Source organism: Engystomops pustulosus, chromosome 2 (genome assembly GCF_040894005.1).
Source record: "Engystomops pustulosus chromosome 2, aEngPut4.maternal, whole genome shotgun sequence".
In the NCBI taxonomy this organism is placed as follows: Eukaryota; Metazoa; Chordata; class Amphibia; order Anura; family Leptodactylidae; genus Engystomops; species Engystomops pustulosus.
Window position 1 is genome coordinate 218,668,095 of NC_092412.1, and position 104,353 is coordinate 218,772,447.

Here is a 104,353-nt window from a genome sequence, read left to right on the forward strand (position 1 = left end):
GACCGTCTGTATGAAGCCATATACATCAGTTGGTTGGCTGCACACATCAAGGTCAGGTGGTCCAGCCGACAAAGATGTAACAGAAATTGCCAAAATTAGAAAAAAAAACTACAATAAAAATCTCTTTGGGGTGTTTTAGGCTTTCCTACAGCTGTGTACACACATTTGCTAATGTGTATCAATAAATAGGTTCACAGTTTGTGTAGCTTCTAAATTATAAGGTGCTCTGAAATATACACTGCTCAAAAAATAAAGGGAACACTTACATAACACTTCCTAGATCTGAATGAATGAAATGGTCTCTTTAAATACTTTGTTCTGTACAAAGTTGAATGAGCTGACAACAAAATTAAAAAAAAAATCATCAATGGATATCCAGTTTATTAACTAATGGATGCCTGGATTTGAAGTAGAAAAACACACTACAGGCTGATCCAACTTTGATGTAATATAAATAAAACAAGACAAAATGAGGTTTAGTATTGTGTGTGGCCTCCACGTACCTGTACGTACCTGTGAGGTTGCTGATGGTCTCCTGAGTGCTCTCCTCCCAGACCTGGGATAAAGCATCCACCAACTCCTGGACAGTCTGTAGTGCAGGACGGTGGATGAAACGAAACATGAAGTCCCAGATGCGCTCAATTGGATTTAGGTCTGGAGAACAAGTCAGCCAGTCCATAGCTTCAATGCCTTCGTCTTGCAGGAACTGCTGACACATTCCAGCCACATGAGGTCTAACATTGTCCTGCAACCCAGGGCCAACGGCACCAGCATATGGTCTCACAAGGGGTCTAAGGATCTCATATTGGTACCTAATGGCAGTCAGGCTACCTCTGGAAAGGACATGGAGGGCTGTGCAGCCCTCCAAAGAAATGCCAAATACCATTACTGACCCACCTCCAAACCGGTCATGCTGAAGGATGTTGCAGGCGTCTGCAGACTCTCTTACGTCTCTCACATGTGCCCAGTGTGAACTTGCTTTGAAGAGCACAGGGCATCAGTGGTGAATTTGCCAAGAATATTGTTCTCTGGCAAATGCTAAGTGCCCTGCACAGTTTTGGGCTGTAAGCACAACCCCCATCTGTGGACGTCTGGGGTCCTGGGACTTTTAGGGCTCACCGAGGAGCTTTCGGCTGGGACTAGCGCGGCCCTGCTCTGTGCTGTAATACATTTGTGCTGGCTCCCAATACACGTGTATTACTATTGACATTTCAGGACCTTTGAAATGAGTCATCCACGGGTCCTATACCTGCAGCAGTGCTGAGAGGAGACCAAGTACATGTGTGAGGAAAGCGGTCTGTGTGGTGTTTCTGTCTATATCTTTGGAAATCATTCCCTCTTTGGGCACAGATCAGTACTGCTACCCCTATCCTATAAGTACAGCTTAGTGTTATTACTCCTATCTTGTATATATGGGCACAGATTAGTATTACTATCCTTATCCTGTAAACATGAGCACAGTTCAGTACTATTACCCCTACACTATATATGTGAGCACAGATCAGTACTACTATTCCTATTGTGTATATATGGGCACAGATCAGTACTACTGCCCCTATCCTGTATATATGGGCACAGCTCAGTACTACTACCCCTATCCTGTATATATTGGCAGAGATCAGTAGTACTGCCCCTGTTCTGTATATATGGGCAAAGCTCAGTACTATTACTCCAATCCTGTATATATTGGCACAGTAATACTGCCCCTATCCTGTATATATGGACATCGATCAGTACGACTGTCCCTATCCTGTATATATGGGCACAAATCAGTTCTACTACTCCTATCCTTGATATATAGGCAAAGCTCAGTGCTAGTAATAAAACTGCCAAGTTGATGGATATTAATTTTCCATGGACAGCACTGCAACATGAAATTGATAGCTTTCACCAAATACATCATGTTGTAAACTTAAAGGGAAGCTATCAGGTGGATTTGACACACTTAACCACCCACAGGTAATAATAGACTGGTGCCTTTGGTTTCCAAATTTCCCTGTATAATTACTTTTTGCGGCCGCATTAAAAAAAGATAACAAATATTTGTACTCACCCCGGTTCGGGGCTCTTGTTGCTGCTAGTGAAGCTGGACTGGTACATCTTGGCATCACTGCACAAGCTCTGTAGGAACACGGTGTGCACTATGAAGCTGGAGTAGTACACCCTGGCTTCACTGCACAGCACTGTAGGTATGCAGCATGTACACTGAGGCCGGAGTAGTACACCCTGGCTTCACTGCACAGCACTGTAGGTATGCAGCATGTACACTGAGGCCGGAGTAGTACACCCTGGCTTCACTGCACAGCACTGTAGGTATGCAGCATGTACCATGAAGCCGGAGTAGTAACTGGCAACTAGCACTGGACAGGTAACATAAAACATTGAGGTGGCATGGTGAGGTAAAAATGTCAATGCACAGTGACATATAGTCTATCTCCTGGGCCTACAGGGAGACTGTAGTAAGGCACAAACAGAGACATGATAACTAAATCTAATGTAATGAGTAACACGGTATAATAAACCAATATTAGTGTCTACCTAGGTACCAGGATGCACGTAACCACCAGGATGAACAAGTACCCCGACGCGCATTTTGGCACGCTGCCTTCGTCAAGGAACTCTGTACCGATGGTCTACCGGTAGCTAAACACTTTAGGGACGCTCACAATTGCGACTCAAGTCTCTTACGAGTATGTGGCATTGACCACATTAGGAACAACATTAGGGGTGGTCCTATCTCCCAGAAACTAGCACAATGTGATTCCAGGTGGATCTGGGTATTAAAACGCGAATCAGGCCCTTTGTAAATGACCCCCAATGAGTCTATCAGCTTCGCTCCATACTTCTGATCCCACCCAGATAGATGGGCTTTTACTTTAGTTTCTTTTATCTTTTCATTAGGTACTTATATGATTTTAACTGTTATACTTTTCCTTATCCCTTAGCCATGGGACCACACTGTTGATATCAATACTTAAAGGGGTATTCTCGTCTGGGCACTTACATTCAGTTTCACTAATCTGCCATATATAAACATTTCTTCAATTGGATGTTATTAAAAAAAATGTTTCTGTGTGGAGATAATTTCTCATAAATGTAGTCATTCTGTCCCTTAGAAACCAGATAGCTTCCTCGGATACGACCACGTCACACTCTGGCAGTGGTGGCCAGACTTGCGCTATTGAGCCCTGCCGGACCAACAGGATTCAGCAATCATTACCACAGGACGGCTGTGGGACCTGCAGTAACTCCAGGACATTTCATATACAATAACCTTTTTGTTTATTTGTGCAATCCCTCCAGCAGAGGTGGCCGTATCCGAGGAAGCCATTTCGTTTCTAAGGGACAACATGGCTACATTTATGAGAAATTATCATCACACAGGAAAATTTTTTTAATAACATCTAATTGAAGAAATGTTTACATATGGTAGATTAATGAAACTGAATGTAAGTGCCCAGACGAGAATACCCCTTTAACCTCCTTCATCCCTACCCCGAGGTCTACTCCGAATTGAAGAACAGGAAACACTGCATAAACGATGAGGAACCAGAGAAAATCGAAAGCCTGATATTTACAGACGACACCAGTACACCATCATGATGAAACATCTCTTTGTATATTCACCAAAAACTTCTAATGGAATTTCATACTGCAGTATACTGTATGATAAGATGGTACTGTGGACTGATGGTCACTACATACCTTTGGAGCCGATCAGCTATGCAATACAGTTTTGACTCAACCCTTTGGTGTTATCGTTGGACGTTATATAATGCATATGGAACAACAATGTATCTAATGCCAATTCATTCTTAAACCACTTACCCCTACGGTCTTCTAGGTCAATGGCATTCATTTCGGCACTGTTTGCACTCTAGGAGCACTTTGCACTTTACTTCCACTCTCCCCGCACTTTCACCCCCTACACACCCTCCCTTTCTCACATCACTTACCTCTTTCCTTGCACTTACCCACCTCATCACCCAAGAAATGATGCAATTGATCCATTGGACCAAGGAAACTGTTACTAACAATGTAATCATCTTATTGTAACAAATAAGGGCATAATCTTTGAAATGTCCTTTCTTAAACATATTTATACCGGTGGGTTAATGGCATATTCACCACTATGAATTTTGGTATACCTATGTTTACACCTGCACTGACACTTTACAAACACAAGATACTGATGTGTCTTTTTTCACACATGGTCATTCATACATTCATGGATTTGTTACTAGCTTTCATGTAGCTTTCATGTAATCATGTTACACATTATGTCACACCACTTCTATGTCACATTATGATGCATATTTATTGATCACATATACATCACCATATATTTGTCCAATATTGTTACAGGTGTTTTAAAAAATATTTTGATTTTCTTGCGATCAATCATTGGGGCTGATTTATCAAGTGTCTGAAAGTCAGAATATTTCCAGTTGCCCACGGCAACCAATCACAGCTCAGCTTTCATTTTACCAGTGCTCATGAATATTTTAAAGGGGAGCTGTGATTGGTTGCCATGGGCAACTGGAAATATTCTGACTTTCAGACACTTAATAAATCTGCCCCATTGTTTTCTTTTGTTCCCCCCTTTTTCATTGTAAATAGACAGGCAATACTTTTTAACAGCGTTAATGCCGTTTTTTGTCATATGAAAATTAGTATTTCAAAAGGGGCAACATTCCTGCTGTTCTTGCGTTATTGATGAATGTGTCGGATGTATCACCCGATACATTGACCTTTGTACGCATGTGCTGGGAGTCTCCGGCCCTGGCTCCGGGATCTCGCAATACGCGTAACTTTGACCGTGACGTCACTCGTCATGTGATGTGGTCAGGTAACCGCTACGGCTTCCGGACCCGGGGCGGGATCTTGTCAGTTACAAGCGCCCTACTATAACACGCTTGAGGTTAATTGCAACCAGGTGGATATCTCACGCACCCATCGGCTATTGGGTATTTTAAAAGGTTTCCCCTGTCTGTGTGATATTACCCCTTGACGAAGGCAGCGTGCCGAAACGCGCGTCGGGGTACTTGTTCATCCTGGTGGTTACGTGCATCCTGGTACCTAGATAAACACTAATATTGGTTTATTATACCGTGTTACTCATTACATTAGATTTAGTTATCATGTCTGTGTTTGTGCCTTACTACAGTCTCCCTATAGGCCCAGGAGATAAACTATATGTCACTGTGCATTGACATTTTTACCTCACCACGCCACCTCGATGTTTTATGTTACCTGTCCAGTACTAGTTGCCACCCTGCCTGTAAAAAAACATCTGTTTCATGCTTTTGATCGTGTATGTTTTTATCTCATTACAATTGATTAATAAAATTCTTGGTTATATGCTTTTTTCGATAATATAGTCTCTGTGTATATCTTGTGTTTGTGTTTTGAGTAGGTTTAGCATATTTTGTTCCAGCAACAGACATTACGATTCCAAATTGAGGACCATTGGGTAGTATTTGTCTTCCTCGGAAACTGTTCTTACATTGTTATGTATGCAGCATGTACCAAGAAGCTGGAGTAGTGCACCCTGGTTTCACTGCACAGCATTGTAGGTACGCAGCATGTACACTGAAGCCGGGTGTTATTCCAGCTTCATTGAAGCATTAAAAGAGGAATAATGGTATACCTGGGTTGAGGGCCCATCTAGGTGGCAATTCTACACCAGGTGCTGTCTGGCATAGAATAGTGCTATAACCTGCATCTAGAACAGGGGACATATCTAGGCTTGTACTGGCGTAAGCCCCACACATCGCACCTCTATGATCACAGGGTATAGAGTGCTCATTGCTTAATTGGAAAACAATGAAGACAGCAATCTGTCACTGAGGTGCCAACATACATACCAATTGTAGAAAATAGTCTACAATCCAACCCCAAAAAGAGCACTTTTGAAATAGATTTCTGGTAAGAATTTAGGCAACAAAATTTGAACAAGATTCGGGGAAAAATTAGAGTAATGCTGATATAAATGAATAAAAGGAGAGTCATGTTGGTTAACAGAAATTATAGGGGAAAGCTTTGCTGTGAGCCAGAAAGACAAGGGAGCCGTACGGAGGACCAACATTTACGGGGTCAAGGGACTTAAAATAGTTGTGTATGAGCTGGGATAACTTATGTACAAAATCATAATAGTTTTGAATTTGCATTAGGTCACACAGCCGTGCATTCTAAGATCCCATGTTTGTGCCAATCGGCCAATTCACATAAGAGATTATCGGTGGTGTGAGCAGTGCTTGTACACCATGGATAGGTCACAAACAAGGGATCACATTCCCTATTTTCAGCCCACATCTAGGCCAATACAGGCAGTCCCCGGGTTACGTACAAGATAGGTTCTGTAGGTTTGTTCTGAAGTTTAGTTTGTAAGTCAGAACTGTAAATATATTTTATAATTGTAAACCCAGACAGAATTTTTTTGGTCTCTGTGACAAATAGATTTTAAAAATGTTGGTTTGTCATATGAACCAGGATTAACAATAAAGCTTCATTACAGACACCTGTGATAACTGTTATAGCTGTTAATTGAAGCCTAGGCCTAAGACACCAGTCTAAGGCCACATTCACTTGAACGTATGGGGGACGTATAGGTCCCCCATACACAACAAACGGCGCACAGTGCTGCACCGTACCATAGCCAGGAGAAATATAGGACATGTCCTATCTTTCCCCGTAATTGCTATGGAGAGGGGTGGGGGTGAGCAGTGTTCATCCCCTCCTCCTCTCCCGGCGCCGATGTATACCCACCGTACCGCATACATCATGTGAATGTAACCTAAGTCGGGTGTTTTTAAGTAGGGGACCACCTGTATCAAGCAAAAAATACATGATTTAGGGCCTTCTAATCATCATGTGTATTGACTTGAATTCTCTACCAATTTTCTTTGAGAGGACAACTCTCAGAAAGACCTTTGTGTAAATTCGTGTGGTAGATCCCATTAATGCAAAACACTTTTTTCTTTCCAGGTCACTGGACTAGACAAGCACTTTGAAGCTGAAATAATAAAAAGTATTTTATTTTTATTTATTTTTTTATAGAAAATCATTATTTCGAGAAGGAAGGATTCTGTGAATCAACTGTTAAAAAAAAACTGTGATGCCAGGCCAAGAAACCTAAAAAGAAAGTTCTTTTACATACGCAACATTCCTGTATAAAGCCCATTATTGGAGACAAATAACAACAGCTCGCACCAACGTTACAAGTGCATATACAACGCCATACAGTTATACAATGGTCATGACATGGTATCAGTTATATATCGGAGAGTGACATTTTAGCAATTTAGAAAGTTTTTTTGTTTGTTTTTTAGGTTTAATGGCCTGGAAGACAAAAGAAAAGTATTGGGTTTCTTTATGCACATAATACTTGGAATAACGTCTTAGAAATGAGGAACGCCCAAAATACCCTTTATAAATATAGATATTATGTATGAAGTCAAATTATCTGTATTTGGTATAATAAACCAAAAAGAACACATTGCTCACATTTAACACAATTCTGATAAAATGATTTGCAGTGCATTGTTATACACTCTCATGCCTGACACAAAGCCTCTAGTTAATTGTCTTTTTTTTTTTTTTTTTTTTACAACATTTCAAGAGAATAATAATGCCTTTATGTACATATTCTAACAACTCAACTGCAGACCCCACACGAGGTGTATATAAAATCTGGAGATACAACTATTAACAGGAGTTTAAAACCAGTTTAGTTGTCAAATGAAAAAAAGAAAAAAAAAAAATACATACATACAAATAAATAAGTTACAAAAAAATAATGGCACAAACTTCAGGATCAATGTAATCCACGTAAAATGAGGAAATCTTCAGTGCTTGTAGTTTCAATGTATTAAGTCATATGCCGATTTGAAATGGGTGGTGCCGAGAGTCTGTCTTATGGTTACTCTCTTACTAGATCCCATATTCCAGGGTGCAGTAGTATAGTTGTTCCATTGTTTAGGTGACTATGCTGCATTGGTACATAAAAAAACTCAAAATATTGGATAGTGATGCCACATGGAGGAACATATATAATCCAGAATGGAATTATAAACATAAGAGGACTTGAGGTTATGGGATAAGGTAAGGGGAGGTAAAGCAGTGATTATGGGGTAAACTTTTGAATAGTTAGAAAGGTTGGTTGAACTATAACTTTTTTTTTTCTGTAAAAAGGGCCGTAGAAATAAAAAAATTAAGTGATCCTTGTGTCATCTTCATCACACCATCCCGTTCATTTGAGGTAAAGACCACTAGGGACGAGGAATCTATGTGAACAAACAGTAAGTGACAAGGGATCATTCGCCGGTTCACATCCCTGTATTTATTTCCATTATGTTTTTTTTTTTTTTTTTTTTTTAAAGAACTGAAAATAATGGAAAAAAATAACAGATCCGCTAAAATTTCCATCGCCTAAGCCGGATTTTGATTTTTTTTTGTTTCCCATTTTTGCTGGATAGCCTTCTATTAAACTCCTGTCAAATTTGATGGAATTTATAATACAGACGGCTTCTTTGTATTTTTAGGTAAACATAATGGATGTATGCTAGAAAGCTGGGGCTTCTTTTTACTTTTACGTAAATCACTAATAGATGGCTGCAGATCTATATCATTTCCGACAGTTTCCTCCTTCCAATTTTAAAGTAAATAACTTTATAAAAATGTAAACTTGAAATAAAAATGTAAGTTTTGGTTGTTTTAATGGATATGTGTAAAGTATCCTTTAATGGTAAGAATAATTTACCTTTAATCAAGCATCAGTTCTAAAAAAAAAAAAGGATTACCATAGATTATAATGGAAATCCTTACTCAGAGGTGAATTTAGCGTGCCCGTGCCAGGTCTGACCCTTTTTAAGAAAAAAATACTCCCTAAACAATCACTGTCAGTCATTATTCAATGAAGGATAATGTAAAACTTCTCTTCAACTAAAAAGAGGATTGTACTATATTGGAAATTGAAATAATATAGACTTTAAGAGGATTACATTATTTGTAGGATGAATAGGCGAAGTATATGAGCAGAAAATGGCAAACAAACATAAAGAAAAGCCATCATAATTATAATGCAATATAATCTACAGGCAGCATGTTATAGAGCAGGAGGAGCAGATTGTTATATAGCATAATATTCCGTATTACTGCCACATATATTGGCATTTTTATATCTGCTTTTTTATTCTTGGAAACATTAGGTTAGCAAAAAGTTTGGTCTCATCAGTAATTGACTTACCTCTGCGAGTCATACATGGAGAACTTTCAAAAACTCATAGGACTACACCCATATTTTCAAGCAAATATGTAAATGGGCAAATTCTAAAATATACTAAATCATCTTCTACTAAACTATTAACCAATTTCCCCTTCCATCCTGCTCTGCTACATAATGCCTGCAGATAAGACTGAGTTTTCATGCGCTCTTAAAACAGCACCACAGCTATATATGGGTTATGACTGGTACTGCAGTTGAACTACAATAAAAAAAACAAATCTTCCTCATATATTTTTTTTGTTTGGCTCTCTGGGATGGTATAAATAAAGATTATTCAACACACCAAAGCTCATTTATTGCCCTATGCTGCATCTTGGATGACCTAGTACATGTTCAATGACCAGTTAGACATTTCTTGTGTGTAGGTCCTCTTAGGTTCCTTCTAGTCGTGATCGCCAGACATGTTACACACCACGATAAAATCTTTATTTATGCAGTCACAGAGAACTTTAAGAACGATTTTCCGATATAAAAATAGATTAATAGAATTTGACAAAGTTTGCTACCAAATCCCACCCCTCACATTTAGGTTGGCCCTAGAGTAGTACTGAAAACACTCTTGGGGAAAAATTATAACAATACAAATGTAATAAAGAATTGGAAGAATGTCTCAATATATTAAAAGAGGTTTTCCATGTCATTTTTCTTTAAAAATCTGATTAATATTCCAAAATGAGATGGCGAATGTCATGGACATGCAGAGTTCTGAGGTTTATCTTCTCATCATAGATGAGGGTTCGTAAGAGCAGTCGACCATCCAGCGTCCCGACTCTCCAAAGAAAACAGCGGTCAAGTTATAAAACCAATCTCACAGGGTTGCTGAGTGCCCCCTCCGCATTGGTAACATACCTTTGGTACACAAAAGCGTTGGCCCATTTTGTAATAAATAATTCACTATATACAGATATGTATATTGCCTAGTAGGTGCTCCTGGGAAGTTTATGTCACTTTCGGAGCAACTCCTTAGACTGCCCCACCATCTTTCCTCATATTCAACCCCTTGTCTGCTATAACATCACAGTTATTTAAAAAAAAAATTAAAAAATTGCTAAAATCTTGCGCATACGCGTCACCCTCAGCGGCCAGGGCAGTCTACAGCAGTGCACTGGGAGTACCAGTAGCTAATATGCATATGTATTCAATCTGAATTTTCTACAAAACAAGTCAACGCTTTCTGAAAGGTATGTATGAAATTTGTATTGGTAGGTTAATAACCATGTGGTATTGGTTTATATTCATGAGAGTGGTAGTTGGTGTCTGGCAGAAACATATTCTGTGCAAATGCAGACTAGTAAGAATGCATGTAGATTGGGGGGGGGGGGCAAAGAGGAATTGTCTTTGAACCAACCTCTAAAGTTTTTAGCCAGCTTTACCTAACTTTTGGCTGAAAAGTCATGTTGAACAACGACAACATGGTAACAACTTCCGTTATTGAAAAGCTGCAAATAATATCGCAGCAATATTGTTTGTTTTTTTTCTCCTAATAACAAAACCTAATAGAGAACCATCCGTACATTCAAGTCAACGGGGAATAGAAGGCGAACTGAAGACCTTACGTTTTTCGTGTCCGTAATGCTCTCCTAAAACAGAGAGTGTAGCGGAAAGCCCTGACTCAGGTGTGAACTGTGCTCAAGGCTGGTTGCCTTTGGAGAGTTCAGTCTGAGAAACTCGCTCCATAGGTTCGCAGGATATCACTGGACTGGGCATGTCAGTTCAGTCCAGTGGTTCGGTCCGGGAAATCCCACCAGTGCACGGAGCAAGTTTCTCAGACTGAACTTGATGGTGGGCAGCAGGACTAACAGATAGACAACCTAACAGCTCCACACTTTCCTTCTGCACAGTCTTATTACTCAAGTCAACCTGAAGCGACAATATGCTTAGGACAGAGAGTTGGCAGTACTCAAGCCATACATTTCGTTATACGTTACCAACATATTAATCAGATTTATGTAACATCCAATTGAAGTGGCATTTTTAAATAGCATTTGCTTAAAATTAAATGATCATGTCAAATGAAAACCTTCTTCAGGCAGCAGCTTCAGCCATTTTTCTCGGTATAGTTTAAAGCCAATAATAAATAAATATATGATTATTTGCTTTCAGCCAAACTTCATCTATAAAATTAGATACAACAAAGTATTTCATTATCCCCTCCTAAATATCTTTACTGATTTTTGTTATACTGTGACCAGCAATTAAAGAAGCATCAGAAATGCCTTTTTTTAAATCTTTTCTTTTACGCTACTAAAAACTTAAGTGGTACTTTTTGTTCTTTTATTAGTGTACACGTTCTGCAGCAGTTCACCTCCATAACATTATAAATCAACAATATGCTTATTGTTTCCAACTTAATTTCTTATATTAGAAAGAGGTCATTATTTTTTATACATTACAGATACACATTTAAAAAAAAAAAAAAAAAAAAGCAAGAAAAATTGACTAAAATAAAATAAGTGTGAGTGGAGTATCAGGTAAAAATTAAAGTCTCATTTTCTATTCACTGATTACTGGTAAGAGTACATGAAAAGTCATTATGAGTGACAGTCACTGAGACAATGAGAATGGTAAAAATCCAGCACATTGGGGCCTTTATGGTTTGTCATATATAGGCCTATATCATATAGTATGATGTCTTTTCCAAAGCCAATTAAAATGAGGATAGGAACCTTGTAAAGAAGAGTCTCATCTTCCTTGGAACGTGACTGGATAGGAATGTATGGAGTTTCACTTGTCCGGTGGATAATTTAATTTAACTAATTAATTCTTAGATTTTTTTTTTTTGAGTGTTTAGGCTAGCTTCAAAGTGCTGACGGGGAATGATGGCATGGTCACCATAGTCACCGGGTTTAGGACAGTTTGCCCAACTAATTGGGGATGGTGGACCACCTGGGTTCCTACAGTTGGCTTTGCCATGACAGTAGGTTGACCAAGGTTTGTGGTTCCATTAACTTGAGGGTGGGAAATGGTGTGAGCAATGTGGCTCATCATGGGCTGACTTACTGCAACAGATTGGGGGTAAATGGGTAACTGAGGGCCAAGATGGGTCATATGATTAATGGCAGCTGGGTGCACAGTGATGTGGCCGATTGGCTGAGCAGCAGTGGTTAGCTGTACAGGGCTTGACGTGGAAGGTGCAATATGAGCAATGTGCTTTGTCTGAGGCCCTGGGATGACATGGTTTAGAGTCTGGATGACAGAGGCATGAGTGGTGGCCGTGTGGGCTATCACGGTTGACTGCACCGTTGAAGCAGCAACAATATGAGTCTGTGCCGGCACCATGGCCTGAGGTGGGACCAGTGCTTTGTTGGAGAGAGGCTGTGCGTGGGGAGAGGGGACTTGTTTCTGTTGAATGGAGACGTGCTGAGGCAGAACAGTGGAATGATGATTGTGGGAAGCTGCGTTGGATGGTACCATCTTCAGAAGCTCTGGTTGTTGACGTTTCTGTACTGTCCCAACAGATCTGTCATCATCCATGTCCTCGTCAATGTTGTCTTCACCCTCTGAAAAAGAGGTACAGAACATGCAGTTAATAAATATGCAAAAAAAAGGCATTTAGTAGGAGACTAAATAACTTGTAAGCACGTTTATTCTTCACAAGGTACTTCTTCTTCAAGGTAAAAATGATCTTTACATTTTGGATGACATTGAAGAATCCTATTGTGTTTTAGACATACCACTCTGTTGAACCTGCAATGCTTGCATTATAAACAGATACAGTCAATTAGTTTTCCCTTACAATTAGTTTACCAGGGTGACATTTGGGGGATATATTGCTGAAATTCCAATCTGGCAAATGAATGTCCCTATCAACTAGCCACGGCTAGTTGCTAGAGGTGTCCATTTGCCGGATTGCCTGTTCGTCAGGCAATGCATCCGGGTTAGGCAGCCGAACGCGAACATCAAGTCTCATCTCTACATCTCTATGCCAGAGCATTTTCACATGTGCTACTATCCATGTCTAGTCAATATTTGTGAATGTCTGCATAATGCTTTGGTTATTTATGGATAAGTCTTGTCACATGCTCCACCATGTAGGGGGCACCAGGGGTTCCCCTAAATTAGTTTTTTGATACCAAAGTTTACTGGGGTCAGTTAAGTCAGCAGATGGGGTTACCCATGCTGTACTGCCCCTGGCAAGCTTTCCTCTTCTGGCTTTAATAGCTGCGGGTTATGTGACCTGCCAATTGCTACTTTTGGCATGTGATGTCCTTGGCATGCCCCTCCAACCAGTGGATGGTGTTCAGGGATACAATAAAGACCACAGATTAGTGTTCGACCCCTGCCCTGCCAGGATGTCCATGGAAGTCCTGGAAGCGTCTGCCAGCATTTCACTGAACGGCAGCTCATAAAGCCAGAAGAGGAAATTCCCTATATGGGAATTTTACTTGCCCTGGTAAACTTTGGTATTTGTGGCCACCCCCTTAACAGGCTGTTATCAGTCTTGAAACTAGTAGTACAGGAAATGATCATAGCACACACAGCCTTATTATAAATGAACTGTGTGAATCTTATCAACTATCAAACACCAACACATATAGCGGTTACTGGTCAATGCCCTTTTTGCTGGTAATTTGGATCCATAAGAAAACACTGGAGCAGAAAAATACATTTTGCTGCTGCAGAATTTAAGACTACATTTCAATTTGTAAAAAAAATCAGACATTTGTGTGTTTCAAATTAAAAATGTAAACTCTAAATTGGTTTTTCAAGTGTTTTCCAAAACCTCTTGACTGAAAGTTACCTGAGGCTGTTGAGGTAGAAGCCTGGTCATCCTCTGGTTGTACAGTCTGGCGTATAATTCGGTCAATCTCCATGATATCCATCCATTGGCTGAGTTCATTTTTCAAGTCGGCCAGCCGCTGCTGCGTGGCTATTTTTTCTCTTGCCAGACGTTCCATTTCATGCTCATATTCCTTTTCTTTCCTTTTCAGACTCTGAGAAGAAAATAATTATAGAAAAATGTTATAAAAAAAATTTCCATCAACTCTGCAAGAAAACCAGTGAATGCTTAGAGAGAACATTCTTACGCCAGAATAAATGAAAGCGGATCTGACCATGTGCTTAGGATGCTAAAACCTACACCATAGAGGTGGCTTACACATACCATATGGCAGTGATGGCAAACCTTTTAGAGCCTAAGTGCTCAAACTTCAACCAAAAGCAACTCATTTATCGCAAAGTGCCAGCATAGCAATATATTTCTCCCTGTTCTTTCAAAACTTTCAATCGTATCAGCCTCCTGAGGACCCCAATACAAGTGAAGGGAGGAGGGCAAATTCATCCATCATTGCAGGAAGATTCTTTGAGACCTGTCTGGTGAACTCCATTCTGGGGTGATGGTCTGGGTGCCCACAGAGAAGGCTCAAAGTGCTGCCACTGGCATCTGTGCCATAGGTGCACCACCGCTGCTATATGGTTTGATCAGGCAGACCCATAGTAGTGCACGCTGCAATCCACGTAATGGTTTCTCCACGTATACACAATACATAATGTGGAATATGCACTACCTCTGTCCATATAGCGACCCAGACTTCGAGATCAGCCTTCAATTTATCAAGAAGTTCCAAATTCCCCAAATAGATTATGAGATTTGAATCTTTCGAAGAATTGCTTAAAAACATTGCTCAGGCACACTGGGTTTTATTTTTCAATTAAAAAAAAATTATTGTAACATAATTAAAAAAAAAAAAAATCTATATTCTGCTAGCTACCGTTTATTTTTATTTGGTGTAAAATGCAACCTAAATAATAAAAGGTAGGCCACTATCCGCTGCTTTCTGAAACACAAACGCATGGTGATTGAAACTAAAATTATATGTAAAAAAATTTATATTTTTGAAACCAATGTAGATTTTCTGGAAAAAATATATTTTGCTTTAAATGAATCATAAGGCGTATCTTCAGAACTCTGAGAAAGAATTCTAAATAAGTTGTGTTACAAGGAGAAGAAAGTCATTGCTCCTTTAAGATTACCCTCCCTCCTGCTCCCTCAGTGGGGACAGACACACGTGTTGGCAGGCACGTCACATTCCCCCTCACACTGCCGGCCCACCCTCCCCTCTTGCTCTTTTTTTTGCCGGGAAATTAGCTGGACTAGCGCCAGGAGAAAGCGCCGCCCCTGTCTGTGCATTCCATGTAAGGCTTATACAAACAGCCTGCCAGCAGCCCTCACCCATGTGCTCCGAGCAGCATGACGGGTGTGGAGCCTTCATCACTCTAGGGTGTGGAGCTGCGTTCACTCTACGCTGGATCGGTTAAGAGGAAAAAAAAACAAAAACATTCTAATATGTCTTCTATCCTAAAGAACCGACACAGATTATTTTTTGATTTCCAAGAAAGCAAAACAGAGCTTGTTTCTGGAAGGCGCTAGGGTCCTACATAAAAATGCAGCAAAAATTTTGTAAACAATGGCTTCTTTACATACGACCAGCCTCATATGAAAAAAAAACGCAAGAGAAAAATTTATTATGCAACTAATACTAAAGTTCAAGTTTTAATGCCCAACATCTCCACAAATCGAATAGAGGAATAGTACACATCATTGGCTACTGGCCAGAAACTAGTAACATTGCGAAATCGATGCTCAACCAACAGTTACTAGGACAGAAATACACAAAAAAAAACCTTATTTTTTGGAATATAAGATGCACTCCAGATTTAGTCATCCGATCAGAAAACACCAATATTACAAATTCCCTATTGGTCACACAGTTCTGCTACAACCATTCACTTACACACAGTTCTGCTACAACCACTCACACACCTCTTGCTACATTCACTCAGGTCTGCTTCATACCTTCACTCACATGAAAACACAGAGAGCACCACTACATCCATCCATGCACATACACACACAGCTCTTCTTTATACCCGGTCCTAGCCGCAACTTCCCTGGCCCCATCCCCTGGCAGTTTTAAAAGGTTTAAAGGACACCTGTCATCAGGTCTATGTCACTTGTCCTGTCACTACTACCTGTTGGAGCAGCTCACAAGGATCCCATCCCTGCCTTTATCTAGTTATTTCATACATTATTCATTGTAAAATCACATATTTTTTATCAAGTAAATGAGGCTGGTCACATGGTCAGAGGCAGTGATGTCACCCCTGTTCCCCCTCCCCTCTCCTCCCCCCGCTCATGCCTGTATGTAATGTATAGTAAAGTATTGCTGGTATCTGTGCTGCATCTGCTGACATGCTGCATCCTCCTAATACACATGTGAGAGGCACAGACATCAGCTACACATGAATCTGACATGTTCTGCTATAACATGGCTGCCTGGAGCTGCTGTATCTCTCCTATACACACACACATGCACACACAGGCTGCAGGGGGCGTGGCCAGCAGCACCAGGAAGCACAGCATTATACAGCCTCACATCATTATACAGGCTGTCAGTCAAGCACTGGGGGTGTGGCTGTACCTCCCACTCATGAATAGAGTGGACAGCTTGAATATGCTAATGCTTCATTGGACATTTCACAGGTCATTTGCATACAGCTTTAGGACCTCATTGCTTAGGTTTACAGGCATGTAGAGGGACAATGAAGGGATAGAGGCAATGCTCTCTAATGGCAGTTTATGAAAATATATTTAGTTTAGGGGGTTATTTTGCATGACGGGTTCTCTTTAAGGACCTGGATAAAGGAAACATATGATCTGATATCACTTTAGGTCCTGCAGTCACATGCTTCTCATATCGCTTTAGTTCCTGCTGTAATATATAGGTCATGAAGAGCGAGAGAGGAGAGAGAGCAGTGCAGAGGCTCTGCTCTCTCAGATATTGGGTGAAATGTTTAATCAGCACTTCACCCCATCTCCAGGACAGCGGTCCTGGAAAGTCAGGCAGTGCTGGATTTTCCTGACCTTCGACTATAAGAAGCAGGCACTTTTTAGTAAGATTTTTTTCTTGCTAAAAAGTGAGTCTTATAGTTAGAAAACTAGGGTAATACAGTAGAGAACGCATGCCAGCAATCCGTAACCAAAGCCTACATCTGCAATCTGAAAAAGTATTATAAATAACAAGATATACATGAACAATTACTTCTATCATTGTAGAAATAGAAATAACACTGCATTCTGCACTGTTCTTGCCGTCAAATGTGATGGAAACCTTAAGAAGCGACCCTTTAAAAGAGGCTTAAAATAATATGATGAGCAGTTTTTGGAACATTCAACAGCCGACAACTAACAATTATTCAATATATAACGGCACTATCCAAGCTAAAGATCAGTTCCAGTCGATAGATCTGATATATACTCCTATTAGAAGTTCTATTATCACCAAATTGTACCGAAGTGAAGTGTAGTGGCGACATCTACTTATGTCTACTTTAAAGTATATCAGCTTAGCAGTAGGCAGTTAAGGGGTGTTACCAGAGCCCGTCCGTGCAGCAGCTTCAAAGGCTGATTCTGTGCAAAGAGCACTCCCCCCCCCCTACTGTGTGAAATTACAGCACGAGGGAGCAGGGGCAGGGTAAGACAGTGTAACACCATGTGAAGCTGCTTGCAATACTGTAAGCAACTCGCCCAAACAAGATTACAGGAATTGGAGAAGGTCTGTGGCAGACTCAGCACCATATTACTAAACCTGCAAAGTAGTTTTATGCTAAGAATATCTACCAATGGTGAGCTATACCATTTGTACATCTAACAAAAACAAGCTACACTTTCTCTTCTTTTCTATTGTACATAGTTAAAGGGGTTTTCCCACAAAACACACAGCGTAGGGCCTAACTTGCTTATCGTGGGGGTCTCAGTGATGAGACCCCCCACAGAACATGAGTACAGTTGGGTCTGATGTGCCCCTGTCGGACACTTTGTAGCGACCCGACATGAGTGGACCGGCCAGTCACGGATGGCCGAGCTACCCTTCTATTCTCTATGAGCTGATGGAGATTGCCAAATATGGTGCGCCACTCATACGACGTGGGTACATTGGACCCTCTGTTCTTGTGATCTGTGGGGGTCTCATCACTGAGACCCCCATGATCAGTAAGTTAAAGGGGTATTCTTGTTTGGGCACTCACATTCAGTTTCATTAATCTGCCATATGTAAACATTTCTTCAATTAGATATTAAAAAAAAATGTTCCTGTGTGAAGATAATTTCTCATAAATGTAGCCATGTTGTCCCTTGGAAACGAGACATCCTCGGATACGGCCACCTCTGCTGGAGGGATTGCACAAAGAAACAAAAGCTTATTGTGTATAAAATGTCCAGGAGTTACTGCATGTCGCACAGTCGTCCTGTGGTAATGAACGCTGAATCCTGGTGGTCCGGCAGGACTTTATAGCGCAAGTCTGGTCAGCGCTGCCAGAGTGTGAGGTGGTTGTATCCAAGGAAGCTATCTCGTTTCTAAGGGACAGCATGGCTACATTTATGAGAAATTATCTTCACACAGGAACTTTTTTTTTATTAACATCCAATTGAAGAAATGTTTACATATGGCAAATGAATTTACTTAAATGTAAATTGCCCAGATGGGAATACCCCTTTAAGCCCTAACTTGTTTTGTGGAAAACCCCCTTTAATGGGGAGATTTTCAGAAGTGTCTGAGGTAAAACTGCTTGAGTTGCCCATGGCAACCAATCAGAGCTGAGCTTTAATTTTATAAACAGCTGTGAGAAAATGAAAACTGAGCTCTGATTGGTTGCCATAGACAAGTAGAACAGTTCTCAGACACTTCTGATAAATCTCCCTTATTATGTCTCTGTTATTTACACTACAGCCTGGCTCTGATAGGTGGAGGGAGCCAATACTGCAGCCACGTGTAGGGGATCCTCGTTGCAATGTTTTGTAATCTATATTTTGCCTAAGTAATTAGGGTAATCTGGTCTGAACCCAAGGGATTTAGCCTATTGTCAAAGAATAGCAAAAAGTATTAAGTACAGGATAGTGTTTCTAGTTATTGTAAGGGGGAGGGAGTAGAGTTATTTTATGTTTTTCTTTAGCTAGTTCTAATTTATTACTAATTTATGAAATAAAAAAAACTAAGCTGAATACTATTTAGATTAACAATTAACCTAAAATTGCTTTGTGTTCATATTCTTCTATTGTGGCTACCTGGCCTTCACCGTTAGACATAGTCCATGCAAAAATTCATAAAAATTGGGTAGCCGTATGGATATGTCTGGATAGAGACACTTCTGCCCAACAGATCTGCCATAAAACTGGCGCAGGTTAAAACTAAAATCTACACCCACCGCATCTGGTCATATGCCCTCCTGAGATGTGCCAGTGGGGTAACCCCCCCCTGTCACCACCCAACGCACAAAGCTCCAGTACTGATGCTACCTTAACTAGGTTTTATATTGGATTTTATTCCAGACCTTATTTTATTATATTCCATTTATTATTTTACCCCGGCGTATGTTTTTTTTTTTTTCAATTCTGAAGATTTTTTAAAAATCATTTCAGATTGTGTGCAAAGTCCTTATGAACAGTTCTGAACATGTTGTTGCTGACTACTTTTGTTGAATTAAACACATGTGTACTTGTTCCACCACTTGAACAAACAACTAGTGACCATTAAGTGACCTTTAGTCTGTGGTTCAACTTTGGAAAGTTCACAATTTAAAAAAAAAAAAAAAAAAAATCCCTAGAAAGCACTGAAATCGTCCTCAAAATCATTAACCTTCAAGGGTCAGGCACATAAACATTGTTTTTGGACACGTGCTAGCTGTTGTTTCAACAACCATCACCCAATCACTGTGTATTTCTATGTGCCCATACACACGGCAGAGGTTTCCACGGCCCCACATATGAGCCCACTACCCCAGACACAAAACAAAAAGCAGGTCCAATACCTACCTGTGCTTATGGCTTGGACAGTCTCTCATCGCACTAGTGATGACAAACACTGTGGGTCAGAAATTTGGGTCACCAACAAAGTTTTTACGGTGGCTGAGTGGGTAGCACTTCTGCCTTGCAGGGCTGGAGTCCTGGGTTCAAGTCCCACCCAGGTCAACATCTGCAAAGAGTTTGTATGTTCTCTCCATGTTTGCGTGGGTTTCCTCCGGGTACTCGGGTTTCCTCCCACACTCCAAAACATACTGTTAGGTTATTTAAATTGTGAGCCCCATGGGGACAGGGAACAGTTTTGCATTCTTTGTGCAGTGCTGCGTAATCTGTAGGCGCTATATATATATATATAATATATATATATAAAAAGAATTATTATTAGATTATTATTTATGCCAGCACCGATTGTGGGCGTTATCGATGGGGCTTTGGGACCACCCATCCCGAATCACAAATGACACACAGGTTGGTTGTTTGTGGCCCATGAATTCAAACAGTTACCCTTCAAGGAATTGTTCCCCTATAATCTTTTTTTATTTACACTTTAGAGCACTCATACATATATTTTTAATATTTTTTTTTCCATTTTACTAGTGACTTATTTTTTGCAGAAAAAAAAAATGAATTACGGTAAGACATAAACCTTGGAAATTAAGAATAATTAGTAATTTAGTGACCTTTTGGCTGTAGATCAATAGCATTCCCATGTATACCAAATTTTGGGATACACACAACTTTTTATTAATTTCTTGGAAGACTAGATAAACAAAAACAGCTACATACATACAAGCAGTAGGGGATCTCAGTGTATGTATCCAAAGTCTCAAAAATGGCATTGTCACCATCTCTACCAGTAGTTTACCATCTTTTATGGCTCATTGGCACTTCATTGGTAACATATATCACTGTAAAGGCAGTCCTCGACTTAATGGACATCTACCAACAGTATCAAAGATTGTAAACCAAGCACACCTACATTCTGGTGTGTGCCCCCTCTGGTTGAATCTGCTCTTCTTTAAGCTTCCTATGCCCTTGTTCTTAAGAAAAAAGGCTTTACAAATTATGCAAATTAGGGTTTCCAGGCTCCCTTAACACCTATGGAGCCCGGAGCCCCTCAGTGTCATTTGCAGAATTTCAAAAGCCTTTAAAAAAAACAGGGGTTAGGAAGCTTAAAGAAGAGCGGACACACACCAATATATCAGTGTGCTTGGTTTATAATCCTTGATTCTGGTGGTCGATGTCCTTTAAGGACGCCGACTTATAGACCAACCCTGGTTATAAACAGACCTCTCTGCCCACTGTGACCTCTGGATGTAATTTTAGTCCCAGGCTGCAATGATGAGCTGTAAGGTTCACATGACAGCCCAAAATTAAGAAAACCCAATTTTCACAGGGACAGGAAAAAAAAAATATGTTGTCTGGAGTTACACCTACAGAAATATACTTTTTCAGACAAAAAACAAACCTACAGCGGTTTATAGGTCTTTGACTTCCTCCCAATGTAGAGAGTTAATAGAGCCCAATTCAGTCCAGGCTTCATTGACTATATTTATCACAAGTCCATGCAGATACAATTCAATATTGTTAACCCATAGTTGCCTCCTTAGAAGGAGGCATTGGGGCCACTATTTTTCATAAATAAGTAAAACGCCTAATTTGGCTAGAATAGCTATCTATTACCCTTTCCTGCTATTGACGGTGGAGGCTGAAATGTAAAATGCTCACAATGCGTCTATAGAGACCATGAAGTTGTATTACATATTCCATTGGAGGAATCCCAGTGTGTTTCCAGGGAGACAGAAACGAGATATTGCCTTGGAAACTGCCTCGGCTGAGTTACTTCTTACAGATAAATACTGCATCAATTTGGGTTTCCTTGGACTACCTTTTTCTGGCAAATAACATTGAACCCTTCTGTTCTGGTGAGGTTACAATGTCCTTTCATACTGTAGTAAATAAATGGAGGTTTGCATTAGAGTCGTGCTGTGCGTTGCTGGAGAAAATTAGACACGGAATGCAGAATGAGTCACAAGATTTTTACGATACAAATTCATACGGTCTAAAAAGAAAATAGAAGGCTGACGGCATCTCTCGTTCCTGCTGCCGGCACATGCCACCGTCTCCTGGGTTTACAGATAGCGATTGCCCAAATCAGTTGCAATGAGTCCAGATGCAATTTATAGGGGCATCCCTCCAATGGCACATGTCAGCAAAACAAACGTTGAGTATTTTGGATTCTTAACTGCCGCGAGACACTTTTCAGGCTGCTACAAAGGAGGGGCTTCTGGCTGTATACTATTTTCATATAAGCTTACTTCTGATCATTCGTGAACATGTCGAATAGACATACAGGGGGAGATTTATCATCAAGTTTCTGAGGTAAAATTATTCTAGTTGCCCTTAAAAACCAATCAGAGCTCAGCTTTAATTTTATAAACAGCTGTGGGAAAATTAAATCTGAGCTCTGATTGGTTACCATGGCCAACTAGAATAGTTCTGCACTAATAGACTTATGATAAATCTCCCCCACAGTCCGCAGGTTATGTACAGGATAGGTTCTTCTAAGTTGAATGCAAGTTTGAACAGCCAAAATTATTTGTTACCTGTGACACTTGTATTTGGAAAATTTTGTGCTGTCATCGGAATAAGGATTAACAATAAAACTTCATTGCAGACGCCTTTGATAACTTTTTACATTTGATCATTACACCCCGGGGCTAAAGTTCAGAAAATTGCAAGCATCCAGAGATCTGCATGAGGTCACAGTGGTCAAAGAGGTCCGTATGGAATTAGGGATCATCTGCAAGTCGAGTGCAAGTCTGGGGCCAACTACTTACTTATTCCAGATGATCTATTGGTAATGGAGCAGCTGGTCACCACTAGACCAATCACAGGCTTCAGTGATGACCTTGACAAAAACATATTTATCTCCTCCCATTTATTGACACAAGACAATCTTTAAGAACCCCCCTAAAGAACATCTACATATACAGAAATATTTATGGGACATGGGAATGACCAGAAAATGTTGAGGAAACACTTTTTCTTATCGGGTCGCTGATGTCATCTGAGCAGGTCCGTTTGAAGCACTTCTAGGAATATGCCACAGCAGAATTTTATAGACATCCTATGGATATATCTGGAATTTCCTGACGTCAGTTGGTCTACAGACAGCCAAGCACATGACACAAGGTCAAACAAGTATGATTTCCTGGCGATAAAGCAATGAAACCTAATTTATGTAGGACGATATTTAGCTTATACCTGCCAAAAAAAAATAGGATTTTATCCAGAGTAGAATTAAGCAGAACACTGAGCTACGGGCACATTAAGTATTAAGTGCTAAAGATCATTGTAACCCGAAGCATTCAATGAAAAAAGATTTAGAAAAATAAGCTCTCAGTTCTTAGATTTTTAACTAGGTCACTGACTGCTAGAGACCACTTTCTTCAGTTCTTGATATAGATGGAGTGTTGTAACTCTTTTCATCTTCGGCCCCTTTCACACTGTCGTTGAGGGGATGTATATCCGGCTGCAAATTTGTGGATAGATATATGTCCCCCTAGACTCCTATGGCATCCGGCCATGATAAGGTGCGCACACGTGTGCCACCGCACAGTACATGGGAATAACATAAATCATGCTCTATCTTTTCCCATGTTTACGGTCAGGCACCATGCCTCGCTATGGAGAGGGGAGGGGTGAGCAGCGCATCTATATGCACGCCCAGGCGTGCATATGGCAGTGTGAAAGAGGCCATACATCTACTGGCAAGGGTAACCATGAAGGTGGTTACAACATCACTTTGAAGGGACCCCAGGAAAGAAAGCGACAAGACCAAGCTAGATGCATCCTGTAAAGCTTTAATTGTATCCTTAGGTTAGGTCATCAATATTAGTCTAGTCTAGTTGTATTAAAGGGCAGTATTACTCAGGTGAGCTATACAGCTTCTTTTTGGTATGTATCATGTCATATTCATAGCCTTACTGTAACTTATTTAAGTTTATGGGATTCAATGCAATAAGTAAGGCTTCTACACAATACCCTACCAGTACTGTTGCCCTCCATTATAATTCCTTTATTTATATAGCGCACACAGATTACGCAGCGCTACACAGAGCTTGTCAATTCGGTCCCCAATGGGGATCACAATCTAATCAACCTACCAGTATGTTTTGGAGTGTGGGAGTAAACCAGAGGACCTGGAGGAAACCCACACAAACACAGAGAGAACATACAAACTCTTTGCAGATGTTGACCCTGGGACTTGAACCCAGGTCCCCAGCGCTGAAAGGCTGTAATGCTAACCACTGTGCTGCACATTGTAAGGATACGTACAAGGGAGGGCTAGAATATATCCCACTAATACATCCTCCCTGAAAGCAGGAAGAGGAGTGAACATCGCTGCTGATCTCCAAATGTTTCCCAAGTGATGTAACTGCCCTGTGGAGAGTGACATCATTGGGAACCTCCCAGAGCATACACTCAGCAGAGGCCAGGTATAAATACAATACATTTGCATTTGTCCCCCATAGCCTATTATAGCCTCCGCTGAATGTATAGCAGCAGGATGGAAAAATGCAGCTTACTACTTTTTTCCATACAGTGTTTCTTGCTGGATGCGATGTATACTGTTCAGTTGGAGGTAAAGGGGACGTCTCCCTTTGCCTGTATATTCCTATGGATATATTCTGTGTATAATTTGGGAGATTTCCTGGTGTGCACGCTGAATGCATCCAAAAAAACATGATTGTGAATATAGCCCTAAACACACTTTCTGGTTACGGTATAGTAGTTTGTCCTATCGATATATACATAGAAAACAAAAACATATAAACTACAATAATTCACTGCAGTGACCCAGTTGTTGCCCACCCAATGCGCTGATCATGTAAAATCAATAAATATCACACTGTCTGCAAATACAGGGCACACGATTAGTGCTTTTCAGGCCAAACACACCACGACAACAAACTACAAAAGTCAAATTTAAATTTCACTCCCCTCTCAATCTAAAGAGATGTCAAGGGGTTGCTGGGGATTTATAACTATCTGTATATACACCTTATATCCCAGTGACAGCAGCACTAACATGCATGATAATGGCAGTACTGATAGGAACTAAACTGCGGTAGTGCTGAAGTGGTTGAGGACTGAAAGATTTTTTTATTTCATATGTTGCTCATATTCTTGTTAAAAAAAAATGATTGAAAGGTTATTAATATCAATAATGTGGGCCAGTGTGTGAATGGGGTGTAGCTGCTATACCAAGCACAGCCGATGTACTTTGTTCGACATGTGTGGTCTCTTCAGTCTACTGATCCTGGAATAACCCTATAATCATTGTTTCATATTGAAAGTCTAATACTTATCAATGTTCATTTTCCATAGCCACATTAAGACTTTTTGTAGGTTAAATTTAGTTTTGTACTGTACCCTAGCTTGCATATAGACCTCACAACTGGAGATGAGCCGACTTCACGTTTGCCAATCCGGCAGCTGTTGGCTATCGGCCTATTAATCCAGTAGCTGTTGGCTATCGGCCTGCCAATCCGGCATCTGCCGGATTGGGGCCGAACAGCCAACAGCTGCTGGATTGGCAGGCCAATAGCCAACAGCTGCTGGATTGGTGATCGGCCTGCCAATCCTTCTGGGCCAAACAGACATCAAGTCCGCTTATCTCTATTCTCAACCCCACCCATTCATTTAGGTACAAATACACAAAAAATTAAGAGCAAGGGAAAAAAAAAATCTGCACATTTCACTTCGAACTGAACTTTCACTGCTGTTCTATTACTTAGTCTACAGACCTGGGGATATCTCTAAACATTGGTGGTCTGATTACTGGGACCTTCAGTGATTATGATAATGGGGTCTTTAGGTCCCCTCAAAAGCTCCATACAGAATACAAAATGCTGAACCTGTGCTCCATTCACTAGAAGAGGGTGCCCCCACTGATGTCCTCTACAAAGTGTTTTGCAGCATCGTTAGTCACTTTCAGTGACCATCACTACACCTTCTGCACAAGGAGCTATAAAAAGGTATAAAAATGCAATAAATTATGTCATTTATTATCAATACTATAAACGTTATCTGGTTGGTGAGAGTTTATTTTAAGAGGTAGAATTTAGTTTTATAGCTTATGCATTAGAGCTTCTCATCTGCAGAGTTGACGTGACACCAGTTCCTCTTATTTCCCGCTATGTAAAAAAAAAAAAAATTCTGAATCACCTCATCCCTCATCATTCCACAGATTCTGTGGTGGAAAACGAGAGTCCTGGCAAATAACCAGCTATTTATTACAGCCACCCACACGCAGAACAAAAACTTTTGCCTTTTTACGCAAACAGAATACAGAGGCCATGATATCCTGGGATGTGATTCTCACTAGTAAACAGAGCGTTCAATTCTAAGGTCCAGATCACAAGCCATCCGACTAGAGACCACACACATTCCCATATACACATCCACTGGAGCGCCAAAGAGAACCTGAAGAAGGAAAGCAACGCATCCTACAAGCATGGAAATAACATAGTAGAGAGACAACCAAAAACTGCATCTTGTCTTTTGTTTTAAATAGTCCCATATGAAAAGTGTACTATAACGCAGTCTATCACATTAAACTTTCGGCCACTGCTCCAAATCACGAGAACAAATTAATAGCCTTCCATTGTGATCATCCGTTAACCTCCCATCCACCAAGGAACGATGCCACACATGACGTTTTTTTGTCCGTTTTTAAACATGCGTTTTCAGTCAGTTTAAAAACGCATCCATTTTTGACCGTTTACCATGCGTATGGCTGCTTATAACCTGTTAATCTATTAAGTTAATTGAGAAGAACGGACAAAAACAGATGCGTTTGAAAAACGCAAACATTTTTAAACAGACTGAAAACGCATACTTCAAAACAGACTACAAACGCCATGTGTGGCATCACCCAAAGTCACAAAATCCACCGGGACCAGGGTTGAAGAGAACAGAGTAACTGTGACTAGGCCTCGTGACTGTGTGTTAGGTACATGCGCACAAATGGCCGCATACAAGAGATCTGTGGTCCACGGTGTAATGGCAGTTGGGGTCAGAAAACACAAAACACAAAAACACAAAACAGGACCTGCTCTAAGATTTGAAGGTACAGGCAGTCAACTCATACATGGGGCTGTGGAAAACACAAACTTGTCCATGTTATGTCTATTATCCACTGTAAATAAAACATTATTGTGTATGAGGACATAATGTGCCTTTACTTAGCGGGACCCCTTCCTCAGGGTGTTCAGGCACCCAGAGGTCACCACTCATGGGACTTCTTTACCTTGGGCAAAGGGGTTGTCCGAGTTTTTTAAAAAAAACTATATGTGGCCGGGAGCGGGCTGCCTAAAACAATAAAGATGTACTTACCTTCCGGTGCCCTCCGGTATCCAGCGCTGCTGTCGCTCCGGTACGGACGCCATGTAAACAAACATGGCCGCCGGAGCAGAGCTGCATTCAGCTTCCGGACGGACCCGACAACCATCCGGCCCCCATACACAATGCTGTGTATAGGGACGGATAGGCGTAGCCGGCAACGGCCGGCCAGAAGCTGAATTCAGCGCTGCTCCGACGGCCATGTTTGTTTACATGGTGTCCGTACCGGAACGACAGCAGCGCTGGATACCGGAGGGCACCGGAAGGTAAGTACATCTTTATTGTTTAGGCAGCCCGCTCCCGGCCACATAGTTTTTTTTTTTTTAAAAACTCGGACTGATGGCCTTCTGGCAAACGTGAGAGGTAATTTCTTTTGTTACTTTCTAGATATTATTCTTCTATCCATATGATTGATCAATATCAGTATGGGGGTCCAACACTTCAAAATAGGAATATCTACCTTCAAAATGAATTGTGATAAACCAAGGATGTGAGTTAATATTCTTATATTAGTTTTCCTTGGGCTCCTCCCTTTAAAAATTATGCAAATGAGTCCCTCCATGCTGTAGATTCACTAGACTATTACACTGTGCTGGAGCACTTACCACTCCCACTGTGTGCTGAAACTACCTCTCCTGCAGTGAGATTACATCCGGCAAAGGAGGGGAAAGTGCTGAGGGAAGGGGGGGATTGAGACAGTGTAAAAGCATGTGAAGCTACAGCATGGAAGCATTGATTTTAGAAGGAAGGAGGCCATGGATAACAAATATAAAAAGATTACCACAGTCAGCGCCTGGGTCTATGAGTAAGTGTCACTGGGCTGGTTGCCGACAAATAAGTTTGGTCCGATACCTTACTCTCTCTTTCAGGATTTCCAGAACCAAACCTCTAATTACTGAGCCCAGTACATACATCCAGTACCTGGATCCGGGAAATCCTGCTAACGCAAGAAGCTAATTTTCAGACCCAACTCACTCATTGTTAACCTGAACAAGATTTGCAGTCCGGCCCTTCTGCCAGGCAGTCTTGTCATGGGGACATAGTATAATTTCTACTATGGCACAGCTCAGAGAAGTGGAAGTACAGCCTGGAACAACTGTAAAGGAACCATGAAGGCTAAAATGTGGTGCCTGTCCACAATACAACGTATAATTAATAGAGAGTTAATAATAATAACGTGACATTTTTGTTTATCTCCTCCTTAACAAGTTCCATCATATCCATCTACTACATCCGGAAACGTTCTAAATCTCCTAATAAAGCGGCGCTGCTATACACCCTGTACCCTGCAGGGGGCAGCACCATCACTACGAGGCCGTCTCGCAGCTATGGAGCAGCCCCGCCCCCCGCCTTGCCTCAAACACAGCAACACGCGTTGCGGATCTCGTGTGGCCGCTGGCGCCGTATCCCCCCTCCTCCTACAGCATCAGTCAAGGGGTGGGGCTTTGATGACGTCAGCGGGCTCGGGGTAGCCATGTGCTCCGTGCGCACGTGGAGCGGGGCGGAGATGACGCCCGCGCTCTATTCCTCGCACACTGGAGTTTTTTTTTTCTTCACCACCCACTTCCCTGGCGCGCTCACGTGATATCAGAGCAGGCGGAGCCTTCCTGAGTCACGCTCGAATAGTGGGCGGGGCAAAGTCGTCTGGAAACACAATATACACTACGTCATCGTCTCCTGTGCCGCCTCACAGCTCCCACACATGACAGGCTGCTGTGAGGAGACACTGTCACATAGAGGGGGGGAGGGGCGTTATCTCCCGCCAAGTCATAAACCAACCGTCATGTGCGGCTGACGTGCCCAGACATTATGTGGCTACGTGTATACAGGACACAGAGGGAAATGGGGGAAGCACAGCTCGGGGTCTCACATGATAATACATAAACAATAATTCATCTCCATATTAAACCAGATTTGTACAGAGTGGTCTATGACATCTCCACAAAATATATCATAAATGAGTTATAGATGCAGGTCCCTGAGGTAAAAACCGCATTGACCTCAAGAAAGCAGGTCCACTAACCTCTGACCTATGCCCGGGTGTGAACATGGCTACTATCCAGTGCTATGGCAGCACCAAAATATATTCTGAGAATAAACCTTTAACCCCTTAAGGACGCAGCCATTTTACAGCTTAAGGCTCAGTCCCATTTTTTGGATTCTGACTTGCGTCGCTTTATATGGTTATAACTTTTGAACACTGTTACTTATCAAAACGATTCTGAGATTGTTTTTTCCCCACATGTTGTACTTCATTTTAGTGGTAAATTTTGGCTGATAAGTTTTGCGTTTATTTACAAAAAAAAAGAAAATATGATGAATTTTCAGAAAAATTTGCCATTTTTGAAATTTGAAATCATTGCGTTTTCAGGCAGATAGATTTACCACCTAAATAACTTGCAGAATAACATTTCCCATTTGTCTACTTTACATTTTCACCATTTTTGAAATGTCTGGATAATTTATTTTGATGTCACGCGGCTTACAAATCGAATAGCGCTTTTCCGGATTTTCAGAATTGACTATTTTGGGGATAAATACAGTTTTGAATGAAAATTTACATATTTAGCATCAAAACCCCCCATATAACCAACCCAATTTCAAATCTGCAACCCTCAAGCTATCAGAAACAGATTTTACGAAGATTGTTAACCCCTTGAGATCTTCATAGTAATTACATCAAAATGGAGGCGAAATTTAGAATAGTCAAATTGTGCCGGTTATACGTTCATTTAGTCCTAAAATTTACACATTTCCAAAAGATAAAAATACAAAACCCACCATACAATTTGTTCTACAATTTCTCCCGAGTACAGAGACCCCCCACATGTGGCCGTGACTTGTTTTATGGGCACACAGTGAGGCGCAGAAGGGAAGGAGCACCCTACAGCTGCCAGGATTTTACTTTCCTCATTGGCCTCTTTTGAAGGCTGTAAAATTTTCGCTTTTGCGCTATTAGGGCCATGTGATGCCATTTTTTTTGCGGGATGAGATGCTTTTTCCAATGTTACCATTTTGGGGTTGGTATCACCTATTGTTGAAAATTTAGGAACTTCTTTTTGAGAGCAGGAGTAGAAAAGCATCAATTCTCTACTGGTTTTTTTACTTTTTTTTTTGTGGTGTTCACCGTATAGACTAATAATCATATTATCTTCATTCTATGGGTCGATACGATAACGGGGATACCAGACACGAATATATTTTCTTGCGTTTTACTAAATTTGTAAAATAAAACCCTATTGTGGGGAAAAATCTATCATTTTTGTATTGCCATCTTCCAAGTTACGTTTTTGGCTACGGAGCTGGTTGATGGCTTGTTTTTTGCGGGACACGTTGTACTTTGCACCAGTATCATTCTAGAGTACATATGTTTTTTTGATCACTTTTTATAGCATTTTTTGTGGGATTGAATAGGTAAAAATCATAATTTTTGGAGGGTTTATAACAGTTTTCTTTTACGGTGTTTATCGTACGGGTTCAATAATTATTTATTTTTATTCTACGGGTTGTTACGGACGCGGTGATACTATATATGTGGGGTTTGTGTTATGATTTAGACTTTTTTTTCAGTTATATGTCTCTTTATATGTTTTGGGGCTTTTGGGCATTTTTGGTGATTTTATTACTTTATTTTTTTATTGAATAATTTTTTTTTTACTTTTTCACTTTTTCCACCATGGGAAATGAACAAGCAATAATCTGATTGCTTGTTCATAATAATACCCTGCAATACTTATGTATTGCAGAGTATTATCAGTGTCAGCCTATGCACTTGCATAGGGTGGCACTCTGCCAGTAAGATGACGTCATAGACGCCATCTTACCGGCAGTTCCTGCAGGTAACACTGGGGTCCAGATCGGACCCCAGTGATACCGTAGCAATGATCGGCGCCCCCCGAAAATGATTCGGGGGGGGGCGATCGTGGGGGAAAGACCCCCCAGATGCATGTTAGATGCCGCGGTCGCGATGACCGCGGCATTTAACGGGTTAATCACCCGCGATCAGAGACAACTCCGATCGCGGGTGTTACACTGGGGTACCGGCTATCAGTCACAGCCGGCACCCCGTGTTTCCCGATGTCGGTTCGGCTCAAATCTTGAGCTGAACCGGCATCGGCTCAGCGTCCGATGAGCGTTAAGTCACTGAGTTCAGCGTCCGATATATCGGACGCTGAGCGTTAAGAGGTTAATGACCGTATTCATCACACACGTTTTCAAATGAAACAAAGAGGGGCGAGTGCGTTTACACTGAACAGTAATGAGCACGTTGCAACCACTTACCTCAAAAAAAGGTTGAAAACGGCCTAAATTCAGGAACAAGTGACACAAAACAGCTGCAGAACATCTACAGGGAAAATTCATTGTGCTCTCTACTGCGTCACTGCCCACTACCTACAAAATAACAGCATTCAAAATCTGCCACATTCACATGTAGCATTTGTGTTGTGTTTAGAAACGGTGTCTACTGTAGAATTATACTATTGGGTGGATTTACACGGAGCATTTTCGGATGCATCAAAATGTGCAGGTCGCAGCACATGGGTCAGGGCACATGCGTTTTAACGTTACAATGCGTCTGGCTACTCTGGAAGCAATTTTTTCTTCATTGCTGTAAAGCCGCGGTCACATGTACCGCTAGGCGTATGTCATAACGCGACGCTAGCGCACAGGGGGAGGTCCTCGACCTGAACGCACATGCGTTTCTAGGGGAACGGACATGCGTTTCTAGGGAAACGCATGCGATTGATAAGCCGATTGCATGCGTTTCCCTGGAAACGCACGTGCGCTCGAGCCGAGGACCGCCCCCTGTGTGCTAGCGTCGAGTTATGAACGGACGCCTAGCGGTACGTGTGACCGCGGCCTAAGTGTAAGGCTGGTGCCACATGTAGCGCTTTGTCTGCGCTTGCAAATGCAAACAAAGTCGCATTTGTTTGGTGTTAAATTAACGGAAAACACCCACGGTTTGTTCCCGATCGCAGGCGTGTCCATAGAAACGCCGATGCGATCGGGCCGAGTCCCGCCCCGGTGGGCGCGACTTTGTCTGCGTTTGCAAGCGCACACAAACCGCTACGTGTGGCACCAGCCTAAGCAGATGTGAAAATGTTTACATGGCTGCTTACACTTACAGTGATGAAGAAAACCGCTTCCAGAATAGCCAAATGCATTGTAACATTTAAAAACGCATGTGCCCTGATGCACGCGTTTCGACGCATCTAAAACGACGCGTGTGAATGCACCCATTGGCTGTCAACTTTCACGGTGCAGTCACATGTACAGGTTTGGGCCTCGGCCCAATCATATACGCATTTCTATGGAAAACAAGCAATCGGTGACCAGTGTTTTAAATTAAAACAATGCAAACTCAGCCCTAGCGGTACGTGTGACTGCAGGCCTGAATGTACACAAGCTGTACTGTAGCTAGTGTGTTCCTACCCCATGCCACATACTCTCTGCCAAGCCCCCAACAAGCCTTGTAGATGGCATGAAGGGGTAAATAATTGCAATACATGGCGGTTCGCTAGTAACTGTGATTACTTCAGGGCTTGCATGGCCTGGCATATAAATCCTTATAAAAGTCGCCCTAGGACTGCACCTGTACAAGAAAAAAAATTGTGAGGAAGACACACGTGGCGTTTTTAGGCCGTTTTGAGTAGAGCGTTTTCAGATCGGAAAAAAAAACGCATGCGTTTTTTTTACGATCTGAAAACGCACTAACTAAAACCGGCCCAAAAACGGCCTAAAAACACCACATGTGTCTTCACCCTCCGTGTGTGGTCACGTGGTGCGTTCTTGATTAGTTTTTGGTCCATTCTTTAAACGCATTAAACCACATGCGTTTAAAGAATGTAACACCACGTGCTACACGTGGTGTTTTTGGTGCATTTTTTTAATTGCGTTTTTGCATATTGGCTTTTTAAATGGGTTTTTGGATAAAGTGTCTTAACATTGCGTTTTCTCCCTTGCGGTTTTTGAGTTTTTCAAAGCGATTGCATTTTTGTGGTCTGCGTTTGTGAAACATGAGATTACATGCACAAACAGCAGGTAGAACAAGATAACTGCAGTTTTGCAAATTCCAAGAGACAGAGCTGCATGAAATTAACAAAAGAAAAAAAAAAAACGCAAGCACACATTTAAAAAACGAATGCGTTGTCAATGCGTTCGCAATTGCAACAAACACCCGACACAAATGCCACGTGTCACCGGCCTAAAGCAGATAGGGCCCATAAAGGATAATATAGATCCATAACACGGCTACCTGGATAACCTCTAGAAAGAAGGAAAGAGATGAAATGTTATCAGTGCCGGATTGACACACATTTAGACACCTGTACTTAGAAATACTATGGTTGTAGTCCAGGACTCGCCGAGGTTATCATACAGACTTTCATGGAACCGACAAAAATTACAATCAACCTGAAAGATATCCCAGAAATGTGCTCAAGGCAACAGTAGGGTGCAACCGCCACAAACAAAACACCCCGTGAGCAATTTGTGGGATGTCTATGCAGCGCCTCCTGCATGGTAACCTCACCCCCATGACAAGCAGACCCCGCAGACCATGACCAGGCCTTCTGTAACAGTACAGGGGTTAATGTTGTTAACTTGAGAAAGCGTGACTCAGAAAGCATCCTTGGCTAATGAATTCCTACCCCCGCACAGCTTTCAGAGCAACGTGACACTTGACAATCGTCAGCGCGTCAACCGCACAGCTCGAGATTATGTGTTTGTTACTTTCCTCAGCGTTAGGGGCTAAATGTACAGACAGTCCCCGGGTTACGGACAAGATAGGTTCCATAGGTTTGTTCTTAAGTTGAATTTGTATGTAAGTCGAAACTGTATGTTTTTTAATTGTAGTTCCAGAAAAAATAAAATTTTGCCCTAGTGACAATCAGAGTCTCAAAACTTTTTGCTGTAATGGGACCAAGGATTATCAATAAAACTACATTACAGACACCTTACAGCTGATCATTACAGCCTGGGACTATAGTAACATCCAGAGAGCTTCACCAGAGGTCACAGTGGGCAGAGGGGTCAGTCTATAAAGGGAACCCAACACCTTTAAAATGTAAAATGGATGGTAGGTGGATCTGTAGGACGTGAGGATAGCCCCTTTAAGGGCTAATCCTCACGTACCCGCACTTTTTTTGATATTAACAGAATATGTAAACTTTCTGAAACGACTACTGGGGCGTGGAGTAGCCAGAGCCGAGGCTAAACGGCGCATCTACTGTACACCCCTCTTTGTTCCTTCTACTCTAAATCTTTGGCGTGCAGATCCTCGTAGCTGCGCACCCTCGTCGGACAAACCTGCTGTGCAGAACAGCAGGTCCACGTCTGCGGAGCTCCAGCTTCGGAGCAGTGACCGCGCACCTTAAAGGAAATCTACCATCAAAATCCATCCAGGGGCACTTACTTATAGATCCAGGCACCATAACTGGCACCATGACTGTGTAGCTGAGGCTACACGGCCCGGCTACTCCACGCCCCAGTGGCCTCTTTGTTCCTCCTACCAGAAGTCTTCGGCATGCAGCTCCTCATAGCTGCGCGCCCTAGTCTGCGAAACATGCAGTCTGCGCATGCACCGAACAGCAGGCCCGTGGCTGCGCTTTCACTGCTCCAAAGCCACCACAGATGCGCAGATGGATGCTGCCGAAGATTTCTGTTAGGAATGTGTTCTGATGTGCCAAGAGAGAAGAAGAAAATTCTCTGATTTGTCACATGATGAAGACCATCATGACGGGAAGCCCGCGGCTTAATTCATCACTATTCCAGCTGCTAAATATGGCAGAATTTGTGTGAATAGAGCCCTGACAGTACAATTACATGTCTTCTCTCCTTACATAGGAAGACAGCCTGTGTTCATATTTGCAACTCTTGCTATGTTGGATTCATTATATAGTGGGTTACAAATGGCCACTGACAGACCCCACTAATTTATAATCATTCCTTGGTCTTCACTGTGCTACCCCTGCCATCCAAGTAATAGAGCTGCCTACCATTTTGCATTCTGCGCTTTTCATCCACAGATAATTTGTGGGGTCGAGTAGGAAAGCAAGTTACAAAAACCCTTAGTTGCAAATATCTAGTTTATTCTTAAAAATCTACAAGTTGTGTTGGGAGTCTTATAGATTCTATAAAAAAAAGGTATATTTGCAGTTTGCATTTCCAAGTATGCTTTTAAAGGGGACCTGTCATCAGAAATTGCCCTTATAAGCCACTAGCAGTATGTTATCGAGCAGCTGAGCAGCTTCTAGCTGATGTTTCATGGTGGCATCATCCAGAAAATCAACTTTGAAGTTAGATTTAAATTAGTTTTATGAAGTCAAGGAGGCGGAGAGTTTAACACTGAAGTCAAGCTTTCCCTGCCTTAGAATTCCCCATTCACTATAAGTCCAGCGCATGATGTCAATCACATGGTAGGAGGTTTCAGAGGCTGGGAGAGCTTGACTTCAATGTTAAACTCTCCATCTCCCTGACTTTATACATCTAACTTCAAAGTTGATTTTCTGGGTGATGCCACCATCATCTAGAAGCTGTTCAACTGCTTGACAACATATTGCTAGTTGTTTATTAGGTCAATTTATGATGACAGGTTCCCTTTAACTTCCTGAACCTCCAGTTCTTTAGATCACAGAGGTACAAGTCTAATGAAATCTGAAAGATGAGATTCTTTTATATATGCATAATGTTTCTAGATACTACAGAACTTAAGATAGGGGTATCTGAAGCCACCCCCCCTTCCCTCAAGACTCTAAATTTGATTAATCTCAGGGAAAATAAGACTTTTCTCATTTTTGCATGACTTTGGAGAAGAATGTCTTTAGGTAAATGTAAGAATTCACATATAAAAGGGAATTCTAAAAATTGAATTTCACATCCTACCTGAGGAGGCTGATAGTTTAAAGAAGGTTAAGGGTATGGCCACACTTACTGCTAGCACTGCGTGTACACGCGCAGCACTAGCACAATGGGGGCGTGCCTCAGCCTGAGTGCATTTGTAGTTAAACGCATGCGATCAGTAAGCAATCCCATGTTTCACTAAATGCTAATGAGATAGGGCCAAGGCAGTTGCGCTTTTAAGCACAGCTCTAGATGTATGTATGACCGTACCCTAAATCTGGTAACAGGTTCTTCTTATTGACCATTTAGTGGCTTATAACCTAAACAGGCCGAGTACTGAACCGGAGTTAGGGTGATGCCAATGCCGTTTGGAACCGTTTTTTTTAATGGACTGCTTAAAAAGGACCAAAACGCCATGTGTGGCATCACCCTTAGGGTGCTGTCACACATGATGCTAACGTTGCATTGGTCCAATACAGGACACAAGCATTTCACTGGAAACACATATACGATCAGACAAAGGCCTACCTCCATGTGCTAGAGTTGGGTTTGTGTGACCGCAGCCTAAGTGCAGTCGAAGAAAAGCGCTGTGAGCTAAAAGGATTTCCCAACCTGAACCTCCTATCAGGGTCGGCTACAGGTTTCAGTAGTCTCCTGTTCCCTAGTTTCTCAAACCAAACAACCTTCATGGTTATTTTATATAAAGCCCCTCTCACTCCCTATGGATTCATTAGATACAGCCCCCTGCCTCATCCCATGAATTCCTTATGTACAGCCTTATGTGGTCCCCCCCCCCCCCCAGTAGCTCTGGGCCCCAGCATTTGCCCACGTATGCCCAGTGCTGGCGCTGGCCCTGCCTCCTATCAATGGACTGAACTGATATGCTAGATTCAGTCCAGAGATACGAGGCTCAGTCCAGAAAGTCTAGCACACTGACTGCACTCACACATGGGCACTGGCCTAATTTACATCTATAATTAAACATAGGGCTGAAGTAACAGACAACATGATGAAGACCCCAATTTAAGTAAATGGGGTTCATCATGAAAACGATCCAGCCTTTTTGTCATTATGATTGACAATATAATGATGGGACCAAACATGGAAACTGAAAAACACAGATGTGAACCCAATAAATAATAAGTACAATATTTTATCAACAGGAGTTTCAGGAAAGTGAACAATTCATTTTAGAGATAAAAAACAAAAAGGTCTCAGCGGTTCCTGCACAATACCCAGCTGAATCTTACTTCCCCCTATTCTAGATTTCTGGGTTATGTTTCCTGCTGTTTGAAGTTTGCTTGGTTTTGACTCTTTTGTGCTACCACTGTACAATTCCCAAAGCATGTGATTGTTGTGCCCGAGGCGATATCTCACAAGACTATTCAAGTGCCTGTGTGATACCAGCGGGAGGCACTGGGTACTGGAAAAGCGAGTGGTGAAGGGGATTTCAAAACCCAATCATTTACTATTCCATTTCTGTAGAACAAGTTTAAAATTTTATGTTATTTGCTGGCATTGAAAATCTGCGGTAGATAACCCGTGACATTAATATACTGTGCGATAGTTTGTGACATTGTGCAGAGCAAATTAGCGCTGGATTCAATTGCCACAATTTTCGCGAGAGGGGTTACTGGACAGAGTAATAGAAGCAATACACAGGGTTTCCTTAGGACGGGCCATCAATATCAGATTGGTGGGAGGCCCATATCATGACACCTTCTCTGTTTGAAAAGGGCAGAGCAGAAGATTTGCCCCAACCAAGATACACTGGATTAATGGCATCAACATTAGCATCCAAAACCCGTGGCACATGCACCACCAACTGCTACGTCCCAAAATGCTGGTTGTGACTATTTCATACATTAAACTAAAACTAAAGTGAATGATCTCCATTCCTGTACTACATGGGACCAGTTTTGTTGTCAAAGGATTCTGCCAGACTAACAATATTGATTTTACAACCTTACCTGGATGTATCTGAGAGCACTTCTTAATACGCTGAGGTTGGAAGTCTTCTTATCATCTACATTTGGGATGTTTCTTTTTAGCGTCTCAAAACATTCCTTCAGATGTGCTCGTCTGTAGGTGAAAATAAAAGGAAACGGGATGATCAGACTGTTACCCTTTTAGTGATTTTCTACACAATGCCTACAAGTGCATATGCTAGAATATGCTATTACTTATAAACAATCCTACGACTTGACATTTCCACCCATGACCGGATTGTTTTGTATCCTGCAGTGAAATATTTGTGATGTCTTCTGGCATTTCCTGTTTTCTGAATATATGGGACCTCACATGAGTCTGCTGCCTGTCTGCAAGGTCTGCTCACACATCTATTGGGACTTTAAAGGCATGTATGATCTGCACTGGGTCTTTGGAGGCATGACCATCTAGTGTACTTCAAGGGTGGTCAGACGCAGATAAGGATAAGTATTTGTTGGGCAACCTAGGCCTAGGGAACACCAACGTTGATTTGGACACATTCCAATGTATTTCTATGGGCTCGTACATATGGCTGAGGTTTCCACCGCCCAGTGTATGAGCAGATTGTCTGAGCCACAAAACTCTGTACAGGTCCTATTCCTGCCCGTGGTTGCATCTTGGACAGGTCCTTTTCTACGGTCATTGCCTTGTGAAGGGACCTCAATTGCAAATGACACATGTTCCACAAACAGCGAACCAGGGCCCATTTCTTGCAGTCTGATATTACGTTTGGGTTCAGGAGGCCTTAATTTAATACGGCCAGCTAAATACTTTAACCCCTTAAGGACGCAGGGTTTTTCGGCCGATTTCTCGCTCTCCAACTTCAAAAATCCATAACTTTTTCATTTTTACGTGTACAGACCTGTGCGAGGGCTTATTTTGTGCGTAGCAAATTTTACTTTCCCGTGATGTTATTTATTTTAACATGCCGTGTACTGCAAAGCTGAAAAAAAAAATTCCAAATGTGGAAAAATTGAAAAAAAAATGTCACGTGCATCACGTTCTTGTGGGCTCAGTTTTTACGACTTTCACTCTTCGCTCCAAATAACATGCCTACTTTATTCTTTGGTTCGGTGCGATTGCGGTGATACCAAATTTATATAGGTTTTATTGTGTTTTAATACATTTTCAAAAATTAAACGAATGTGTACAAAAAAGAAAAAAAAATTTTTGCCATCTTCTGACGCTAATAACTTTTTCATACTTTGGCGCACGGAGATGTGTGACGTGTCATTTTTTGCGAAATGAGGCAACGTTTTCATTGCTACCATTTTGAGGTCTGTGCGACATTTTGATCATTTTTTATGTTATGTAAAAAGGCGTAAAAGTCGCATTTTGGACATTTGGGCGCCATTTCCCGCCTCGGAGGTCACCGCCGGCCGTAACCGTTTTTATATTTTGATAGATCAGGCATTTTGGGACGCGGCAATACCTAATATGTTTGTGATTTTTACAGTTTATGTTTTATATCCGTTCTAGGGAAAGGGGGGTGATTTGAACTTTTAATATTTTATTAATTTTTTTTATTTTTTAAACTTTTTTTTTCTTTTTTTTTTTCACTATTTTTTAGACCATCTAGAGTACATTAACCCTAGATGGTCAGATCGCTCCTACCATATACTGCAATACTACAGTATTGCAATATATGGCATTTTTGCAGGTCATACATTACAATGAGCCACTGGCTCATTGTAACGAACCAGCATAAGCCATGTAGCCTCGTGTCAAAAGAAGACCCGAGGCTACCATGGTAACCGATCGCCGCCCCCCGATGACGTTCGGGGGCGTGGTGATCGGAAAAAAGATGGCGGCGCCCGCGCGCTGCCGTCTTTTAAACGCCGCCGGCGACTTTGGCGGCGGCGTTGAGAGGGTTAATAGCCGCGATCGGTGCAAGCACTGACCGCGGTTATTAGCGGTGGGGGTTTTGTGCAAAATGCAAAAACCCCCACCTCTGTATGAAGAGGACTCAGCCCGTGAGCCCTCTTAATACATCCCTAATACCTCTGCGCCGTAGAGCTACGGCGCAGAGCGTTAAGGGGTTAAAGGAAATCTACCATCAAAATCAAGCATAATAAACCAGGGACACTTTCTCATAGATCCAGGCACCATGACTGTGGTATATTTTTATATTTGTTATCCATGACCTCCTTCCTGCGAAAATGAACTTTTAAATTATGCTAATGAGCCTGATGGGCTCCTGAGGAGTTACTAGAGCCCCTTCGTGCTGTACATTCACAGGCTGTTACACTGTCTCACCCTCCCCCCTGCTTCCACAGCACTTTCCCCCTCCCTCTGCCTGCTATGATCTCATTGCAGCAGAGGAAGTTTCACCACAAAGTGGAAGCGGGAGGTGCTCCTGCACAGTGTAACAGCCTGTGAATCCGGAGCAGAGAAAATGCAGGAGGCCATTGATAACAAATATAAGAAGATTACCACAGTCACAATGTCTGGATCTATTAATAGGTGTCCCTGGTTTATCATGCATTATTTTGATGGTAGATTTCAATTAAGGGAAGGCTACAACCAATGCTGCATCTGCCATGAGGGGAGTAATGTATGCGATATTTAAATTTTCACCTTAGGCAGCAAAGAGGATAAAATCAGCCCTTGGCGCAACAATACAAATTTCACAAATGCATTTAGTGAAGTGGTGCTCAGCATTTATCTATTGCCATTTATTCAACACTTTATAAATATATAAAACAGAGTAGCTAAGAAAATACATTGTAGTATAAGATATCATAAAGTGCTGCATTGGTAGAGCTTTACATGTACTGTATGTCTAACCATCGTCACCACCCTCAATGCTTCCATGCTGGCATTAACGCTGAGGCCAGTGATCAGCTACAGCCACAAATCACTGCAAGCCAGTACAGAACAGAGAGCGTTGTAGCAGCAGGGGATCGAATTGGTGAGTACTACTTAAAATTTGAGATAACAATCCGTCCGACTCAAAACACAACCGTCTACATCTCCTCTATTCCAGCTCAGGCAGCCTACATGGTGTTTTCTTGTGACATTAAATTTCTGTTTAGGTCACTACTGCAGCCTAAACATCACAAAAGGACATCATCAAGGCCTGTCAACCTGTAAATAGTAACCTTTTTTTTTTCTATACGTTATTTACAAACTATGGAATCGAAACAACCACTTTAAGGGGAATCTGTTACCATGATTTACCTACTCAAACCAAGGCTTTGGGACCTACGTTAGGATGGGGTCTAACTGCTATGCCTATACATGCTGCCCATACCTTTGTTTTTTTTATTTTTCAGCTGTTTCATCTGTGCCAAAGGTTTACTTTTAGGAAAAACTAGGGCAAAATGTTTTTGCACCTCATGGCTATGGCTCCAGCTCCACAGCAGTAATGACGCCTGTGCTACACTGCCACTGCTCAGTGGCTACCCTCATCCTTCCCTCTTCAGGTCCAGAAAGTTGTGGAGCTGGAGCCCTGAAGTGCTCGACCAAATTTTGCATAGTTCTAAGATAAAGTTTTATCATGAAGGGAGCAGCTAGGCAATAAAAACAATTAGCATAGTCCTACGTCGCACAGCAGTTAGTTCAGGGAGGTAAATTATGGTAAAGGTTTTCCCTTTAATGTTCCATTTGGATTATACGCCAGAGTCACATCCACATTTCTGCCAGTTCTTAGAGAAGACGCATCCCTTTGGATGAAACCGTCTCTCCAGCATCTAATTGTGCAGCGCTTGATGTAAAAAGACAAACAGGTTCTTTGTAGGCACTTAGGCCTCTTTCACACTAATGGGTGAGGAACCGATATCCAGGCTGCACAGTATCGGTCCAAATAGAAGACTATAGCGCACGGCCATGGTAAGGTTGTATGCTCTCCCAGGCCTTAGCATGCATTAGTGTGAAAGAGATGTAAGTGAGTAAGATATGTTATGGAACTGCAGCTCTGAAGCAAGTAAGATTGTGAATGCAGCTATGGGCAGGTTACAACTTAATATCATTTTATAATAAGTAACACAGAAGTACATTTTATTATGCAGACTAACTCTTCACATAACAAAATACATAACATACACTTGCTGGATTCTACTAGTCACTTCTTGTCTGGAGGCAATGGTCCAGCAGAACCTGAAACTTACTGGTTTGTGGTATTAAAAAAAAAGGTATTTAAACGCAATTAATGGTTTAATAAAATGCACCAAGAACCATGAGAATGTTTATGTGGTTATTAAGTGCGCAAAAACGTCTTTTTAAGCTACAAACTGCTTGAGTGCAACAACCATACTAAATATTACATTAATCGGTTAGCTCGGAGCATAACGTTATATAGACACCACATAAATGGTCTGGGGAGTTGGTAAAGGAGGGAGAGTGCCCGGGCTAATTACATACCTGTTTTTCTCCAATTTATTATGAACTTCCCGAGTGCCAGCCCTGCAGGCAAAAGAACAAGAGCGGAAAACAGATTATATAATCCACTATTTTATTGCCTTAAAAACTCATTTGTGTAAAAACACTCCACAAACAAGAGTCTAAAATGAGAATATATTCATAAGAGAGTGAGCTATAAACCAGTTAGGGACCAATAATACTATACTGTGCCTCAGACGTAAGTGATTATAGACGTTCAAAATGACTCTGTATGCTAAAGGCTCCAAGAATAAAGCTGACCATATGACCGACCACATGCAGCACTACATAAAGAGCACTCAAGTTTCACTGCTGTCTCAGAAAGATCTGTAATCTTACAAAGAGTAAACGTAACCTACAATTCTGGCCAGCAGTTCCATTATATTGCATGGATAGAATAGTATAAGGCAGTGTATAGCATGAGCAGAGACCTCAGCTTTGCAGGGCTCGGATGTTTTTATGAAAAAATCAGCTAACACCCTACAAAGTGAATTATCCAAGAGTACAGAGTACTTTCAACATGGCCGTTTAGAATGTGTGTCCTATTTAATTGAAAAGAGAATTAAAAAGGGGACTGTCTACTTGACTGATAATATTTAAAGGAAATATACCATCAAAATCAAGCCTGATAAACCAGGGGCACTTACTCATAGATCCAGGCGTAGTGAAGGAGCTTTAACATACAGTGTGAGATAGGAAGCGCTCCTGCACAGTGTAACAGCCTGTGAAGCTACAGCATGGAGGAGCTAGGGTAGCTCTTCTTAAAAAGTTGATTTTAGAAGGAGGCAAGCCAAGGATAACAAATATAAGAATATTAGTACAGTGCCTGGATCTATTAGCAAGTACCTGTCATTTATCATGATGGATTTTGATGGCATGGCCCATCCTATCGGGTGCAACTCACCCCTTTTATCAGTAGCTAGAGAAGTCACCATGTGATCTGGGATAAGCTTGAAGGTATAGAACAGAAGAAAGGAAAAGGCACATGTATAAATTATGATTCTTTCACAGGGTGTTGCTTTGTAAAGGGCGTTGGACAAATAAGAAGTGACATCTCGTATTGTATGGCATGGCACCTGTCACTAAAATGGCTACTGTCAGGTAACAATTATTTGGCCCTTACCAATAAAACACTGATGGCATATGCAACAACTTGTTGTTTGATGTACAACTTTTGAAAGAAATCTACTGTCCTTGGTATGGGACCATTTTAGGAATAACCATACAGACTAACTCTCTAAATCTATAAGCAATCTCAATTTCAGAATTGCATTTCCCTTGGGTTCCAACCTGTAGCCCCTGCCTGCGATTGTCAATTGAAACGTTGCCTCTACAAGTCCAAATTAAATGCAATATACAAACATTTTAAAAATGGGTCAAAGTAGAAGGGTAGAGTAAGACACCAAAGTCCCCAGTTTGGGTCTTAATAAGCGAGTCCTTACCCTCCAGGTCTCCTTCTTTGCTCATTCGACCTTCCATCATCTGTTGCAGATAATCTAAGTGCACCCAGGGGTTGTCCTGGAGATTGCTGCTGCGGGTGCTGGAGGGCTGCTGGCTGGGGCTGTATAGGTTGCTGTTGTTGTTGTTGCTGCTGCACAATGTGGTGGTGTGTTATTGCCAGCACAGGGGTAGAGTAAGGGTGCAACTGCTTCGGACTTCCTACACTCAAAGCTGTGGATTTGATCTCTGGGAGTCCGGGTCCTGGTGGCCGCTGGATGACAGGAGCCAGGGATACATCTTTGCTGATAACAGGTGGATTGACAACTGTGGGCTGGCGCTGAACAACAGGAGGTGACAAAGATGTTTGGACTACTGGTTGAGGAGTGCTGGTTACCACAGGAAGGGGAATGACAGCTACTGGAGTAGGTAGAGGAGGAGGTGGGGGTGGAGGAGGTGCAGGCACTGGTGGAGAAGCAGGGTCAGGAGGGGCCTGGTTTACCAATTCTTCTGTTCGAGAAATTATTTTCGTATCTTCCTCTTCTTCCTCCTCTTCTTCCTCTTCCTCCTGTTCCAGCACAATCTTATCGTCTTCCTCTGCAATGAAAGGGTAAAAAAAAAATTAAAAATGACATTACATCTAAGTGACCTTTCATGCATTAGTGTAATCCTGCTGAATGTTATCCAATTGACCTCTGAACAATTCTAGCTATGTACAATTCCATTTGCATCAGATGGTTCCAGTTATGATAAGGAGTAACTGAATTTGACTCAAAACAAAGCTGATTTAATACACCCCCCGCCCATATATCAACTTTTTTTCTAATTTCTAATCTCGAACAACCTCTTTAAGGAACCTAAAGTGAAACTATTGTATATAATAATAAGTGTATATAATAATATTTTAAATTTAAAGGGAACCTGTCACTAGGAGACCCATTTTTAGCACTGCCCCTTTCCAGCCCCTCCCATTTGGCAACTGCCTAGTCACACAGCACATGCTAATGAAAGGTACAATATAACATATCTTGTTTTCTGTAAAACCAATTTTTAATACAAAAACACTTTGTCAGTGTATGTACTATGCTCTGTGGGGACTGGGGGAGTGCTAAAAATGGGTCTCCTGGTGACAGGTTTCCTTTAAGCAAAAAGGAACATGACAGCGAGACATTGATTGCGGACCCTTCTATAAAATCAGTACAGAGCATAACCAATGCATACTAAGAGTAGAGGCGGATACATGTTCTAGCTCTTTAATCAGTAAGGGCACAAAACTTCCTCAAACAGGTTCTGCTCCACTTCAGTGAGCACTTAGTCACTGGCATAGTAACCATGATGTGGTAGGAGGAGCAGATCTAGAGATTCCCTTCTGACTCTTAGCTAATACATAACACATGCTTCTCGCAGAGAAGAAAAAAATGGAGCGTTTGCCAGCAAAGCCATTTGTGGCTTCTCCTTCACATGCAAAGTGTAAATGGTCTGTACACGTGTAGAATGCCATGGGCCGGTATCACATTGTCTGTGTCGCTACATATGCCACTTTTTGCTATAATATTTATGGCTTTTTGTAAAATTGATTGTAACTTATTTTACTGTTTTTAAAATAAACTGAACCATTTATTATATTTCTACATCTATAAGAAAATACTGATAAAGTTAGAATTACATTTCCAAAGTATCTGCAATAACATGCTGCATCATTTAAAAAAAAAAAAAAGTTGCATAAAAAAGTCATTTCCTTCTTCCTGTATGAGAAAGCAGTGCCCTCACCTCCAACAGGCTCAGCAAGATGTTCACTGCCAGTCACATGAGTCACTGAGCTGGCACTCTAAAGTCAGTCAGACATAAGCACAGGGCCGTAATTATGCCTAGGGGACACGGTGCCTAGGGTGACAGGGGGTGGAAGTGTTATCTATCCTGTGTGGGGGGAGTTAAAAAATATTTTTTTTTTCAATTTATTTATTTAAAATCTGCCAGGAGCCGCCCCGTGTCGGTCTGCCAAGCGTGCTGGTGGAGCAGCACTACTTTTTATTACTTGCAGTAGATATGGGACCTTCAATGAGGTCATGACCCTGTGACTTGTGGGGGAGGAGCAGCTCAGGAAGATCACAGGTCTGATGCATGTGCTGGTGGGATAAGGTATAGGAAGTGATGTAAAAGCAGCCTGAGCAAGGGAGGGGAGAATGTGGGGTGCAGGGTGACATGGATGTAACGTGGGGGTGCAGGGTGTGTGACATGGATGTAACGTGGGGGTGCAGGGTGTGCGACAGGGATGTAACGTGGGGGTGCAGGGTGTGCGACAGGGATGTAACGTGGGGGTGCAGGGTGTGTGACATGGATTTAACGTGGGGGTGCAGGGTGTGTGACAGGGATGTAACGTGGGGGTGCAGGGTGTGTGACAGGGATGTAACGTGGGGGTGCAGGGTGTGTGACAGGGATGTAACGTGGGAGTGCAGGGTGTGTGACAGGGATGTAACGTGGGGGTGCAGGGTGTGTGACAGGGATGTAACGTGGGGCTGCAGGGTGTGTGACAGGGATGTAACGTGGGAGTGCAGGGTGTGTGACAGGGATGTAACGTGGGGGTGCAGGGTGTGTGACAGGGATGTAACGTGGGGGTGCAGGGTGTGTGACATGGATGTAACGTGGGAGTGCAGGGTGTGCGACAGGGATGTAACGTGGGGGTGCAGGGTGTGCGACAGGGATGTAACGTGGGGGTGCAGGGTGTGCGACATGGATGTAACGTGGGGGTGCAGGGTGTGCGACAGGGATGTAACGTGGGGGTGCAGGGTGTGCGACAGGGATGTAACGTGGGGGTGCAGGGTGTGCGACAGGGATGTAACGTGGGGGTTCAGGGTGTGCGACAGGGATGTAACGTGGGGGTGCAGGGTGTGCGACAGGGATGTAACGTGGGGGTGCAGGGTGTGCGACAGGGATGTAACGTGGGGGTGCAGGGTGTGTGACATGGATTTAACGTGGGGGTGCAGGGTGTGTGACAGGGATGTAACGTGGGGGTGCAGGGTGTGTGACAGGGATGTAACGTGGGGGTGCAGGGTGTGTGACAGGGATGTAACGTGGGGGTGCAGGGTGTGTGACAGGGATGTAACGTGGGGGTGCAGGGTGTGTGACAGGGATGTAACGTGGGGGTGCAGGGTGTGTGACAGGGATGTAACGTGGGGCTGCAGGGTGTGTGACATGGATGTAACGTGGGAGTGCAGGGTGTGTGACAGGGATGTAACGGGGGGGGGTGCAGGGTGTGCGACAGGGATGTAACGTGGGGGTGCAGGGTGTGCGACAGGGATGTAACGTGGGGGTGCAGGGTGTGCGACATGGATGTAACGTGGGGGTGCAGGGTGTGCGACAGGGATGTAACGTGGGGGTGCAGGGTGTGCGACAGGGATGTAACGTGGGGGTGCAGGGTGTGCGACAGGGATGTAACGTGGGGGTTCAGGGTGTGCGACAGGGATGTAACGTGGGGGTGCAGGGTGTGCGACAGGGATGTAACGTGGGGGTGCAGGGTGTGTGACATGGATTTAACGTGGGGGTGCAGGGTGTGTGACAGGGATGTAACGTGGGGGTGCAGGGTGTGTGACAGGGATGTAACGTGGGGGTGCAGGGTGTGTGACAGGGATGTAACGTGGGAGTGCAGGGTGTGTGACAGGGATGTAACGTGGGGGTGCAGGGTGTGTGACAGGGATGTAACGTGGGGGTGCAGGGTGTGCGACAGGGATGTAACGTGGGGGTGCAGGGTGTGTGACAGGGATGTAACGTGGGGGTGCAGGGTGTGTGACAGGGATGTAACGTGGGGCTGCAGGGTGTGTGACATGGATGTAACGTGGGACACAGGCTTAACTTTTTATGTTTCTAAATCCAAACCAAGTTCTCATCCAGTAGAAGCCGAAACTTGTTCCAGATAGAAGAAGAAGAAAGAATTACTCCAACCAGAGACGTCATGTGTGATCTGCTGGAGTTACAGTAAGTGCTGGTGTTACACATTATCTCACAATTATCCCCTCACTACACAACACTGAGCTTGGTTTTGGTTCTGTTTTCATGTACTTATACAAGTCTGCCTGTGTGTATATATACAAATCTATATACAATATATACACATACATGGCCTTCATGATTAAAGGGGTTTTACCAGTGGAGTGAGGAGGCTGTAAAAACAAGAAAGCAGTTGTGCTTACATCCTCTGGTGCTCCGGTGCAGCGCTGTGCCCCCCATCACCCAGACTCTGTATGTATACAGTCACAGCAGTGACATCACCACACAGCGCCCCCTGTGCAGCCTCTGCCTGCGGCCTATGTAATTGTTATACTGACCACAGCCAGGGCCTTGCAGCTGCTGCCACTCTGGTTGTGATGTCACTGCTGCGCCTCTGTATACATACAAACCAAATATGAATCGGGGCACAAAACAAGGCAAGTACAGTTGCTTTCTTCTTTTGACGCCCCCAACTCCCCCTTATGTTAGTGGGTCAGTAGCTTAGGGTTAGTAGGACTAGGTGTAGTTGGCTTAGGGTTAGGGGACACCTAGGTTCCTGGTGATTACATGCACACGCTGCGCTTGAATTACATTTATGAACACAATTCATGCGCAGTGGGAGGAGTCTCCCATACGCATGTGCACAAAGCACATTCCTGATCGCAAGCGTTTCACTGTAATGCAGATGTGATCTGGAGAAACTCCCCTGCACTGTTCTAGAGTTGTCTTTGTAAATGTAATTCAAGTGCAAACACATCTGGAGGCCGAATTCTGATGACGCGTTTGCAATTTAAATTAATTGGGTAAAACGCATCAAACACACGTTATGTAAGTAGCAACATGTGTCTTGGCGTTTTGGACCAGTTTTTGGGCCATTTTTAAGCAGTCCATTAAAAAACGCATGAGTTTTTGAAAACGCATCTTTTTTTTTTTTTTTTTTAAGCACATCCGTTTTTCAGTTTTTTTGTCCTATTTCCTCCAATTATGATATTATTGGTATTAGGGAAAACGAAAAAAAACGGATGTGTTTAAAAAAAAAAAAAAAAAAACAGCATGCGTTTAACGGACTGCTTAGAAACGGCCCAAAAATGCCCCCCGGCCTCACCGGCTGATTGGTGAGGTCTCAGTGATGGGACCCCTACAGATCATGAGAGCAGGGGTCCGATGGGACACATGCTGCTACTAAAAAAAAATGTATTTACATGTGATGACATATTTTTCCCAATGTGTTTTAAAACACAAGGCAAACGGATCATGTGAACACAGCCTGAAGCAGTTTTTGAATCTAATGGTTACAGTGAATCATTGGAGAGACACCTCCTGGGTCCAGCGCTGATCTCGTCTAGTAACGTGCTGGGGGCTATGGGCAGAGGCGTTAGCTTGACGACTCCAATAGGGGGCGTATGCACTGAGAGTTCCTAGGGCAGCATCAACACTAAATACGGCCCACTTAAGCAAGTTTCTCAGGACAAGACAAACATTCTTTCCAAAGTTAAAGTAACAAGAGAAAAACTTATATGAATGGAAAAGTGCAGCTCTAGGAGACACAGAGGGCTCATAAATAAGAGGTTTATTTTTACTAGGAGAGTCAGGTTTTAATTAGGGCAGCCACAACTAGCACCCTTGAATGGGAGGCTAAAAACAGAAGGGAAAAGGTGAGTAACCATTTGTTATTTTGATGTCCTCATGTGGAAGGACAGTATCCTATATACATCCCAAATTACATCATACATGTCAATGAAATGCCTTTCATACATGAAAGGATATGGGAAGGAGCTAAAAACGTAAGCGTTATAGGCCTGTACCCTGTGACAAAGCCCTCATGCACACATGTTGTTTTCCTAGGTGTGCCATCCAATGATTCAACAGAGAGCACACCGACAAATTCATCTCTATGGCTTCATACACATTGTGGTTGTCACTACCAATGTGTGAGCCGACTACCTAGTTACAAACATCAGAGAAGGTCCTCTTACTGTCCATGTTAGTGGCTCAGGTTATCTTTCCTATGGCCATCGGCACATGAGCAGACTTTACGCCATGTGTGACCACGCCCTAAAAACAGTGGATCAGTTCCAATGGAGCCTAATTATACGGATCCCCTAGGTAAATTTCAGCTTCAGACATTTCCCATAGATTTTCTAAAATATTCTAAGTGGATTTACTTATGGCCTATCATGACTTTGAAGAATATACCAGTAGTTTTAAAAAAATGTATATGATATCCAATGCTTCAAATATAATGGTACGTGTCTCTGAAGAATTATGGCCCAATAAACAGAGATCCAGTATCTGACTACTGTTCCTTGAGCTTACATGATACAAATACACAAAAACAGGATCGCAAGATACTACAACCCACGGGTGCAGTTCATCGCAATATGCAGAGAGCGCTACTGCAGCCACATAACCTAAGCAGCGAAGACACAGGTTATATAGGGATAATTATTATGACCTAGTTGGCTGGAGAATCCGAGAAACACTGCTCCAGTTGTGCATCTTCCCTGTGTTCCTCCCTTTGTTCTGCTTTATACCGGACCACACCTTTACATTACATACTGGTTTGCCAACCTAGGACACAATACTGTCAGGGTATGCAAATTTCATCCAATTTCAATCCTTGGGTTATGCACAAGACATTTCTGTAAGTCTCTTTTTAAGTTGAATTTGTCTGAAAGTGTAACTTTCTTTTTGTCCCAATGGCAGTGTTTTAAAATTTGTGGGTGTCATGGGAACAATAAAGCTTCATTGGGCTTTATTTTTTACAATTGATCATTACTACCTGGGACTTAACTTTACTAAATTATGAACATCCGGAGAGCTTTACCAGACGTCCATCTATTACTAGAATCTGTCGGTAAGTTGGGCATCCTTAAAGGATATCTACCACCACGATGAAAGACTGTATGCAAATGAGCATGTGGGGCTCCAGACTCCATTAACACCAAAGGAGCCTGGAGCCCCTCAGGCTCATTTGCATACAGTCTTTCATCCTGGTGGTAGATGCCCTTTTAGTCAGAGAAGCTAAATAAAAAATAAGAAATGTTCCCAACTGAGATGTCCAGTATTCCCAGCTAGGGTCACATCTGTGCTCTACAATTTGTGTAAAAAATAAAAATATTATAATATATGCCCATACACTCTAATGCTGGGGTGAGCAATTCATTTTCCCATAGGGCCACATGAGAAATTGGAATGATCTTAGAGGGCCAGACTAATATACTTAACTCAGTTCTACAGAGTACTTATATACTCTATTCAATATATAACCTATCCCTACATAGAAAAAAACAGTAAATAAAACATCCCAATGAAAAAATGCAGCAGCTAGTTGCATCATTATTCAAAGTTTCCAATGCTCTCACGTGGACCAGTCAGAGATAGAGGGCCACATGTGGCCCTTGAGCGGCACAATGGCCAGATCTGCTCTAATGAGTAGTTCCAAAAAGATGCCATGTGTGAGGCACCAGTGAATATGTAAATGTTATACATTGTCTGCAAATATGTATTATAGACATATATACCATTTTTTAATGTTTTAGTAAACCTAAATGTGAATGGAATTTGCAAACGTCACATACACTTGATAATATCGATATGTGCAGGACAGTGCTACAAGACAACACGTCCCTTTCTTCATTAGAGGAAAGGACACTATGTCCACATGATATGCCTGGTACAAGGATGGCACACATAAAAAGCCCCTTTATGACAGTGCCCAGTTCTGTGAATGAATGCTTCTACTCTATTGGGAGAAGGATGCTACAGACTAAAAAGCCATGAGCGTAGAGTAGGCCTCTTCCTATGTTCCCAGGCTCTCACACAGAATGCTTCCTTGGCTTCAATCCTTACACTGTGCACTAGGAGATCCTGATTAAATAGAAGCTCAGTGTGACATTGCGCAGTCTGTGCCAAACCAAAGCTGTAATCTATTCAGGTCAGCAATCAATGTTCATTCACCAGAAACGTTACAAGAAAACGACACTAGACAACCTAAGTTGACCCTCTCATAGTTGGGGATGGCGAATTTCATACACGTAACCCTATATAAGTGCATCAAGACAAGAGACATACACGTTCATCTTTGAATTCTTAATACCAAGACCTCGGGTTACGTACAAAATAGATTCTGTAGGGTTTGTTCTTAAGTTGAATCTGTATGCAAGTCAGAACCGTATATTTTATAATTGTGACCCCAGCCAGAATTGTCTGGTCTCTGTGACAATTGGATTTTAAAAAATTTGGGTCATAAGAACCAGGATTAACAATAAAGCTTCATGACAAACACCTCTGATAACTATTACAGCTGATTATTGTAGCCTGGGGCTAAAGTACAGTAAATTACCAACATCCAGAGGTCCGTTTGTAACTAGGGGTCGTCTGTAAGTCTGGTGTTCTTAAGTAGGAGACCGCCTGTACTTAAAAAAGGCCTACAAAATATCCATATCTCAGATTTTAAAAATTCTTTTAGGATTTTTCATATATATAGTGTGCAGGTCCCCATGCCTGAGCATGATCAGAGAGACAGCAGAGAACTACCTTCTATTGCAAGGACTTATCTCTCTGTATTACTTTGAGATCCATTGATTTCAATAGGAATAGTGTAATGCCTCATGGGCCCAGTGGTGGTGATGTTGTTGGGACTTGCTGCCTAGTTTCTACACATAATACAATTGTTTTTTGAAGATCCTAGCAGCAGGATCAGACATATATTCAGTAAAAACACATCATTTCAAGCAACTGGTTCGAATTAATAACAAGTTTGAACCCAAAGGGTCTATACATTACACTCAAACCTACGACACATGCTATGCAGTCTCATTTGTCATATAGACTTGTACCATGATATCCTCAACCCTCCCGGATCCAGGAAGCGTTTATTGGACTTACAGTCAATATAATAAAACAATTGCACTTAAGATCTCGATCATAAATAGAGGCTTATTTTATGATAGTGAATCATGATTCCAGTTTGGCGCTGCTGTTCCGCAGGGAAGCAGGGACATTTTCTATCATATATCACTATGATGCTCGTCTGCACTGTGGTTGGTCCATGAATTTCGGGTGTATGTTATATCCCTTAAGCAAAGTACTTATGATCCCGAATACCGTAATATAGAGTTTCTCTACAAGTAAAGTGTGAAGAAATCTTAGTAGTATGACATATACTGTAGACCACAAGATCAGTTTCATGTAGCTGTACTGGACAGGTGAAGCCAAGCTGCTAGAACTGATGTGGCTCCATTAGGGAGGTCGGCTTCTGACCACAAATAACGTGATAACAAGCCAAAAGCACATTTGGCAATTGAACACTGGATAGAATTCAGATTGTTAAAAGGCCAAATCCTTACAGTGTTGTTATATTCAGTGTCGGCATTGCACATGTACTATACTAACTGTGTGGGTGGCAAAGAGATATGTCATAAAATAGAAGTAGATATTTACACTTCATACATAAAACAGCTATTACTATATTTATTTTTGCAGAATCAGATCATTTTAGCAGGGTATAGGAAGGAGAACCTCACAGTTTGGAACTGCCCAGAAGACGCTTTAGATTGATGCCAATTTAAGGTATGATTGATGCAATGTGTTTGTAATACAAGGAATTTCTGTGCAGCAATTCACAACACATTACAGTAGCTTTGTAATGTATGGGCTTTGTGACAATCCCAATCACACATTGTGGAAAAAAAATTAGCTGCGGATTTACAACAAATAAGTAACCTGGGGTTATTCCCCAAGTCATAATGAAGACACCCTTAACAAAGATCTGACACCAGAATTGTACCCCTCAGACTAGTAATAACTGCTGTTACACGGTTAAAAGTCCTCCCCGTATCACCTAAAAGTATCTGCCACTGAACCAGTGTACCTTAATTACAGGCATTTTTATCATATGCTAATGAGTAGACATAAGTCATATTCTGAATAAAAGAGTCAAGTTTTCTCCAGGCTGCCAGTGAACCGCACCTCACTCTTGATTGACACCTCTGTGTTTCATTGTATACCGGCCTGATCAGACAGGAAGTCCTCTCCTTGACCACTTCCTGTCCTTACCAGAATACAGTCCCTTCCACTGCATGGTGCATTTAGCAGTGAGCACAGTGTGGGAAACGGCAGATCTTCTCACTATTTCATGCACCCCGTAATAGGTGAAGCCAAGCGGTGGTCGACGGAGTCAACATAGACATAGGCAGAAAAAGTTTGGGGAAATATTTTAACGGGGGGAGGAGGCAGAGTTACGCTGGCACGCCTGCACTGCACTTGACACAGTGTGGGGGTAGGGGAGGTTCTGTAAGGTTTATTGTGCCTGTTCTTGAGGACATGTTCCCTTTACACTTATTCCACGCAGCCTAGTGGTATGATGTCATAATTAGCTTTGCCATTTTCAGAGGACACGATTAATATAATTCCAGTGTCTACTGGCTACTATTCTACAGTAAAGCAGTCACCCTTAGACCACTGCCTGGCTGCACCATACATGTAACCACCAAATATGGCTTAGCTGTAAATTGGAAATCAGGGGTCATGCCGCAGAATCAGTGATACAGGGTAAGGGAAGTACATTTTGTATTTGGGCCACAGAGGGGTTTTCCAAGGAATAAGGCTACTGCCATCAGGGCAGAATGTTAAGATGAACCATACACATTGCACAAAGAAGAAAACGAAAAAAAAACTCCAGCGCAGGCTCTTTGGTCTTTATAAAATAAACTTTTCTTTATTCAGCATACAGCATAGACGTACATCGGGTAAAACACAATCGGTTCTGATCTACGCGTTTCGGCTACAAAGACTTAGTCTTGATACACATTGTACAAGCATTGTACAGAAATGTATCATATCCTCAGTATTCCACGAGCAAAAAAAGGGAAATGCAATAAAAACTGCTTCATAATTAAGGGAAGTAGATCAGCAGAACTACAACACACATCAAAAAACTTCACAAATTGTTACATCTGTAGAGGTCTATCATATTGTAACAACATGATAGAGAATGTGGAGAAGAATGATGGTTACCCTGGATCATAGGGAGGAATAAAACAAGCACCATGGTAAGACAGAGAAAACTGTCAGATGTTGATAAACTCCTCTTTGTAAAATGATACCAATCAAGAAGTTAAGGTCAAGACCTGTGTAGCCGATATAGGATGGAACAAATTACTAGAAGCGAGTACGTGTCAAGGGTTATCACGGTTACCTGTGCACCATCACAACAAAACCGGCTATATGTGACAGGCAGCAGACAATGTAAATTAGCCAACAGGACCAGACACAGTTTAAGGGTCAGTTCACAGTTAAGGTGTAGGTACTTGATAAATTATAATAATAATAATAAACATCAATAGACTTAGTGTTCATCAGCAAACTTATCTCTAGCTGAAGTAATGGTTGTTAAAAATGTTTTCTTTAGTACCCACCATTCCCAAGCAATCCGTGCTACTAGTCCTTGTCCAATATTTAAGACTATCCTATGCGGTCTGTTCCAGCCTAGGGATCCAATTGCTCATGTAGAATATGGAGAATATCTAGATTTGGGATCAAACACATTTGCCTATATGCAATTCTAACATCAAGTAGTATACTGTGTATTCAAATACCAATATACGGTTCTAATATCATTGAAACTGACTTGGTTGACATTCGATTTTGAGGTCTTCTGCCTCAAAATCCAATCCATTACCTATCTCTTGGATCTGCAGCAAAAATCTAAAGAAAATCCTCCTGCAGTTTTGCACATGGATGAGCCTCATGGAGAGGGCCAGTTTAAGGAGATATATTAGGGGCTGGTTTTGCTGTAAATTCTGAAGTCCACTGCAAATAACACTGTGTGAATATACCTATAGACAAATCATTGCAGTAGATTAGGTCAAACTAAAGAGTTCAATGTTGGGTTAGTAAAAAAATAATAATAATACAAGTTGTTCTTAAATTGAATTTGTATGCAAGTCAGAACCCGTATATTTTTGAATTGTTTTCAGTCCCTTTGACAATTGCATTTTAAAAATGTTGGATTGTTATAAGAAGCAGGATTAATAATAAAAGCTTAATTGCAGACACCTTTAATAATTGCTATAGCTGTTTATTGTAGCCTAGGGCCAAAGTATAGTAAATTACCAATTACCAGAGGTTTGCCTGTAACTAGGGGTCGTCTGTAAGTTAGGTGTTCTTAAGTAGGGGACCGCCTGTAATAATGTTGAGGATGCTGCTTCTTTGGACAACTGCAAGTGGTTTCATTGCAGAAGTTGAGAAATCTTAGGAGCTTAATTGCCAGTAAATGTTGAAAGTTTCCACTTTTTTACGTTGTTTGTGTGTTCCCAGCTATAGTTTCTAAGCCAATAGACTTCAAATAAGTGAAAGAACATTCTCTAGATTAAAAAAAAAAAAACTATGCACAAACTTGGAGAAATCTAGTTTTGGCAGATATAGGGGAATATTTCCTATTTGAGGAGGAGGTCACTTGTTCATTTATTTTGGATCAACCTTTGTACAGGTTCTACAAAGGGACAGGTTCTGGCACCTGTGGTAGAAAGTGAAAACTGCTGCGTCGCCCCAGTGCCCCCATAACATATCTCTATTGCACCAACCACCTTTATCATAAATCACTGTGGAGATCATCTCCTCTGCTCTCCTTTAGTATATTAGAGTCAGAATCACAAGTCTCTATGATTCATCATGAGTCTGTTACTAAAAAAGGTTGAGGAGTATGGAAACACAAGCCTGCGAGGAGGAAGTTCTCCTTTGCATTTATATATCTATAGATTGATGCATTGACTATCAAGAAAAAGGTACAATTCAGATAAACATTATACACCCCCAACAATAGCTTCTGTATTTCTATAGAAACCCAATGTAATAAAGCAGAATTGTGGCAGGTCCACATTGACATATAGTATGCCCATGTGGAAATTCCTTTATGTACAGAAAAAGTAAATGTAAATGCAAAAAGATAATGGAAACAACATTCAGAAATAATAATAAACCTTTACTCAGGGAACCTTTCTGTATTTCCTTCACAAATCAATGGAAACAACAATCTCTTTTTGTTTGCGAAATTAAAAAGTTCATGTCCGCTAACCACCAGAAGTAAAAACTCATTATTTTACAGTCAGCATTTCAAGTGCTATGAAAGAAAGAATTGTCCTTATTTCACTCCTGTCCTAAGAGGACTGATCTCAGGCCACGTGACTGCACAATCAATGTGCTGCAGATAAAGCACAACTTGGCCTTGTGACCTCCGAGAGCTCCTCAGAAGGTGTCCTGCTCTGCATAAAATAATGAACGCAATTACAAATGTAAAAATGACAAAATTAGCACAACAGCAGGTCTACCATATTCATCTGGCCTCAAAAAAGTTGGCTGTTCTAATATTTGTATCATTACAATTCTTTGATCCTTGCCCTCTGGTGTGAGGACGTGTAATGGTGACAAAATCTGCTCCAAAAATACTATAGTGGAATCCACAGCTGAGTTGCTGGTTCCAGCCATGGAGTGGCCTCATTCGATGGGTGGCCACAGTTTCTGTTTCCCACAACAGGGATAGGGCCTAACTTGCTGATCAGTGGGGGTCTCAGTGGGGGTCAGACCCCTCGTCACTCTGTCAAACTAAGGGAGAGTAGCACGGCGGGCACACGGCGGCGCCGGTGAGGAGAGGAGGAGGTGAACGCTGCTCACCCCGCCCCTCTCCATAGCGATATATGGCGCATGAATTCCGTACAGCCCAGAGCGCCCATTGCTGGCCTATGGGGGACGTATATGCGACGCATAAACATTGCTGTGTATACCTCCCCTGAACAGCCGTGTGAATGAGGCCTAATGGAGTAGAATGGTCATGCGCAGCCATCTGTTCCATTAATCCGACGGAGCAAAGAGGGGTCCAACGGTCCTGTGGGGTGATCTGTGGGGGTCTCTGCACCAAGAACCCTACCGATCAGCAAGTTAGGCCCTCCGCTACACTTTATCTTGATCCCGTTGCTGTCCATAAGCTTTACACCGGATCACCTAGAAAACTAACTTATAATTAGCAACACTGAACGAGGGGACAAGATGTCCGGGCTGCAAATTATAAGTTTGTTTTCTAGGTGATCCCAGCGTGTGAAGATGAAGATGAGTATTTGGAGGTTTTTTTTCATTGTTGATTTCCTTTAAGACACAACAGTAGAGGGTTTTTTTTCAGTTTCCTGCAGTTTTGATGCAGATTTGTGCAAGATTTATAGAAGAAAACATTTGTGTAATTCATGACACTGAAAAAGGAATAGGCCAGACACCTCTTGCTGCAGTTTTTAACACCCACTGAAATTGCCTTGGGAGGCCACAAGTGAATAAGCCCCACTGAATGTACATTTTTATGACTAGTCCTTCACCCACCATGAATTAAAGAACAATTTGGGACATGCCCTTTTGGGTCTCTTAAAACCACCATTATACTTTCAGTTTCATTTTCTCCATTTATCAGAGTTGTGTTATCAAACAGTAATGGGAGGATTGTGAGCCAAGATAAATATTATAGATTCAATAACACTGTGTAACGCACAAATTCGCCACAGAGTATAATATGTCGTATGTAAATAAGTGACATAAAAGACTATTTACTATCTATTGAGGGCTCTGCTGCCAAACATACACCAGACTATTTTAAGAGGTCCCTAACTTTGAACTTTGTGACCTGGCAAGTAGTTTAAGGTCATGAAAGGATTAGATTGCTATTAACCATAGCTTTCAGGATTAACATCACATCTTCATGATATATTAATGTGTACGGGGACTTTTTTGGCATTCCTTAGTGAGACTCCAAGTGGACGCTTGACCAGGATGCCCAAGTATTGTCTCTAGTTTTTAATGATGTGTGGGGCATACAGGTATAAGAGAGACGGGGCCCACTGCAACAACTGTTCAGTATATAGAAAGATCAGAGAACTCAACCCTAAGTTAGGAAGTCAAGAAAGCAGTTGTATCTCTATATGGAGACTTGCACATGGCGAGTAACTTATAGGACCACCCCATGACTTCACATTATAGAAAGAGCAGAGATTAGGTTGGATAAAGTTATAACATATATATCCATACATTATTATTGCCAGAAAACCATCAAAGACTAGAGCTGAAATCTCTCCTGTTCAGACCTGGTCTAGACAGGTCCGACCCAGCGGAGATTGTGTCCGGAGCTAAATAGAGGCTACAACCACTCTGGCGGGAGGAATTTTAAGACCGGCGTTTAAAACTTCAACCAATATTGTTCTATATTTAGGCAATGTGTTAAAGAGCAGGAAGAGCTTAGGATATTATATATAGTTTCCTTTCTACAGGCAACAAGTTAATTTGCACAGCTCCTTCTGCTCTAGTGCGTGGTACTCTCATATAAGACACTATGTAGAAGCTTTTCAGGACACACTACATACAATCTGCTCACACCTCCTGCTCTATAACGTGCTGTCAGCAGATAGGACACTACGTACAATCTGCTTATTGAGCTAATAATCTTTATTTATATGGTGCCATCATATTCCCTAGCGCTTTACATATCATAGGGGACATATAGGACAATATGCATAATCTGCTCAGCTCTTCCTGCTCTATAACATGCTGCCTGCATATAGGACTTTATATGCAACCTTCTCAGCCTGCTACATAAAGATAGGAAACTATTTAGTTTGCTCAGCTCCTCCTGGTCTATAACACACTAGCTGCAGATTATACTGTAGTAGGTTCCCCTTTGGAACATATTTAAAAATTTGGTTTAGCGCTGTCAACAGTCCACTAACATCCATAGCGAAAGAAAAATGATGTGGTATTTGGTGAGCTCATGCAGGTCGTTACATGCCGATTATCTTTTTACAGATCACAGTATTGCGTATTAATGATTTCCAACTTGTCAGTAAAAATGGTCGGTTTTTCCTACTTTTTTTTTTTTAACGTCATCCAGAATGTACAGTAATTACAAACACGATTAAAAAAAACCTCAAACATAAAAAAGCGCAGCCTATTCATAACAGCAATCACCGGGCTGCGAGGCAGAACATAATGCAGATTCTGCAGTCTCCACTACTGGGAAGCTCAGATTTCTGGCTGTGCATGAGCAGGAAGTTGGTTAATAAGGATTGCCCTGTAGTGTCTGCCCTTCCCCCATCTCCTATGTACTCTGGAGGGCTCTCCCAAGAACCAGACACAGCAGTGAAAGGAGGAAAGAGGGGAGGGTGGGGGAATCTGTCCCACTCAGGAGCCGCCTCCACTCCACCCCCTATACATTTGTGCTAGAGGAAGGAAAAAAAAATCATTAAACCGGCAAATAAACAAGAGAAATAGTGCGCAGCAATGCGGCTGTGAGGAGGGTGAGCGCACTGAATATAGTGTTTATACACAATGCTCCCTGGACCTTGCGGAGAACAGACTTTGACCGGCCGGGACTGTATGTACACAACACGCTTCATACCATGTGTTGTTATGAAATCACCGCTGCAGGCGTATAATATATACAGCGTAGCGGCGGTCAGACTCAAACCGCCAACGCCACCAGGTCCGTGCCATGTCTGAGATGGTTAATCTCTTTGCAGCAGACGGCGGTGGTTTCCTTGACATCATCGCCAATGACTCGCATACAAATGTGTCTACGGAAAGGATCGAAGAGAGAGGCATCTACTGGCGCCGTCACTCGTACGACGCCGGGTCTCTAATAATATAGGTGCGAAATAAGATATTGCAAGTGTTACGAAGATATGCAATATTATTCTAGTGATTGTCGCATTACACGCTAGTATACAGCTACAGCAGCAGAGGCTTCTGTAGGTGACCCAGAATATGGAAGACGTTATGAGAACCGGTTTTCTATCAATGTAACTAGAGAATAGACAGGGTACACGGCGCAATCACATGCTCACAATGCAGTAATGGGTGGATGGATGTTAGTAACAGACGCAGGCACCTGCCAGGGCGGGAGCCGGGTGTTATTTACAAGCACAGGCTCCGCATAGCTCACAGCTACCAATCATTTTACAATTATGAAATCTACTGATATCACTCCGAGGAATTATACCGGAATCGTGCAAGCCAAAACGAGGACGTAAAGTAAAACTGGAGTAATAAAGAGACAGCTACAGCCAGAGCTCTGACAGGTTACAAGGATGTAACAATGTGACAACCGCAGTCACTGCTGCTAAGTTACCGAGCTACAATAATGAGATATCTACAGCCCGTGATATACAAGGAAACACTGGGGGAATAATGAGACTGCTGGCGCCAATCATCTGTCACGTATCGCTGGTGACATAAGCTACAGTCTATGGTCTTTGCTCCGGTGTAATAAGGAGGCAGCTACAGCCTGTGCTCCGGTGTAATAAGGAGGCAGCTACAGTCTGTGCTCCGGTGTAATAAGGAGGCAGCTACAGACCATAGACTGTAGCTAAGGAGACTACTACAGTGTATGATCTGGTGTAATAAGGAGGCAGTTATAGTCTGGTCTCTGGTGTAATAAGGAGGCAGCTACAGCCTGGGCTCCGGTGTAATAAGGAGGCAGCTACAGCCTGGGCTCCGGTGTAATAAGGAGGCAGCTACAGCCTGTGCTCCGGTGTAATAAGGAGGCAGCTACAGCCTGTGCTCCGGTGTAATAAGGAGGCAGCTACAGCCTGTGCTCCGGTGTAATAAGGAGGCAGCTACAGCCTGTGCTCCAGTGTAATAAGGAGGCAGCTACAGCCTGTGCTCCGGTGTAATAAGGAGGCAGCTACAGCCTGTGCTCCGGTGTAATAAGGAGGCAGCTACAGCCTGTGCTCCGGTGTAATAAGGAGGCAGCTACAGCCTGTGCTCCGGTGTAATAAGGAGGCAGCTACAGCCTGTGCTCCGGTGTAATAAGGAGGCAGCTACAGCCTGTGCTCCGGTGTAATAAGGAGGCAGCTACAGCCTGTGCTCCGGTGTAATAAGGAGGCAGCTACAGCCTGTGCTCCGGTGTAATAAGGAGGCAGCTACAGCCTGTGCTCCGGTGTAATAAGGAGGCAGCTACAGCCTGTGCTCCGGTGTAATAAGGAGGCAGCTACAGCCTGTGCTCCGGTGTAATAAGGAGGCAGCTACAGCCTGTGCTCCGGTGTAATAAGGAGGCAGATACAGTCTGTGCTCTGGTGTAATAAGGAGACATTACACCAGCCTTGGACCATAGACTGCAGCAGTCTCCTCATTACACCAGATCATAGATTGTAGTTGTCTCCTTAGCTACAGTCTATGATCTGAGACTGGTGTAATAAGGAGGCAGCTACAGACCATAGACTGAAGCTAAGGAGACTACTACAGTGTATGATCCGGTGTAATAAGGAGGCAGCTACAGCCTGTGCTCCGGTGTAATAAGGAGGCAGCTACAGCCTGTGCTCCGGTGTAATAAGGAGGCAGATACAGTCTGTGCTCTGGTGTAATAAGGAGACATTACACCAGCCTTGGACCATAGACTGCAGCGGTCTCCTTATTACACCAGAGAATAGACTGTAGCTGCCTCATTACACCAGATCATAGATTGTAGTTGTCTCCTTAGCTACAGTCTATGATCTGAGACTGGTGTAATAAGGAGGCAGCTACAGACCATAGACTGAAGCTAAGGAGACTACTACAGTGTATGATCTGGTGTAATAAGGAGGCAGCTACAGCCTGTGCTCGGGTGTAATAAGGAGGCAGCTACAGCCTGTGCTCGGGTGTAATAAGGAGGCAGCTACAGCCTGTGCTCGGGTGTAATAAGGAGGCAGCTACAGCCTGTGCTCGGGTGTAATAAGGAGGCAGCTACAGCCTGTGCTCGGGTGTAATAAGGAGGCAGCTACAGCCTGTGCTCGGGTGTAATAAGGAGGCAGCTAAAGCCTGGGCTCCGGTGTAATAAGGAGGCAGCTACAGCCTGTGCTCCGGTGTAATAAGGAGGCAGATACAGTCTGTGCTCTGGTGTAATAAGGAGACATTACACCAGCCTTGGACCATAGACTGCAGCAGTCTCCTTATTACACCAGATCATAGATTGTAGTTGTCTCCTTAGCTACAGTCTATGATCTGAGACTGGTGTAATAAGGAGGCAGCTACAGACTATAGACTGAAGCTAAGGAGGCAGCTACAGCCTGTGCTCCGGTGTAATAAGGAGGCAGCTACAGCCTGTGCTCCGGTGTAATAAGGAGGCAGCTACAGCCTGTGCTCCGGTGTAATAAGGAGGCAGATACAGTCTGTGCTCTGGTGTAATAAGGAGACATTACACCAGCCTTGGACCATAGACTGCAGCAGTCTCCTCATTACACCAGATCATAGATTGTAGTTGTCTCCTTAGCTACAGTCTATGATCTGAGACTGGTGTAATAAGGAGGCAGCTACAGACCATAGACTGAAGCTAAGGAGACTACTACAGTGTATGATCCGGTGTAATAAGGAGGCAGCTACAGCCTGTGCTCCGGTGTAATAAGGAGGCAGCTACAGCCTGTGCTCCGGTGTAATAAGGAGGCAGATACAGTCTGTGCTCTGGTGTAATAAGGAGACATTACACCAGCCTTGGACCATAGACTGCAGCGGTCTCCTTATTACACCAGAGAATAGACTGTAGCTGCCTCATTACACCAGATCATAGATTGTAGTTGTCTCCTTAGCTACAGTCTATGATCTGAGACTGGTGTAATAAGGAGGCAGCTACAGACCATAGACTGAAGCTAAGGAGACTACTACAGTGTATGATCTGGTGTAATAAGGAGGCAGCTACAGCCTGTGCTCGGGTGTAATAAGGAGGCAGCTACAGCCTGTGCTCGGGTGTAATAAGGAGGCAGCTACAGCCTGTGCTCGGGTGTAATAAGGAGGCAGCTACAGCCTGTGCTCGGGTGTAATAAGGAGGCAGCTACAGCCTGTGCTCGGGTGTAATAAGGAGGCAGCTACAGCCTGTGCTCGGGTGTAATAAGGAGGCAGCTACAGCCTGTGCTCGGGTGTAATAAGGAGGCAGCTAAAGCCTGGGCTCCGGTGTAATAAGGAGGCAGCTACAGCCTGTGCTCCGGTGTAATAAGGAGGCAGATACAGTCTGTGCTCTGGTGTAATAAGGAGACATTACACCAGCCTTGGACCATAGACTGCAGCAGTCTCCTTATTACACCAGATCATAGATTGTAGTTGTCTCCTTAGCTACAGTCTATGATCTGAGACTGGTGTAATAAGGAGGCAGCTACAGACCATAGACTGAAGCTAAGGAGGCAGCTACAGCCTGTGCTCCGGTGTAATAAGGAGGCAGCTACAGCCTGTGCTCCGGTGTAATAAGGAGGCAGCTACAGCCTGTGCTCCGGTGTAATAAGGAGGCAGCTACAGCCTGTGCTCCGGTGTAATAAGGAGGCAGCTACAGCCTGTGCTCCGGTGTAATAAGGAGGCAGCTACAGCCTGTGCTCCGGTGTAATAAGGAGGCAGCTACAGCCTGTGCTCCGGTGTAATAAGGAGGCAGCTACAGCCTGTGCTCCGGTGTAATAAGGAGGCAGCTACAGCCTGTGCTCCGGTGTAATAAGGAGGCAGCTACAGCCTGTGCTCCGGTGTAATAAGGAGGCAGCTACAGCCTGTGCTCCGGTGTAATAAGGAGGCAGCTACAGCCTGGGCTCTGGTGTAATAAGGAGGCAGCTACAGCCTGGGCTCCGGTGTAATAAGGAGGCAGCTACAGCCTGGGCTCCGGTGTAATAAGGAGGCAGCTACAGCCTGGGCTCCGGTGTAATAAGGAGGCAGCTAAAGCCTGGGCTCCGGTGTAATAAGGAGGCAGCTACAGCCTGGGCTCCGGTGTAATAAGGAGGCAGCTAAAGCCTGGGCTCCGGTGTAATAAGGAGGCAGCTACAGCCTGGGCTCCGGTGTAATAAGGAGGCAGCTAAAGCCTGGGCTCCGGTGTAATAAGGAGGCAGCTACAGCCTGTGCTCCGGTGTAATAAGGAGGCAGCTAAAGCCTGGGCTCCGGTGTAATAAGGAGGCAGCTACAGCCTGTGCTCTGGTGTAATAAGGAGACATTACACCAGCCTTGGACCATAGACTGCAGCAGTCTCCTTATTACACCAGATCATAGATTGTAGTTGTCTCCTTAGCTACAGTCTATGATCTGAGACTGGTGTAATAAGGAGGCAGCTACAGACCATAGACTGAAGCTAAGGAGACTACTACAGTGTATGATCTGGTGTAATAAGGAGGCAGCTACAGCCTGTGCTCCGGTGTAATAAGGAGGCAGCTACAGCCTGTGCTCCGGTGTAATAAGGAGGCAGCTACAGCCTGTGCTCCGGTGTAATAAGGAGGCAGCTACAGCCTGTGCTCCGGTGTAATAAGGAGGCAGCTACAGCCTGTGCTCCGGTGTAATAAGGAGGCAGCTACAGCCTGTGCTCCGGTGTAATAAGGAGGCAGCTACAGCCTGTGCTCCGGTGTAATAAGGAGGCAGCTACAGCCTGTGCTCCGGTGTAATAAGGAGGCAGCTACAGCCTGTGCTCCGGTGTAATAAGGAGGCAGCTACAGCCTGTGCTCCGGTGTAATGAGGAGGCAGCTACAGCCTGGGCTCCGGTGTAATGAGGAGGCAGCTACAGTCTATTCTCCGGTGTAATAAGGAGGCAGCTACAGTCTGGGCTCTAGTGTAATAAGGAGGCAGCTACAGCCTGGGCTCTGGTGTAATAAGGAGGGAGCAACAGTCTATGCTCTGGTGTAATGAGGGAGCAACAGTCTGGGCTCCGGTGTAATAAGGAGGCAGCTACAGTCTGGGCTCTGGTGTAATAAGGAGGCAGCTACAGCCTGTGCTCCGGTGTAATAAGGAGGCAGCTACAGTCTGGGCTCTGGTGTAATGAGGAGGCAGCTACAGCCTATGCTCCGGTGTAATAAGGAGGCAGCTACAGTCTGGGCTCTGGTGTAATGAGGAGGCAGCTACAGCCTATGCTCCGGTGTAATAAGGAGGCAGCTACAGCCTGGGCTCTGGTGTAATAAGGAGGCAGCTACAGCCTGTGCTCCGGTGTAATAAGGAGGCAGCTACAGCCTGTGCTCCGGTGTAATAAGGAGACATTACACCAGCCTTGGACCATAGACTGCAGCAGTCTCCTTATTACACCAGATCATAGATTGTAGTTGTCTCCTTAGCTACAGTCTATGATCTGAGACTGGTGTAATAAGGAGGCAGCTACAGACCATAGACTGAAGCTAAGGAGGCAGCTACAGCCTGTGCTCCGGTGTAATAAGGAGGCAGCTACAGCCTGTGCTCCGGTGTAATAAGGAGGCAGCTACAGCCTGTGCTCCGGTGTAATAAGGAGGCAGCTACAGCCTGTGCTCCGGTGTAATAAGGAGGCAGCTACAGCCTGTGCTCCGGTGTAATAAGGAGGCAGCTACAGCCTGTGCTCCGGTGTAATAAGGAGGCAGCTACAGCCTGTGCTCCGGTGTAATAAGGAGGCAGCTACAGCCTGTGCTCCGGTGTAATAAGGAGGCAGCTACAGCCTGTGCTCCGGTGTAATAAGGAGGCAGCTACAGCCTGTGCTCCGGTGTAATAAGGAGGCAGCTACAGCCTGTGCTCCGGTGTAATAAGGAGGCAGCTACAGCCTGTGCTCCGGTGTAATAAGGAGGCAGCTACAGCCTGTGCTCCGGTGTAATAAGGAGGCAGCTACAGCCTGTGCTCCGGTGTAATAAGGAGGCAGCTACAGCCTGGGCTCCGGTGTAATAAGGAGGCAGCTACAGCCTGGGCTCCGGTGTAATAAGGAGGCAGCTAAAGCCTGGGCTCCGGTGTAATAAGGAGGCAGCTACAGCCTGGGCTCCGGTGTAATAAGGAGGCAGCTACAGCCTGGGCTCCGGTGTAATAAGGAGGCAGCTAAAGCCTGGGCTCCGGTGTAATAAGGAGGCAGCTACAGCCTGGGCTCCGGTGTAATAAGGAGGCAGCTAAAGCCTGGGCTCCGGTGTAATAAGGAGGCAGCTACAGCCTGGGCTCCGGTGTAATAAGGAGGCAGCTACAGCCTGGGCTCCGGTGTAATAAGGAGGCAGCTAAAGCCTGGGCTCCGGTGTAATAAGGAGGCAGCTACAGCCTGTGCTCCGGTGTAATAAGGAGGCAGCTAAAGCCTGGGCTCCGGTGTAATAAGGAGGCAGCTACAGCCTGTGCTCTGGTGTAATAAGGAGACATTACACCAGCCTTGGACCATAGACTGCAGCAGTCTCCTTATTACACCAGATCATAGATTGTAGTTGTCTCCTTAGCTACAGTCTATGATCTGAGACTGGTGTAATAAGGAGGCAGCTACAGACCATAGACTGAAGCTAAGGAGACTACTACAGTGTATGATCTGGTGTAATAAGGAGGCAGCTACAGCCTGTGCTCCGGTGTAATAAGGAGGCAGCTACAGCCTGTGCTCCGGTGTAATAAGGAGGCAGCTACAGCCTGTGCTCCGGTGTAATAAGGAGGCAGCTACAGCCTGTGCTCCGGTGTAATAAGGAGGCAGCTACAGCCTGTGCTCCGGTGTAATAAGGAGGCAGCTACAGCCTGTGCTCCGGTGTAATAAGGAGGCAGCTACAGCCTGTGCTCCGGTGTAATAAGGAGGCAGCTACAGCCTGTGCTCCGGTGTAATAAGGAGGCAGCTACAGCCTGTGCTCCGGTGTAATAAGGAGGCAGCTACAGCCTGTGCTCCGGTGTAATAAGGAGGCAGCTACAGCCTGTGCTCCGGTGTAATAAGGAGGCAGCTACAGCCTGTGCTCCGGTGTAATGAGGAGGCAGCTACAGCCTGGGCTCCGGTGTAATGAGGAGGCAGCTACAGTCTATGCTCCGGTGTAATAAGGAGGCAGCTACAGTCTGGGCTCTAGTGTAATAAGGAGGCAGCTACAGCCTGGGCTCTGGTGTAATAAGGAGGGAGCAACAGTCTATGCTCTGGTGTAATGAGGGAGCAACAGTCTGGGCTCCGGTGTAATAAGGAGGCAGCTACAGTCTGGGCTCTGGTGTAATAAGGAGGCAGCTACAGCCTGTGCTCCGGTGTAATAAGGAGGCAGCTACAGTCTGGGCTCTGGTGTAATGAGGAGGCAGCTACAGCCTATGCTCCGGTGTAATAAGGAGGCAGCTACAGTCTGGGCTCTGGTGTAATGAGGAGGCAGCTACAGCCTATGCTCCGGTGTAATAAGGAGGCAGCTACAGCCTGGGCTCTGGTGTAATAAGGAGGCAGCTACAGCCTGTGCTCCGGTGTAATAAGGAGGCAGCTACAGCCTATGCTCCGGTGTAATAAGGAGGCAGCTACAGTCTGGGCTCTGGTGTAATACGGGTACAGGGGGCTATGCACTGCAGTGGATGGGGGCTCCAGTTATGTGGGGGCACTGGGTCTCTACCATCCCTCGGTGTATGGGGGGAGGTGGGGATACGTGCACAGTCCTGTCAGCCAGTGCAGAGGGGGAGGTGGTACAGCCGGGGACTGGCGGCTGCTGAGGAGGAGGAGGAGGCTGTGAGTTACGTGGACCTTGCTGTGTGCGTGCTGCCCTGTTTGGCCCCGCCCACTATGTCTGTCTCCGGGTCCCGCTCAGACTCGCTCCGCTCCTTCCCCTCCGTAGGGCGTGTCCCCAATGCACGTGGGGGAGAGGCGGGTCCAGACACGTCACCAGTCACACGTAACCCCTTCGATGCCGACCTTCTCCACACAGACGCCAGTTCCTGGCTGCCGGACAGCACGTTTATAGCTGTCATTGTGATCCCAACGAGTCATACGTGAGACGTATATAATACCAGGTGCTCGCAGAGCCCGGTACAGAACATAGAGACTCCATGCTCCCGGTAGTGAGAGGGTTAAGGGGAGAGGCAGGCAGGAGTCATATGACAAGCCCATGTCATGCTATTATGCAAAGTGCTGCTGGAGCATTGCCACCGCCCTGCACGGTAACTCCGGCGAGAACCTGACACTAGCACCGCTCAACTATGCAGCCATAGCCCGTACTGTACCCTGCATTACCATCCCTGTGCCAGCACTGCACCCAGTCACTGCTCCTATAACACTGCAACGACCAGACAATCACTGTAACCAGTGTCTGCAACAAAGTATTACTGCATCCAGGCTTCTAGGAGCCAATCAGCAGCCAGTACTGCAACAATGTATCACTGCTTGACACTGCAACATTCTAACCAGTGTGAATGATCCCCACATATAGTGTATTAGCGCAGCCCCTCCTGATCCAGCGCTGCCCCTGCAGTGCCACCATACACCCCCAGTACCCGGTGCCCCCGTCACTCACCACGTGTCCTCTGTTGCTGCTGCTGGGCTTGCCATTCCAGGAACAGGGCTGCTTGTAATAGTGTCTCCAGGCTCATGTCTCTTGTGTCTTCTCTGCCTCCAGGAATCAATCAGGGCTGTGCTGAGTATCCTCACCCTCCACCACTGGGCGACCAGATCCTTAATCCTACATACAAGGCACCCACAAGCCTGATATGTCACCCCGATCCCCCCACAGATCTTCCAGACAAGAAAAGGGCTGCAACAAGATGGCGATGAGTAACAGAAACACAACAAGAAAAAAAGGGACTCACAGAGCTGTGTGCTACTACCGGCTGCCTGCAAAACCCGGAGACTGGAGCCACGGGAGGGAGGAGCCGGCACTCTGCCCTGGAACACACTGTCATGTCACACTCTCCAGGAGATCACTGCCAGGAGATCTCATCACACACTGTCAGGAGAGGAGATCACTGCCAGGACATTTCTTCACACACTGCTAAGAGATCACTGCCAGGAATCACGCACTGCCAGAAAGGAGCACCACTAGGAATTTTGGGGCCCCTGACTGGGGTCCATTCCCACAATGATACATAACATTGTATACAATTTTATTTTTGACCAAAACATTTTTGAGCCAGACTCTGCACATGCCCACTCAGTATATAGATAGCCCCTGCACTTGCCCACTCAGTATATATATAGTGCTAGCACCTGTCCCCTCAGTATATAGATAGCCCCACAAGTCCACAGGCAGTCCCCCCCCCCCAGTTCACAGCAGACGCCCCCTTTAATGAAATGTCCTGCCAGATGCCCCCTAAATGAAATGTCCTTCCAGATGCCCCCTTAATGAAATGTACTGACAGACGCCCCACTTTAATGACATGTCCTGCCGGACATGTCCGCTTAATGATATGTCCTGTCAGACGCCCCCCTTAATGAAATGTCTTGCCAGATGCCCCCCCCTAATTAAATGTCCTGTCAGATACCCCCTCCTCTTGAAAAAAGAATAAATAAATAAAACCTATACTCACCTTCGGCTTCTCCCGGACCCTGCGGCTCCATCTTTCTCACGGCTCCGCCTTCTGCTCTTCCGGCGCGGATGCATCACTATGACGTGGTGGTGTTGCGGCTGCGTAATGGGGGGAATGGGGAGTTTAGTGGGTACTGTGAGCCCCTCAGGTCCCCCTTTTGATAGGAAAATGGGGGGGGGGGGCCCTTGAACACAGTCCCACTAGACCCCCACATGATGGCAGCTTTACTGCCAACAGGTGATCTCATCACAAACTACCGGGAGATCACTGCCAGGAGATCTCACCACACATCACCGGGAGATCACTGCCAGGAGATCTCACCACACATCACCGGGAGATCAATGCCAGGAGATCTCACCACACATCACCGGGAGATCAATGCCAGGAGATCTCACCACACATCACCGGGAGATCAATGCCAGGAGATCTCACCACACATCACCGGGAGATCAATGCCAGGAGATCTCATCGCACATTACCAGGAAATTTCATCAAACGCTACCAGGAGATCACTGCCAGGACATCTGGTCACACACTACCAGGAGATCACTGCCAGGAGATCTGATCACACACTGCCAGGCCATCTGATCACACACTGCCAGGAGATCACTGCCAGGACATCTTGTCACACACTGCCAGGCCATCTCATCACACACTGTCAGGAGATCTGATCACACACTGCCAGGAGATCACTGCCAGGACATCTTGTCACACACTGCCAGGCCATGTCATCACACACTGTCAGGAGATCTGATCACACACTGCCAGGAGATCACTGCCAGGACATCTGATCACACACTGCCAGGAGATCTGATCACACACTGCCAGGCCATCTCATCACACACTGCCAGGAGATCACTGCCAGTACATCTGGTCACACACTACCAGGAGATCACTGCCAGGAGATCTGATCACACACTGCCAGGAGATCACTGCCAGGACATCTGGTCACACACTACCAGGAGATCACTGCCAGGAGATCTGATCACACACTGCCAGGAGATCACTGCCAGGACATCTGGTCACACACTGATCACACACTGCCAGGAGATCACTGCCAGGACATCTTGTCACACACTGCCAGGCCATCTCATCACACACTGTCAGGAGATCTGATCACACACTGCCAGGAGATTTTGTCACACGCTGCCAGGAGATCACTGCCAGGACATCTCAACAAACACTACCAGGAGATTACTGCCAGGGCAACTCATGACACACTACTAGGAGATCTCATCATACGTTGCTAGGACATCTGGTCACACACTGCCACAAGATCTCATTATACACTGCGAGGACATCTCATCACACACTTCCAGGAGATCACTGAAACTACCCTTGATCAGATAAGGGTTATTCCCTAAGGGTGATGTCACACATGGCGTTTTTGGGCCGTTTTAAGTTAGTGTGTTTTCAGATTTTAAAAAACGCATGCGTTAAGAAACTCATCCATTTTTAAAAATGAATGCGGTTTTTGAAAAGGTGCATGTGTTTCCGTTTTTAACTGTGCAAATTTGAAAAACCGGACTAAAACGCATGCGTTTTCAAAAAACTTGCGTTTCTTACGATCTGAAAATGCACTAACTAAAAACGGTCCAAAAACACCCTAAAAATGCCATGTGTGACATCACCCTTAGGCCAGTGACAGATGTCTTGTTTTTGTCACGACCATTGAATGTTTATGCATGCGTTTTTCGAATGTTCTTCAATTGAAGTATGAAGCAGTGTCTCTTGAAATTTGTTGTCCCTGCTGTTCATGTATTCACATGCATTTTAAAAAACACAACTTCTTTGAAAAGCGCAATAAAAACACACCTCAAACACGCAGACACAAAAAACGCTAGGGAGAAAACTCAAAGTTAAGCCACTTTATCCCAAATACCCATTTAAAAAGCTCATGCATTTTGCAAGGATGCAAAAATGCAATGAAAAAAACACCACATCTGTCACCAGCCTAAGGCAGTGGCACATGTGGCGTTTTGAACCTGTTTTGGGCCTGTTTTTAAGCAGTGTTGAAAAACGCATGCGTTCAAAAAACACATCCATTTTTGACCAGTTTTACCAATTATCTTAATTAAAACGGGCCAAAAACGTGTTCAAAACGCCACGTTTGCCACCACCCTAAGGGTGTGTTCACACTTTTTTTATTGGAGGTTTTAAAATGCAATTCAAAGGCAGTGGGGAGGAGCTTGGCTTAAACGCATATGCGTTTACACTTAAATGTAATATTGTTTACATGGAAAACACTTGGTGCTCAATTCCATTTGCAAGTGTTTCAGGGTAAACGCAGGGGTGTAACTACAGTGGTAGCAGCCATAGCAGCCGTTATGGGGCCCACAGTGTCAGGGGGCCCCTTCATCCAACCTGACAATAAAGAATATGCACCATTATATATTTGCTGTACATTTGTATATGGCAATGTATGTGTGTATATGTGATGTGCATGTTTTTAAGAGTGTATAAATGTGTGTGTATGAACTGTATGTTTCTGTATATCGGTATATAAATGTGTGTGTTTATATGTGAGTGTAATATGCAAAGGGGGGCCCCGTTCAGAAGTCTGCTATGGGGCTCTGTCTATCCTTGTTACGCCCCTGGGTAAACGCATATGTAATGAGCAGAAACTCCTTTCTCCTGTAGTTCACTTGCGTTTCTAAATGCAATTCAAAAGCATCATGTGAACATGGCCCTTGAATCAAGGAGCATGCTTCAGATGGATAGAGCGTGCAGAGGAAGGGACTGTCAGGGCGCATTCACACGATGCGTTGCGCGTTGCATTTTTGACGCATTCCACTGGCTTCAGCCTTGATTACATGCTAAGGTTACATTGCGTTTCCACTGCATCTGCTAAAACGCAATATAACCTTAGCATGTAATCATGGCTGAAGCCAGTGGAATGCGTTAGAAAAGCAACGCATCGTGTGAATGCGCCCTAAGGGATTGTGATATTTGAAACAATCATAGTACAGTGCTGCTGTTCCATGAGGAAGTAGGGACTCTTATGCATCATATACCACTATGCACTCTGGTCGCTCCAAAAAAATCAGACTGGTGCACCATCTGTGATTCACTGACTGACCGTGGCTAGGTGCCACTGGACCACAGCTGTACATGCCCAGGTAAAATCTGCAGCAGGTTACAATACCAGTTAATTTTACACCTTACATTGCAGCAGGGAGCCCTACCGTGTAGCTCTTCACCTCTTGTTGGTGAAGGTCTCTCTTGTTATACAGAGGCTCAGTGGTGACATTGTGACAGCAGCGCACACCTTTTATACGGTGTCGTCTGTTTTAGGGTGTAGCGGGAGTGAATTCTCGCTGAGCACCTGTATACAAAGACTAGATGTGACAATAGGAGTCATATTTTCTTCTTTTTTTCACCATATGGGGCCAGAACGGAAAACCCTTTCTTAACCCTTTTCCACAAAATAGGGAATAAGTGTCTGATCACTGGGGTCTGACTGCAATTTATTAAAGGAATTGTCCGGGATCAGAAAAAAGTTTATATACTACAGGGAGGTGTATTAACATTTTATACTTATCCCTCTCCGCGCTCTTGTTCTCCTGCAGCAATCGGTTACTGACGATTTCTATATGTATACAGAGGCCACAGCAGGACATTCAGGTTTCAGTTGTTCCACATCACAGATGTTTATTGTTTTAATAACCCCCCCCCCCCCCCTCCTAGCCATATGAATTTTTTTATAATCCTAGACAACCCCTTTAACTATCAACAGGATTGGAAGAGTGTGTTGTCTCTAGGATCCTCAGTAATCACAAGAACGTGGATGGTGCTTCTCCCACTGTAGTGGATTATAATATGGCGGTCTAGGCGGTAGCCCAGGACCCAAGCTTTCTAGGGGGCCCATGGTCACTCAAACCACCCACCAAATTTTACACTGAGAAGAGCCGTCATCCATGAAATCCTTGTACATCTGTTCCTGCTTTAAATACACATACACAATAGCCATACACAATAGCCATTTTTTAAAGGAAACCTACCACTTGAACACTTTTTAATGTTTATATCTGAAGCACCTTCGGTGCACCAAGCGCGCGACCGTGCGTGTGCCTACATAGGAAGTGCTGAAAAGCCAGTGAGGGCACGCGCTTGGTGCGCCGAATGTTTATATCTGAAGGTGCTTCAGATATAAACATTAAAAAGTGTTTAAACCGCAATACAGCGGTTTAAGAGAATAACGAAAGTAAGCTCCGGCACCAGCTCACCCGGAGCTGGTGCTCGGTATTTGCAGCTTACACCTACCATTTCAAGTGGTAGGTTTCCTTTAATGACCTTTGTAGGTCCGCCAAAGGTCCTAAAACCACAGATTGAAAGCAAAAAGAAGCGACACATCCTCCATTTCCCAAGAAGCTTGATTCTAGCACCATATAATATTACAATAATAATATTCATACATCCTAGGGCCCCTTGCTGTCTTAAAGGCTACATTCACACTGCCGTTGCCCGCAATACCGTAGCACGGCGGGCAACGGCAGCGCACGGGGAGAGGAGGAGGGGTGAGCGCAGCTAACCCTTGCCCCTCTCCATAGGAAGATATGGCGCACGGCGCCATACTACGTGCGCCCATTGCCGTCTATGGGGGGACGAATATCGGCCATATATATACGTTGGCCGTATATACGTCCCCCATACGGCAGTGTGAATGTAGCCTTAATCTGCCCCTGGTTTCCCAATGAAATTCAGGGATCACATCTGCAGGTTGAGACACAATTCTGTGGGACTGATGGAAATGTGAAGCTTCATGTATATTCATCAGTGATATAGAACATCATCACAGTGTACCAGTACCCAGTGACAAGCCCTTCTATAGGACACTATAACAAGTGCCAGAGCCCCTGCAGAATGCATCAGTAGCATAGAGACGTTGTCCTGCAGTGTGAATGGCATCCTGTGAGTATTTTATAGCCGCACGCCGGCTACTATTAACCTGTTCGTGCCCCGGTGACATCAGGCGGCTTCCCTATGGCAGACTCCCAGTGTGTGCTGCACTCCGCCTCCCCCTCTCCCCGGCACGTCGCGCGCCATCGGGAGATCCAGTCCGGGTGTTCCAGACGCCCCGCCCCCCTGCAGTGCGTTTGCATCTCATTAAAATATGTCATTCCCAGTTCAGCCAATCAGAAGACGGGACAACAAGGCATGGATCAGCTCCACATGGACACCCAGCTCTGTCTGACGCCGAGGGACGGCCATTTAAAGGGGAAGCCGGGTTTTTTTTTTCTTATACTGGTTTCGGTGTAAAAGTCACGGGGTTGTTGTACACACGAGTCATGTCCGTATATACCGGGATACACAGATGAATGTCATATCTACATTATGTCGCAATATAGAGTGTTTGGTAAGAGATCCACACTGCTGATGCCTTACCCTATGGAATAAACCTCACACGTTATTATTAAAAATATAGTCGGGTCACCAGAACATGTCTGTGATTAGTGTGGACTTGTTAAGGGTGTGTTCACATACTGCAGTTTGAACACAATTGTATGTGCAGGTGATTGCACCTCATGCACCTGAAAGCTCATACACAGGAGGGCAACCTGCGTATTTCTACATTGCAGATGTAGCATCCGGTAACATAACCACCACCGGTCAGTTTGTGTTCCAGATTTTCTTGGGTTATTTGATATTGCTGATCTATCCACAGGATAAACCATCGGAACGTTAAACGTACTGCGTTTCCGATGCACCACCGCCGCAGATTGCACAAAGTCTTCTGTTAACGTCGTCTTCTAGTGGATAGATCCTCATCAATCCCCACGCAAGCGTTTAGGTGTAAGTGCATCTGTGCACAGGACAAGCTGTTCCCCCACTACCTATGAAACGCGGCATGTGAACGCCACGTCTCCTTTATTTCATCAGTGTTTTTGCAGATGATTTTATTATGAGACACGACCAGGAGAGATTGAACGGGCAGAACAGGTGCAAATGGTTTCAATTGTGCGTTGATCTATGACCACAAAACAACCGCGGCGGTCCATTTTTGCAGTCTGTATGTCGTCAATATATAATCTATTTCTGAGTTGTGTGTCGGCAAAAATAGTTCATATGTCATCAGTTTTTGCTTGTCCAAAACTATCGAAAGGCCAAATGATTGTGTTACTTAGGGTGAAGACACACATGGCGTTTTGTTCCGTTTTTAAGCATCCATTTTTGACCAGTTTTAATTAAGATAATTGGTAAAACCTGTCAAAAACTGATGCGGTTTCAAAAAACATGTTTTTTTTTTTTACACTTTTAACACGTGTTTTTTAACGGACTGTTTCAAAACTGACCAAAAACGGGTTCAAAACGCCATGTGTGGCATCAACCTTATAAACCAGTGATAGCGAACCTTTTACAGACTGAGTGCCCAAACTACAATCGAAAGCCACATATTTTTTTTACAAAGTGCAAAATGCCGATTTAAATTAACATATTGCTCCCTGCCGTGTCACAGATTCGAACATATTGGCATCCTGAAGACACCAATACAGTAGAAAGATGGAGAAATTCAGATTATTGTTGTAGCTTCCCTCTAAGGTCCCCTTAACAGGATGAATCGCAGGCCCTGAGAAGGGGCTTCAATGATAATCCAGCTCTGCCCACTCCTCCCTGGCACGTTCTGGGCTACCTGTGACCTTGTGCTGAGTGATGGCCTGGGTGCCCACAGAGAGGGCTCCAAGTGCCACCTGTGGCACCCGTGCCATAGGTTTGCCACCACTGTTATAAACCATGTAACCTGTGGCATCAACATTCTTCATGTTTTCACAGACACCTTTAGCAATAGGACCTGCACTGAGTTTTCTGCAGCCTCCAAAAGATCAGTTTAAAACAAAAAAAAAGGGCAGCACAAGGTTTATGTGCTCCCTCCGCTTGCAGGCAAAACCTCATTGGCGGTGCTCGATGCCTAAATGCAAGGCAAGGCCAAGTGTGAACATTGCCTAAACTACTATGTTGGCAAAGTAGCAACACAAGCATGGCCTTTCCACAGTTACTACCTCTTGCAGTACCACTGAGATAGCCGGAGCAGCGGGTCACTCATGGCTGGGCTGGCCCGTTCATATCCATGGAGCTAATGGAGATTGCAGAGTGTGGTGCTTGGCAATCTCCATCAGCTCCACAGAGATGAACAGGGAAGCCCGGCTGCTCCAGCTATCCCGGTTGTGCAAAAGGGCTACATGGGACCCCCTTTTGTTGTGATCCTTGGGGGTCCCATCACTGAGACCCCCACCGATCAGCAAGTTACTAACTTGCTTCATGGGAAATCCCTTTAAGGTTTTCCCACTTAATCCACCCCTGTATTTTTCTTAATGAAATATTAATACTACATGATAACTTGTTTATGTGGAGGGTGTCACTGGTTATGAACACTCATAGATAAATGTACACAAGTTAATGACTTGTTTTTCCGTTATTGCTAAACTTTAACTTCCTGTTCCACTAGGCCCAGGTAACAGGAAGAGGGAAGGTGTTTTTTATTCTGCTGCAGGTCTGTAAACAAACGTGTAAAATTCTCTTTTGGAGTTATGGTGCAGAGCAAATATAAACTAGAAAAACAATGTACCCTGCACACTACATAATTGTAATATTTAGATTTGTTGTTCCTATATTCATATATGTTGCCAAATAGCCGCATTGTATATCTTTTCCCTCCCATTGGTTTGCATGTAAATCTATGGCTGATATGGGCTAAATACAAGGACAAGGTAAAAAGGTAAAGATCATTTTAGCCTTTGACATTGGTTTGCATTGGAGCTGTAGCTTCTAGTTTGCAAACGTGATGCTCTGAGGACACATCCTCCTGTCTGTCATTGCTGTACCTTTTTTTCCTCCTATTTTTTTTTTCTTAGAAGGTTTGGGACCCTCAACAATGTTAACAAGTGTTAACATTGTGTTTTCCATGCGTTTAGTAAAAAGGTTGAAAATCCAATGTTAACTGCGTGTGTCATTGAAACTCCAGGTGTGAACAGGGCCTTAGCCACCTGCGTGCCATACTGCATCTTTGGGTGCTGTCGCACAGTGCGTTCTTGGACCGTTTTAAAATGCACTGAAAATACATGCGATTTACATTTTTACCATGTGTTTGGCTGGTTTGCATCTGTTTTTTTGCATTTCTGCTAGTGTAAGCAGCGGTGAAAATGTTAATACAGGATTCAACATGGTAAACCTGCAAAAACGCATACTTTTCCAATGCGTTTAAAAGCATTCAAAAGTTTAAAAGACTGCACCTTAACTCTTGGGTGGTTCGGCAGTTAGGCCGCGGTCACACGTTCCGCTAGCAGTCCGTTCATAACACAGCGCTAGCGCACAGGGGGCCGGGCCTTGGTGCGCCCGATCACATGTGTTTCTCTAGAAACGCATATGCGATCGGGCCAAGGCCCGCCCCCTGTGCGCTAGCGGCGCATTATGAATGGACTGCTAGCGGAACGTGTGACCACGGCCTTATGTGCCTGCTGAGGCCAATCAGTAGTTGGAGAATCGGTCACATTCAGGCAGAGGAGAGAGAATGCTGACATTAATGGTGAAAGTCATTTGACCACTGACACTACGGTCCAGCCAGTGCAACAGAATAAACTGCATGGGTTGTAGGATGTCTTGATTTGCTTAGTATTCACATACAGTAGGTCTCATGTGCCATGTTAGCCATTGTATCTAAAGTTTTATTCATGTATAATTATTCTTATTTATGTATTCTGCTACAAATGTCTGCAGCAATTTGTACTGCAGATTTTTTATTTTTTTGAGATCTCATCCGCTATGCTTTAAATGCACCTGTCACCCTAAAAAACTGCTCTAGGAGATGCTTACTAAAGTTATTGGCAGTGTTAAACTACTAGCTTTATGGTAACCTTCTGATAAAGCTAAAAAACACTGCACTGCCATACCCTGAGAACACCGGACCGAGCTTACAGCGGTCTGGCGTATTCATGAGGGGGGCAGTCCTAGGTGCTGCTTCTTCCCCGGGCCTCTCCTCCCACGTCACAGGCCGGGGGTGACTGCAAGGATTCATGTGGCAGTCTCCGCCATTTTGTACCACCCCCTCATAAATAGCTCGGTCCGGTGTTCCGGGTATGGCAGTGCAGTGTTTGCTAGCTTTATCAGGAGGTTCTGATAAAGCTAGCAGTTTAACACCGCAAAAGACGAGGCGTACATAATTACCTGACGGAGCGCCGATTGTGAGTTATGACAAGGCCGGAGCGGTGCCTGAGCTTCATTATTTGTCCAAAGTCGGTTTTTGCCTGACCAAGATGTGTTCCGGAATCAGCAGCACAGAGCCCAGAAGTAAGTGCCTTTAGCTGAGGGCGCATTCACATGTTCTGCTAGCGCACAGGGGGCGGGGCTCAGGCCGATCGCATATGTGTTTCCTGGTAAACGCATGCGTTTTTCTGAAGACGCATATGTGATCGGCCCGAGCCCCGCCCCCTGTGCGCTAGCATAGCGTTATGAACGCAACGCTAGCGTAACGTCACACAGTGTGTGTTGGTTGCTTTTATTATTTAGTTTTGAAACGCATTGCAACAGCTGAGGAGAGGTGATTTGCCTAATTACATTACTGTTAACATTTGTGTTTACAAAACGCAGTGCAAACACTATTTTAACGCATGCTGTAACAATGCTAACGCAAATGTTAATAGTAATGTAATTAGAAAACGTTGCAAGTTTTTACGCAAATAACCTCTAGTCCAGAGAAGGCCTTGGCAAACATTTGGCAAACAGACTCGCACGACTCATTTATCAACAACTAAGGGTGATGCCAAACGTGGCGTTTTGAACGCGTTTTTGGCCATTTTTTAAGCAGTCTGTCAAAAAATGCATGCGTTTTTGACCAGTCTGAATTAAGATAACTGGTGAAACCTGTAAAAAACGGATGTGTTTTCAAAAACGCATGCGTTTCTCAACGGACTGCTTAAAAACGGCCAAAAAGGCATTCAAAATGCCACGTGTGGCATCACTCTAAGGCCGCGGTCACACGTACCGCTAGGCGTCCGTTCATAACGCGACGCTAGTGCACAGGGGGAGGTCCTCGGCATGTGCTTCCGGGCCGAGGACCTCCCCCTGTGCGCTAGCGTCGCGTTATGACGGACACCTAGCACTACACGTGACCGCGGCCTTAGATGAATTGGGCAAAACCTGACCAAAAAAATCTCTAAAACTAGTCAAACATTTCCAGACTTGGGATAAATGCCCCCTGATGTGTGAACACAGCCGAACAAAGATGTGTTTAGACCTAAATACTTGTGTTCGAGAACTAGCAACAAGCGTTGCTACTTACCAAGCGTGAGCGTTTAGAGTGCGTTCACACGTCCAGTTTTTCAGATGCAGTTTTTGATATCCAAACCATGAATGAAGTGGGAAAAAAGGGGAATAGCAACTCTCCATTAGGCCTGTGGCACACATGGCGTTTTGAACCCGTTTTTGGGCCGTTCTTAAGCAGTCCGTTAAAAAACACACGCTTTTGAAAAACGCATCCGTTTTTGACTTCTACAAATTATCTTAATTAAAACGGGTCAAAAACGGATGCGTTTTCAAAAAAAGCATGTTTTTTAACAGAATGCTTAAAAATGGCCCAAATACGGGTTCAAAACGCCACGTGTGCCGCCGGCCTAATATGTTTTCGCCCATTACCATCCCCACCTGCTTTTGGCTTTAAAAACTGCATCAGAAAAACACTCCTTGTGAATGCGAGCTTAGGTCTAAATACATCTATTATTATTATGGAGTAGCTCCTGTTGCGCTTAAATTTAGTTTTTAAAATGCATCCCAATCGCAACACGTAAAGGTGGCGTCAACGAATCTCCTAAATAAGGCCGTCCATCAGGCCAACACATGAAAAGTGGTGCGTTCTTCTTACATCAGAGTGGAAAATGTCAAGACAAGTGTAACAGAGCGAACAGGTCACATGAACAATGGCGCGCTACTACGTCACCACGGAGAGCGGCAAATATGGTCACAAGTCCAAAATTTGCCTTGCTTTGAATACAGAATTATTTAGAGCTGCTGGGTTTTGGGTGACGAGTGGTAACTGGTCATGTGACATTTGCATTTAATTGTGTTTTACATAACAACCAATCAAATTTCTTCTTTCATTTCCCAAACGGGCTGTAAGAAATGAGAGCTGGGATGTGGTTGGTTCCTAACGGCTATGACTCTCACCCGCTGATGGTCACCTATGCGTTGTTCCTGGGCGGCGCTGCTCACCCGGGGTGACCTGCCATTACCTCCCGGCATGCCCTACCAGCCGCACAGATGCGGGTCACACGGCCCTGTGCGGCAGTGACAGGGTTACAGCAGGGTGTGTCCCCTGCCCCGTGATGAGTGTTTCCCCCTCATGGTGGGCCGGGCGTGCGCTGCTACGTTTCACAATCATTTTCCGAGAGAGAGAAACAACGTGGAGGGGGGAGGAGCCGGATCCGGGGATTACACAAACGCGTGATACGGTGGGAGGAGCCTCTTAGGGAAGGGAGACCACGCCCTCTGCTCAGTGCTGGGCCCGGCTTCTTAAAGCGGCAATATTCTGCACAACTCTGTTAACTGTTCCATCACCGTAGCTCACTGATGTCAGGAACATCCTGTGTTCTGGTAAATCGTAGCCTCAGAAGTCAGTATATGCACAGAAGGAAAATTAACATGATATATATATGATGTGCCTTCTATTGTACTCTGGTATCAGCCATTCCAGATTGTAGATAGATTTTTTTTTTTTTGCAGGAATCTACATCCTGTATCCCCAGAAATATTCTAAAAAATCTCAGGAATCAGTGATCCTAACACAAAGGGGACGTATATAGTGCAGATTTTCTGCTGCGTCCCTGGAATCCACAGTAATTGTAATTCCTTTTCTATGCAGATTTTGTTAAATGACAAATTAAATGACAAGGATTTACTGCAGATTTTACGTCATCTAAAATGTGAAATTTTCCAAATCTAAAAAAAAAAGTTGTCTCAATTTTAATGTCAGAATGTGGATGTGGATGACTTTTGATAAAAGATGCAGTGGTGCCGCATCCCTCCCAACTTTTGTCCTGCCCCTTGTCCCCACCCCCACACATAGTACAATGGCCCCCACATAGTATACTGCCCCTTCCTGAGGCCAACCCCTGTGCCGCCCTCAAGGACCCATATAATACCCCTCAATGCAACTCCGCATCATATAAACCGCTTTTTAATTTTATCCTCCCTTTACTTTTGTGGCCTCCTGTCCTCCTCCACAGGGGCTTAACTAGGAGAGGCCGGGCGCCATAGCAGACTTCTGAATGAGGCCCCCTTAACACCAGGCAGTCATCTTTTCCCCTGGGGGTTGAGGTGACGTATCTTTCTCAGCAATTCCAGACTTTCTCATCTGAGTTCCCAACTCATCTGTGTACTGTAGAAGATTTCACTGTTGTATAAATATAATGTACAACGTGCAGCATAGTATCTAATATAATGGTGCACATCCTCCATTTTTTAGTGTCAGGTCAGATTCTGGGGTCCCCTGACCTGACACACTGCCGCCCCGCCGTCCCCTCGTGCGGTGGCCTCCTGCCGTGCCCCGCCGTCCCCTCGTACGGTGGCCTCCTGCCGTGCCCCGCCGTCCCCTCGTACGGTGGCCTCCTGCCGTGCCCCGCCATCCCCTCGTACGGTGGCCTCCTGCCGTGCCCCGCCGTCCCCTCGTACGGTGGCCTCCTGCCGTGCCCCGCCGTCCCCTCGTACGCCGGCCTCCTGCCGTGCCCCGCCGTCCCCTCGTACGCCGGCCTCCTGCCGTGCCCCGCCGTCCCCTCGTACGCCGGCCTCCTGCCGTGCCCCGTCTCCCCTCGTACGCCGGCCTCCTGCCGTGCCCCGTCTCCCCTCGTACACCGGCCTCCTGCCGTGCCCCGTCTCCCCTCGTACGGCGGCCTCCTGCCGTGCCCCGTCTCCCCTCGTACGCCGGCCTCCTGCCGTGCCCCGTCTCCCCTCGTACGCCGGCCTCCTGCCGTGCCCCGTCTCCCCTCGTACGCCGGCCTCCTGCCGTGCCCCGTCTCCCCTCGTACGCCGGCCTCCTGCCGTGCCCCGTCTCCCCTCGTACGACGGCCTCCTGCCGTGCCCCGTCTCCCCTCGTACGACGGCCTCCGGCCTGGCCAGCCTCCGGCCGGGCCAGCCTCCCCTCGTACGCCGGCCTCCGGCCGTCCCCCGTCTCCCCTCGTACGCCGGCCTCCGGCCGTCCCCCGTCTCCCCTCGTACGCCGGCCTCCGGCCGTCCCCCGTCTCCCCTCGTACGCCGGCCTCCGGCCGTCCCCCGTCTCCCCTCGTACGCCGGCCTCCTGCCGTCTCCCCGTTTCTGGGTATTAAATGGAAAAAAAACAAACTTTGCTTCTTCCCTTTCCTCCTCACCCCTCTGAGATGACAAAGGAGGGGAATCTCCACAATCTTCGGTATAGAGCACAGCAGAAACGTGTGGAGGCAGCAGGACCTGATCCTGCCTCCTGGTCCCTGCTCTGCAGCTCTAGTGAGTAGGGCGGGACAGTCTGGGACCGCGCCCAAAAACTGGAACTGTCTCACCAAATCTGGGACAGTTGGGATCTATGGTGCCAGGAGTAAAATATTCAAGTCACAAAGGAAAACCCTAACCCTCCATCCTTCCTGTGCCCCCCCCCCCCCACTATAAAATACCCCATTTTCAGGTTGTCCCCATTTTACATACCCACTTTCTGTAGCTCCATCTTTATAATGTCCATTTTGTATAGTCCTTCCTTTCTGTAACTTCCTGGGGTATACCCCCTTTTCCTGTAGCACCTTCATTTAAAGGCAGTGTACCACCTCCACCAAACATTACAATCTGCTGGAGGCATGCTATTTAGAAATGCTTTGTCATTTCGGACATATCATTATTATTATTATGCTGCTTATGAGAGATTCCCATTTGAATCTGTATGTTAATGAGGCAGTTGGTGCCCCCAGTTTGTATTCTCTGCATCCGGTGCACTATTCCTCCTTACATCACCTACTCCTTCTACAAGTGTCCCTCCATGCTTAACACAAAGCAAAATTTCCTGCTTGGATAGATAGAGCAGTGGTCCAGGCAGGATTATCAGTGCTCTAGGTACTAAGTGCAGGGTCAGACTGGCGCAGTGTACTGGTGGGCCTCAACACCTTTTGGCTTTGCCCCCACTGCCACTGACTCCTGTCTCCGTTTAGATAGAGTTGAATCAGAGCTATTAGCTGTCAGCGATCATCGCAGTTCCTCTGCTGCAGCTGTATGTAAAGGACGGGAGGCGTGATGTGACACACAGCACACAGGAGCTACAGAGGTACAAGAGGAGAGCTGCTGGGGATTCGGGAAAGGTGAGTATCTGTAGTTAATAATTAAGTTGAAACAAGAAAAGGAGGAGTAGAGGGGGATAACCAGATGAGGGGGTGATGATAAGGGGCCCACCGGATGCGGGAAGATAAGGGGTCACAATTCAGGGGAAGAGTGAGCATGGCACAATATGAGGGGAGATAAGAGCCACAAGATAAGGGGGGCCACAGGGTGAGATGACACAATATAGGGCAGTGATGGCAAACTTTTTAGAGGTCGAGTGCCCAAACTGCAAGCCAAAACCTGTATATTTTTTGCAAAGTGCCAACACAACAATTCAAGAAGTAACTCACCGTACAGTGCCTACAAGTAGTATTCAACCCCCTGCAGATTTAGCAGGTTTGATAAGAAGCAAATAAGTTAGAGCCTTCAAACTTCAAACGAGCAGAATTTATTAACAGATGCATAAATCTTACAAACCAAAAAGTTATGTTGCTCAGTTATATTTTAATAAATTTTAAACATAAAAGTGTGGGTCAATTATTATTCAACCCCTCAAACCACCAGAATTCAGTTTGGTTCCCCTAAAGTATTAAGAAATAGTTCAGGCACAAAGAACAATGAGCTTCACATGTTTGGATTAATTATCTGTTTCTCCAGCCTTTTCTGACTATTTAAGACCCTCCACAAACTTGTGAACAGCACTCATATATGATCAACATGGGAAATACAAAGGAGCATTCCAAGGCCATTAGAGACAAGATCGTGGAGGGTCACAAGGCTGGCAAGGGGTACAAAACCCTTTCCAAAGAGTTGGGCCTACTTGTCTCCACTGTTGGGAGCATGATCCGGAAGTGGAAGTCTTATGGAACTACTGTTAGCCTTCCACAGCCTGGACAGCCTTTGAAAGTTTCCTCCCGTGCCGAGGCCAGGCTTGTCCGAAGAGTCAAGGCTAACCCAAGGATAACAAGGAAGGAGCTCTGTGAAGATCTCATGGCAGTGGGGACATTGGCTCCAGTCAATACCATAAGTTACGTACTCCACCGCAATGGTCTCCAGACGAGCACGTAAGGTACCTTTACTTTCAAAGCGTCACGTCAAGGCTCGTTTACAGTTTGCTCATGATCACTTGGAGGACTCTGAGACAGACTGGTTCAAGGTTCTCTCACCTGATGAGACCAAGATCGAGATCTTTGGTGCCAACCACACACGTGACGTTTGGAGACTGGATGGCACTGCATACGACCCCAAGAATACCATCCCTACAGTCAAGCATGGTGGTTGCAGCATCATGCTGTGGGGCTGCTTCTCAGCCAAGGGGCCTGGCCATCTGGTCCGCATCCATGGGAAGATGGATAGCACGGCCTACTTGGAGATTTTGGCCAAAAACCTCCGTTCCTCCATCAAGGATCTTAAGATGCATGGTCATTTTATCTTCCAACAAGACAATGACCCAAAGCAGACAGCCAAGAAAACCAAGGCCTGGTTCAAGAGGGAAAAAATCAAGGTGTTGCAATGGCCTAGTCAGTCTCCTGACTTTAACCCAATTGAAAACTTGTGGAAGGAGCTCAAGATTAAAGTCCACATGAGACACACAAAGAACCTATATAACTTGGAGAAGATCTGCATGGAGGAGTGGGCCTAGATAACTCCAGAGACCTGTGCCGGCCTGATCATGTCTTATAAAAGACGATTATTAGCTGTAATTACAAACAAGGGTTATTCCACAAAATATTAAACCTAGGGGTTGAATAATAATTGACCCACACTTTTATGTTTAAAATTTATTAAAATATAACTAAGCAACATAACTTTTTGGTTTGTAAGATTTGTGCATCTGTTAATAAATCCTGCTCTTGTTTGAAGGCTCTAACTTATTTGCTTCTTATCAAACCTGCTAAATCTGCAGGGGGTTGAATACTACTTGTAGGCACTGTATATACTCGTGTATAAGCCGAGTTTTTCAGCACAAAAAATGTGCTGAAAAACGTCCCCTCGGCTTATACACGAGTCTATTACCCCAAAAAAATTACCCACTTAAAAAAATAAAATTAAATACTTACCCTCCGATGTCAGCGCGGCTCCCCGATGTCGGCGCGACTTACCGATGTCAGCGCATCCCGTCTTCTCCGCGGCTCCTTTTCTCTCTTCTTTCTTCTATCATCGACGCGGCCATGTTTTCTTCATGGTCGCGCATACTATGACATCAGCAGCGGCCGCGTCATAGTATGCGCCTGCTAGAAGAAAACATGGGCGCGGGAAGAGTGAAGAGGAGCCGCGGAGAAGAAAGAAGACGGGACGCGCTGACATCGGGGACATCGGGAAGCCGCGCTGACATCGGGAAGCCGCGCTGACATCGGAGGGTGAGTATATAAGTTTATTTTTTTAAGGGCCGTGGGGGCAGGCTGTATACTACTAGGGACAGGCTGTATACTACTAGGGACAGGCTGTATACTACAGGGGGGCTGCTGTATACTACTAGGGGCTGCTGTATACTACTGGGGGCTGCTGTATACTACTGGGGGCTGCTGTATACTACAGGGGGGCTGCTGTATACTACAGGGGGGCTGCTGTATACTACTAGGGGCTTGCTGTATACTACTAGGGGCTTGCTGTATACTACAGGGGGCTGCTGTATACTTCTAGGGGCTGCTGTATTCTTCTGGGGGCTGGCAGGCTGTATACTACTGGGGGCTAGCAGGCTGTATACTACTGGGGGGGTTTGACCAATGCATTTCCCACCCTCGGCTTATACTCGAGTCAGTAGTTTTTCCCAGTTTTTGGTGGTAAAATTAGGGGTCTCGGCTTATACTCGGGTCGGCTTATACTCGAGTATATACGGTATTACAATCTTCTTGCTCCGTTCTATACCACAGCTTTCAATTGGCCTGAGGGCACCAGTATCTTTGTCTGAAGGAGTACAAATTTGGATTGCCGCTGGAGCTTCCCTTGATAGCCCCCTGAACAAGAAGGTTCAGGGGTCGCACAGAAGGAGCTCCAAGGATAACTTGACCCTGTCCACACCTCCTCTCTCCTGCAGTCTCAGGTATACCAGGATGCTTTACATTAAAATAATGCTAAGCATGGCAAGTCCAGGGACTGCAGGAGGATCCATGTCTGGCAAACTCTGCCATGGGGCAACAGCCTGAGTGCCCACTGAGAGGGCTCTAAGTGCCACCTCAGGCACCAGTGCCATAGGTTTGCCACCACTGATATAGGGGGTTGAGGGGGCTACAATGGGTGGAGTTAAGACTGGCGTTCAAAATGTATCCTTACCAAAGGGTTTTCTTGTACAAAATATTTGACTACACTTTTTAATATAGTAAGGAAAACCATTCCAACCATGTATAGTATCCTCATGTGAGGCTAAGGATTGCTGCACATTTTTGACATTTAGTGTTAAATTGTTATTACATAAAGATTGTTTACATTGTGCTCTTAAGACACATCACAGGATGGAAGTATTCCCCAATGTATCCCTAAAAAATATTTTATGCCATTGTAGAAAGTATACATTGTCTGTTTTTCTGTGGCGTTTCCGTTATCTAATCCTCACTAAGGTTGAACGGACCCGATATTTTTTTTTATGATATGTAATTGTTAAATGATCATTTTTTTTCTTAATGAAAAAAAAATCTGTACAATGTACTGGAAAGCTGAATACATTTTTTTTTTAAAATTGTTGAAATCGGGAAAAAAAAAACCTGTTTCACCATTTTCTTTTTGACTTTGATGGCTTTCAAATGGCAGGTAGCAAATTAATATAGATCTGCTATGTGCATTACTGCACTCTCTTTGTGTATACTTTATAGCAGAGGTGTAGCTACCAGGGGGCACGGGATGGGGATTGGGGGGTCGTGGCTTCACATTTTGGCACTTTGGGGGCCCACTCCCTAGGTTCCCTCTCTATATGTCTCTACAATAGACCTCACGAATAGAGGCGAAAGCAGTGACTTAGTGCTCTAGAGTATATGGTTATACATGTGTGCCTGACACACATGTATTACGATTTATCTTCTGGACCTGTGAGTCCTCCAATGGTCCTGAAAGGGTGCAGCGCTGCTGGCTGAGGGAGACCTGTGAGGTAACTACGGATGGTATGTGTCGCTGTGTCTGCCGGTTTGTCTGTGTATCTCTGTCTCCGTTGTCACTCCTTCATACTTTGTAATGTATCTTATCAAAAAAGTATATCCAAAGTTTTTTATATTTAAATACTGATCCACACAATTGAAAGAATAGCCTTAATCCTAGCAACACAGACTATGTGCTGGCAAGACCAACCGCAGTGTAGAGCATGGGAATTTGTGCATCATAGTGATATATGATACAAGGAGTCCCTGCTTCCCCACTGTGATCAGAATTTGGTACTGCAGTTTTAAATGGAAACAGGGATTCCTTGTATCATATATCAATATGGAGTCCCATCCCGGGCACTGGTCAGTCTCTGAAATTTGGCCTGCGCATGGTCCATTATTCACAGACCATACCATGCCATATATTGGGGACAGGTACAATCCACCAATTATAGCGTGCAACGTAAAACCGGACATATTGGGTATTTCCCATGAAAGAAAATTCTCAAATCTCAACCCCCTAGTGATGTTAACACAATAAAAATACATTTTAAACCTTTACTTCACAATTTTACTCTGTTTGCTGTTTTGGCTCCTGCCACTCAATGATGTTCAGTGTAAAATCCCAGGGTGTGGACGGGAACTCTCTAAGCAGACACTTCATGAAGCCTCTAGTGCTGTGAGATGCTGTGTGCTGACAATGTGCTTAGATTATCAAGGTCCAGGTTAATATACATTTTCATTTACCTTGTGAACATTCACTATTATCTGACACGTAGAAAGAGATGATGCGATGCCTATTACACACAATGTCAGCACTCCTACATGTCTGGTATTCCACAACACACTAGATCTTATGTGCCTTCTTCCCCCAATAAAAAAAAACTTACCAGTCTGTGGTTTGTAGTACTTCTCATGCACCTGCCGGTAGGAAGTCAGAGTATGTGTCAGTGTAAGCTCTGTCCTGGACTGCCGGGGGGCAGGGATAGAGTGCAGAGAGAGAGAGACTAGCTCCGTGAAGCCTCAGGCAAGATTGCAGCCGACTCTAAAGTTAGAAGTTACAGGGGGGTCGTATCTAGGGGCAACTGGAATTGTGTACACCAGGACTGCTAGAGACAGGATGTACTTATATTTGTGTAATTATAGAATGTGTTATTTTGTTACACTGATTACATTTAAGAAACTTGTCTTTAAGCAAAGTTTTAAATTGAAAGGCAAAAGAATGAGATTTTTGAGATCTTGTTAGAGGACATTGGAGTTATTTCTCGTCTATTTATATATTCCTGGAGAACACCTTTAATGACCTCCAATTAACTGCTGGAATTCAACCGCATGTAAAATTCTAAGTTCCAGAGCCGGCTGTTCCCTCTCTCAAGGAGAGCTCAGATGTTGGCTGCTGCAGTAATTTATGATGCGGTTGTACTTGTAGACCGCTGATCTAAATGGAACTCCTTTCCTAATATTATCTTAGCAGACAAAAAACCATGCTGACATTCTCTCTACAGCAGCCTGACCATATTAACACCTTTGAAACCTTTTTTGTTGCCAATAGAATAAAACACAAGTTCACTACCAATTTGCAGGGAATTAAATAGTTTTTTCTATATTGTTGGGGGTGATAATAGTTTTTATTTTTATTACTAAATTTCTATCTTATACTTGCCTTTCTCTGTGCTCCCGTTCACCCGCAGCGTCCTCCCATCACTGTCGGTCTTTGTATAAAGGGGCCTCAAACTCATGCGATAGAAGGCGCACACAGCTGTGGTCATGATGGCTGTACAGAAGCCGTCTGCAATGGGAAGTGCTGCAGCTGAATGGGAGTGTGGAGAGAGGTAAGTACTGTATAAGAAGTTTATTATTTTTACCGCCCTCTCGACCAAATATATATTTATATTCCCATACAACTTCCTTGAAGCAAGTGCCTGTGTATCCTGATATAACTTGCATCTGTTAATAAAGGCCTACATATAATTGCAATTACAACCCCCCACCAGGAATTGGAGGTTAAGTTGCCCACAAAAAGCATATATAGAACATTTCTAAACTTATATTTCTTTTTTGATACAGACACACACACTCACTCACTCACTCACTCACTCACCATTATGATATTCAGGGGGTTTATATTTGTTCTCTTTAAGCATGTTGAGGTTATTTCAGTGTATTTTTAATTAGTTGAGTACATAACACAATGAAGGGACATAGTGGAAAGGGGGATATGGGCACAAGAGAAAGTCACACTAAACATCCAAATCTCTGTACATAGGGCTGATTAATGAGAGGCTGTATGATGTCTAGTAACAAAATATATTGAGTATCATCCTTGACACAGTTGCATCTTCATTGAAATTCACATATGTTGCTGTATGAATCCCCCAGCTAATTCTGATTACATGGCTACTGAAAGAGTAGGACGTATCCCAAGTGTCTTGATGCATTTGTGATAAAAGATGGCATAAAATGAGACTGATAGTGTTTAATGACTTAACTATTTACACACCCTGGATAGTCTATTCTCCTTACAGAGCCAAATAATCCAGGATAATATGCTCTATGTATAGATTAGCCTCCTTATCTATCTGAAGTGGATGGTCCTCAGATGGCATTCAGATACTTTGCTCACTACAGGAGAGAGAGTAGAAAAAAGGCACATAGAAGCAGCTCCATAATGAGGTATATTGTAATGTTTATACTTATCCCATGCTCTATTCATTTCCAAATTAAAAATATAGCTTCAAATGTTTAGCTACTCTTTAACACAAAGCTACGATGAAGGAGCTTTTAATCTGGACATCTGGGCAAAAAGGGCCCTATTTTAGATCTTGCCAAAATAATTGTTGCTTCATGAAAGAAGAAACCTGTCAAGACGCTAAACTACCCACACGCCTCTGTGGACAAGTACTTTACTGTCCCAAATAACCCTATATGGGTGTTGTCTGGGGCTAACCTATAACCATTGGTATTCACCCTTGTTCATTGGTTTGGGAGCACCAGAAATGAATCGTATGCAACTCATCAGACTCCTCTCGTGGTCCTGGATGGCCCCAGATATATGTGGATTTAGGATACTAGTGACCATGAATAAAATAGTCCAACATTAGGTTAAAAGCCTACCGCAGAAATAACCTCATATATAAAAGCTATTTGCCATGTTCTGAGTCCCTGCGTCCTCCCCTCCCCTCGACTTGTACTACACTTCTTATCATGTTGTGAGTATGCACAAATAAATTTTCACTGGAAGGAGACAACGCGGTGAGTGCCATTCCATTTTCTCAATTTCTCTCATATATAAAAGAGTTGGCAACTACAATATGGCAGACACAAATATAATATTTGTGCATAAAAATAGGGTTAGGTTTTATGAAATCGCACTGCAGCTCTCCCCTACATTACAGCTGGGAAGATTATTATTATTTTTTTTTTATGCGTTGAATTTTTAAAAGTGTGGCAGTAGGAATTGTGTAAGGAGAATTTTTAATCATTTTCCTAAACAGAACACAAGTCTTTTTCTCTAAATATTATGACTTAATGTATCCTAGATAATAATGGTGGGTGAGGCTGATTTAAGCCAGAAAGGAAAGAACAATGTCAGTGTGTTCCTTTCTGCCAAAATCTGTTCTGATACAATGTCTGTCACATTCGACTGCAAGTTCCCATATTTTGCCACACAGCATGCACACATTTACAAAGGTTGGATTTTAACTTAAGTAATGCCAGAGGGATTAATGTAAAATGAAAATAAAATACCTACCCTTTTCTGTATTTTCTCAAAGGAAATTTTGCTCTCATTTATGAAGCACATATCTTAAAAGTAGTTTTCCAAACTCAAAACCTATCCACAGCCTAGGACAGGAACAATAAACTATTGATAAAATGTCAAGTTCTTATTATGAAACAAACATTGTGAATCTGAAATAAATAGTATACAAATAATCAAACATATTCAGATATGGTGAAGCCTTTGTCTTCCACCAGCTTTGACAAAGGTTTCTGAGTAGGAGCTGAAACATTGGGAATTTGGGATTTAAAGGATCCTACTTTTTAACATTTGGAGAAAAAAACTGATGATTACAGCAATGTGAAAAGAGAGAGAGAAACCTTTCCAGCACTCCAGAATTGTAAAAAGTGGAAAAAAAATCTTTATTGTTGTTCAAACATTGAAATTGGTGTACATCCAAAAAAGAAAGCCCTACGTGTTTCGAGCATTTAAATCGTGCTCGTAGTCATGGTCCATGACCATGACTTAGACCGGTGATTTTCAATCACTTTTTATTCTTAGAAAATCCTGGGGCACACCACCAACCAAAATAGCACAAAATGACACTAAAACAGTCATAAAAGGCCTCCCTTTACTAATAAAAAACCCCTAGCGGCCTCCCTTTACTAATAAAAACCTCTAGCGGCCTCCCTTTACTAATTAAGAGCCCCTAGCGACCTCCCTTTACTAATTAAAAGGCCCTAGAGGCCCCCCTTTACTAATTAAAAGGCCCTAGAGGCCTCCCTTTGCTAATTAAAAGGCCCTAGAGACCCCCCCCTTTACTAATTAAAAGGCCCTAGAGACCCCCCCCCTTTACTAATTAAAAGGCCCTAGAGGCCCCCCCTTTACTAATTAAAAGGCCCTAGAGGCCCCCCCTTTACTAATTAAAAGGCCCTAGGGGACCCCCCTTTACTAATTAAAAGGCCCTAGGGGCCCCCCCTTTACTAATTAAAAGGCCCTAGAGGCCTCCCTTTGCTAATTAAAAGGCCCTAGAGACCCCCCCCTTTACTAATTAAAAGGCCCTAGAGACCCCCCCCTTTACTAATTAAAAGGCCCTAGAGGCCCCCCCCTTTACTAATTAAAAGGCCCTAGAGGCCCCCCTTTACTAATTAAAAGGCCCTAGAGGCCCCCCCTTTACTAATTAAAAGGCCCTAGAGGCCCCCCCTTTACTAATTAAAAGGCCCTAGGGGCCCCCCCTTTACTAATTAAAAGGCCCTAGAGGCCTCCCTTTGCTAATTAAAAGGCCCTAGAGACCCCCCCTTTACTAATTAAAAGGCCCTAGAGACCCCCCCCTTTACTAATTAAAAGGCCCTAGAGGCCCCCCCCTTTACTAATTAAAAGGCCCTAGAGGTCCCCCCTTTACTAATTAAAAGGCCCTAGGGGACCCCCCTTTACTAATTAAAAGGCCCTAGAGGCCCCCCCTTTACTAATTAAAAGGCCCTAGAGGTCCCCCCTTTACTAATTAAAAGGCCCTAGGGGCCCCCCCTTTACTAATTAAAAGGCCCTAGGGGCCCCCCCTTTACTAATTAAAAGGCCCTAGAGGCCCCCCCTTTACTAATTAAAAGGCCCTAGAGGCCCCCCCTTTACTAATTAAAAGGCCCTAGAGGCCCCCCTTTACTAATTAAAAGGCCCTAGAGGCCCCCCCTTTACTAATTAAAAGGCCCTAGAGGCCCCCCCTTTACTAATTAAAAGGCCCTAGAGGCCCCCCTTTACTAATTAAAAGGCCCTAGAGGCCCCCCTTTACTAATTAAAAGGCCCTAGAGGCCCCCCTTTACTAATTAAAAGGCCCTAGAGGCCCCCCTTTACTAATTAAAAGGCCCTAGAGGCCCCCCTTTACTAATTAAAAGGCCCTAGAGGCCCCCCTTTACTAATTAAAAGGCCCTAGAGACCCCCCCCTTTACTAATTAAAAGGCCCTAGAGACCCCCCCCTTTACTAATTAAAAGGCCCTAGAGACCCCCCCCTTTACTAATTAAAAGGCCCTAGAGACCCCCCCCTTTACTAATTAAAAGGCCCTAGAGACCCCCCCCTTTACTAATTAAAAGGCCCTAGAGACCCCCCCCTTTACTAATTAAAAGGCCCTAGAGACCCCCCCCTTTACTAATTAAAAGGCCCTAGAGACCCCCCCCCTTTACTAATTAAAAGGCCCTAGAGACCCCCCCCCTTTACTAATTAAAAGGCCCTAGAGACCCCCCCCCCTTTACTAATTAAAAGGCCCTAGAGACCCCCCCCCTTTACTAATTAAAAGGCCCTAGAGACCCCCCCCCTTTACTAATTAAAAGGCCCTAGAGGCCCCCCTTTACTAATTAAAAGGCCCTAGAGGCCCCCCTTTACTAATTAAAAGGCCCTAGAGGCCCCCCTTTACTAATTAAAAGGCCCTAGAGGCCCCCCTTTACTAATTAAAAGGCCCTAGAGGCCCCCCTTTACTAATTAAAAGGCCCTAGAGGCCCCCCTTTACTAATTAAAAGGCCCTAGAGGCCCCCCTTTACTAATTAAAAGGCCCTAGAGGCCCCCCTTTACTAATTAAAAGGCCCTAGAGGCCCCCCTTTACTAATTAAAAGGCCCTAGAGGCCCCCCTTTACTAATTAAAAGGCCCTAGAGGCCCCCCTTTACTAATTAAAAGGCCCTAGAGGCCCCCCTTTACTAATTAAAAGGCCCTAGAGACCCCCCCCCTTTACTAATTAAAAGGCCCTAGAGACCCCCCCCTTTACTAATTAAAAGGCCCTAGAGACCCCCCCCTTTACTAATTAAAAGGCCCTAGAGACCCCCCCCCTTTACTAATTAAAAGGCCCTAGAGACCCCCCCCTTTACTAATTAAAAGGCCCTAGAGACCCCCCCCCTTTACTAATTAAAAGGCCCTAGAGACCCCCCCCCTTTACTAATTAAAAGGCCCTAGAGACCCCCCCCCTTTACTAATTAAAAGGCCCTAGAGACCCCCCCCTTTACTAATTAAAAGGCCCTAGAGACCCCCCCCCTTTACTAATTAAAAGGCCCTAGAGACCCCCCCCCTTTACTAATTAAAAGGCCCTAGAGACCCCCCCCCCTTTACTATTTAAAAGGCCCTATAGCCCCCCCCCCTTTACTATTTAAAAGGCCCTATAGCCCCCCCCCCTTTACTAATTAAAAGGCCCTAGAGGCCCCCCTTTACTAATTAAAAGGCCCTAGAGGCCCCCCCTTTACTAATTAAAAGGCCCTAGAGACCCCCCCCTTTACTAATTAAAAGGCCCTAGAGACCCCCCCCCCTTTACTAATTAAAAGGCCCTAGAGACCCCCCCCTTTACTAATTAAAAGGCCCTAGAGACCCCCCCCCTTTACTAATTAAAAGGCCCTAGAGACCCCCCCCCTTTACTAATTAAAAGGCCCTAGAGACCCCCCCCCTTTACTAATTAAAAGGCCCTAGAGACCCCCCCCTTTACTAATTAAAAGGCCCTAGAGACCCCCCCCTTTACTAATTAAAAGGCCCTAGAGACCCCCCCCTTTACTAATTAAAAGGCCCTAGAGGCCCCCCTTTACTAATTAAAAGGCCCTAGAGGCCCCCCTTTACTAATAAAAAGCCCTAGCCTCCCTTTACTAATAATAAAAAAAGACCCTACCTGCCTTCCCTATACAACAAGTAACCTTTATACTTACCCTTGATGTCTTCTTCCGTGTACCTTCACTCCTAATGGCGATCCGCCCACCTTCTGTAGCTCCTGCACCGCGCGCCTCTGGTCACGTGACTTCAGGTCGCGTCAGTCACGTGACATGGGCTGCGCGGTGCAGGAGCTACACAAGATGGGCGGATCACCGACGCGGGGCTTGTAGGTAAGTATGGGGGCCGAAACATGGGGGCGCGGCGGCAGCGCTACACGGGGGCACCATAGTTCGGGGAACTTTTCCCGCGGCACACTCAACCATGTGTCGCGGCACACTAGTGTGCCACGGCACACAGGTTGAAAATCACTGACTTAGACCATGGCTATAACTGGACAGGTTGATTTCACAGAATTGTGCATAACTTAGAGTCACATTGTGTTGAATCATTCAATTTATTGTTTTGAGCAGTGTATGATTAAAGGAGAACTTTCTTTGCCCCAATTGTATCCATGATTACAGGTTACTGTTATTCTGCTGCCAATCTCACAATCGATTGTATTTGTGTCTTAAAGGCGCCAATACAACTGGCTTTTAGTCACTGAAATAGAACTGTTCTGTTCTGGCTGGATTGAGTAATTGCCTTGTGCTATAGGGCTATGGTTCCTACCTTTGTTGATTGTTGGGTATCTTACGCCTTTGATCTGCTATTAATGACCTTTAGGGCTGAAAACCTCTTTTAGAACCGTTGTTAAACTAAATATTATTAGACAAAGCTGTTTACAATTTAAAAAAATCCTTAAGAAAACTTAAAGAAAACTAATAGTATATTATATGGTGGAACTGAAAGAGTCGGTCTTCTGAATGAGGTGGTCACTGTACAATTTACATTGTATCCCGAGACACAAGAAATAAGGGAATAAAAGGCAGTCATGAAAAACTTGACTTTCTAGTGTGTAGCACTCCCTTATCCAGCTCTTGAATTGAAGTCTTCATGTGTTTGCTGGAAGCACATGCTGAGCGGTCACATGCCCAGGAAAGAAGCCAGAAAATCTCTGTATTTCCAGTAAATTGAAAGTGAAATGGAGCAGCACTGTATGCTACGTAACGTGGAAAAGCTAAGTCATCATAACTAAGTAGAATAGTAAAAGCTTAGCACTATGCTGGATTCTGCGGTAACATAGGGTCACTAAGGGACACTTTTACTGTATGGGCCACTCTGAGGAGGACAAAATTCTATATGGGTCAGAGAGGCACCATCATTACTCTGACTACTTGGGCCCCTAAAGATGAGATCAGGTGACCAAAGGTCCCCTCAGTCCTTCCTGTAAACGAATTGTAGATGCAATGGCCATCGAGATGTACGGTAAAGAGAGGAAGGCACATGAGCAACCAGACAAAAATAAAACCCTAGGGGTCCCATGGAAATGTTTTGCCTGGGACCCCCTCACCTACTGTTCCTAGTAATTGCAGCCCCTCATAGATGAGACACTTTTCGGACCCCTGAGGCAGCAGGATCAGGCGTGGACTAAAGCCAATATGTGTAACTCTACCCTAGGAAGTGCCTGTGGCTTGTAGCGAATATCCTATGAATTATTCAAGTGATGGCTACCAGGAAAACATGACAGATAAAGGTAACATTACAGATGTACAAATTTAGGGAATGGTATCAGAGATCGGATGGAAGCTCGGCTTCAGGCTGAGTATCTATGACGCATCCAGCAAAGTACCAAAGCTCAGTGACTCACACCTCACTGAATGCAGAGAAGATAAAACTAGGTCACAGCAGAGAGAGCAGCAACAGAGCCAATACTCTCTACTAAGTGCCTCCGAAAGGTCTCTGAACAAATAAATGGTAGCAGATCGTGGATTGTGAGTATACATGTCCATGGAGTCCAAAGCTGATTTCATATCATTCATTTTAATAAATGTTTGACTTAAAAATCTTGTCACGTTCCTTATGTGACAGCGTTACTTAAAGTGAGTAAAAATGAGCAGTGAGTTTTGACCCCTTGGAGGCACTTAGCTGTTTGGGCTGCCCCCAAGGGCGTTGTATACATAATTACTTACTAATACTAGTAACTAGTTTTAATACAGGGATTTGGTCACCCTTGCGATAGGTCCATCAGGTCGCTATTTCTCAAACTTTTCATGGTATAGGCTGGAGAGAATCTAAGTTATCAGCTTCCTAACTATAAAAATGTGACCTTTTACCCGTCCAATAGTATTAATATGTCAAGTTATTCATTTATTGAAGTGGTTGTCCATGCAGTGTATCCCACATATGCTGATATCAGGTGTTAGTGGTAGTGCACGGCAGGCAGCCACCAGAGCAATCCACACCTACTTCCAGCAAGGATGTGCCACCCCTTAGCAATACTTTAAGAAGCAAATCCTGCTTTGTAGCAGCTGACTGTGATCTCGATCTTGCCCCCCCCCCCCAACTTCCTTAAGGTGTGGTGTTGCTTGAGGCAATAGGCTCAACTCGCCTCATGGCAGATGTACCTCTGGGTATAGGTGTCTGCAACCCAGGTGGTTCAACAGGCACCAGACTGATGCACCAGGCCAGGAAGAGAATATATAGAAGCAGGGTTAGGTCAGGGCAGGCTATGTAGTTAAGGATTGGGCTGAAGGTTAGGACAGGCAGACAGTCATGTACACACAGAAAAACACATTCAGGAGCAGAGATTGGAGTATAATCAAGGGTAGGTTCAGGGAATCTTTGAAGGACACTAGCACAGTAGAACCTTTACAATCAAGTACCTTCATGGGGGTAGAGATTCATTTTATTACTATGAGGTCTCAGGAATTGGTCAGGAAAATACTTGCTTACGGCTAGATATTTGCTGAAAAGTGCATATTCACTCCTGGGAAGGAAGTAAAAGACTTGCAAGAACAAAGAGGAAGCACCTCTATAATACAGACATACACACCAGGCCTCAATAGGTAATAACACAATATTCTTCAAAGACCAAGTTATGCCCTTTGTGCCATGTTACTGTAAAGAACATTCTAATAAAATGTTTCAATTGAAAATATTGCCTCGTTATGTTCTAGAAACATTGATGGAAAACATGACGCAGCGGAAATGATTTCCGGAAAACCACATTTGCTCAGTCAGTGTCATCTCTGCTGAGTATATGGAATGTGATGTTGTGTATCCAAAAATAACATGTAATGCAGATTGACCACATGGAGCCCAGTATGGAGCAGAAACTTCTCAGAGATTGTTCCGGCTAATTCTGTGTTGTAGCTGTCGGCATTCTGAGACTTATACGGAGATGTTCAATATGAAACATCTGCACAAACTAGTATGTACAGAGCTGCTCAACAGGAGGCAACAGAAGGACTTTGAGGCTACACTTAAGTATTTTTGGCAAGGGTACAGAATGAGGAAACAACATTGGAGACTGGATTCCACTAACATAAAGCTTTCCTTTAAATATAGCAGTGATATTATATTCCCTACTGCGTCCCTCTGACTCACATATAAACTCACCGGCCACTTTATTAGGTACACCTGTCCAACTGCTCGTTAACACTTAATTTCTAATCAGCCAATCACATGGCGGCAACTCAGTGCATTTAGTCATGTAGACATGGTCAAGACAATCTCCTGCAGTTCAAACCGAGCATCAGTATGGGGAAGAAAGGTGATTTGAGTGCCTTTGAACGTGGCATGGTTGTTGGTGCCAGAAGGGCTGGTCTGAGTATTTCAGAAACTGCAGATCTACTGGGATTTTCACGCACAACCATCTCTAGGGTTTACAGAGAATGGTCCGAAAAAGAGAAAACATCCAGTGAGCAGCAGTTCTGTGGGCGTAAATGCCTTGTTGATGCCAGAGGTCAGAGGAGAATGGGCAGACTGGTTCGGGCTGATAGAAAGGCAACAGTGACTCAAATCACTACCCGTTACAACCAAGGTAGGCAGAAGAGCATCTCTGAATGCACAGTACATCGGATTTTGAGGCAGATGGGCTACAGCAGCAGAAGACCACACCGGGTGCCACTCCTTTCAGCTAAGAACAGGAAACTGAGGCTACAATTTGCACAAGCTCATCGAAATTGGACAGTAGAAGATTGGAAAAACATTGCCTGGTCTGAGTCTCGATTTCTGCTGCGACATTCGGATGGTAGGGTCAGAATTTGGCGTCAACAACATGAAAGCATGGATCCATCCTGCCTTGTATCAACGGTTCAGGCTGCTGGTGGTGGTGTCATGGTGTGGGGAATATTTTCTTGGCACTCTTTGGGCCCCTTGATACCAATTGAGCATCGTTGCAACGCCACAGCCTACCTGAGTATTGTTGCTGACCATGTCCATCCCTTTATGACCACAATGTACCCAACATCTGATGGCTACTTTCAGCAGGATAATGCGCCATGTCATAAAGCTGGAATCATCTCAGACTGGTTTCTTGAACATGACAATGAGTTCCCTGTACTCAAATGGCCTCCACAGTCACCAGATCTCAATCCAATAGAGCATCTTTGGGATGTGGTGGAACGGGAGATTCGCATCATGGATGTGCAGCCGACAAATCAGCGGCAACTGTGTGATGCCATCATGTCAATATGGACCAAAATCTCTGAGGAGCTTCCAGCACCTTGATGAATCTATGCCACGAAGAATTGAGGCAGTTCTGAAGGCAAAAGGGGGTCCAACCCGTTACTAGCATGTTGTACCTAATAAAGTGGCCAGTGAGTGTATATATATATATATATATATATATATATATATATATATATATATATATATATACACCTCTGCTGCTCTAGGCTTTGCTCATATTTAGAAAGCAGGTGATGCTGATGGTACATTCATTTGCTTATTTTATACAAAATTTTACCAAAATTGCATAAATCAATGGTGCAGATAATTATACTAAACTTTGTAATATATTGTAAGGAAATCTACCATTTGATTTCATGCATTGTGAACTAAACATACCTTGAGAATATTGTAGCTACACTGATGCAGAAACATATCTTGTTTAATCCCTGATCCAAATGGTTTCACTGATAAAAAAATATTATAAAATTCAGGACCTTGGGAAAGCTGTGTGCAGACTTGCTTCCGTACATAAAAGAGCAGCCTGAACTATCCAGTCAGGACAAATCAACCTGAGCTGGCTGACGCATACACAGCAGCTGATGGTGCAGCGATTGATTACTTCTGCCTCTCAGGGACAACACAGTGATGACGTATTCTCAGATTATGCTGGGCGGGACAAGGCTGGAGCAGTGCATAATTAGGGTAAGAGGAGAGCAGGGGGGCAGCCCCAGGAGTGACAGAGCCTCATTATCAGATTTAAAATAGTATTTTCAGCAAAACCACTCAGTTCAGGGATTATACAAGATATTTTACTGCACCAGTGTAGCTACAGCATTCTCAAGGTATGTTTGGTTCATAATGCATAAAAGCAAATGGTAGATTTCCATTAAAGAAATCTGTTCTTGTGCCCTTTTTTCCCCTGCCTTTCTTCCTTATGAAAACAATTTCAGCTTTCTGCCTTACACAACTGACAGAAGAGAGATTAACATCTTTGCGCACCACAGCCTTATAGTACATTGTGGTGCAGTAGGGTCTGTATGGAGAGTGATCACAGCCGGAGCTCTCTCCATACATGGCTGATGTCAGCTGTATTACACACCTGATACCTGCCTTTAACTGCAGTACCTGACAGTGCTGTAGGTGGGTTCAATGCCATCTTGGATGACCAATCAGCTCCTGTTGCAATGTCTCTAGGAGACTCCTAGACCTGTCATAAAGGCTGATCTGTAGCAGTCTGCTCTTGGCACACTCTTAGAGATCTGTAGTAGATTTACAACATACTAAAATACAGTAGTATAGTGTTTTATTGTATAAGCGATTCGACCAGCTAGAGTTAAAGAACCGTAAGAGTGTCTGAAATAAGTTATTTGAAACATTACCATTATTAACTGTTTATATACTGCTCCTGGATAGTCTTATAACCTTTAAGAGCTGATTTATCAAGTGAAATATTCTTTAGGTTTGGAAAGAGTTAATCATTAGCAATCCATAAATAAAGTCTAGCTGTGCATGAAGCTAATGGCCATGTTTGCTACCTGGTTGCAGTATTATGCAGACTATGAGATAAATGATGAGAAATATTCTACTACTGATAAGAGTTTGTGGAATAGAACTATGTAATGAAATCATACAGATCAGGTTATGTGGAGAAATGGCGCCATCTACTGGCATAATGAAGATGTGCACAATTTTTTTTAATGTACTTTTCTGCATTAATTCTTTTCAATAGAGATCTGCATCGTAATTATTGGAACACAGAATTGTTGATGTATATTCAGTAGTACATCTCCATTCATTAACAGCAAGTGTAGGTATAAATTGCAGTAATGCAGCAGAAATCCTAGGATGACTTCTGAAAAACACATTTTTCTGACATGTATTTGTACATTGTGTAAATATACTGCGAGGGGCAATATACAGGGAAACCTGGTGGTTGTCAGTTACATTTCCCAGCCTGACCGCTGAATTCACAAAATCAAAGTGAGCTATAATACTGAGAGTTCCAGAACTATAAAGGGCCTATTGTCTCGTAATCACAGAACCAATTGTGCATAGGATAGGAGAGCAACATTTGTTCTGGAACTCATAGCATCAAAGAATACACTGACTTTAGTTTAACCAGTAAGTATCTTCCAGAATGAATAGACACTGCTGTCTCTGAGTCATTGCTCCTCGTCAGTGAAGTGTAGGCAGGGCCACCACTAGGAATTTCAGGACCCTACACTGGCAAATTATATGTCCCCTCCCACATTGTTTCATGATCTTATACCAAACGCCCCAGATCCAGCGGGACAGTCCCGGGTTTCAGGCTCTGTCCCGCGTAGGGGAGGTGTGGCCAGGGACATCCTCTGGACACTTCGTATACAGAGTTGGATGAATTGCTATGCTGCTGATTGCTCTCTGCATCACTGCCAGGTCTTTGCAGTGTCTGTACACAGCCGAGCCTGACGGGTTCATTGACGTCATCACAACGCACCTGCCGGCGCTGATGAAGTACCTGAGCGGTGGAGGAGACAGGACAGCAGCGTGGGAACAAGAACAGGCGAGTACAGTTTTTTTTTTTTTATGCATAAGACGGGGAGCAGAGAAGGGGGGACAATAAAGGTGGGGAGGCCCAACAAAGATGCAAAGGGGGGCACCATAAAAGGGGGAGCAGATAAGGGGGGGGGGAATAAAATAAAAGGTGCAAGGAAACAGAGAGGGGATTCATAATAAGAGGAGGAGCAGAGTAAGGGACCACAAATAAAAGTGGAGAGGGAATGGGGCAATGTTAAGGTTGAGACTATACAGTACAGCCATCAATCTAGGTATTATACTGTGCGGGAATAAGGGGTACACAACATAACATCATATACATAACTAAGACTATTTCAGGCCCAATGACATAAGGAAATTGTGGCCTCCCCAATAATCTAAAGTTTGGCGCATCAAAGAGGTTACCCACTTTCCCTCATGTTTTTGTAATGTGTGTGTAAGTGTGGGGGGCAGGATATTAGATAATTTACCAATATACAACTAATAACAGTTCTTCCCCACTTTCTTGATATATTCATGAATATGGTGCAGCCATTTTATGGACAGGGATGTCCGGCTGATAAGAGAAGACACGAGGCTTCACTTACTACATATCAAGAAAGCGGTGCAGAATTTGTTAATAGATGTGTATTAGTAAATTACCTAATATACAGCCCCCCCACACATTACAATAAACATGAGGTAAATTGACCAACACCTTTACAACAGGAAAAGAAAACATTTGTTATATATAAACTTTAACTTAAGGAGAACCTGTCACCAGTTGTTACCCCCACCAAAATCACAGCCTCCCAGTTATTATGAGAATTCCCTCTTATGTGTAATTTCATTTATTTACCTATAAAAGGTTCTCTATGCACGGAGCTCCCTCTAGTGGTGTCTGCAGGAAGCTAAAGAAATTCATGTTAGGAAATATAAGGCTATCTGCACACAAGGCGTATTGTGCACAGATTGCCTGGGCGGAAAATCCACAGTGTAAGGCTAGATTCACACGACCCCAAGGGGGACGTATATACGGCCGATATACGTCCCCCATAGACGGCAATGGGCGCGCAGCGCCCTACTGGAGCGGTACGGTGCAGCACCGTACCCCGTAAAAAAATAGGACATGTCCTATTTTTTCAGGGCATATGGCGCCGTGCGCCATGTATCCCTATGGAGAGGGGAGGGGGTGAGCAGCGCTCTCCCCCTCCTCCTCTCCCCGCACGCTGATGTGTGCCCGCCATGCTACGGTACGGCTGGCACCGGTCGTGTGAATCCAGCCTAATACAGTAGCAGCAGTAGCTAAATGATGTGCACATT

General features: G+C 44.0%; 1 protein-coding gene across 3 annotated transcripts; it reads right to left on the bottom strand.

Annotated features, from left to right (window-relative positions):
• Positions 1 to 7,267: 7,267 nt before the first annotated feature.
• MNT (MAX network transcriptional repressor) lies at positions 7,268 to 69,603 on the bottom strand. Of its 3 annotated transcripts, XM_072138189.1 has the most exons (7): positions 69,296 to 69,603; positions 44,644 to 44,738; positions 44,147 to 44,481; positions 42,687 to 42,728; positions 38,306 to 38,417; positions 14,028 to 14,220; positions 7,268 to 12,786 (listed from the first exon to the last, which is right to left on the bottom strand). In XM_072138189.1, the coding sequence occupies exons 1-7, from the start codon at positions 69,369 to 69,371 to the stop codon at positions 12,074 to 12,076; spliced, it is 1,566 nt and encodes a 521-aa protein (XP_071994290.1). In that variant the 5' UTR covers positions 69,372 to 69,603; the 3' UTR covers positions 7,268 to 12,073. The 3 variants fall into 3 exon arrangements, with proteins under 3 accessions (XP_071994290.1, XP_071994288.1, XP_071994289.1); XM_072138187.1 differs by having other exon boundaries at positions 44,147 to 44,738; positions 69,296 to 69,602; XM_072138188.1 differs by lacking the exon at positions 42,687 to 42,728 and having other exon boundaries at positions 44,147 to 44,738.
• Between the last annotated feature and the right edge of the window lie 34,750 nt (positions 69,604 to 104,353).

What these genes read in the sequence shown, in the direction of transcription:
- MNT (XM_072138187.1), bottom strand. Translation starts at nt 69,371, where the DNA reads ATGAGCCTGGAGACACTATTACAAGCAGCCCTGTTCCTGGAATGGCAA. An exon ending in CAAAGAAGGAGACCTGGAGG is followed by an intron (nt 42,729 to 44,146) that starts GTAAGGACTCGC and finishes TTTTGCCTGCAG; the next exon opens with GGCTGGCACTCGGGAAGTTC. An exon ending in AATAAATTGGAGAAAAACAG is followed by an intron (nt 38,418 to 42,686) that starts GTATGTAATTAG and finishes TTTCACCTACAG; the next exon opens with ACGAGCACATCTGAAGGAAT.